The sequence below is a fragment of the Talpa europaea genome, assembly GCF_964194135.1.
Source record: "Talpa europaea genome assembly, chromosome: 6".
Taxonomy (NCBI): domain Eukaryota; kingdom Metazoa; phylum Chordata; class Mammalia; order Eulipotyphla; family Talpidae; genus Talpa; species Talpa europaea.
In genome coordinates, this window is record NC_140072.1 from 138,319,821 (window position 1) to 138,453,819 (window position 133,999).

Genomic DNA, 133,999 nt, shown 5'->3' on the forward strand with positions numbered 1-133,999 from the left:
TTCCTCAGTCTCTTCTGCAGCTTCTCCTCCTCCTGCTCAGCTCCACCCTCCCTTGGGTGGGGCAGGGAACCTCCCCCTTTCCTGGGGACCCCCCTGTTACACTAGGTCCCGGCCGGCCCCCGCGGGGGGTCGTTTCACCCATGGCGGCTGCTCAGGGTCTCACTCGCGGCCGCTGTCCACTTGGACTCTCGCCACCCAAGCTGAGGCTGCTGGTCTGGGGCCTGGCTGATCATCAGGCCACGAGCCGGCTCTCCCCGACCTGGACCCAGGCCACCGCAGCCGCGCTGCCGCGCCCTAGTGGACGCTGTGAGCCCCCACGACCACCGCCCGGGAGTCCCTGCTCCCAAGTCAGCCCGAGGAAACAGGTCAAAGAGCCCCGGGGGTGCTGGCCCGGTGCCCGGTGGTGAGGCCTCCCGGGCCCACAGAGGGCCGTCCCCGGCCCCAGGCTCCTGGGCCCCAGGCTCCACGGCGGTGGCGGGGGGGGGGGGGGGGGGGGGGGCAGGGCTTGGGTGGGACCCAGACCCAGGGCTCCTCCGGCCTCCTCCTCAGGGCTGACCAGAAGCCCTGGAACCTGCTAGGGGTGGAGCAGGGCCCAGGGGCAGCTGGGAGGCCGGCGCTGGCCACGCTCCTCACCACAGGCCTCAGGCGGGGAAGAGCAGGCCGGGCGAGGAGCGACACTCGCACCGTGAAGAAGGCACCGCCCCGGGCAGGCCCGCACCGCCCCTTGCAGGCCCGCACCCCCTCCCGTGACGTCACAGCGGGGAGGGGCGCCCCTCCCCCTCCCGGGCGGGCCGTGAGGTCACAGACCCAGGGTTCCGCGTCTCCCGGAGACCAGGGCCAGCGGAGGGGCTGCCACAGGAGAAGGTCCTCCTCGGCACTGGAGGGACATGGCGGCCGGGGCGGCGAGCCTGGTGGTCCTGCTGCTGTGCTGCTGGCGAGGCGCTGAGCTCCAGCCCATCAACATGACCTTCAGTATGGCCCGGGGGACCCCGCCCCCAGCCCTGGGCCCTGAGACCTGAGGGTCCGAGTCCCAGCCCCCGAGCCCCGAGTCCCTGAGACCTGAGGCCAAGACCTGAGCCCTGGAGACCCGGCCCCAAGACTGCCCAAGACCTGGCCAGAGACCCAGCGCTGGCATGCCCAGCCCCCCAGCCCCAGCCTGGGCCTGACCTAAGGCAGCAGCCCCCCCCCCAGCGGCCCCACCCTCCTCAGCCGCCACGCGTTCCTGGGGGAGGGAGTGACTTGAGAAGTTTTTCGATTTTCAAAATCCAGACCCCGAGAGAGTCGCCGCACTCTACAGTAGCCCTCTCCCCAGGCTCCCCAGGCTCCCCAGGCTCCCCAGGCTCCCCAGGCTCCCGAGGCAGGGACAGCAGAGCCCGGCAGGGCTCCACGGACACACATTTTGCCACCTCAATTTTCTACTCCGCACACCACACACGCACCCCCGGGAGGCGGGCGTCCAGGCGGCGGCCAAGGCGCTCACGACCGACCGCGACGTCAGGCAGCATCAGCGTGTCCCTGCACGCGCTGGCTGCACCGGCGCCTTTGTCAGGCGGGACCGGCGCAAAATGAAGAGTATTTTTAACAAAGTGCTGGCGCGACACAGCTGCACCCGCTCTTAATGGCCCATTAATGTCTCCTCAAGGAGAACTGTACTTTGTCTGCTCCGCTTACAAGGTCGCTTGCTGGAGGGACTGTCGTCCCGGCCTTTTTGCAAAGTCCCCGCTTTGTTAGGCCTCCGCCAGATGAGCCCATTGGTATGCAGATTGTCCGTCATTACAGGCCTTTGAAAATCAGCCTCCAGGCTTGGCGCCGGGCTTCAGTCTGCAGACGCCACTTGAATGCTCTGGCCCTGCCGGTCCTGGGACCTCAGTCTCCTCTCAGGTCGGAGACAGGACCTGGGACGGAGGAGGAGGCTGAGCTGGACCTTGAGGGAGGGCGGGGCCATCGAGGGAGGACGCAGTGCGGTTTCCCGCCCCCAACCTCACACGGCTCAGCCAGGCAGGGACCCTGCGGCTCCGCCTCTGACCTGTCCTGGCCCCCCCCAAAGCGAAGCAGAGGCTGATGGAAGCAGAGGGGGCAACCTCGCTCTGGCCTCCCGCACTGCTGGAGGAGGGAGAGGGCTCCCGACAAGGGACACACGCGTCCGCACAGGCTCCCTTGAGCCCTGAGGGTCACACACTGGGCGGCCCATATGGTCAGTGGACACTGCTGGGCTCTGAGGGTCTTTCTCTCCTCCAGGTTCAACTACTGACATGCGTCAACCCCCCCGCACGAAGGGCCCGGAGGACGTGCCTGGGGTGTTTGGTAAGAACCCCGGGGAGCCCCAACCCTGCTCGTGGTGGGGGGTCAGCCTGGGGCTCTCCCGCAGGACCAGCTCGGGGTCCGCCCCGAGGCCAGGCTCCCCATCCCAGCGCCTCGCCTTAGGCTTAGGCCCGAGTCAAACTTCCCGCCGTTAAGACGGAACTGGGGCGCCTCAGACCTCGAAGGGCTCGAGCCCCGCCTCGCCAGGCCAGTCCGCAGACCGGGGCGCCCGAGTGGCCTGGAGCGTGTGGGGAATGCCGTGTCCAGCCCGGGACGTCCCTTGGGCTGGAAGCGCCCCCCCCGCCCCCCGCAGAGGACAGCGAGGCCCAGAAAGTCGTTTCAAATGCCCTGTGGCCGCACTGAAGAGCGGGGGTGCCGGACCCCAGCAGCCTGCTCCCTGCCGGTGCCGCGTCACGTGTGCTGAGGCTCCTGATCAGTGGATCCTTTCAGGCTCCTCCTGGCTCAGGGGACAGCCCGAGGGGACCAGCCACGTTCGCGTGTCCCCAGGCCACGGTCCCGGCCCGCCCCCCTTTCACACCAGCAAGCTGAGGCCAGAGACGCCCTCGGAGCAGACGGCTGGGCCCGGCTGCCTGGGGCCCGACCCCTCGCCCACACGGGGCCACCTCGGCCGCTGGCCCGCCCGTGGGGTCAGGAGGGAGGCGGGCAGAGTGCCGGGCAGGGAAGGGCCTTCCGGCAGGTGCCCGGGGCCCGAGCCAGGCCCACACCTGCGGGCGAAACGGCCGTTCCCTGAGGGGTCGGCGGGAGCCCGTGCAGGCTGGGGGCAAACCGGCTGCGTGTGGCCAGACAGAGTGTTCAGGAAGGCGCAGCCAGCCCCTCCCCGGGCACTGCCCATGAAGACCGCGCCCCCCAGGGCGGGCAGCGGGGTGCCGGCTGCTGAAGACCCCGCCGGCCTGCCCAGCCCGCAGCCCGAGTTAGAATCCCAAACCGGCCGCCGCCTGGGGCAGCCTCGGTCCTTGGAAGAGCTCGGAGCCTCGGCCCTGGGCTTCCCGGGGCTACACCGAGCGGGCCTCCAGCGGAGGCCAGTCCTGCCCGGGCGCGGGCGGGTGCGGGAGCGGGCCCTCCCCGGGCGGGCTGGCCGCAGCGTGGGCTCGTGTCCCGGCTGCTCGGGGCCGCGGGGCGTGGCCTGAGGGCTCCGGCCGGCTCCGGCCTGGGCCTGTGGTCACGCTGGCGTCCACCGCTGCGGGCATCGCGGCCCTTCCAGGGCCGGGGCGGGGGCGGGGGGCAGCTCTTGTGTCAGGAGCAGAATCCCCCGCAGGCCCGGCAGGCCCCACTCACCCCTGCGAGCCCCAGAGCCACGCGGCCGAGGGTCCCAAGTGGCCCGGGGTGCGCGCCCCGCCCCCGGCCTGGACGTCTCCTCTGGGTGCCGGCCGAGTCCCGGCTTCCAGACACGGTCCAGCCCCCGCCCTCTCCGGAACTGGGCCGGCGGGAGCCGAGGGCGCCCGGGATGTGGGGCTTTGGGGCCAGGCGGGGAGCTCCTGGGAGCGGGCGGGGCGCCCAGCGGCTCGAGGCCCACGAAGGCAGGGGCCGGCCAGGCCAGCAAGAGGGGCTGACGAGACGCTCTCTGGCGCCTCCGTGGCCCCTGCGGGGGCTCCCCACGGCCATGGGTGGGGCCCAGTCCACGCCAGGGGTGACGGAAACGACGGGAGGGCCTCAGCCACCCCCGCGAGGGCAGGACGGCGCGTGGAGCCGGCGGGGGCCCCGGCCAGGACCCATGAGCTGGGCTCCCTGGGCCGGGCCAGGGCCACGCACGCCGCCTCGGGGTCTCGGAGCGGGGCAGACGCTGCCACGGGAAGGGCTGGTCTGCTCCCCGGCACCGAGGCGTTCACACCCGGGGCGTCTGCTGGCTCCGGTTCCGGACCCTGCGCAGGGGTCGCTGGTCTCCCCAGACCCGGCCTCTAGTCCCGGCTCCGCCCCTGCTCGCCCTGAGCCTCGGCTTCTAGCCCGGGGACCCCGGCGCCGCGGCCGAGGAGCAAGAGGGTGTGGGCCCCGTCACCGGCTGTAACGCGTGTTTGTGCTTCTCCCCAGATGAGATGCTGGTGCAAGAGATGCTGAACCCAAATAAATCCGTCATGGGCGAGGCCCAGAGGACGGCGGCGACCATGTCAACAAAGCCGCTCAAGGAACAAGGCAAGTCCACAGTCCGGGCCTGCTTGGCCGCGCCCAGAGGCCTCCGTGGGTGCGCGTCCTCCTGCTTTAGCGTCTTCCACGTCAGCAGCTTCGGGCCAAAGCCACGGGGGCGGGAAGCTGCGGGCGGCCCAGACCCTCTGCGGGGCCTTCCGGGGCCGACGAGCCGGCAGGACAGGCTCCCCTCTCCTCGCTCGGCCGGGCTCCGGTGCGCGCACGGGCGAAGTCTTGCCCTCGGGGTGCGCGCGGGGCACCGGAGGCGACGCCCTCTCCCGCCCGCGGATGCCCCCACGCCTCCTGGAGGACAGGGCGGTCCCCCGGGGCTGGAGCCGGCCGAGGGGCTCGCCGGGCCACACAGCTCGCAGTGGACGAAGCGGACCTGCAGGCCCCCGGGGGCGCGTCCGGTCGGCAGTGCTCGCAGAAGGGCGCGCGGGCCGGGCCGACCGGGCGAGGGGCGCTGGGGCGGGAGGCTCAGCGTGTCCGCGGTCGGCCTCCGTGAACCCCAGCCCCAGACGGCGGCCGGCGCCTCTGCAGGTCGGCCCCGGGCTCCGGCGGTCAGCGGGCGCCCCCGTCTGCCGACATCCCCGTTCCAGCGCCCGGCGGCAGAGCCGAGACCTCGCCAAGCCCCGGCCTCGGGTTTCAGTGCTTGGGGGGCGGCTCTCGCCGTGCGTGACCCAGGACGTCCTTCCCTTGCCCCATGCTCTCCACCGCAGGAGTCAGCCTGGAGGAGAACTACCAGATGGGCGGGAACGCCGACAGCATCCACGAGCTCCTGGATAACCCGCGGTTTTCCGTGGGCAGTGAGGACAAGATCCTCAACAACGGTAAGTGCGCCCGGTCGTCCCGGTGGGCCCAAGCCCGGGGAGGGCTGCGCGGCCAGCCCAGGTGGACGGCCAGGCCGGGACAGGCTCGCCGCGAGCGCTGGCCGGGGTCATCGACGGCGGCCACGAACACCCCCGTGTCCGCCCGCAGAGCCCAGCATGGAGGAGAGCTACGCCAGCCCCGACCGCTTCCGCGAGGTGCAGGCGGCCCCGGGCGCCGAGGACAGCGTCTCCAAGCACAGTGAGGGTGGGTGCGCCCCTGCCCGCCCCCGCCCGCCCCCGCCCGCCCCCGCCCAGGCCCCCGCCCAGGCCCCCGCCCGCCCCTGCCCGCGCCCGGCCTGAGCTGCCAGGGCGTGGGTCACCAGGCAGGCCGAGCCCGTCCTTGCCCCTCCGTCCCCTCCTCCCGGGTGTCGCTCGGCTGTCTCAGGGCCGCCCTTGCTCCAGCCTCCGGGTCCTCGTGTGTGAAGGAGACACGCTTGTCTGAGATGCGTGTCGCAAAACTTTCCCGAGTTTGTCTTTCACACGTTCATGGTTTTTCAGGCATAACTTTCTGAGCGTTTGTGCAGCCCCTGCTCCAGCTCCCCGCGGCGCCCCCAGACGAGGAACCCCCCCCCCCACTGCCTCCGAGCCCTTCCCGAGGCCGGGGGGCCTTTCTCCTGGAGCGGGAGGCTGGGCCTCGGGGCCGCGTCTGTCTCCCGACCTGCGTCCCGCCCGCTGGGCACCGGACTCCTGGTCCTCGGCTTGGCCAGCTCTGCCCTCCGTGCCCGGTGCCTCTCCCTCCGCTGGGCCAGCGGCGTGGGTGGCCTCGGTCCCTGCCCGAGCGGACGGTGCGCAGACTGACCGCGTGCTTGTCCCCTCACAGCAAAGAAAGACTCCAAAAATGATCAGTACAAGCAGTACAAGCTGTCCGTTCTGGACAAGATCCTTCAGAACATCGGGAAGTCTTCAGGTAAGCTGGAGCCGCAGACCCCTGCCTCCCCCGGGAGCTGGTCCCCGAGCGAGGGCGGCCCCTCGGGCAGGTGGCGCCCCGGGAGGCCGGCCGGGCGCCCCTCGCAGCGTCCTGGCGCTCGTCAGCTCAGGGACACCGAGTCCCGCGTCCAAGCTCAAGGCGCCATCGGCCTCGACCCGGGGCCCAAGTGGCCGCAGGCGACCTCGGGCAAGGGGCGGCGCCTCCTGACCTCGGCGTCTTTGTCCTCAAAGTGGGGTGCCCTGAGCGCCTCCCCTGGGCACGGGGCTGAGCGGGGTCTGCTGGGGGGCCGGAGCCCGCACCTGCACACACGCTGGGCCGGAGCCCGCTACGCCCAGGTGGCAACTTCTCTCGACCTGTGGGTTTAGCTTCGGGACCCAAGGATGACCAACTGGGTGACTCAGCGGTGGACTGACGCCCCCACAAGCCCTTCCCTACCCACACCTTCCCCTGATCCCACCCCAGGCCTCAAAAGGGCACCACAGAACCAGGACAGGGCCAGCGCCAGGGCATCAGGCCGTGGCCGCCCGAGAGAGGCCGTCCTCAGGCCCAGGCCTGGCAGGAGTGGGCAGAGGCTGCCTGCGGGGCCCCGGCGCTGTGGACAATGCCCAGAACACTGGCCAGTCCACAGGGGCCGCAGACCCGGACGCCCAGGCCGGCGGGCCCTGGGGCCTCAAAGGCAGGCCCCTGGAAGCGGGTGGACCTGCAATTTCTCAGGAAGCCGCCTCTGTCCAAACAGGAAACTCCTGGCAGTGAGCGGAGGGGGCGTCCCGGAAGAGGCGCAGAGAAGCAGCCCAGCCCGGGAGCCCAAAGGCAGGCGCTGCCTGCTTGAGCACCCCACCCACCCCACCCCCTACTTAGCAATAAAGAGTTTATATTCACGCACCCCCACACCTCTCCCTGGGGAGCCCTGCGCCCCGACCGCTGCCCCCCGCCGCTGTCCGTCAGCTCCGTGGGGGTCCCCCTGGGTGTCAGCCTTCCGAGTCTGAAATCACAGCGGCCAGGGATGGGGCCCGGGACACGGCCCCGCGGGACCCGACCAGCAGGCAGCGTGGGTCTCTGGTGAGGGCCCCGGGCCCCAAGTGGGCGTCAGCCCCGCATCGGGGTGAACAGCCCACCTCTGAGCAGCGCTCTGACCCAGCGGCGGCAGCCGGAGGCAGCGCGTGGGCGGGCGGCCACTTCTCTGGAAAGGCAGGTCTCGGCCAGGAATCGCGCCCACAGAAGCCAGCCTGGAGCCCCGGCTCTTCCAAACCCCCCTCAGCGCCGTTGCGGTGGAGTGAGCCAGCCCCCCTGAAGGCCTGTCCTCTCCCGACGTCGCCAAGCCGGTGATAAACGCAGGCTGGGGCTTCCACGCACACCCAAGGGCCCAGACGGGAAACTGAGGCAGAGCGGTCCCTGCGCGCCCCACCTGCTCCCCGCCCGCCGGCTGGGGCCCGGCTGCTTTCTGCTCTGGGCCGAGCTGTGGTTCGGAGCTGCCCTGGCGACGCGAGCTTAGAGCACTTCCTGCCTCGTGACGTGTTTCTACCCACGTCCCCCCGAACCCTCCTTGGTGCTGGGGTCTCCCACCTTCCACCCAGAGCCAGAAGGCGGCTCCCCACTGTCACGGTCACCGGCTCCGCAGTGGCCCTGGCGCTCCGTGCTGCCTCCCCGCCCCCGCCCAGCCCACGGGCGGTGCTTCCCAGCTGGGCTGTCCAGCAGTTGTCCCCGGGGCCCGTGACCGACCCAGCAGGACACCGTGACAGCTGCAGCTGCCGCCTCCACACCCCTGGGCCCGGGGTCCTGGGGACAGGGCCGGTACCCCCGTTTGGAGCCCGGGAGGAACGTGCGCTCTGTGCCTCTTTGGCGTCAAGATTCCGCCCACCGCTCGCGCTTGTGTGTCTGGCCCCGTGTCCCCCACGGGGCGCACTGAACCCCGCTGCGGCTGCTGGCGCATTCCCTCACGGCGGTGGGTTTTGCTTTGTGGATCTCAGAGCTCCGTGGCAGACGCACAAGGGGCACAAGGGGCGCGGCACAAGGGGCGCGGCACCAGCCCCCCCACCCCCCCCCCCCCCCCGGCCGCCGCGCTTTCCTGACCCTCCCTCGACTCTGCTTTGCCTGCTGTTCCCGCCGCACCTCCTTCTGGGAGACGCTGAGCGTGTGACTTCTCCAGCGCTAGGCCTTCCAACGTTTCCGTGGCAGGACAGCCACGGAATAATGCATGGATTTTAGGCAATATATAGAGTCACGCGTTCTCTCAGCCTCCTGTCCTTTGATTAGAATACTGAACCCGTCCCGTTTCACGTCGTGACCCCCGGAGCCGGGCTCAGCTCTTCCCTCGCCGTGTGCGGCTTCCCGCGGGCCTGCCTTTTCCCTTTATCACTTCGCTTGCATCAGTCAAGGGTCGTTTTACTCCGTTTCTCCCTCTCGCTCATCGCACGCTCTTCCAGCGTTTCTTGAATGGTGATGGCGCGGTCCGACAGCCACCTGCGCGGTGGGCGATGCTGGGCTTTTCTGCCCTCCCGCCATCAGCGGGTCCCGCGTCCCGAATGCGTGCCCGACGGCGGCCCCCTGGGGTGGGGGGTGGGCATGCGCAGGCCGGTTCGCCTGGGCCGAGACTGGGCTCTGAGGGCCGCGTCGGGGACGCCAGAGGAAGGGAAGCCCGGAAGGAGAGCCAGCGAGGGAACGAAAGGGAAGCAGAAGAGAGAGACGAGACCGTGAGACACGCGGAGAGCCCAGATGGAGTGAAGATTCGCCGGGAGCTGGGAGGCGGCCCCCCTCCCCCCACCCCCACCCCCACCCTGGTACCCGGTAAAATGGCGCTAACACGGACCCTCCTCTACCTGCCTGCCCGGTCTAGAGACCCTGCTGTGCCTCCCGCCACGACACCCTGGAGGTTTGTATAACAACACCCCGGTGCTTTTGTTGCCCCCGGGAAACGGCAAAGACGGGGGCACATTGAACCCCATTTCTAGTGCAGGGTGGGTGAGAGCGTCAGGCCCTCCTGCCCTCCCGCCTCGGGAGAGGACGGAACCCTGCGGTGGGTCGGAACGCACGCCCGATGCGGCGCCAGCAGCGGGGTGTGGGCCTGTGCGCCTGGGATTCAGCTGGGCTGAGACGGGCGTGTGGGGCGGCGCCACGGGGACGCAGCAGGAGCGGAGGCCGCCGGAGAAGGCCGCAGAGCCCAGGCAGAGGGAAGACTTGCTGGGGGCTGGGAGCCTGCCGGCCTCCGGCCTCCCCCGCCTGCCGCGTGCTGGGCCCCCCCAATAAAGCCGGCAAAGCTGCTGAGGGCTCCAGCCCCTCTACCCCGTGCGCCCGGGTCCTGGCAAACCTGCTCGCTGCCCTTCCCGCCCTTCCGACGAGCCATCTTCGTCATCGTGAATTTTAACGCCACATCTGTTTCAAATCCCGCAAAACACGATGGTTAGTTTGCTGCAGCTCCTTTGACTTCAGACTCACCCGCGCGTCCAGCCTCTCCTCTGCGCGTCGCTGTGGCAGGACGCCCTGGGGTGCCGTCCCTTGTTGCACGCCCGGAGTGTACCCTGGCGTCTGGCTTTCCCAAGTGTCCAAGCCAGTTCCTCACGGCCCTGCAGTTCCCGCCTCTCCCCCCCACGCTTCTCTGAAACTTTCGTTCTTTGTTCTCTGGCTTTAACCCGGGGATTTTCTACCCAAGTCCTCCCGGGACAGCTTGCTCCCCCGCTGTGGCGCGTCCTCTGTGTTTTTAAGGTTTACTGATGCACACAACAACCGGGGTGCAGGCCAGAGGTGGGGGTGAGAGGACGCCCCAGAGACAGAGTGGGGAGCAGGACAGGAGGAGCCACTGAAACCCACTGCTGAGGGGCGCAGCGGGAGACAGGAGGGGGCTGCTGTGCCCTGTGGGCAGCTCCTTCGCCTCCTCGTGACTAGCTTTGAGGACACAGTGCGTGCCCCCCAAGGGCTCCGTGGCTCCGCCCCGCCCTGCTGCGTGCATCTGGGCCCGCCTGGGCACTCCCTGGCTGGCAGGGCTAGAGCCCTCACCCGCCTGCTGCCCAGCCCTGCCGGCTCCAGGCACCACTGGGACGCCCACCTCAGGGGCCCTAGGAGGCCAGGTCTGCGAAGACACGTGCACCCTGAGGACAGGGTGCAGCTTTGTGGGGCCACCACCCAACCCCCAGCCCCTGCCCGCCACAGCGGGGACCTGGGGTGGTCAGAGGTGCAGCCAGATGAGGGGCTGCTTCCCGGGCCCTCGAAAACAGGGTGTGGGTGAGACCACCAGGGAGGCCGGAAGGCCGGGGAGGGGACAGTGGCCGGGAGGCATGCCCCTGGGTTGGATGCGGTGGGGGGAGGGCCCCTGCCCTGGGGGTCCCACACTTCAGCAGACAACAGGGTGGCTGCTCCCCTCCACAGCGCCCCGGTACCGGCAGGACATGGCTGGCACCCCAGGGCCGTCACAGGAAGCCGGCCAGGCCCCTGAAGGCACTCCCGGGCCATGTGGAGGGCAGAGCGGGTGGCGCGAAGGCCCCGGGGCTCCAAGGGCGCAGGCAGCGGCCAGGGGAGCCGCCGAGGGCCGCACAGCCGGCCAGGAAGCCGCCATCACCGGCGGGAGGAAGCCAGGGCCAGCTGCGAGGAGCACCTGGCACCCTGGGCCGCGTGGGGTGAGCCCACACCCGCACAGCCACGCCTGCCGCTCCGGGCCCTGGCGGGCGCTCACCTGGCCACGCCCGGCCTTCTAATTTCAGGGACTGAGCAACAAGGCGCACCTGGGAGGGCTGCGCAGTACGAGCGGCCGCCCCGCCGGGCTCAGCCCAGCCCTCGGCCCTGACTGGGGCGTCCACCCCGCTGCAGGCTGGGCTCCGGGCGGCTCCCACGCGTGGGGAGAGGCCGCCCCCGCCAGGAATCACCCAGGGCCCGGCCAAGGGGCCGCCTCTGGGAGGGGGTGCAGGCTCCTCCCCCGCGTCAGCAGCACCCGTGGGCTCCCCAGAAGCAGAGGCGGGGTGGGCACGTGCCCAGGACCAGGCCCGCCCAGGCCCGCCCAGATGCCCCGGAGACGCCCGAGCCGCGGCGCCTAGGGCTGCAGCCAGGGAGCGCGGACACACGCGGGACGGGACACCCCTTCCAGGCCACGCCGGCGACGCGTCCAGAGCAGGTCGGTCACCGCCGGGACTGGGGTGTCTGGGTGCTGCGCCGCAGCCGCGCGGGCCTGGGGGGGCGCGGGCCTGGGGTAGGGGGCGGATGTGGGTGTGGACGGGCCTGGGGGGGGCGCGGGCCTGGGGTAGGGGGCGGGTGTGGGTGCGGGCGGGCCTGGGGTAGGGGCGGGTGGGGGTGCGGACAGGCCTGGGGGGTGCGGGCCTGGGCCGGCGGGCGGGAGCGGACGGGCCGCGTTCTGGGTGTTGGCCGCGCCAGGCCTGTTTGCCTTTGCGGCCCGCGGCGTCGCATCACGTTGCGTGGTGAGCTGAGCTCTCAACACGAACTCATCTCCCGGCACTGGCGACGTGTGGGCTCCCGGCGGGCACGGTGCCGGTCGGTGCTGCACGTCGCCATGGGCTTTAGCCAATTTTTTTTTTTTTTTTTCAAAAAAGAAAAAAAGTGCCTCCTGGAGCCCTGAGGCTGCCGCCGGCAGGACCCCGCGGGCGTCTGTGCCAGGTGCGGCCCCTCCCGCTCCCAGGCAGAGGGGCTTCCTGCTCCCACCCCACCCCACCGCACCCCAGGGCGGGGTGCGGAGCGCCACCAGGGACAGCCGGCCGCGGCCAGGCAGGACGTCCTCGCGGGGCCACGGCCTGCCCCGTGGCCAGCTTTGTGGGCTTCTGCAGGAAACGCCCCGCGAGGCCCCGGCTTCCGTGCAGACTCACCTCTGCGGGCCGCCTGGCCCAAGGGTCGCAGGTGGACGGCAGGGCTGAGGGGGGCCGTCCCCCGGCGACGCGGGTCAGCAGACGCCCAGGGAGCAGCCGCACGTGGGAAAGATAATCGCTTTAATGTGTCCCTCGGGGCCAGGTCAGCGCGGCGCGCCGCTGGCACGCACAGCCCCTGCGCTCCGCCACGTGTACAAACATTTACAATGAAAAAATAGGCAAGGAAAAGGACATCTTCACCACCCAAGTCCGCTTCTTGGCGACGCCTGCTGGAACCTGAAGCACAGTGCTTGGCTGGCTGCGGCCGCCCGGGGCCAGCGGCGACGGGACTGGGGTCCGTGCAGCGGAGGGAGGATGGAGCGCCCGGGGCCGAGGCAGAGTTCTCAGAGCCCCCAGGGCAGGGTCCTAAGCCAGAGCCGGTAACAGCATCTAGACGCTCCCTCCCTCGCCAGAGCAAGGCGACCACCGCGCTGTCCAGGCCCTGACTTTCTCCGAAGGAAGCGGACTCTGGAGAGAGCCGAGTGTCCGCCGCACCGGGGGTCGGGGCCGAGTCCCGCGTCTTCGGAGGCGAGCCCGAGCCCAAGTGCGTCCGCGGCCCGGGCGCCCAGGCGGGCGGCCTCAGGGGCGGGAGCCGCGCCGGCCCCGGGCGCCCAGGGACACGCGCAGCCGCGGCTCGCGGGCCCGGTAGTGCTCGTTGAAGTCCAGCCGGAAGCTGAGGAAGCGCAGGCTCTCGTCGGGGCTGGTGGTGAGCAGCACCAGGAACTGCTGCACGATGCCCTGCGTGCGCGAGAGGACCAGGCTGGGCCGCGCCCTGGGGTACGTGCTGGCGGGGTGCCCCGGGTTCCCCCTGAAACCACCTGTCCGCGGACCCCTCCCCCACAGCGGGCGCGCGGCCCAGCTCCGGGGCCGGGGCGGGGGGGCCGGGGGCGGGCGGCACCTGGTAGAAGTGCGTCAGGATGCGCAGCTGCGAGCACATCTTTGGTATGGACTCCCGGAACTCGCGGACCCGGCCGTTCTCCTCCTCCTCTTCCGCGGCCGTCACTCCCCACTGGCCCTGGGGGCCAGAAGCAGCCATGAACGCAGGGTCTGTGGAAACGTGCCCTGGGGCCTGTTCTGGCGGCAGCGGCATCGCAGGCCGGCGGCAGGGGCGGGGCGCACGACCAAAGCGCCGAGGCCGATGAGGTGCGGCCACGCAGGGCCCTGCGCCGGCCAGAGGGCCCCTCCCAGGCTGCCCCCGCCCCGCGCCCCCCGGCCGGCAGAGCACCCCCTAGGCGCGCCCCTCCTGCTAGCCTTCCCCAGCCCACCCCGCGGCCACCCGCACGGAGCCGGCACAGGCCTGGAGCCCGCCGGGGCCGGTCCTGGCTTTGGCAAGCGCGACCTCTGGCCTTGCGAAGCGTCTCCTGTCTTCCCACATCCTCACCCAGCCCTGGCGCGACGGCCCCGTCACCAGCAGCGGCCACACTCCCTGTGACCCGAGGCCCTCCCAGAACTGCATGCTGGCGGGCGGGCGCCGCCACAACTGCTGTCCCTGTGGGTCAGCGCGGGGCCGCCTCCCCGTGGGCCGAGCAAGCTGTGGGAGCATCCCCCGCTGTGCCGCCTCCTGCCCTCCCCACAGGCGAACTGCAGCCACGGGGAACCCCACAACCTGCCCCTCGATGCTGCCCCCTCTGCACAAGCCACAGGCGGCAGGGGCGCGGTGGGCGGGCAGAGGCCTGAGGGTGACGCCCCACCACCCTACATGGGTCTCCCAGCTGTCCTGCCTGACAGGCCTCCCCAGGACCGACTCCAAGTTCTGTGCCCTCCCCTGCAGCAGGGGAGGGGCCCAGCCCACCTGCCCGACCTGGCCCTCGTAAGGACTGTTCTGGGTTCCCCCTCCACAGCCCTGGCCTTTGTGAGAGACACCCCTACCTAACAACACCCCTCTGCTGGGCCCGCAGCTCGGCTAGGATCGGGGCGGGGTGTGCAAAGCAGACCCCAGGGAGCTAACGGGCACCAAGCTAACCCCCAGCGGGCACCAAGGTCGCCATGTGACGTGTGACCAGGCCAAGAGAAAGCCCCTCGTCCCAGGCTCGACTTGAGAACCTCGTCACAAAGGGTCAGCTGGGGTGACCAGGCGGGGCGCCTGGAGCAGCTCCCCGGCCCCACAACGCACGGCCCCGCCGCTCAATGCCCCACCTCGGCCTCACGCTGCCTTTTCCTCTCCTCAAACTGGAGGCGCCTCTGCAGCTCCCCCAGCGCGGCCCTGTAGATGGCGTCCTGCGTGTTCTGCAGCTCGATGATCTGGTCAAACACGGCTCGGAGCTGGTTCAGGAGGGCCTGGGGGAAGACCACGTTCCGTCACCAGCGCCCAGGGGCGCTCTGTGCGCCCAACAGGGGCGTGCAGCCTGGGTGGGAGACACGGGCTCCTGAGCCGCGCGGCCAGCACGCCTGCGGCCCCAGCACTTCCCGCAGCGGCGCACAGGGCCCCCCGCCTTCCAACCCGCTGCGTCGTGAGGGAGCTGTCATCAGTGACCCCTGAGGACGCCACGGCGACTACTTTGGGGTGCCCACACACGACCCTGGGCCTGACGGCACAAGGTCCGTGGAAACCCCTGCCCCAGAAACAGCAGCCCCGAGCTGGGCCAGCGAGCGCTTCCCACGGCGGAGGAAAGAGCCGAAGCCAGGAGCGAGAGCGAGGAAGCCGGTGGGGGAGGCAGGCCGAGAGGGGCCCGTGTGCTGGGAGCTCACGGCCGAGAAACCGCCCGTGGGCCGGCAGGAAGACCAGCCGCCTCTCCCGCGAGGCCCAGCTCTCCGCTCTGAGGCCAGAGGGGAGATGCCGTGGGGGACAGCGGCCAAGGGCTCTGGGGTCAAGGGCAGGCCAGAGCATCCCACGCAGGGAGGTGCGGGGAGCAGTCGGCAAGTCGCCCAGAAGCGCGCGTTGGATGAAGGGGAGCTGCGGGGACAGCCGCCCGTCCTGCCGGCGGAGCACCCCCAGGCTGCCCAGGGGGTGCAAGCAGAGCCGCAAGTGGAGCCAGTGCCGTCAGCAGTCGGAGAGCCCGGGGCCCTTCACCACGGGGCCACCCCGGGCTCTGCCCACAGGGCCACCAGGGTGTGGAAGTGCCGCGGGCCTGAGTGAGCAGGTGGAGAAGCCGGCCCCGGGTCTGGAAGAAGCTCTGCTCTGGGCGAGACGCGACCCACGGCCCCGCTGCCAGAGGCGTCGCTCCTGAACGCAGAGGCCGCCGCTGCCCGGTGAGCTTAGGAAGCTGCGAGCACCGCCCGCTGCTGCCCGGTGAGCACCGTCCACGCAGGCGCCAGGCCCTGCAGCGCTGAGCCCGCGGCGGCACAGACGAGACCGCAGCTGAGCAATAAAGGCTCCTAACTGAGGCGTGTACCTGGCCCAGGAGCCCAGGCCCGTGCCGCCCGGAACGCAGGTGGGCAGGCGAGTCCACACGCCCTACCCAGGTGGACGCCCAAAGGGGCATGCAGAGGCGAGGAAGGACAGCCTTACAAGATGTCCCAGAACAAGGTCAGCGAGGTGTTTTCAAGGTGGGCGGCATGTTTCCTGGAAAAAGCTCTGCAAGGTCCAGAGGCCGCTCGCCCACACAGGCATGCACAGGGCGGTGCCCTCAGCTGCTTTTCAATCCATAAACAGTTTGAGCCGGGGGAAAAGGTAATTCCAATAGTGTGAGGAAAAATAAATTGCGTTGATATTTAGGGCCCACAGATTTGCGTGACGCGGGTGAACAAAGCAGGACGGGCCCCGCGCGGGGCGCCCAGGGGCAGCTGGCATCGGAGGTGAGCCACGTCCTACCCACCAGCCCCGCCCGCACCTGCAGGCAGCGACAGCAGCAGACACCCCCTGGGAGGAGAAACAAAACCCCCTTTCTAGAGAAGCAGCTGGGTCTACGAGGCCATCTGGACAATGCTGAAGGGAAAAGTGGATGAGATCGTCGACGTGCAGACAGCCGTGCGGAGCACACAGCGCCCCCAGGACAGGGACGCGGGCCTCGCCAAGAAGCTGCCATCAACAGCGGCCGTCCCAGCCAGGGCTGGCGCCCGGGTTAGGACAAGTGGACAGAGCTCGGCCCTGAAGCAGATCCCGCGGCAGCTAGGCCAGAGCTGCGACCTGGGCCCGCAAGAAGCCACGGCTGCAATGGAAGCACCCCGCAGACCGGCTGCCCGCACCCGGGAAACTGCAAACCCCAGCAGGCCTGCCACGCTGAGGGCCACGCGGGGCTGTCTGGGCAGCAGCCTCACAGGGTGGCAGCCAGCCCTCTCTACCTAGCCGGGCCGGCCAGCAGGGCCCCTGCCCACTCGCAAGGCCCTTTGTGGGCTCGCCCAGGGACAGGGCCCCTCCGTGAGCGGGACTGTGCTGGCCCCACACACCCCACCAGGCGCGCGGCCCTGCTCGCCCAGAGGGCCCGACTGCAGGACAGAGGCCACGCAGACCCCGCCGCAGCCTCCGGGCCTGTCTTACGCGAGAGTCGGCGTCCAGCAGGCAGCGGGAGATGATGGTGTCCAGGAACACCTCGTGCGCAGCGATGATGTGGTCCAGGTCCTGCGCCTGCTGCACCTTGTTCCAGAGCTCGTCCCAGGAGCACTCGAGCACCTGGGGACAGTGCAGGGATGTGGGTGAGCGCCGCGGCATGCACGCAGCCACGCACCCGGCCACGCGCCAGACTGACCTCGAAGGTGATGTAGTACTGCATCTGGTGGATGAAGTGGACCATCTCAGAGGCCAGGACGTGGCAATGGTGCAGCACCCCAGAGCACTCTGCAAGGGCCATGCTGTCTCAGCCACGGGGGACGTGCGGGGGTGCACCCGCCCGCCCACCTGCCCCGAGCCTGGAGATCCCAGGCTGCAACTCCCGACCCTCAGCCAGCAAGCGGCTCCCCAGTTCCCTCCCGGGCCCTCGGGCTAGCCGGAGACCTCAGGGGTGTCACTTCACACTCGGGAACCCACTGGCAGGCACAAAAGACATCACTGTCAGCTGACGGCACTGCCCGGCCATGCTCCGCCCCCGGCATAGGCCTCCTGACCAGCCCTGCTGTCCACTGGCCCTGCCGCTCGGTCCCAGGGCATGGACCCCTGGGCACAGCCGTGTCCCCCAGACAGTGGCCTTGACCCCAGCCCCTTGTCATCCGCCACCGAGTCGCAAGCCCAGGCAGCATGAACGCTGGCCGTGGGGGGCGGCTCTCCCTTGCACTGACCCGCGCGGGCCCCTGCCCGCCCCTTCAGCCTCACCGCGCAAGGAGCGCTCAGCGACAGCGCTAAGACACTTCTGTCGAGTATTCTTAGAGGGACAGCCCGGGGACACCTTCCTCCCGAGAGGTCCTCCTGCGGCCGCGGCGCCTGGCCAAGGGGCCGCACACAGCGCGGAGCGAGCCCCTCTGATGTCAGGCGGCGTCTCCTGCCCGCGTCAGGTGGGCTCCAGGTGCGCTGGGAGACGGGCACACCGAGGCTGGGCCTGAGCGTGCCAGGAGGCACCTAAGCACCCCTGAGCTCTTGGGCACCCCACTCAGGGCCCCAGCAAAGCCAACCTGCAGAGGCCACTGAGTCCGTGCCCCGACCCCGGCCAGAGCGAGCCGAGCCTGGGGTGGCAGGGCTGTGTCATCTGGGTAGCGGTCAGAGCACAGACCAGAGAACAGGCACACTGGCCAGGCCAGCAGGCCCATCTCCAAGTGTCACCCTGGACAGACACCCCCACGGCCCCGCGTGCCAGTCAAACCCAAGACGTGATCATGCTGTTGGGGACACGGGCAACACCGCCCGGCCAGGAGGGGCAAGGTGCGCACGCACAGCCTGTGTCACGACTTGGTGGCTCCATCTTGGGGATGACAGGACAGAGGGTCAGTGACCCGAGGGGAGCCACACTCCGCGGGAGAGGACCGGCCGCGGGAAGACCCCGGGGCCCACCTGGCATGCCCCTCAGCAGCTTGGCGTTGCACATGTGGCCCTTCCGGATGTCGGTCAGGATGTACTCCATGCGCTTGGCCCTCCAGAGGAAGTTGAAGACGCGCAGGTAGTGGCTCATGCACTCTCGCGTGAACACCTGCGGGCAGGGGGCCGGGCTGAGTGTGCGGGACCCAGACACCCCTCCCCCCACTGCCGTCTCTGCTCGACCAACGAGTCGAAGAGCGCGACAGCCCAGCAGCCGCCCAGCGTGGATGCCTGTGTCTGAGGACAGCGGCTCGTCCAGGGGCTGCTGGCTCTCTGCTGCCTCTGGGCGCCCTTGTCGGGGTCACAATGCAGATGACGGGTTGGGAGGGTGGGGAGGGACTCCCAGCCCACCAGGTGCTGGGGACCCTCTGCCCTGCTGCCCGCGCCACCACCACCGCCAGGCCAGCGGCGGAGCGGGCGCCATGGTGCACACACGGAAGGCCTCGCTCTGCAGACCGGCTCCCAGCGTCAGCCAGGCCCTCTGCCAGCGCCGGCTCACGTGAGGCTTCGGGGACGCTCACTGCCAGGCGCCGCCCCCGCAGGGCCCGAAATCCAGACGCCGCCCTGTGTCCTGAGCAGCCAGGGCGTCTGTGAACCCAGCCAAGGGGTCAGTCTACCCAGACATGACCCCTGCGGACCCTGCTTGGCACCACATGGGACCCGCAGGGAGGCGGGATGTCCGCGGGAGTCGCTCCCGGCGCTGACCCCCAGGAACTCTGAGGGGAAGCCTTGGTGGCAACCCCCACGCTTCTGAACAAAGTGTTTTCCTGAGTAACCAAGGAAACGCTGCCCTTCACCGGGACACGCAGGAAGGAGAGAAGCATGGCAGAGGGCATCTTGGCTGCGGGCTCGTGAGCCTGACGGACCAGCCAAGCCACGGCGGCCGTGGCTGTGACCCCAGGGCGCGCCCGGCAAGAGCTCGGGGCGCCAGGACCAGCGTGAAACTCGGCTTCCCCGAAACACGTTCTAGCTCTTCTCAGCCGTCCTCAAGCAACCGCCACAGCCTGCGGAGGGCGGCAGACGCACCTCCACTTGCTGCGTGCTGCCAGGGCTATGGGACAACAGGCGGGTTTTCCAGAACCCCGAGGGAGCGGACGAGTCACCCCATGTGGTGGGGCTCTGCCCCCGGCCACTCGGCAGCCACTGCCGGGCTCCAGGGGACGGCAGGAGGCGGTGTCCACGCTTACCGTGGCGATGGGCCCGTCCACATGGTAGTCCAGGCTGAAGACGTCCCACCCCGTGTCGCCCGGAGAGACCTGGAGCAGGGACAGCGCCGGGAACAAGCCTCGCGTGTGGCCCCGGCAGCCCGGCCCCCCTGCCTCCCGCGCCCAGACCGGCCGCACCTCCAGCAGCCGCACGTCCAGCCGGCGGAGGATCTCGGGGCTGTCAAACTGGGCGTTGGTGGCCCTGACGGCCGTCTCCAGGATCCCGGTCAGGTTGTGCTGGTACAGGGTCGTGGCCGGGCGCACGAGTTCTGGCCTTCACGGGGTGGTTAGAGAGAAAACGAAAAGTCACTTGATCTCCTCAAGAGCTTTCTAGGCGCTTCTTTTCAGGACTCTTTTCTAAAGAGCTGAGATCTCAAAAATTAAAGACGCAGGGAGCTGAGGCAGCAGCAGCCGGGCTTCACAGCGCCGCGTGAGCAGAAGCCGTTTCACCAGGCACCCAGGGAAGGAGCTACTTGGGGATCTCAAACTCATCCCATCCGGCGTACCCCGGGACGGGCCGGGAACGCCAGCTGTGCCCACGGCCGACCACGCCTCCGGCAGGAGTGGCCACTCGGCCGGCCTCAGCCCCCCAGCCGCCTCCCTGAGGGGCCCCCAGGCCTCTGTCCCTTCCAGCGAGGGCGCCCTGGGGGAGGGCCAGGCCAGGGCGGGCAGCTGCCTGCACCCCCAGGGCCCACGTGAGCCCGCCCAGGCACCCCCAGGCACAGCCTGGCTGGGGGCAGCTGCCGGGCTGGGGTGCCAACAGCGGCTGGCGGAGATGCTCACGGGCCACAAGCGCAGGCAGGGCCCCTGCGCCGGCCGCAGCGCTGGGTCACAGGGCGCGACAGGCCCTGGCACACGGTGCCCACGTCGCTGCGGGTGAGGGGGACACGCAGCTGGGCGGGGAGAGGCCGCCAGCAAGTCGGTGAACGCACCAGGGGCTCCGCTGGCCGGAGGGGCTCTCACGTGAACAATGCAAGAACCAAAGGAACAGACGCTTCCCTCCCCAGCCCCCGCCGCACTCAGGCTGGCCGCGACGGGAGCCCGGTGCTGGGACCCCAGGATCCGCCCAGGGCCGGCCTCAGGCAGAGCCGCCCCGGCCCCCGCCGCGCCTACTTGAGCAGGTCCATCAGGTGCCGGATGAAGTCTCCCTGGCCGAGCAGCAGGTAGCGCCGCATGGCCTGCATGTGGTCCAGCAGGCTGTACTTCCTGTTCAGGACGTCCAGCAGGCGCTTGCTCGTCTCGAAGTAGGCCGCGTCGATCTTCCCCTGGAAGGCGTTCTCCAGGTCCGAGACCAGGTCCGCGGCTGCGGAGGGACAGGCATGTCCGCCTTGGCGCCGGCTCCCGGCCGGAGGAGCGGCCCGCGCGGCCCCCCAGCGCCCACCCGGCGAGCTCGCCCACGCTGACGGCCGGTCGGGGCCTTCCAGCCTGCTCATGCCCGAACCTCCCTCCCCACATGGCAGTCCCTGGAGAGCGCCCGCTGCCCCAGCGTACCGCCAGCCCCCCAAGGCCGTGAGGGGCGCCCATGTCCACTCCCAGCACAGGGTTCCCGCCTCTGCGGCCCGGCCCGCCACCCGGCCCTGCAGCGCAGCGCTCAGAGTGTTCCGGAACTCTCCTCTAGCCAGTCCTCCGGGACAAGGAGCGGCTGGCCAGGGGCCCACAAGTACCCGAGACCACCAGGCTCAGCGCGGCGGTCACACGGGGACCAGGCAGCCCGGCCGGCAGCAGGCCCACGGGTGGAGGGGCAGCCCGGAGGGAAGACGGGCCGGGGGCTCAAGACAGCAGGGGAAGATCCGCCCGAGACCCAGTGACCCCACTTTTGGGTGTGAGGCCCAAGGACCTCAGCGAGCTTCCTGCCCCCGTGTGAGCAGAGGCCCCTGGTGGATGCAAGGTGCCGGGAAAAGCCAGATTGAAAAGAAGAATCCGCGATGCTTGTGGCCACATGAGGGCCTGGAGGTGGCGCTGAGACACGCCAGGAAGAGGCGGCCGCTGTGTGGGACGGTGGACATGGGGCTGCAGAGCTGAGGAGGCGGCCAGCAGGCCAGGGGTCCCGGGCCGGGGCCCAGCAGGGAGCCGCGGTGCCCGGACAGGCCGCCCTCAGAGCAGAGCCCGCACAGCCCAGGGCCAGGGATCTGGCCTCTTCACATGAGCCCGTGGGGACCATCACGGCAAAGCCACGTCAGCTCCCCTGTGGCTCCCACAGAGACATGAATGAACCCAGATGGCTGCAAACGAGCCAGCCCCAGCCCGGCGTGCATGGGAAGAGGCAGCGGGCAGCTAACAGGGCACACAGGCTCTCGGGCCCGAGCAACGCTGCCCACCGCCCCCCACCCAACTTCAGAGCGGCCTGGGCCTCCCTAAGTGCGTCTCCCGCTAGCAGCTTCTGCATCTTCTGGCCCTGGAGCATGGTCGCTTTGTCATTAAAAACCTAAGTCACCACAGAGGGTCAGACGGCCACGCAGACCCCAGCACCTGCTGCCGCTGCCTGTCAGGAGGGGTCCCGGCAGTGACATGTACACTCAGGCGCCGGCTGGTCCCGTCACACCGCTTGGAGCCGCGCACATGACACCCGCGCCTGCCCCGCCGCCCCCCACCACCGCCCTGTCCCACCGCCGCACCGTCCTGGGGCGACTCTGCAGGCTTCGTCACAGCGATGGTCCTGGTGGTGGGCGTCTGGTCGTGACAGACCTGATGCAAGAAATTTATCGACTTTCCTATCAAAAGGACCTGAAAGAGGAAAAGACCCTGGAGTTACTCAGGGACCCACGTCACGTCTCCTGAAGCGGCCGTGTGGAGAGTCCACCTCGAGAAATTTCTGCGGAGAGTCCCGTCGTAGTCACGACCCGTTAGTTACGGAACAAAAAGACCAAACGCTGAACTGCACCTATTCTCCAGCCACGAGCGGCGCCGACTGGGACCCAGAGGACGTCGGACGCGGCGAGTGAGCGAGGCACTGGAGGGGGCCAGGGCCGCGGGCGGATGGGGGCGGGGGGCGCACCTTCCGGGACTGCTCCGCGGTGATGAAGGAGGGCACCATGGACTTGCGCAGCGTGTACTTGTCGTGCCAGAGCCGGTCTGTCTTAACGGTCGGGTCAGATGCCACAAAAAACTGGAAGCAGAGAGCAGTGGAAGGTGGCAGAGGAGCCTGCGGCGCAACCCCAGGCAGCGGCAGCGGCGCATCACCCCAGACCCGCGAGCCCCCCCGCACGCTGTCAACGCCGTTTCAAAGCATCCCGGCCCGACCTTCTACACCGAACATCTATTTCTCGGAGCTCAAAGACCGAAGACCGACAAAAGCGCGTCTTTCCTGGAGATCTGAGTCTTCAAGAGCATCAGTCCAGCCCGCTGTGTCCCCAGGCCCTGGAGTGAGGGCGCCCCCCCCCAAACCAGGGAGCCGGGGGCTCTGAAGCGGCTGCCCCCTTCCCGCTACGTCCCTGCAGTGCTGGCCCGAGGCCGGGTCACAGGTGCTGGGGACGCTCCGTCCCTAAGGGAGAGACGCCATAGCCACCCGGCCCCGGAGGAGGCCTCCCGGAGAGGCCCCTGTGCTACGATGAGCGCGCCACTGTGAGGGAATTAAAAAGCACCCCAAAATCAGGGGCCTCCCCGGTTAGTCTAAGGCTGTCACTGCTGCGGCCTGAGTGCGATCTCCCGCCAGGGAGCTACCCACAGGGCGCAGCAGACTCTCCTGCCCCCCCGCGGCTCCCCTCAGCAGTGTGTCTCAGTGGATCCGCCCGTTCTGCTCCCCGCTCTGTCTCTGGGGAGTCCTCTCACCCCCTGTACCTCGGCCCACACCAGTTCTGCACACACAAAAAAACTTTAAAACAAATACATAAATAAAAAGCATCCTCAGTTACTCAAAGACCTAAGGGGAGCGTCTAAAGACTCGGGATCCGGCGGGAGGCGGCGGCGAGAGCAGCACTCGGGTGAGACAAAGGCCTCAGACGCCACGGGACAGGCAACCCAGGGGGCCTGGAAATTCAACCTCTGACCTACTGTTTCCGGAACCAGCCACACCGAGGGCCGCCGTGAGCCGGGGAGGCCGCCAGTCGGGTCCCCCACGAAAGAGCGACACACCAAGCGGTTACGAGGACGGGAGGAGAACGCGAGCTCGCACCCAAAATCCGCCCTCGCCCCAGCGGCAGAGCCGCCCGGAGGCCCGCAGGACAGAGGCCTGGACGTGGCCCGGTCTTGCCCCACAGAGATTCACTCCGTGGGGGGGCAGGCGGACGGGGGGGACCAGAGTGGGGAGGGCGGCCAGAGGTGCCCACGCCCCCAGGCCGCACCGGCTACCCCTTCCCCCACCACTCCCTCCGGGAGCCTCCCTGAGCGCAGGCGGCCCGAGGCCCCTCAGCACCGGAGCTCACTCAGGGCTCCACGGACACACCCGGCAGGAGCAGGCGCCACCTCCTGCGCACGGGATTGGGGGGCCGGGCTCCTCGCGGCAGGCGTGGGGTGTCGCCAGGAGGGCCTATGAAGCTCGGCGGCCACGAGGGCACCGGGGGCCACACTGGGAGACTGGAGGAAAACAGGAACCCACAGATGGGCCACCCCCAAGCCCCAGAACCTGCACTCTCACACGCCCCAGCTCAGAGAGCCCTCCAGCACCCCACAGGCAAGCCCCGGGCCGAAGGGTCCAGAGCAGCTGCCCCCTCCGGCCGCCTCACACTGGTTCCAGCCCCGGGTGGCACCGCTGCCTGCCGGGAGCCTGCCAGGAGGGGCTAAGCCCGCACTTCCCAGGGCCGGCAGGGGCGCCGCGGGGAGGGAGAGGGAGGGAGGCCCACTGCCGGGCCCACCTCGTGGTGCGTGTCCTCCAGCTCCCCGTCGTAGATCCAGCGGTACAGGAAGCTGAGCACGGGGTGCGACACCAGGCTGAGGATGTGCCGCACCAGCGCACGCGTGCAGGGGTCCCCCGTCTTCGTGTAGGCGTGCACCGCCGAGGCCAGCTCCCCGCCCTTCCTTCCTGGGGAGACACAACACGCGCCCGTGGCCTCGCGGCAGACCAGCTCGTGACCAGGGCAGGGCAAACTCGGGGACGGGCCCCGGAACAGGGACCCAGGGATGCCTCCCGTCGGGTCCTCTCTCCCCTCGCCTGGATGAGGAGCTGAGCCTCCAGGGGCCAGCACCGGGTGGGCGGGCAGCCGGCCGCTTCCCCGTGCACTCACACCCACCAGGCTGCCCCCGACCCACACGGATGGCCACCAGGGGCACCTCAGCAACGCTCCCTAGCCGCTCTGGAGCAGGCAGGCCCGGAGGCCCGCGTGGAGAGCCGCGCGACCTTGGCAGTGGTCCACGAGGGCCGCGAGGGTCTTCAGCCGGATCTTGGGGTCGTACGTCCAGACCAGCAGGCGCCGGAGCGTCAGGCTGCTCTCCAGCCCCAGGCTCACACCCTGGTCGTCCTCCAGCTGCAGCTGGGGGCCAGGAAGACGCCGGGTGTGAGCGCCGCTGGGGTGCGCGTCGGCCTCGTCTCAGCCCCGGCAGCGGGGACCCAGCGGACCACCGGTCACCCCCTGCCCGAAAGGGGACGTGCCCATCTGCTACACGGCAGCGGGTGACTCTGGGGCCTGGACACACCATCGCGCTCGTTCATATGGCACGTTTTTTGGATGAAAAGCGACCTGCCGCTAGGCCCCAGCTGAACGGGAACTGCCCGAGGCGCCCGCCGGCCAGACAGCGGGGGCTGCATTCTCGTGAGAAAGGGGAGGGCTGAGAATCGCCATCCCCACCTGCCACTGGGGTCTGTTTCACTGGAGACGGGACCCTGAAAGTGAGCCCTGAGCGGGTTTTAGGACACCCTGAAACTGCAGGTAACCAGACCTCACGAAGGGCGCTAGCGGTGATTTTCCTCTCAAACTAGCGAGCGGCGCTAAAGCCCGTCCGCCTGGACGCAGTGGGGGCGCAAGACGCCGCGGCACTGACCTGGGAGTGCAGGACGGACAGCAGCCGGTAGTACTCCCGCAGCTCCTGGTGCAGCGCCGCGCAGAAGCTCTGTGGGGGCAGGCGATGAGGGGCGGGGCACACGTGGTCTCCACGCCGCGCGCCGCACACATGTGGGGTCTCCACGCCGCACACACGCGCGCGCACGGCCCCAACAGCGACGGCAGTCCTGGGCGCTGTGGCATCTGGCCGGGCCTGCCGGGGCCCCCCTCTTTGGAGTGGACCTCCGCCGGCCGGCCAGCGCTTCCTCAGGCCTCCCCATCTGGAAAGGACCCCGCAGGCCCCCGGGCGGCACCCACCTGGCCCACAAGCCCAAAGGAGCGGTCGGGGCCCCGCTGGTCCGTATAGCGCCGGATCTTGTTGTGCAGCCAGCCCAGCTCGGACAGCCGCACGGCCGTGTCCCGCAGCGACTTGCTCAGGCTGGCCTGGGGGGAGAGGCCAGTGGAGCCGCAAGGCCAGCACGGAGCCACGCGCCACCGCCCCGGGCCTGGGCTCTGTGGCCATTGGCCGTCCAGACATGGACCTGAGGGCAGCCACGCGGCTCCACCACAGGGGAGGCGCCGGCAAGACCCGGGGCCACGTGGCAGGGGAGGGCGCCACTGGCCCAGGGGGATGCGTGTGCAGCAGGGACAGGACACGGGACCGGAGGGGATGCGAGCAGGCAGAGGTGCCGCGTGGGGGCCGAGCCAGCCACCCGCAGAGCTCCGACCCGGGCAGTCACGCGGGAGCTGCATCAGGGAGGCGGGCGGGAAGGTGCCAACACCACGGCCCAGGGGCCAGACCCGTGGAGGTGGCACGGGCGGGTCTGACCACGCGGACACCCTCACCAGAGAGCAGCCCCACCGCCGGCAGCGTGACGCAGGTGCAGGCCGTACCGTGCCCTCCACCCTGTAGCAGTCCTCGGTGCTGCTCATCCTGACGTGCTTGCCGTCTATGCCCTGGAAGACGTAGAGGATGTCCCTGACCAGGGCGGCCTCGGTGATCTCCGCAGCGCCTGCAAGGTGACCGTGAACAGTGACCACCACGCACCTCGCCCCCAGACGCAGCGCGGGGACTGTGGAGCTGGGCCCGGAGCAACTTCAAAACTGAAAAAACAAAACCCAGGACGGAGCAGGAGGGCGAGAGAACGTCTGCGCGCGCCCCCTCTAGAGACCGGCAGCGCGTTCTGGGGCAGGAGCAGCAGTCGCCTCACGTGCTCGGGAGAAGAGGCCCCGACAGCGACAGGAGACACCACACGGGGAGGCGCTCACGGGACAGAGACGCCCCATGACTTCCACGAGCCTCGTTAAAAAGCTAAGTCCAAGGTCCACGCGACCAGCACGGCGGGGTGCAGGAGGGCCCCGCGGAGGGAGGAGGGAGGTCTGTGCCCAGGCAGGGGGCGCCCTGAGGTTCTGTGCAGGCCCTGCCCACACAGGCGCAGGGAGGTGCGGGCGCTGTTGGGGCACTCACCCCCCGTGCCCCCCTCTCTCTGGGGCCTCGTCAGGCTGCGAGCCGCGGTGCTGGGGAGGCCTCTGGAGGCCGTGGTCTGCGCCGAGGGCTGTTGCGCCGTCAGGGTCCAGGCCAGACGCGGGCCCAGCTGCTGCCGGAGCCCTTCGCCCAGCCCCGGGGCGGGGTGAGTCTGTCTGAAGGAAGAAGGAAGCCCTTGAGGTGCAGTGAGCAGGCGCCCCCCGCCCCGGCCTGGCCAGCTGCCCCGGCACGCTCGGCCACCCGACTCCTTCAGCGGACAGCGCCGGTGCACCACCCACCCCGCGGAGGTCCCCACGCGAGCCGACACCCGCGGCCTCCTCCTGGGACGTGAGCCCCGACTTAGGCCCTGAAGCGAGGCAGCGACCCGGGGCTCAGCCCCACAGGCCGGCGCCGGCCCTCTGAGGCGTCCCGGGCAGCGCAGGCGACTGGTTGGCTGGGCTGGACACACCTGCCCTCTTTCTTCGGTCTCTCTCGCTCCAAGTGTTCACTGTTTTGTTTTAGTCACGAGCAAGGACTAAGCCAAAGCCCCCAGCCCTGCCGATAAAGGCAGGACCCCGGCCTGTGCTCGCTGCAGGTCTCACACACAGCCCCCTGACCTGCCGGGGCAGGCTCAGACTCCACGACAGGGTGGACAGCGGTTAACTTTAGGTAGGCTGGGCATATGGAGGATGCTGCAGGACACACCTGCTGTCCTTCTAGGACTTTCCGTACCATGGACACACCTTCTGTGCAGAACACGTTAAGCCACAAGGATTTATAACCACGGTGTGCTGCTGTGGGACGACCACCTGCTCATGAATCCTGGGCCGCTGTTCTAGAAAAATCCCCCTTTTACACTTGCCACAAGGCAATGTCCAGGCAAGAACTAGACACAGGCCTGGGCATCAGAGAAACAAATACCAACTCTCTGGCACTGCCTGACGGTGTGGCACCTGCCTTGGCCTCGAAGTGGCAGATGCCGCGCACTGAGCCCCAGACCAGGGAGCAGCGCCCCTCACCAGTGCCTGTCAGGGCCTGACCAGAGCCCTCAGGGCTGGGGCCCAGTGCCCCGAGTGGCTAAGGTGCATGCACAGACGGTGAACCACCTGGAGGTGAGCGCGGCCCTTGACGGCCCATGTGGACACCCTACCCGGGAGGCCCCCAAGGGAGTTTCCACCCACAGGTCGTGCTGGTGCGCACAGATGTGAGCTGGTCCATGGCAGGGCAGGGGCAGCACAGGGCGGGGCACAGGCGTACGTGCTGATGCTGCTGATGCCGCTGCTGCCCAGGCTGCCTGCGCTCTGTGCCGACTGTGTGCCGCGGTCCTGGTAGCTCAGCGGGAGTGTCTGCGGCCTGGCACAGAAGTAGGGCGTCGAGTGGGCATCTCGGGGTAGAGCTTGGGCGAAGAGGGCCGCATAGCTGGAGACCTGGCGGCGGGAGGCGATGCGTGAGGACCAGTGCCCAGAACACCAACATACGGGCTCTGCCTATGTTCGGAGCTGCCCCCGACAGCTCCTGCCCTGCCGCTGGCACAACCCTCGACTCAGAGTCCCTCCATGGAGCCGCGCAGGGCTGGGCCTTCTGGACGCCGGCGCTGCCCGGGCGGAGGGACGCACGCCCGCTCACCCCTGCTCTCCAGCCCCCTAAGCGCCGCTGGCCAACCCAGAACACGACGCAGCCCAGACCTGAGCCCGCAGCCCAGGCGGAGAGGAGGGCCAGCAGCGGCGGGCGCTCACCTTGTGCGGCTGCTTGCGGGGGTCCTCGCTGAGGCTGAGCAGCAGGTAGAGGATGGACCACTTGTTTTTCAAGACTCCCTGCTCAGAGAGAAGCGTTGGCTGGTTCTGCGCCGCTCTCAGGAAGCCCCCCGCCCTCTCCCCCGAACAACCCTGTCCCAATAGCGGTCAGTGTCCTCTGGTCCCCGAACGGCTGCTCTCAGCGTCCAGCACCACCAGAAACATGCGAAATTGAGTTTTTTATGACTCAGCACAAAGTGGGCAGGGCTGACCGGCGGGCGGGCCGAGCCACCAGCTGCCCCGGGGCGGACGGCGGCGCCAGAGCCCCAGCCCGTGCCCCACCTGCCCGCCTCGGCCTCACGCATCTCCGCGGCTCGCGCCAGGCCAGCCAGAGCCGGCCTAGCGGAAAATCTCCGAGAACACAGAGAGCGGCGCCGCCCCTCGGAGCCGCCCCACGGCGCAGCGACCCGCCCGCCGCCCGGGCCCACCTGCGAGTGCAGCTTCCTGTGGAGCTCCGAGAACAGAGCAGCATCCGTCTCCCGCCTCTGTCGGGTCACTGAAAGGAGCGAGAAGATGAGCGCGCCGGCCCCCCCGGACCTGACCACCCCCGCGCCGCCCTCTGAGGAGCGACGGCTCTGAAGGACGCCGCTGGAGCGGGAGAGTCTGCTCACGCGCTTACGCCCCGACGCCTGCGAGGCGGCCTGCGAGAGGCCAGGCCGGGGGCAGAGAGCGGCCGGCGCGCGCGCCGCGGGAGTGGGCAGGGCGGCTCTCCCGAGCAGTCACCAACAGCCGGAGCAAACGGCCACCACCTTGCAGCCGCCGGCGGCCCCTGCAGGAAAGGGCGGCGTCTGCGCAGCCCGCGCCCAGAGGACAGTCACAGACACGCAGACCCGTCGCCGTGGCTCGTGTGACGGAGCACCGCACCCCAGCCCCGTCTGCCGCGGGCAGAGCTTCCCCCGCTGGTGGAGACGGTCAATTACCGCCTCAGAATAAGACGCAAATAGCTCACGGCTCGCCTTCCTGCAGAAATTCACTTATTACTGAGTGTCTCCGGCAGCGTGGGCGAGGCTGGCCGGCGAGCCAAGCCACCCCCAGGAGACCACCGGGGCGGGCCTGGGGGACCCTGCGACCGTGGGGGAGGGCGCGCGTCCGCCGTGTTCCGATCCCACAGGCCCAGCCCACATAGCCCGGGTGTGACCCAGTGTGGTGAGCCCGGGGCTGGGCGGCCTCGGAGCTGACCCGCAGCAGGCACTCGCAGCAGGCCTCAGCGGCTCACGCACAGACAGGCAACACCGTGTTCAAAACGCAGCGCAACAAAGCACGCGCCACAGACCTAATGCAGTGACGTTCATCGTCACTTACCAGCTTTGAAAACTCACGAAAGCCAGGTCGGAAGGCCCCTTGGCCTGGGCTGGGGGCCGGGGGGGGGGGGAGTAGGGCGAGCAAGCACAGGAAGGGGAGCAGGAACTTCCACACACAAAGGCATCCCCGGTTACAATGTGTCCCACTCTTAGTGTAGAAAAAGTAAGAAACCAAAAGGTATTGAACGTTTTGCTACTTGTTTCACTGCAGGGAGTGCCAGGCCTCCCCCTGCAAAGCTCTCCCCTCTGCCCTGCTGGTGCGGAGGCGCCTCGGGGCACCCTCTCCCCTGCGCATCGGCAGAGAGCAGGCTCCTGGCCCCAGGTGCGGGCGCCGGCGCCCGTCCTCAGGACACAAGGGACCCCCTACCTGCCAAGCTCCCATCAGACAGCAGCGAGCCGCCCAGCTTGTTCCAGAACCTACAGCTCAGACATGCTTGGCAACGACACGCAGACACTGAACGTGCAGGAAAATACATACGTTCTTTCTTGATCTTCTCGGCCACTAAGAACTCATCTCTTTCAACAGTCGGGGCGAAGTTGCTGCCAATGACCCGCACGGCGTACTGGAACTGCTGGGCGACGTCGGCTGCAAGGACAGAAGGTGCAGGTCACGACTTGACCCGTCGTGGCGCTGCCTGCGCGGGAGGGGCACAGCCCGCCACCTGCCCCCAGGCTCAGCTGGGAGGGCAGAAAAGCTGCTAAGAACCGAAATGAACAATGAAGCAGCGTGTGGACTGCAGCCCCACAGGGTACACGGGGACACGGGCACAGAAAGCCGCGAGCCCCTGGGCGCCAGCGGACAGACCAGACAGTCACAGAACAAGGGGATGTGCCGCCCGGACGGCCACTTGCCCCCAAGACCTGCGACACGGGGCCAGCCAGCAACAGGCCGACCCAGAGGCTGCCCCGCGCGGCACCGCGGAGAGGAGCAGGATTGCTTTCCCAGACGGACCCTGCAGCGCAGAGGAGCGAGGCAGAAGTGCCCAGAGAGAAGCCATGTGTGTGAGACGATGCCGGGACACAGGGGGGTAGAAACTGAGTGGAGAACCTGAAACCCAGCACTGCTGGCAGCGGGTGCGGGGGCCTCCCTCCTCTGATGCCTCTGGAGGGTGGATCAGAAGGCCAGGCTGGCTGGAAGTCAGGAAGGGATTCCTGGGCTCTCGCCCCCACCCCACAAGCCTACCGCTGTGAGCCCACCCCAGGCAAATAAAGGGGTACTGGCAGACCTGACTTGGGTCAGCATCCCCTCACCAGGGTCTCTGCTGCCCCCTCTGCCAGGTAACCCCTGCGAGTGCAGCTCCCTCCTGCACCAGCAAAAGGCAGTGACAAAAACAAGCCCCTGCAGTGTGTGGGCCCTGGGCAATACAGCCCCTCAGGGCACAGCTCCAGGCCTGAACCCCAGACACCTTAGCTGAGACTGGAGAACAGCTCTTCAAGCACAGAAGATGCGGCCTCTGCAAGTGCTTACGGAACACCCATCAAGCCAGACTGTGCGGGGCCACAGAACAAACCTCGCAGGGTACAGCGTAAAATGCCAGGTATGCTCTCTAGCAAGGACAGGGCAGAGCCGGACTGCGATGTCGGGGAAACCCTCTGTGCCTCACAGTCAACAGTGCACGGGCCAGGGGAGCCTTTGAGACCTGCAAATGCCCCCAGCCGAAAGAAAACAAAGCCATGACACGTGAAGATGTGTGGGATTCTTAAGGCTCGCGGCCGCGGGAGCCTGCTGGGAGGCGGCGCAGACCCTTGTGTCCAGCTCCCTGGGGGAGTCCAGTCAGCGGGCTCTAAAATGCAGCCCAGCCACGGCCCTCCAACAAGAGTCCTGGCGAGGGGATGAGACTGCAGCTCTTCCATGAACTCACTTAATCCACGGCTACAATCAGAGTATTCCATTTCTGACCGACAGTATTGGGATCTGACCGGCAAGTGTGAGGGGCCTGCAGTGATCATGGGCCTGGAGGGGGCGCTCAGGACAAGAGCAAACAGATGATGCCCTAACTGTCCACTCACGCAAGGCCAGCCGCGGCCTCAGTACCGCCCTGTCATTTTGTTTAAAGTCTCTGCAAAGGCCGCACCATTTCTTTTCCACGCCTGCTGCTTAAGAAACATGTGACCCGGGCCGCCAATTTCCCGGGGTTGTCTCGCGGGCGCAGCCCCACGCGCCTCCCTCCCGCGAGGCAGACATCGGGAGATGACAAACGCGTCGTCCGTGACCGAGCACGGCTGGGCAGGACTGGGCTCTGGCGGCGGCGCCCGCTGCGCGGACTCTCCCCGCGCTGCTGCGGGCCGGGCGGACAGCGCGGGTCCCCGGCGCCCAGGCCTCTCGGGGCGGGGGCACGCGGGGGTCGCGCCCGGCCCCGACCCCCGCCCGGCCCCGCCGCCGGCCCGGGTCCCGCTACCTTCGCTCTTGCCCAGGATCCGGCAGCACAGGTTCTGCAGCAGAACGTTCGGCGACTTCTGATCCGGGGCTGCCATGCTCGCCGGAGTGCCCCGGGGCCCGCGGAGGGCCGCCCCGCGCCCGCCCCGCGCCCGCCCCGCGCCCGCCGGCGTCCCCGATCGCTAAGGCCCCGCGGGCGCCGCCGGCGACAAGGGCGCCATTTTAACGGAACCCGCCGAAACCGCGGCCCTTCCCACCATGCCCCGCTTCTTCCGGCGTGTGCGCCGCCCACGGCTTCCCCGCTCCGCGCGCTCCGCCCCGCCAGCCGCCGGCTGGGCTCAAAGGTTCCGGCCGCGGCGCCCGCTCGGCTCGCGGCGCTCGTGCTCCTGGTGCCCCGCCCCGAGCGGCCCCGAGCGGCCCCGAGCGGCCCCGAGCGGCCCCGAGCGGCCCCGAGCGGCCCCGAGCGAGGCCCAGCGATCCCGAGTGGCCGCGGGCGGCTCCGAACGCCCCCGAGCGGCGCCGAGCGCGCGGCCCTGGCACCTGCCCGCGGGCGCAAGCGCGGGGCCGGGGGCCGGCGGCGGGGGGCCGGCGGGGGGCCGGGGGGCCGGGGGGGGGCGGGGGGCGGGGGGCGGGGGCGGGGGGCGGGGGGGGCGGGGGGGGCGGGGGGCCGGCGGGGGGCGGGGGGCCGGGGGGCGGGGGGCGGGTGACCCGCGCCGCCCGCCCGGGCCCGGCCGCCCGCCCCGCGTTGCGGAGATAAGTCCGGGGAAAGGACAGAAACATGGGAAGCCGCGGGGGGCCGGGGGGGCGGGGGCCGGAGGGGGGGCCGGAGGGGGGGCCGCGGGCCGCGCCACACCCTGGTGCCCCCCACACCCCCAGCCCTGGGCGAGGCCACCCGGCGCCCGCCGCGGGTGCAGCAGCCCGGCCCGGCCCGGGGGTGCGTTGGGCCCAGAACCCGTCAGCGTCTCTCCCTCCGCGCGCGGACGCCAGGGGGCGCCGGGCACCAGGGGGCGCCGGGCACCAGGGGGAGGCCGGGCCCCAGGGGGAGGCCGGGCCCCAGGGGGAGGCCGGGCCCCAGGGGGAGGCCGGACCCCAGGGGGAGGCCAGACCCCAGGGGGAGGCCGGGCACCAGGGGGCGCCGGGCCCCAGGGGGAGGCCGGACCCCAGGGGGAGGCCAGACCCCAGGGGGAGGCCGGGCACCAGGGGGCGCCGGGCACCAGGGGGAGGCCGGGCCCCAGGGGGAGGCCGGGCCCCAGGGGGAGGCCGGGCACCAGGGGGAGGCCGGGCCCCAGGGGGAGGCCAGACCCCAGGGGGAGGCCGGGCCCCAGGGGGAGGCCGGACCCCAGGGGGAGGCCAGACCCCAGGGGGAGGCCGGGCACCAGGGGGCGCCGGGCACCAGGGGGAGGCCGGACCCCAGGGGGAGGCCGGGCCCCAGGGGGAGGCCGGGCCCCAGGGGGAGGCCGGGCCCCAGGGGGAGGCCGGGCCCCAGGGGGAGGCCGGGCCCCAGGGGGAGGCCGGGCACCAGGGGGAGGCCGGGCACCAGGGGGAGGCCGGGCCCCAGGGGGCGCCGGGCACCAGGTGGAGGCCGGGCCCCAGGGGGAGGCCGGGCCCCAGGGGGAGGCCGGGCCCCAGGGGGAGGCCGGGCCCCAGGGGGCGCCGGGCCCCAGGGGGAGGCCGGGCCCCAGGGGGAGGCCGGGCCCCAGGGGGAGGCCGGGCACCAGGGGGCGCCGGGCACCAGGGGGAGGCCGGGCACCAGGGGGAGGCCGGGCCCCAGGGGGCGCCGGGCACCAGGGGGAGGCCGGATCCCAGGTGGAGGCCGGGCCCCAGGGGGAGGCCGGACCCCAGGGGGAGGCCGGGCCCCAGGGGGAGGCCGGGCCCCAGGGGGAGGCCGGACCCCAGGGGGAGGCCGGGCCCCAGGGGGAGGCCGGACCCCAGGTGGAGGCCGGACCCCAGGGGGCGCCGGACCCCAGGTGGAGGCCGGACCCCAGGTGGAGGCCGGGCACCAGGGGGCGCCAGGCACCAGGTGGAGGCCGGGCACCAGGGGGAGGCCGGGCCCCAGGGGGAGGCTGGGCCCCAGGGGGAGGCCGGGCACCAGGGGGCGCCGGGCACCAGGTGGAGGCCGGACCCCAGGGGGAGGCCGGGCCCCAGGTGGAGGCCGGACCCCAGGTGGAGACCGGGCACCAGGGGGCGCCGGGCACCAGGTGGAGGCCGGGCACCAGGGGGAGGCCGGGCCCCAGGTGGAGGCCGGACCCCAGGTGGAGGCCGGACCCCAGGTGGAGGCCGGGCACCAGGGGGCGCCGGACCCCAGGTGGAGGCCGGACCCCAGGTGGAGGCTGGGCACCAGGGGGGCCGGGCACCAGGTGGAGGCCGGGCACCAGGGGGAGGCCGGGCCCCAGGTGGAGGCCGGACCCCAGGGGGCGCCGGACCCCAGGTGGAGGCCGGACCCCAGGTGGAGGCTGGACCCCAGGGGGCGCCGGACCCCAGGGGGAGGCCGGGCCCAGGGGGCGCCGGGCACCAGGTGGAGGCCGGACCCCAGGGGGAGGCCGGGCCCCAGGGGGAGGCCGGGCCCCAGAGGGAGGCCGGACCCCAGGTAGGGGCCGGACACCAGGCCGCGGGCGGGAGGCTAGGCAGAGGCCAGAGACCAGGTAGAGTGCAGGAGCGGCGCGGAGGCCCCCGGGGTCCCCTCGGGAGGGCTCGCCCCGGGGCTCCCCGAGGTGGGCAGGCGCCCGGGGAAGGCCGCAGGGCCGCGCGCCGGTGCTGCCCTCTGCCGGCCGCGCGGCGGCACTGCACCTGCGCAGGGCGCTTCCCGGCCACCCGAGCAGCGTCCAGGGCCGTCCAGCGTCGGGGCGCTCGCCCTCCCCCCAGCCTCTTCCCGAGGACGCCGCGGCCCAGCGGGGTGGACGAGGCCCCGCGTGCGTTGGCCGGCGGGCACCGACGGACGCCGCCTGCTGGCCCTGAGCCTGCACTCAGGTGACGGCCGCAGCTTGGGCACCACAGACACCCCTGGCTCTGGACCGGCACCTTTACAGCAGTGCCCAGCACCTCCACAGTGGGCAGTGCGGAGGCAGCCCCGGCTGAGGGCAGAGGGAGGGGTCGATGGGCGACCCCCGGGCCGCCGGCGGTGCAGGATAGGAGGCGGGGGACATGCCGGCGCTGCCCACACGTGCACACAGGCACAACACAAAGGCTCGGGGAAGGCGCCAGAACCTGGCTCCAGAGCCGGGGTGACCGGGGGGGAGGCGGTCTTCTGTGCAAAAGCCTGACCAGCCCCGGGGCAGCACCAGCTCGTGCCCAAGAGCATCTCAGAAACTCTCCAAGGCACGACAGACAGCAAGCGCTCCCCGTGGACGGCCAGCTCAGCCAGCGCCCTGGGGCCAGGAGCTCGCAGCCACAGCGCAGTGTCGGGCAGCGGTGTGACCCTCTCCGCACACACAGGGCAGCAGGCAGGCGTGTCCAGGAGAAGGGCTGCGGGGAGGGCCTCAGGTGCCGCCCTGGGAGCCCTGGTCTACCCGGGGAGAACGCCCAGGGGCTCATCTGCACGCACCCCTTCCCCCACTGTCCTGGGGGGGCAGCCACGCGTGCACAGGGACATGGAGTGGCCCTGCCCCGCCCGTGCCAAGGCCCCACGTGCAGCGCGCCTGTGGGGCCGCCCCTTGCTGAGCCAGCGTCCAGCAAGAGGACACGGGGGCAGAGACGCCGGTTGGGGTAGGCTGGACCCCTCAGCCCTGCACCCACGCGTGCCCTGGCCCCCGGGGCCGTCCCTGGTCCTGGGGTGCTTGATTAACCCCCTTTGGAAGTTGTTGCCCCTTCTCCAGAGCTCCTTATCCTCTCGGCCTGTCTCAGGCACCTCTTCAGCCCGCGAAGTCCTGGTCTACCCGGTCGCCATGCCCGCCGCACGTACCCGCACCTGCCCTGGGACTCAGCTGGGGGCGCCCTGCCCGGTGCCCTCCAGGCCGCCCCAGTCTGGGCCTGGCTGTGAAATCGATGTGGGGCCGGGCTCTGCGGGGCTTGCAGATGCGGCTCCTCCTGCCAGCAAGAGGCTCGAAAGTGCCATTTTGGCAAAATAAATAAAATGATGGTTAAAAAAAGCCGTTTTCTCCTGCAGTGACCTCCCCGCAAAGCTGCGGCCGGCGCCGGCTCCTGGCCAGGCTGGGCATGGGGAGGAGGGTGCGGAGGTCAGCAGGGCCACTGCGCCTCAGGCACCGCCCGCCGCCTGCCCGCTCCCCCCATGTTCAGAGGAAGGGTCTGGGGCCCAGGGTCCCGGGAGCGTGCGCCAGACGCAGGAGGCAGGGCCTCCCCGACAGCCCGGTGCCCTGCGGGCTGGCTCCTGCCATGCCCTGGCCCCCGCTCTGGCCCGGGTTGCTGCGGTGCCTCCCACTCGTGTCACGTCCCGCGGCCATGCTGCGTCCTGCGTGCCCACCCCAGGCCGTCCCAGCCCGTCCCACCTGAGCCCACTGCCCCCCACTGCCGAGAAGCCAGTCTCGGGCTCGGCCCTCACCTCTCCCCACCCATGAGGCGGCCCCGACCTCGGACCAGAAGGCAGAAGCAGTCGGGAGACAGCCAGCCTCTGGCCTGGTGGCCGTCCTCTGGGCTGGGCCGGCTCGGGAGACCGCAGAACCGGCCCCCGCCGCCCCCAGGCTGTGGCGAGTGTGGCCGCCCGGCGCCGAGTGGACGGGCGGAGCCGCGGGGCCGGTGCCGCCACCTCGTCCTGCTCGCCCTCGGACCGCCACTCCGTGCCCTGCCCTGGCCCGGCCTCTTAGAAAACGCGCCCTCCCTCGCGCGCGCCCCCCCCTTTCCGGGGAGCCGCGGGCCTGCCCCTGCCCCCCCTCCATCCGCCCCAGCGGGGCGTGTGTCCACCCTCCCTGCGCCCCCTGGCACTCCCGGGCCCCAGCAGAGCTGGGATGCAGAGAGGCCCCGCGAGGCAGGCGGCACCGGGCTGTACCCCGCTGCAGGGTCTGGCGCCCGCCCGCAGGCTGCTCTGCTGAGGCTGACTGAGCGGGGTCGGAAGGCGCGCGGGGGACGCCGGGGGCTCGTGAATCCCGAGAGAAGGGCCCAACAGGACGGGGGCGTGTCCGGGCGCAGAGAAGAGCGTTCACCCCGAGTGTGGCCTCGGGGACCACCGAAGCGTGTGGCGGTCGCCTGTTTGGCACAAAACCAGTAACTTGAAACGGGCTGTGTCTCCAGAGGGACGAGGACCAGCCGAGGACGCGGCCGCTGCTCCCGCGGGGAGGGGGGAGCCGCGCCTTGGGGTCTCGGGCCCCTGCCCCTTGGCCCCGGCCCCTGCCCGGAGTGGACAGCAGGACCACAGCCGCTGCCGGCCCCGCGGCGCTCGGAGCCCTCCCTAGGGGTCCTCTCGGAGTCCCCTAGTTCCCTGGACTGCCTCTGGGCGCCGCGGCACCTGCTCCTGCTGCTCACCTGCCGCGGGGGGCACGGCCTGAGCACCCCGGCCCGGCAGGTGCCCGAGTGTGGGCGGCCGATGCTGAGCGTCCTGCTCGGCCGGCATCTCGTCGCCTGCAGCTCTGCCTCCCCCCACGGGCCAGAACCGCCCGGTCACTCGGGCAGAGCCCGGCCTCCCAGGTGCCTCTCGGATCCACCCCGAGCTCACAGCTGGAGGGCCGGGGAGGGCGGGCGCCTCGAGGAGGGACCGGGAACGCCCGGGGCCGAGGACGGGGTGTGACAGGGACCCCAGAGCCGCTCAGTGGACGCCTTGTTGCCGAGACTGAAGCCGCGGCCCGGCCCGGGGCCTGGTCTCCGTCTCACACTGAGTCATGGAGCAGCCGAGACGCGCTGGGGACGCTCAGGACCCCGACGCTGCAGGCGACAGAGCCCGTTCTCTCGTCTCCCCCCCTTTCCTCGCTGCCCCCTCCCCATGCCGCGTGACTGCTCTCGGACTAAAAACGCCGGGCCCGCTCCTCGGCGGCGTCCCCCTTGTGCAGCCTGCTCCGGACGCCCCTCTGTCCATGTGGGGTTGCCCCCGAGGCCTGGCCTGCAGGCGGCACATCCCACCATCCCCAGACGCACCCCGTGGGACCTGCCATCCCTCAGGGCCTGGGCAGGACCTCGGTGCTCAGGACCTCGGCAGCACCTGTGCAGCCCGCCCGGGGTCAGGGCCGGGGTCACCCTGACAGTCCCTCCCTCGGGGGTCCCGGGCCGCCCGACACCCCTCCTGAGCCTCCTGCGGCCCGGACGCCCCAGGCCCAGAAGCAATCTCCGCGGCAGCCGCCGGATGCCCACGCCCTGCCCGTCGGGTGTGAGTGGACCCGGCCAGGTCAGTCTGTGCAGCCAGGCGCCCTCTGGCTGCGGGCAGGGCTGGCCACACTCCTGCCGTCCACCTGCTCCCCCAGCCTGGCACGGGCCTCGGGGCCCCCCCGGGACAAGACACCAGGTGGCGGGCCTAACGCCCTTCTCCTCGTGACCAGTCAGGGCGAAGTCTGCTGCCAGAAGACAACTTCCTGGGGGGGGGAGCACCGGGCGGGCCCCGGGGAGGACCGAGTGGAGGACCGAGTGGGGGGCGCTGGGGCGGGGACGCCGGGCTCTGCGTGGAGAAACACTGTTGGGCTCGTGCTGGGGCGACTCGGCAGCTCCAACTCGCCCTCGCGAGGGGCCGAGGGGTGGCCGCTGGGGTCACTGCGGGGAGAAGTCCACGCGCATCCTACGCTTGAGAAAATGCCGGCAAGGCGCTCCCACTGCCACCGCGCAGACGGACGTGCCCGCTGGCGGCGAGGGCAGCTCCTCCCTCGGGCACCAAACTTCACTTCTCTGTTGCTGAAGGCTTAGGCAAGACCAGCCATGTTGCACAAGTCCTGCCGCCGCTAGTTGGGCAACTAACCGGCCCCCTTGGCCGGCGGCTCGTCCGCGAGGCTGTGCTGAGAAGCCGCGGGGTGCGGCAGAGAGACCCGGCACGTGCCAGGAGCTGCAGTGTGGGGCGTCCCCGCAGGGCCTGGGGCGCACGAGCGACTTCTGCCCCTGGCCCGAGTGTGCGCGCACGCATGTGTGTGAATGGGCGTGTGTGCACGGGTGTGGGCCTGTTGCGCGTGTGCATGGGGGTGTGTGCACGTGTGTGCGGTGGACGTGTGCAGGGCTGGGCTCTGATTGCGCGCCCCTTGAACTGACCTCTGTGCAGCCTGGCCGGCTCTCCCCGGGGGGCGCGAGTTTGCTCCTCTACTGACCACTGGCCACTCTGCGGTTTCTCTTCCCTTCTGCGTATTTCCTGACTGAAAGGTGAGGCCTCCGCCCCAGGCACAGCGTCCCCTCTGCCCAGCCGTCTGCTGCCCACGGGCCGGGGCGTCCCTCTCTCCCGGAAGGCGTGACCGCCGCACCCCGCCCAGGGGCCAGGTTCGCAGCGGGCTCCTCCTGGCCCTGTGGGCCTGTCCCAGCCGAGTCTGCCCTCCCCCCAGCTCCTTCCAAACCCACCCACTCCTCGCCGCCTCTGCTGCGGGCCCAGCCTCACCCTTCGCCCCCAAGGGTATCTGCAGCAGCGTCGGGGATCCCAGCGCCAGGCCAGGCCGTGACCAGCCACTGGTGCCCACGGAGCCAGTGCCCTTGTGCTGAGAGTGCCCCCTGGCCCGCCCTTCAGAGTCCCCTCCCCGGAAAGGCTGCATCTGCGGCTGGGACTGGGACCTTCGACCGGGAGAGGGAGGGGCCGCCCCTCACGCAAGCCGTCTGTTGGGCTGCTGGGCAGCCGCATGTGGGCACCCACGGGGCCGTGTCTCGGGGCCCAGAGGCGCCAGGCCCGCCCCAGGGCTGCACGGGGCATGTGCTCACTGGGAAAACAGGGCGTGGGGCCGTGAGTGCTGACACCACAAAGTGGCGGCGCCCCGCACGGGCGCCAGGTGCCGTCGGCACGCTTCCTCTGCCGCACCCCGAGCGGCTCCGGCCCGCAGCTCCCGGCCCAGGCTGGCTGGACGGCACGCAGGGCGGGGGGGGGGGGGTCCATGCTTCCGGGTGTGAAGACGGTCGGGCTGCGAGGGCAGAGGGCCTGGCCCAGGGTGGTGCTGAGAGGCCTGGAACTCGCTGGTCACACCTCGTCACCATCCTCCACGACACCCATGTAGCTGTCCCCACGGGCCGCATCAGGCCTGACTGTCCGGGGAGCCCCGGGAGAGCCCTGGGGGTGCCCCGGGGATGACAGGACCAGGGCTCTGTCACAGTGGGTTGTCTGGGGCAGCCTGGAAACATCAGCGCCTCCAAAGGGGCCGAGTCTGGGCAGAAGGACGGGGCGTGGGGGCCAGACGCTGGGAGGAGAGACGCGGGCCCGGCACCCTGCCCTCGCCCCGCATGGCCCAGCGGGGGCTGCTCTGCGCGCCGACGCGCTCTGGGGGGCCCTGCTCAGGTCCCGTCCAGGCGGCTGTGGGAAAGGCTGGCCTGGCGGGGCGGCCCGAGAGGACAGGAGCCGCCGCTGCCCGAGGCCAGCTCTGCCCAGCGGCCCGAGGGAGGAGCAGGGCTCCTGGGGGCCCCAAGGAGGAGGGCCAGGCTGGGCCGGGAAGGAGGGCCCCCCTCGGTGTGTCCTCTGCCCCTGAGGCCCGGAGGCGTGGACAGCCCCCACCCTTGCCCGGCTGGGGGTCCCGACCCACGGGAGGCCCGTCGTCTGTCCGGGTCCCGCTCTCGCTGTGCTCCAGCTCCAGGCCGGTGGCTCTGCGCTGCCCCGGGGACAACCTCTCCAGCCTGACCAGAGGGTGAGGCTGCAGTCCCGAGGCCCCTGCTTGCCCAGGGCCGGGAGGCTGTCCTGCCTCCTCGTGGGCCGTCCCCCGTGGCTTCGTGGGAGGCCCCCGGGTCACGGGCGCGGCACGTGGTCGACTCCACTGTGTCTCACTCCCGGTCCTCGGGTTCGCTCCGCAAATAAACTCCGGCCATGAAGATCCCAAGGCCTCAGGCGGGGGTCAGACGGGGCGCGGGTGGTTCTCCCGGCTGGGGTGCCCTGGCCTGGGCGTCCCCAGGGCTGCGTGGGCCCAGGCACAAAGCCCCCCTCCCCTCGCAGCTTGAGGAGACGCATATCTGGTTAGCTGCCCTGGCTGGGCCTGTCAGGGAAGGTCAAGCCTCTGTAAAGTGCTCCCTGGCCCCAGGGCCTGGCGGGGGCCCTCGCCCAGCCCCTCCGACACCCCAGGGACAGGTGGCCGTGAGGGGGTTCTCAGGGAAGGGGGTCTTGAAAGAGCATCTCCCCAGCGTGGGCAGGAATCCTGCTCCCGGCCAGCACCCCAGCTGCCTTCCGGCCCCCAGGCCGCTGAATCAGCACAGCAGGAGAAAGCAGCGGATCAATTAATTGCTCCTCGAGGCAGCCTCGGGCAGCGTCTACCCATCAGCTGCCTGCTCGGCCGCCTCAGGCACAACCGCAGGCGGCAAAATGCCTCCCACACCCAGGCCCGCCCAGCCAGCCCATCTGCCCCCAGGTGGTCAGGCCCGTCCTGTCCCTTTAGGAAAGGAAGGCATGCCCGAGGCCCCACTGCTGAGCCAGTGCTTCCCCCTCCCGGAGCACCCCGCCGTCCCCCAGGGCCAGCGGCCTCCCCCCACTGTCTTTTTCAGAACGTCTGCGGGCGCCAGGCTGAGCGCTGGGCAGGTGTGCGGGCAGGTGCGGGCAGGTGCGTGGGCGGGGAGCCGCCCTCCAGGCAGAGCGTCCTGTTCTGTGTAAGATGGGGGCTGGTTAGCCACCCCCACAGCACCTGCTTGCACCCCAGGAAAGGGACGCACCTGCGCACACCCCAGGAAGGGGCAGTGAGCTGCCACGCAGAACCTCCCCTGTGCTCCGCTGTCTCCCTGGGCCTGCCTTTGCTCCCAAGTCTTTCGTGGCCACAGTCAAGGACCAGGAGCCCCACACTCCAGAGACGGGGCGGGAGCCCCTGGAGGGCGGCTGCCTTGGAAATCACCTCCCTCCTTGCCCCTCAAGACCGCTGCCCGCCCTGGCGCAGCCCCCGCAGTGCCCGCTGCCCTCTGGCTGGGATGCTCCCCACGGGCCAGCGGGTCCTCATGAACCAGGACGTGCCAGCAGGCAGGCGCAGGGCATGGAGAACAAGGCGGCAAAGGAAGTGGCAGAGCAGTAGGGTCGACTGGGGTGTCTGTGGGCAGGAGGAAGCGGAGCAGACCCTGGGGCGGGGCAGGGGTGCCAGCCCCGCCCTTCCAGCGCGGAGCGGGTGTCTCCCGCCAGCACCTCCCGGGAGCTCAGTGTAAGAGGCCTTGGAGGGGAGTGTTTCAGGGGCACCTGCCTTACAGGGAGCCTCTGCTTCTCCATCAGTAAGTTAACTCCCAGGCCCACTCCCTGCGGTCCGCGTCCTCAGTCTCCGCAACACGGGCAAGAACTCGCTCCGCGTGAGCGACCCTGAGGCAGGTCCACCCTGGGCCCTGTGGGTGCCTCTGCCCCAACAGCCAGGCGCCCAGCGACCTGGAGCAGCACAGCCTCCCCTCCGTGGCCCCCGAAGCCCCACAGGAGTCGAGAGAGCTGAGCTCCTGCCTCCAAGGGTGGGAGCCGCCTGCTCACTCGGGGTGGAGACCAAGCCGAGGCCCCGCCGGCCTCAGGTCTGTCCAGCGGGCGTGCCTGCCGTGGTGGGGGCGGTGGACCCCCTGCGAGGCCTGCCCAGCCACGGCGTGTGCCAGTGGCGCTCAGAGGCCGGGGATCCGCTTGGACTTGGCCAGCTGTCCAGGCTGTGGAAAGCGTCCAAACTAATTTCCCTGAAAGGCACAGTCGCCCGGGCTGAGAAGGGCTGTAGAGCCCGGCCAGGGGCTCCGCGAGGGCTGACCCCACTTGAGGGAGTTCAGACACAGCCCAGGGAGGTGGCTGGGACCAGGAGGCCGGCCTTGCTGTGGGGGCCGCAGGGCTGGCTCTGCCCTGGAGAGGCGCAGCCACAGGTCGGCGGGACGAAGCCACACAGCCAGTGTCCACGGCCCTCCCCCGGGGGCCACCGTCCCAGCCCCACCTGAGGCTCGCCTGCTGAGCGGGTGCGTGACGCGTCCCAGGCCAGCGGCACGTCCACCAGCCCCCACTGGGTCAGTACCCCTTCTAGGAGGTCACCCCGCCAGCCTCGGGCCTGATGGGGTCTGCGGAGCCCAGCCTTAGGCATCTAGGAGGGCATGGCCCCGCCAGGGAACTGCTGCCCCAGCCACATGTTAAGACTGGATGCGGCCACGCAGGAGGGCGTTGGGCTGCTGACCAGAGCCAGCCCTGGGACAGAGGGCACCAAGGCGGGGTGGCCAGCGGCGCCTACAGCGAAGAGGGGCCGCAGGCCGCTGCACACCTGAGCCACCACCCTCCGGGCCCCTCTGGTGCTGACAGTGGCCTCTGCCCCCCACGGCCCTGCTGCTTAGTGAAGAGCGTGGTGCAGCACCGGGCCCGGCAGACCCCAGCCCCACCCAAGGGCAGGCCCCGCCCCTCCACGCACAGGTCCCCCATCCTGCCTTTCGCCCCAGGTGGGCACAGAGTCCCTGGCCCCGGAGCCCTCTCCACACCTCAGGGCCTGCACGTGGCCGCAGCGGGAACCATGCGGGGGTGCTCTGTGCTGGCCACTCGGTCCTCCAGTTCTCCCCAGCCTTCCCGTGGACAAGTGGTTGGTTTAGGGTGAATTCGCCCCGGGTGCCCCACCGAGCTGGCACACGCAGCAGGCGAGCAGGAGCGGTGTCCTCAGGGCCAGGCCCGGTGCGGCCTCCCCACCGACTGTCCAGCGCCCCCCAAGCGGCCACTCTCACCCAGCCGGGGACACAGGCCCTCTCGACCTGCTGTGGGGTGAATTAAATATTGACGCAAGCTCCAGAAATATCTACAAGGAAACTCAGCGGCCACATTGTATCGATTGCGCTGGACTGTTTAATAATTAACCAGTCCGGTGAGCGGCCCTTGCGGCTCCAGCAGCTGAGGGCGCTGCTCCGCTCCCCAGCCCGCTCGCCGCTGAGAGGAGGGGCAGCCCCCGGGGCCCTGCCTGACCGCTGCCCGGCCACTACTGCTGGGCCCTGGGGGCGAGGCCTCGTCCAGAGGTGACCCTCCAGGAAGCTTCTAGAGTCTGGGATGCCGGCAGTTCCCTGGCTGAGCCGAGGCTGGAGGTCAGGCAGCGGGAGCGGGCCTGGGGTCACTCCTAGCCTGGCCCCTGCTCCAAGCTGGTCAGCACAGCCCCCAAGGACTATAAACCAGAGACCCCACGTGCTGCCAATGCGCTCTGTGCCCAGGCAGCCGCCCCCACATCCCCTTGGCGCCCAACCCCCTGCTGATTCCCCGGGGGCGGTTCTGGGGGCTGTGGCTCCGAGGTCTTGCCCTACTTCCTCCAGGCCGGCTGGCTCCTGTGCCAACCAGCCCAGCCAGTGAAGCTCCTGTGGGGGATTAGCTGAGGCAGAGCCTCCCAGCTTTGTGTTGCTTTGTTTGGGCCTCATTCCATCCCCGGGCGCGGACCCAGGCCCCTGGGGGCTCCTTCCCTCCCCCGAGACACAGCCCCGAGCGCCCTGTGCAGGCGCCAAGCACGGCTCAGTCTCAGGACAGCTCAGCGGGCCCAGCGGCCTCGAGCCCATTCTCGCATGACCTGCCTCCACGGCGGGGGACAGGGGTGTGACCGTCCCCCACGGCAGGCACAGGGGCGCGGCACCGTCCACCCTCTGGCTGTGAGCCGTGGAGGTGGCCTCCGGGCCCGACCGCCCTCCCCAGCGGGGCTCTGGATGGAAGTGGCTGCACGCCCCGTGCGGCCCCACTGCCTGAACCCCCGGGTCTGTGCCGCGGAGCGTCGACTCGAGGCACTGGGCAGGAGACCAGGGGCCCTCACTCCTTCGTCCTTTCCCCACATTCCAGCACCCGGGGCGGGGGGGGCTGGGAGCCCCGGAGAGACCTGGGGAGCCAGGGCAGGACACTAGGAGAAGCCACATCGTGCAGGCTCGGGGGCCCGTACTGCCTGACCCCAAACCAGAGACGCCGCATCAGCCGCCGGCCCCAGGCCCAGAGGCTCTCAGCGACACCCACAACGCTCCAGAGGGGGGCTGGAGGGGGTGGAGGGTGGGCTCCGCCCCTGGGCCCCGCCTGGGGGCTCCCATTCTTGTCCTGCACCTCTTAGCTCTGCTGCTCCCCACCACCGCCCTCTGCCCGCCACCCACCTGGGCCCTGGGCCCCAGCGCACCGCCCGCGCGACCCCACAGACCGGGAGAGGCGCCCCCAGGGCGGTCAGCTCCACAGCCTCAGGCCAGCTGCGGACCTGGGACATACCCGCACCCCGCCAGGCTCTGCTCCCCCCATCCCCCCGCCGGCCTCGGTTTCCCTCCTGAAGGCACCTTCAGACAAAAGGTTGTGAGCCAAGGGTCAGCCCGGAGACTCTGCAGGAGAACCGGAGTCTGTCCCTGGGAGACTTGGGACGCTGGCGCAGCTGTGTGGAGGCGCACCCCACTTCCAGAGCCCTTCACCTGCTTACCAGAGGGCCCCTTCAGCTTTGTTTATTCCCAAGGCCTCTGTCTTGGCCTCGGTCCAGGCCCAGAGGCTCCAGGCTAAGGAGCCAAGGATGGCCCCACTGCGGACCCGGCAGGGCTGTGACCGCTGCTATCACAGGAGGGGGTGGGGCCCTCTCTGGACCCCTTGTCTGCACCCCTTGACTGCTGGGCCCCGTGTAAGAGGCTGCCCTCGGGCTGGAAGGTCCAGAGCCCGGGGTGGCCAGGTCGCCTGCGGCCACGCCCCACACCCGGCCTGGTGGGGGCGCCCCCCCTTGCCTGCCGCATGGAAGTAGCAGCGAGCGTCTTGGGGTCACCTCCCCTTTGATCTGGCAGGACGAGTTGCTTTTGTTGCTTCCTGTCTTCTCGGTCTGTAACGATTTCCGCATCTCAGGGAAAGGTGCGCTATTTTTACTAGAGGAAGGAGAAGAGGAGCCACGAGGCCTAAAATAACCGCTTCTCCGGAGGCGGGCGACCGCGCGCCCTCGGGGGACGCACCTGGCGGCCGCCTGCCTCGAGGTCTGGACTGGCAGCGGCTGGCGCTGCGGGCACTGAGGCCTCGCCCCCAGCTCGGGCGCGCGACGTGAGGCCTGGGCGCCCGCACTTTCCCATCTTGAATTTCCGTGAATTTCTGTCTTGAATTTAAAAAGTCAGACAGCTCTGCGGACAGGGGGCCGTGGGGGGTGGGGAGGCACCCCGACTCCACCTGCTGCAGTGGGAACCCCGCTAGCAGCGGCCGCAGGGTCGCTGGCCGGGACGGCCCTGGCCTTTGCCCGGGAGCAGGCTTCCCTCCCAGACCCCAGCCGGGCCCTGCCTGCTGCGAGGGGGGCCCAGGCTGTGCCTGGGGGTGGGGTGGGGCCCCGAGGGCCCTGGGTCAGCGGCAGTGGGCAGCTATTCTCAAGAGGCACTGACCGAGCAGCAGCCAAGCCGGCCTTCGTGACAGGCCCGGCTGCTTGGTCAGGCCTGGCAGGAGCTCTGGGCTGCGGGCTGCGGGTCTCGGCGGCATCCACCTGGCGTCAGCCCGGCTGCAGGCTCAGGCTCACTGCGGCCTCAGGCGAGCCCCGCCCTCTGCCTGCACCTGCTCACCGCCCCCACCCGTGGGCTGAGCCCCAGGCCTGCTGCACCCGGCCCCCCCACAGGGAGGCCAGTGGCGGACACGGTGCTGTTGGGGACACTCAGCGGGAGGGGGTTTCTGGGGACCCGCCCAGAGTGACTCAGAGTGACGGGGCGACCAGTGCCCCGTTTTCCCCAAATTGACGGCTTCCCTGGGTGCATGGACTTTGGCGCTAACCCAGGGCAATGAGCGTGTCACCCGAAGATCAGGGCTCCATCGGGGCCCCGCTCCCTCCTCCACACCCCGGGCCAGCTCCCACGGGTCCCCTAACTCTCCCGCCCAGCCTCGGCGGCGGCCCACCAGCCTGTGGGCTCCAGCCGCCCCGTGGGGCAGAGGGAGGGCGGCCCGACACCCCTGCCGGGCCAGGCCCCCAGCCGTGGGGCGACAGACCCCCGGGCAGCCCGGGGAGCCGTCCTCGACTTTGATTTGAGAGAATAAGTCAGAAGGGATAAGCTTTCAGGCTTCCTTCTCCCCACAATTAATGTTTTTTCTTCAGCAGGTTGAAGTAATTACTTGGAACTGGTTGCAGGAAATAAAGTGGAAATTTGATGCCCGCAGCCTGGCTGGAAAGAAAGGGGGGAGGGAGACAGGTAGCCTGATATCGCGTGTCCGGCTGCGGCGGCGGGGGCGGCGGGCTGGGACGGGCGTGCAGACGGCTCCCCCGGCCCTCGGCCGGGAAATGATTAAACTGACACGAGAGGGATGGGAGAGGAGGCCCTGCCCCCGCCTCCACCCCCCACCCCCCACCCCCCTCGCCCGGCACGCGGGCTGTCGCGTGAGGGCAGGTCTGCACAGAGGCCTCCGCCCAGGTGAGGCCTCGGGCCCAGGGCTCAGATCTGCACACCGAGCTCACGGCAAGCTCGGGGGAGAGCCCGCCCGGAGCCCACCTGCGCCCCCGCCCAGAGCCCCCCAGGGGCCAGGCGTCTCGAGGGCTCAGGAGACCCACGGCCGCCCCACCGGCAGCTCCAGTTCATGAGGGGCACCCTGTGGGTGTGCGAGCCGGCAGCAGGGGCAGCCCAGGCGCACGTCTGCAGCATCTGTCCAGGAGGCCTCCCTGCCCCGACTCTGGCTGCCCTTGCACTCCCGCACCCACACCCCGGCCGGGGCCCGCACGCCTCACCGGGGTGGGATGTGGGGGCCCTGAGCCCTGGAGATGCAGACCACGTGGGTGAGGGCCCCGCTGCCGGCCTGCTTGCTTCTCGGGGCCAGGCCACACTGGGGTGCACGGCCCCCCCACACGGCTCAGGGCGGCTGGTGACCTGGGCACATCACCCTTCTTCGTCTCGCTCCCTGCTGTACGATGGGCCCGGGGCCAACGGGCGCCGGAGAGAGGCCGGCAGGCGGAGGCGCCGCGGGCCACGAGAGTCTCCCCTCAAGGGCAGGGGCTGCAGCCCCAGGGTCAATCAGCAGTCGGGGGTCTGAGTGAGGGAGAAGAGGAAGAGGCACAAGTTCTCTTCAGAATTTAAAAGCAGCAATGAAGCCAGGCCAGACCACAGAGCCGCCCAGCGATGCTCATGCCACCCCCGGCCCATCCCGGTCACCTTCTGTGACACGCCTGCCCCCCCTCCCCCGGCCACACGCAAGCTTGTGCTCCGCCACAGGGCCTGGCAGCCCCCATGGGCCCCAAGGCGGCCCCTGCAGGTGCCTCTGCCCCAGCAGCGCTGGGCATCCTCCAGGCCCAGGCCTGGCCGCCCCACCTGGCCTGGCCCTCAGCCCAAGGCTCCGCAGGAGAGGTGTGCCCTGGGCCTCGGAGCGCCCGGCCAGCGCTCTGCCCTGTCCTGGGAGGTCCTGTAGGTGATCCTGGGACAGACTGTGCTGAGGGGCTGTGCGGAGGGGCGTGTGCAGGCCGCAGTCACCTGAGGGTCCCCCGGCTGCTCGCCCACTGTCCTGCCCCTTATTGCCCCCATGGCCCCCAGCCCATGGCAGGGCTGGGAGGCCTGCCCAGCCCCCGTGGTCCAGACACCTGGCACGCAATGGCGGCAGCTACCCGGCCATGGAGGCCAAGAGCCGCCCGGCCTGTTCTATGCCCTGTCACTGGCTGTGATGCCATCAGGGAACATGTTTGCTCTTGAGTCAAAGGAGCCCGACACTTAACCCAATTTGTGGCCACTAACTGACTCGGAGTGTGGACAAGACCGGAATTTTACCTCTGCCAGCTCGCACCCCCGCTGGCACCCCTGCAGCCACCAGCCAGCCTCTGCTTTCCTGGGGCTCCGGGCAGCCCTGCAGCCAGGGGCTTCCTGTGGGACCTGCGCTGAGAGCCTCAAAGTCCACCACCTTGGCGCTGGGGCCAGGCCGGAGAGGGCAGAGCTCGGCTTGCTGACAAGCCAGGAGGGAGCACCCCACTCTGTGGGGAGGCCCCCCTCAGGGACCGCAGCCTGAGGCAGCAAGAGGCAGGGACCAGCCCCACGGCAGAGAGCTCGTGGCGCAGGGGCTGGCGGCAGCATGGCCCTAGCACACCCACCGAGCCTGCACTTGGTGCGTGACCAAGCCCCATCTGGACCCTCTGCTCACCACCCGCAGGCTCCTGTCCCTGGAGGCCGCGCGTATGGCTGTGGTGCTGAGGGCGGGGCAGCCAAGGGGCAGGAGCCAGGGCAGGTGGGCACTGCCCTTGGTGGCCTCTCCAGGGGCACTGCCCATGGCGGCCCTGGGTCTGGCTTGGCCTGCAGACTCAGCGGTGGGCATCTTTGCGTGGGCAGTGGGCGCAGGAGGATGCTGACTCGGAGACTGCTGCGTCCCCATGGCCAGGCCTCCTCCCCAGGCCCTAGCCTCGTCTCCTCGGGGGCGCCCATCCCCTAGGTGGACCTGGCAGAGAGTGTGACCATGTCCAGAAGTGACCTGGACCTCCAGTCAGCAGTCAGGAAAGCACAGTGCCCACAGGCCCATCCTGCCCGCAAGAGCCCACACACAGGCCACTCTGGGGAGCTCGCAGGCACCCCGGGCTTCCCCCACTGTGTCCTCAGGCTGGTATACTCCTGCTGCCCATCGCTGAGGCAGAGCCCAATTAATCAGGCCCGGTGCCTCCCCCTCCTCCTCTGGCGGGGGCAGAGCGCTGGCCGGGTGCTCCAAGGCCCAGGGCACACCCCTCCTGCAGAGCCCCGGGCTGAGGGCCGGGCCAGGTGGGGCGGCCCGGCCTGGGCCTGGAGGCTGCCTGTCCAGTGCTGCTGGGGCGGAGGCACCTGCCGAGGCCACCTCAGGGCTGCGGAGTGAGGAAACCTCCCGCCAGCAGGACTCACGGGCTGGGACTTGCTTGAAACCAGGGGTCAGGGAGGTGGACCTTCCCGAAAAGGTCAGCTAGACTTTTCTCGACAGGCCCAGAGCCCGCCAGTCCCTTAAGTGTCACCTGGGTCAAGAAGGCCCTGGGGCCGTGAGGGTTATGGGTCACTTTGGGCGGGGACAGGGCTGCCCAGAGGGCCCCAGCTGTGTCTGAGTCATTTTCCCGCCCGGAGGCCCTCAGGCCTCTCAACACTCACACTCAACACGCCCTCGACTGCAGCGTGGGTGGATGTCTAGGGCCGATTTTTCAGGGCCCTGACACGTCCCCTCTGCTGAGCGTGTCATCATCACTCCTGGGGCGGAGATGGGCCCTGTCCTCTCGCCGGCCGGCTCCATCATCCTGGGCATGGGGCGCCGTGCGGGGCAGAGGCCTCCTCGAGGGGGCCGGGGTGTGAAGCAGGGGCCACGGCCACCATGCGGCCCACCAAAGGCGGGCACCGCTGGCCTCAGGGGCCCTGTGGAGCCCGGCCTGAGTCACGTGTTAGGGGAAGTCCTGCAGCAGGCTCCAGTCTGCAGCTGAGGTCCACTGAGGAGACCACGGCCTGCCGGGCCCCAGCCCTCAGCAAGCGGCCGGTGCGGATGTGAGGGGAGGTGGAGGGCTGCGAGCCGGCCAGGGCTGACCGAGGGGGTTGGTTTCTGTCGCTCAGAACGCAGGTGTCCGGGCCCCGCCCGCCAGAGGCGGCTGTCCAGCCCATCGGCCGTCCAGCCCATGGGCCAGGGTCTCTCCAGAGCAGGCAGAAGTTAGTCCAGGGCGCCGGGCGGTCAACAGTGCCCGCTGGGCTCCGCGAGGGGTGGGCCTGACCCCCGTGCCCCTCGGGCGGCGCAGCGGAGGCTGTTGTTTCCTTGGGAGCACGGAGCACCTCCTGGGATCCACCAGCGGGTCTGTGGCCTCCAGGAGGGCCTGAGGGCCTCTGGGGGGCGGGTGGGGGGGTGGCGCCCCATGGGGCCAGACAGAGAGGGCCTCTTGTTGCGCCCCGGGGGCCGCAGGAGAGGCCGCTCCGAGCCCCTGCCTCGCGGGGCGCGGGGAGGCCGGCCAAGGGGCCGGGGCGGGCGGGCGCCCGCGCTCTCTCTGCCCAGGGCTGGGAGCCGAGCCTGACCCCCGCGGCCACCGAGGCCGCTTGCGCCCCTCTCGCCGCCTGGGCCAGGCCGCCCGCAGGAGACGCCCCCCGCGCCGGGCACCCGCCCTGGCCGGGTCTGCGCCAGCCTCTGGCGCTGTCGGCGGAGACGGCCGTCCCGGGCAGGCGTCCGGAGGGGCCCCCGCGCCCGTCCCGACCCCGCGCCCCGCAGGGCACCGCCCGCCCGCCCGAGGCGGGAGCAACAGGGCGTCGGCGCTCCGGGCCCTGCCCGCGGGGCCTCGCCTCCCAGCTGGGCTTGGCGGGGCGCGGGGCGCGGGGCGCGGGGCGCGGGGCGCGGGGCGCGGGGCGCGGGGCGCGGGGCGCGGGGCGCGGGGCGCATGCTCACTCCGCTCGTGACGCGCGGGCGGCGGCCGGGCCGGGCCGGGCCGGGCCGGGCGGGGCGGGGCGGGGCGGGGCGGGGCGGCGGGCGGGGCGAGGGCGAGGGCGGGAGCGCCGCGCGCGGGCAGAGCAGAGCCGAGCGGAGCCGGCGCCGAGCAGGCCGCGCTCCCCGCCCGCCGCCCCGCGCGGACTCCGGCGCCAGCGCCCGCGGCCAGCGCCCGCCCGCCGCCCACCCACCCCGGCCGCCGGCCGGGCATGAGCGCCGAGGGGCCGCGGCCGCCCCCCGCACCGCCCCGCGCGCCCGGGCCGTGACCGGGGCGGGGCGCGCGGCCGCAGCGGGCCGGGCCCATGGGCGCGCCGAGCCGGGCGCGGGGGCGCTGAGCGGCGGGCGCGGCCGGCGGAGCCATGGACTGCGGCCTCGCGCGGACGCTGCTGCACAGATGCGTGAGTGCCCCGCGGGCGGCGGGAGGGCGGGGGGGCGCGGGCGCCGGGGCCGCTGCGCGGAGCCGAGGACCGTCCCCCGGGGCCGGGCGCGCTGGGCGCCGGGGCCGCCTGCGGGGCGAGCCCCACCCCGGCTGCCGAGGGGCCCCGGGCTCGCCGGGGACCCGCCGGAGAGCAGCGAGGGCCGGCGCGCGCTCCTGGAGGGGCTGCGGGCCGCTCTCCCGCCCGTCGGGGCCGCTCGTGCCGGGAAGGCGGGGTCGCCGGGGTCCCAGCACCGCGGAGCCCGAGTGAAGTTCCGAGTCTCCCCCACGCAGCCCGCGAGCGATCAGCGGAGGCCGGGGCGCGCGCGAGTCGCCGGCCCGCGGGGGCCCCTGGCCCCGAGCGCGCGGGCTGGGCTGGGGCGCACAGGTGTGCGGGCGCACAGGTGTGCGGGGCAGGCAGCGCGGGGCAGGCTCCCGGCGGCTCCCCGCGGCCCGGGCAGGAGGCTCTTGGCAGGGGCGGCCCGGCGGGCAGAAGTGGCTCTTCCCGCCCAGGAGGCCCCCACGGGTTCCTCCCCGACACTGACCTGTGCCCCGTCGTGGCCCAGGAGGTCAGTTTGTCACCTGCACCTGAGAATTCTGGCGGGAGTGGGGGAGCGAGGCGGCGGGTCCTGGCCCTGGTCCAGTTGTGCCCCCAGCGGAGCACACACAGGTGCCACCTTTGTCCTCTGTAATAAAAGACCTGGCTGGAGCCGGAGAGCGGCTTCCTGGAAGGGCAGGGCGGGCCTCCCCCAGGGCCAGGGCCGGGCCTGTGTCTGCCGCCTTCCCGCCATGGGGGCAGGGGCGCAGGTCACTGGCCTTAGAGCTCAGTTCCCCTTGGGAGGAGAGCGGGCGCTGCCTGGGCTGACCCGACACCCCGGCTGCCCCCGCCTGCCCGCCCGCACGGCTTCCCCAGGCGCGCGCCGCTGGGGACCAGTCACCCCGTCCTCACGTTCTCCCCGGCTGTGGTCCTGGACCCTAGAATCCAGCTTTTCCTCCAGCCGGGTCCCCAGTGTTCACCACCAGCTTCCCCGGCCCGCGTGCGGCCCCCAGGCGTCATGTCTCCCCGTCGCGCCCCAGCCCCGCGTCTGCCGACCTCAGCACGTCTGCCCTCAACCTGCTCGTTCGTCTGCGGTTAAATTAACCTGACTTTCTCCAGGCGCAGCCCTGCTCTGCGCTGGCGACTTGGCCATCCTCTGACGGGGAGGCGGCCGTGGCGCCGCAGGGGAGGACGGGCCGCCCGGGCTGGGTCTTCCCGCTTCTTCCCAGCGGCCTCCAGAGGCGCGTTTCACACCCGACAGTTGATGTGCCCGGAGCGCTCCTGCCCGCGGGGCCAGGGCTGCCAGGTCTTCTCAGCCCCTGCCGAGGCTGCGGGCGGGGGGTGGCTCTGGGCAACCCCGGGAGGCAGGAGGGCCGAGGTCCACAGGGCCACCCCCTCCCCGAGTGCTGCGGGGCGCAGAGCCCTTTTCCTACGTGACACGGGGTGTATGGCCACAGAGTGCTGGAGGGGGCTTGGCACACTTTTAAAAATATTTCCAAGGAATGGATGGAGCGCTCGCATCGCCTCCCGTCCAGAGACGGGAGGGGAGCACATGCCAGTTCATTTGCCAAGAGAGCAAGTAGGGGGGACTCCCCGCAGGTTCCTGGGCTCTGTCCGGTGGGCCTGTCTGCCCATCCGCTGCATCGGGGCGGCACCGCCACCCCTGGCTGCGCCCACCTGGGGCACAGGTGCCCACTTGGGAGTGTCGCTTGCCGGGGTGCAGTCTCTGCGTCAGCAGAACTGGGGCCTGGCGAGGAAGTTTGCCCCGGCGGTGGTCCCGAGAGCGCGGGGCCCTGTGAGGCCATGCAGGCTGTGGCGGGCACCACGTGGCGGGATGGGCTGGGTGTCTGCGGCCGTAAGCCCAGCACTGGGCCCAGAGGGGACCAGGGAGGAGACGCGCAAAACAGCAAAGCAGGAGGCCCTGGGGCAGGCGCCCCCTCCAGGCCGGGGCAAGCTCTCGGGGAGCGCGTAGGCCTGGACAACCTCTGATTGGCCCTGTCTCCCCGTTTCCATTTGGAACATTGCACTTGCCTTCACGCAGCGCAGGTGCAGAGCTCGCTCCAGCCGTGCCCCCCATGTTCATGACGCCCCGAAGTGGGGCGAGCCGTGCCCCCACCCCTCTGCTCATGGCCCCGGGCGGGGGACAGCTGTGCCCTTTCCAGAGTCCTGCCCACGTCCATTGCACGGCGCCTGCTTTCTAGGACACGTCTTGAGACGTAAACTTCTTTCCTTTCTGAAGGTAGATGTTTGCTTTGAAACAAGCCGTTACGCTCGGATTTCCGTTGGAAATGGAGGCCTTCAGAGGCCGGGCTCAGTGTGCAAGGCCCCTCGGACTCTGTTCTCAGTGCCAAGTGTCCGGCCACGGAGGTCAGTGTCCAGCGTGAGGTTACCTGTCTGCTGAAAGACATCAAGCGCTGTGTTATTTTGGATTCTTTCCTGGCCGCCCTGTGATGGGCCTTCTGGAGCCGCTGCTGGGCCAGCGCTGAGCCGCTCCAGCTGCCGCCGGTCAGAGGCTGAGACGGAGGAGCGTGTGGGGTGCAGCCTGTGGGCCCTGGGGCTCCTCTGGTGGACTCTCTGCTGCCGCTGGGCGCCCCCGCTGCTCCTGGACCCTGGCGCTGACCGGAGCAGGCGGTCTCCTGCGAGGAGAACCGGTAATTCCACTGGGCGACGGGCCTGCCCTCGGGCAGCCGAGGGGACGAGGACAAGATGGCCGGGCCCAAGCCCAGACTCACGCTGCTCTCGACCAAGATGGCGCAGTTTCCTTGCGGTTGCAGTTGGTGGGGAGTGGCTTTGACTGGAATGTGGGTGACCTTGAGCCGGGGCCCCTGACCTTCGCTTGGGGGCTGGTGTCCGAGACCTCGTGCGGTGGCCAGGCCGGTGGGGGTGACTCTCCTTGCCCGAGGCGCCTGCTTTGCTCGAAGGCGAGGGCCAGGACCCTGCAGGGCGGAGCTGCGTGTGCTGGTGGCCAGAGGCCTTGGGCCGCGACCCACCATGCCTGGGCTGTGGGTGCCCAGGGCTGCAGTTCCTGGGGCGCCCCAGTCTTTGGGCCGGGCCCACCCGCTGCACCCGCATCTGGGCTGCTGGCGACTTCTCGCCAGGCCGTGCTCTGGGCCCCTGTTGTCCAGAGCAGTGTCCTCCACGGGGGTCAGTCTCTCCCTGGCCCTGCGAGGGCCAGCTCAGCCCCCACCATCCTGGCACATCCTGGCTCACCTGGAGTGAGCCCCGTGGGTGCCCATGAGCTGGTGGAGGGCCCGCCAGGCTGGCTCAACCCGCAGTACTGATGCCGGGACACTGCCTGGGGCAGCTCCGACAGCCCCCAGTGGGGAGGGACGTCCCACAGCCAGTGCCTGGACATCCAGGCAGCGCCCTCCACCTCCCTCCTGGCTGCTGCCGCCAGCTGGGGGCCCTGCTAGGTGTCCGCCAGGCCTCCAGGCCAGGCCTCTGTCCCCCAAGCCTCCCCCCGCAGCCTGCGAGCAGCTCCTGGCACGGGTGGCCCCGCGCATCCACCCTGAATGGGCCTCTTCTCTGGGCGAGGTCACTGCAAGCCGCCGCGGGGGCCCCGAGGGACACGCCGAGGTCTCCAGGGGCCTTTGAGCCAGACACATGTCACGTGATGCCTGGCTCTTGGACCCGTCCTCGGTGGGGGGGGGGGGAAGCCCCCCAGGGCGCCCGTGCTGACCGCCTGCCCCTGCCCTCTCGGTCCCTGGCTTCTCGTTTTCCCAGGGCTGGACCCGCTGTCTGCAAGGCCACTTCCTGTCGCGTCCCTGGGGACGCCTGTCCCGGCAGTGCTGGGCCGTGGCCTGCGTCAGGCCAGGAGCAGCCCCGCCACGGGCATCCAGGGAGGCCCAAGGCCCAGCTCCCCCTCCCCTGGCAGAGGCCAGTCCTTGACCCTCCTCATGGCAGGCCTTGAAGTCTTTCCCGCGGCTTGAGTGGAGTGGGAAGAGGTCAGTCCCTGTACGAGGGCAGCGCCCACCTGCTTGCCTTTGCTCTGGTCCCCCCCGCGGGGGCCCCTCCCTGCGCCCCCTCCTGCCCATGCCCTGCCCCTGTGCTGTCATCCTGGACGGGCCTCGTCTCAGGAGGTCAGGGGTCTCGCGTGGACGTGGGAGCAGGCCCTCCCTTGGGCGCCGCCGGGCTCCATGGCGTCCAGGTTCCCACTGCAGGGCCGGGCTGGGGGCGACGGCGCGGGCTCTGGCGTCCTCCAGCCGCTCCTGTCTGGTGAGGGCCCTGGCCTGCAGGCCGGGGGAGCCTGACGCGGTCAGCCCTTGGCGGGCCGGTGGGGAGGGCCGGCCGCTGGGGCTGGTGTGCACGGGGGTGTAGCTGCAGACACGTGCCTGCGCCCCGCCCCGGAGACAGGAAGAGAATTTCGAGAGGTTTGTTATTTGTGAAAAGTGTTTGCTCAAAGCCCAGTGACTGCCGGCAGCGCCGGGAGGCGGGTCCCTGGTCCCCCGGCCCGCACGAGTGGAGACCGGCGCTGGGCAGAGGCCCTCGTTGCGGCTGCCCAGGGCCCTCCGGAGGCCGTCTGGCGGGCCTGCAGCGGTGCCCTCCGCCCTCTCTCTGGCCTGCCCGCGGCGGGTGTGCCACCCCTTTGAGGAGCCTTTCCCGGGAGCCGCGGCTTCCACTCTCAGGGTGGGCGCCGTGGCTGCGCGCTGACCGCGGGGCTCAGTGGCCCCTGGGGCTTCCAGCCCCGTCACCGGCCACCGGTCGAGCGTCACACCTCACCTGGGAGCCGCCCGGCGCCCTGCCCGGCAGGCAATCCTTGGAGGTGATAGAAAAATTCACAACAGAGGGTGGCCCCGGCGTTTCTGGGGCACACGCACCCCGGGCCTCCCTGCCTCGCAGGAGCCGCCTGCTCCAGGGCCTCGCAAGGGCCAGGCAGGGGCTGGAGGCGCAGACCCCCCAGGGCTGGGCAGCCCGATCCTCGTGCTCAGCGTGGAGGGAGGGACAGGGCCTGGCTGGCCGGGGCCGGGGGAATCATTTAGGAGCCGAGCCTGCGCCCCGCACCTGCCTGGGACCCGGGCGGCCCGGGAGGGCCTGGACTCACTTCCTTGCCCCCCGGCGCTGGCGGGTCTGCGGGCATGGCTGGGGGCAGGGCAGGCTGTGCTGAAGTGCGGGTCAGGGGTCACTGGTGGCTGGGGTGGGAAGGGACAGGTGGCCCTGGCTCAGCATGGAAGACCCAGGCCCTGAGGCCGCCGGGGCCCAGCGCAAGTCCCAGGAAGGGGGGGGCTGGGTGCTGTGTGACCCCAGCTCTTTTCTGAGCCCAAGACCCCAACAGAGCGGCAGGCCCCACCCCCGCCCCCTCCCAGCCAGACCCGCTTTTCCACTTCTGCGAGCTTGGGAGCTTGTAAGAGCCTCTGGTTTAGACTGGAGACTTAAGGAGAGGCCTCCCTGGGGGCGCAGGGGTCAAGCTGTCCCCAGCACTGCGGCCTGAGTCCATCCTGGCCAGGGAGCTACCCCCAGGGCGCGGCAGCCCTCCCGCCTCCCGCTGCGCCTCTCAGCAGTGTGTGTTAGGTCCGTCTGCCTGTTCTGTTCCCCACTCTGTTTCTGGGGAGTCCTCTCACCCCCCACCTCTGGCCTGCACCCCAGATCTTGGATGCATAAATAAATATTTCTTTTAAAAAAAAAGGCCTGAAGTGGGGGCCAGGGAACCCCACCTGGAGTTGCTGGTGGTTAAAAGTCAAAACAAAGGGGAGAAGGAGCCGCTGCTTGAGGTGGGGTTTCACGTCTTCCCAGTGAGGAGGGGGACCGGGAGGGAAGAGGGGAGCAGGAGGGGATTTAGGGGCCTGCCCCCCACCCCTATGTCTGGGGTTTTGCTTTCACTCTGGAGGTGGCAGAAAGTGGGGGTCTTCAGAACCCCCCTGGGTCGTGGAGCCTGGTGGAGAGTGTGGGTGCAGGGGTGCTGGCTCTGGGGTGGAGGAGAGGGCCTCCCCAGGACTCGTTCCCAGCAGACAGGAAAGGGGATCCTGTCCCAGCCCCCCTGGGGGACCAGCCTGGCCAGGTGGGGTGCCCCCGCCCCCCAGTGTCCAGCTTCCTGCTGCAGTGCTTCCCACACCCCAAAACCTGCCCCTGTGGCTGGCGGCCCTCTGGGGTTCCTTGAGGGCGGTTCCCACGGCCTTTTGCCCAGCTGGGTCGCCCACTTTCCCAGGGAAGGGTGCAGCCCTGTCCCCACTGCGGAGGGGGGTCCCCTCTGGGCTCTTCTGGGACAGTTGTGTGGAGAGCACCGGCGCTGACCGGGATCTTGCGCCCCAACTTCTGAAGATAAGGGGCGGAACCTCCTGTGGGGGGCCTGGCTGGGGGGGGGCGGGGCCTCTGCTCCTCGCAGGCGTGAGCTGGTCAGGGGGAGGCCTGTCCACCACCGTGCCCTGGAGGGCCGAGGCCACGGGCTTCCAGGGCACAGCAGGGGCAGCGACTGCTGCTCCCATCAGGAAAAGGCCACAGGCCACCCTGTCCTCCGCCTCCAGGGCTGCCCCCCACGGCCTCTATCTCCGCTCCAGCCCTGGGGCGTTGAGAAGAGCCTTTCAGGCTGGGGCGCCCGGCACACCAGGGGGAGGGGGGTGCCACCGTCTGTCTCTAGATGCGCCCTCTTCCCGGAGCCCCCACCCCAGCCCAGCCTCTGGCTGTCCTCCTGTCCCCCAGGGAGACTCAGCGCCGGGGTCTGCCAGCCTGGCCCGTGGGCAGCTGCCCTGGCCTGCAGGCCTGGAGCGTGGCCCACCCGTCCCCACGGGAGGCGGGTGCCACCTTTCAGACCTGCGCCTTCACACTCTGCTGCCACCATTGGGGGCATGGGGGCGCTTCTAGGGAGCCACTGAGACCCCCCATAGAGAACCGCACTGTGCAGATCCCCCAGTGTGCGACCAGGCCTTGGGCAGGGGCCTGGGCCGGAGCCGCTGCAGCTGCTGTGGACAGGGCGACGTGAGGCCAGAGCAGGGACTCTGCCCCCACAGAGCCCTGTGGGCCGTACTGCCTCCTCTCAACCGGGACGGGGGCCTGCAGGATGCACCGGGCCCCCCACGCGACGCCCCTGTGTCTGGGCTAGTGCAGCGCGAGGCCCTCAGGGCCGGCCTGTCTAGGGGCAGCTGGGCCACACTTGTCCCCTTCATGGCCAGGGCCCGGGGGCCCACACCTGCCTCCCGCTGCTTGTCTGCTGATGCTGCTTCCTGCGATGCCCGTTGACCCCGCCCCTGAAGGCCAGGTGCCCGTCGCTGGCCCCTCAGGAGGTAGGCACCTGGCACTGGACCTGCCGGGCAGCCGCTCCCACCCTGCCTGCTCTTCCAGCCCCTGAGCCAGGCCCCCCCTCAACCGCCCCCTGCCAATTCAGGCCACAGCTGACTCCCAGCACCCGCTGCCTGCAGGCATCGCCCCCCCCAGCCCAGCTGGAGGCGCGGCTGTCCCGGGGGCAGGAGGGGCAGGGCGTGGGGAAGGCCCTGGGCTGTTGCCTGGGATGGATCATGGGGGCCGGCGGCGATCCCAGGCAGAATTCCCGGCAGCTTCTGGGTTCAGACCTGGGCTCCCGCCCCTCCAGGCCCTGGGCCTGCCTGCTTTCGCCAACCACAGTAATCGGCGGCCGCTCCTGCGGCCCCGGGACAGTTTAGGGAGCCGAGTCTGCTGTCCGGGGGCGGCGGCCTCCCGACTCAGCGGGCGAGTGGGCCAGTGCCCCCGGCCAGGTTCCGCCGCCCCTGCCCCCCAGACACCCTCTGTGTGGAGATGCCGGGATCGGGGGGTGTGTGTGCCCTGGGCTGCACCCCACTGCCCTGTGGGGGCTGGGGCACGGGACCCCAGATGTACACGTGCCCTGCCCAGTCTTGGCTGGTGAGTCCCGGGCATCTGGGGTCTCAGCACGAAGCGGAAGCCGCGGAGGTGGGTGCTTCTTCCCTTGCCCCGGCCCCGCCCCCTGCCTCTGAGAGCCACGAGAGGATGGTGAGGGGGGGATGGGGCCTCCCACTCCCTCTGGCCTGGGGGGGCCAGAGCCCAGTGCTGGGGGCCGGGAGGTGGGGGCCCTGCGAGAGGCGGGCAGGGGGCGGGCGGGCCCTTGGCAGAGAACGGTGTGCTCCGCTCTCCTCTGACCTGCTCCGCGGTGTTATCTCAAAACCAGCTCTGGCCACTCCTGCCCCTGGGCTGGGGGCTCTTTAAAAGCCGCGCTTGGAGAAAGAACATTTTGAGGCGCAGACGTAGGTGGGGAGCAGAGCCCCGGCTCTCAGCCGCCCCCAGTCTGAGCCGTCCTGTGGGGCATCTGGCGCCTCAGAGCGGGTGTCACGCGGGCGGAGACGCCCCCTCCCCACGCCCGGACGCAGAGGCAGAGGCGCGTGTCCCTTCCCTTCCTCGGAGCTGCCCCGAGCCTGGCCCGCCCTGCAGCCGCGGGTTCTCTGGGCTCCTCTGCGCTTGCTGCTCAGGGGTGAGAAGGGGCCTGCGGCCTTGTGGACACGGGCCGCGTGTGTGCTCGGAGACAAAATACAAAATGAGAAATAAAATCAGCTTTTTTACCAAATCAGAAGGAAACGTGTGTGAGCAGGAATGGAGGCTGAGCCTTGGTGCTTGGGCACGACGACGGTGCAGCTGCCAGCCTGCCTGCAGGGAGCCCTGCTGTCCCAGCCTCCTGGCCCCGCCACCTCCCAGGCTCGCCGCCTCCCAGCCTCCCCACCTCCCTGCCTCCCGGCCTCCCCACTTCCCCACCTCCCCGTCTTCCTGCCTCCCGCCTCCCGGCCTCCCCTCCCGGCCTCCCAGGCTTCCGGCCTCATAGCTTGGCTGCCAGGGTGGGGGTGGAGGCGCCTGGGGCACTTGGTCAGGTGCTCTGAGCTACCCAGAGGGTGCGTCAATCTGCGTCAATCTGCGAGAGGGTGCGTCAATCTGCGGCTCCTCCTCGTTGACGCCTGGCCTGGAGTGCGTCCTGAGGAAGTGTGGGGCCCCCGGGGTGGGTGCCCTGGCGGTGGGGGGGCCGCATGCCGCCCCGGAGGGCACCCTCAGCCCGGGCACACCTGACCTGTCGCCAGCCTGGCCACTGCGCTCTGGAAGGGGCCTGAAGACCCCGGGGGCGCCTGCCGGGGCATCCTTATACTCAGGCAGCAGTTCAGGGCAGGGCATCCTATGTGAAAACGGAGCCTGGCCTTTGGCAGGCAGCTCTGTGTGGAACAGCCCGGCCTCTGGGTGGCAGAAGCCCACGAGGGCCAGGTGCCGGCCACCGGGCTCCGATAAAGGGGTGCTCGGCGGGCCCCAAGCCTGCAGCCAGTCAGCCACGTGGACAGAGTCTGGGCACATGGGCCTACTCGCGGGACGGGGAGCCCCAGCCTTCCCGGGCCCCAGGCTGCGTCCTGGAGCTGGCCCCCGGGGGAGGGGCCGGGAGAGGAGGCGACCCCATGTTATAGGACAGGGAGAGGGGCAGCCCAAACCCCGCAAACCTGCCTGTTCTACATGGGTTCTGCCATCCGCCGCATCAACACAAAACATGAGACTTTAATGGGAAGGAACTTTAATAAAACTAGGAAACAATACAGGAAAGGCAAAGAGTCTAGTTTCTAAGTGAAGCACCCAAAGTGACCCGTCCCCTCGTGGGTAAAAGTCCATCCATATGGGATTGGCCCAGAGCAAGGCCCCAAAGCCTGCCCCAAGTCTAGGGCATCTTCCAGTGGGACCCACAGAAAAGGGTCAGAAACAACCGGACAAGCCCGGAAGGAAAAGGGCAAAATCAACATCAAGATAAAAGCTGCCATGGTCACCTCCCCACGGGTCTCCCCCACATCTGTGTCACCCCGTCCACGACCAAAAGACAAGCGCAGTTTCTTCACGTGTCTCTAGGCTCCACGTGCCTCCTCCAGGTCTCCTGGCTCCATCCTGCTCCTTCCTCAGTCTCTTCTGCAGCTTCTCCTCTTCCTGCTCAGCTCCACCCTCCCTTGGGTGGGGCAGGGAACCTGGAACCTCCCCCTTTCCTGGGGACCACCCTGTTGCACCCAGGGCACCTGTCCCCAGGCGCGGCCACCCCTGGACACCCATCAGATGTCCTTGCTGGACAGGTGCCATCTGGTGTCCAGGCTGCTCTGGGTGCAGAGGCCCAGGCTCGGCCTGTGGATGAGCACGGGGTTGGGGGACGGGGTCACTGTGGAGGGCCTGTAGCAGCCCCGCCCGCCCAGCACCTGCCTCCCCTGGGCTCGGCCCCACCCTGCGGCCGGGCTGGGGCTTTGGTGTGGGTCCCCAGAGTGGGTGTCCTGCTGCTGCCCGTCTTGGCCTGTTGGTGGCCTCCGCATCTATCCACATGCTTTGCTTGTTTCCAGTCAGGCTTGTGTTTGGCTGTTCGTGTTTTTATTTTTATTTTTTTTTAAGATTTATTTATTTACACACGCACTGGGTACAGTCAGAAGCGCGGGAGGGTGAGAGAATCCACCAGAGCCAGAGCGGGGAGCAGAGCAGGCAGAAGGACCGAAGGACACTGCTGAGGGGAGCAGCGGGCGGCAGGAGGGGTCTGCGCACCATGCGGGACCCTCCTCCGGTGGCCGGGGAGCAGCTGGGAATCGAACCGGCGCTGTAGAGGCCGCGGGCAGCTTCGCAACCCAGCGCTCAACCGCTGCGCCACCGGGGAGGCCCTGTTCATGTTTTTAAAGCTTCCTAAGTGGCGCTGACCGGCCCAATGAAAGCTGTTGGAGGGCGGAGCGGCGCGGCAGGAAGCGGGGAGGGGGCGGTGGGGCTGGGGGTGCAGGCCAGCGGCACCTGCTCCGGAGATCGAGGGTGTCTGGGTGCACGGGGCCACCCGCTCGCCATGGCCTTTTGCCCGGAGAATCGCGGGTCCTGCAGGGAGAGGCCCAGGGCAGGCAGGCGGGGACTGGCAGGCGGGGCAGACGCTGAGTGGCCTCGGGCTGCGCCCGCTCTGCCCAGCGGTCGTGCCAAGACCTGCAGGCGGAGGAGCCGGGCAGTGCTGCCAAGACACGCTTTTCTTAGAGAGTGTGTCCCCCGCGCCGCTGTCGCTACAACTTTTTGCAAATGGACAGAAGCCACCAGGCCCAGCGCAGGAGGGGCGCAGCCTGTGACACTTGTGGGCAGAGCCAAGGGCCCCCCGCGCCCCCTGACCGCTGGGTCTTGGTCACCTTTAAACTTTGTGACCACGCGGCAGCTGCCTGTTCCGAGAAGCGACCTCGGACATGTGGGCGACTCCTAGTCGGGGCCAGGCTGCCTCTCGCGGCCTCCCAGCCAGCCCTGGGCGCCCAGCGTGGAAACAGCGCAGAAAGGGGCTTAAAACCCTCTTGTCAGCAGGGCCTCCCCGGTGGCGCAGCGGTAGAGCGCTGGGTTGCGAAGCTGCCCCCGGCCTCTGCGGCGCCGGTTCGATCCCCGGCTGCTCCCCGGCCACCGGAGGAGGGTCCCGCATGGCGCGCAGACCTCTCCTGCCGCCCGCTGCTCCCCTCAGCAGTGTCCTTCGGTCCTTCTGCCTGCTCTGCTCCCCGCTCTGGCTCTGGTGAATTCTCTCACCCTCCCGCGCTTCTGACTGTACCCAGTGCTTGTATAAACAAAAAACAAAAACAAACAAACAAACAAATAAAAAACATGCCTCTATTAAAAAAAAAAAAACAAAAAAAAACCCTCTTGTCAGCAGAGGCCGCAGCCCCGGGTACTCAGCGTGTGGTCAGCGCCCGCGGTTGGGGGAGCGGAGGCCCCTCTCTGCATCTCCCTGCACGCGGGATGTGGACGCCGCCCGCCACCCCTGCCCACTCTCCAGCCCTGACCGCGGGGGACACCGGCCAGCTTCTGCTCTGGCACTTTTCGTGTGGCCGCCCTGGCCAGCCCGCTGGTGCCCACCCCCCGTGTGAGGGATGTTCTCTGGCCCCCAAGTCCCCTCTGGTGCCCCCCCACCCCCTGTGAGGGACGTTCTCTGGCCCTCATGGCCGGGAGGTCATCCCTCACCCCGTGGGCCTCAGCCATTGCCTGTCCCCGGCTCTGCCGGCAGGGGCGGCCCTGGGGGCTGTGCCCGGCGCCCCAAGCACCGAGACCCGACCGACACCCTGAACGGGGCCTGCTCAGGACTCGGTTTCTCCTGGTTTACTCAAGGCCTCCCCAGGGCTCTGACCCCCACTGGCCTGCTCTGTGGAGGCCTCTGGCTTTGCGTTGTCACTGACCTGCATGACGCACCGGCCTCTCCCTGACCCTGCTCAGAGCCGGGGCCCGGGGGCAGGGTCTCGGCACCCGGCGGGCTTGAGGCCGTGGCCCACTGGCACGGGGGGGGGGGGCCCTTCCTGCCCCCGGGTGCGGCCCTCATGCCCGCGTGTCTTGCAGTGCACGGGTGAGGAGAACTGGGTGGACAGCCGGACAGTCTACGTTGGACACAAGGAGCCCCCTCCCGGCACCGAGGCCTACATCCCTCAGCGGTTCCCCGACAACAGGATCGTGTCCTCCAAGGTAGGCCCCGCTGGCCGGCCGGAGCCTGGACTATGGGCTGCACCTGCCCCGCCCCAGATCCAGGCCTCCTGCCTGGGCCTCGGCCGCTGACCCCCAGGGGCCCTCTCCTGGAGTGGCTGAGAGGGACACACCAGACACGGGGTGTCAGGGGTGGGGCGGGGGGCGGGGCTGTCGTCTGGGGGAGCCCAAGGCGCACATGGGGAAGGACTGTGGGCCCCGGCGACGGGGCAGCGCCTGGCTGACTGGAACAGAGGGGACGCGCTGCTGTCCAGGTGTGTCCAGGTGTGAGCCCGGGCGTGAGGGTGGGTGCCGCGCTCCGGCCTCTGTGTGCCGCGGCCGCCGGGCTGAGGGGCGCTCGGCAAGGACACTGGACAGAGGAAAGCGCAGCCCTCCGCCCCGGGACCTTTAGCTGAGGCATCTCTCCGCGGAGCTGAAGGTGACGCAGAAGAACAGTCGCTTCCACCCAGAGCCTCCCGGAGGCAACGTTACCCCAGGCCAACCCGCCGGACGGGCGTCGTGGCTGCCGGGGCTCGCGGCAGTGGCTGGGCGCCCGCCCCGGACACGGGTCCTCGCAGGCCTTCGTGGCGGCCGCGCCGCCGGCCTGGAGCCGCCCGGGGGAGGAGCCCCGCTGCCTTCTCTCTCGGGGAATGAAACGAGCTACTTGTTGGTACCGTTTGACTTACGCGCATCCGCTTCTCGCAACAGTGTACATGTTTGCAGAATGTGTGATTCCTGCCCTCCGTAAAATGCCCGACCCCTGAGCTCCCGGCGCTGCTCTTCCCGCCCCGTGCCCCCCCCGCGGCCCCCCCCAATGTCTCGGTTTCTAGTTTGCCTGTGAGTTTTGTCTTTTCCCCGACCCCTTGTTCAGCTTCCCTGCGCTCCTCCCGCCGGCGAGGCCGTCCGCGCTTCTCTCTCTGGCTCGTTCCCCGGAGCGTCCTCGCGCCGGCTCGTCCCTGCTGCTGCGGGCGGCGCGTCTCTGTGGAGGGCCGAGGAGGGCTCCGGGGGCGCGCGGGCTTCCTCCCCAACGAGCGTTGTGTGTCTTGGGGAGACTCCGGGAGTGGAGCCGCGGGGTCGGGGTAGCTCCATTTCCAGTGGCCCGAGGGGCGTCCCCGCGGCCCTCCGAGGAGGCCGGGCCGGTCTGCGCCCCCGGCGGCGTCGGGCTCCCTCCTCCACGGCCTCGCCGAGTCGCCCTGGTGTTTCCGGGCCGCGCCGTTCTCCCGGCCGTGGGGGTGGGGTGGGGTGGGGTCTCGCGTGGTTTTGATTTGCACGTCCCTGGTTATCCGCGACGAGCGTGTTTCGTACACCCGTGGGCCGTTTGCGTTTCCTCTTTGCACGAGCGTCTCTGCGGCTCTCCCGCCCGTGTCTTGACTGGGTCGTTTGCTTTGTTTTTGTTGCGTCGGGTGAGATCCTCGCGGATGCCTGATCGCGCCCTTCTCGGTTATAAGGAGAGCAGATGTCCTCTCCCCGTCAGCAGGCCGGCTCTGCGCCTTGGTTGTCGTCTCTCTTGCTGGAAGGAAGCTGTTCATCTTCTTCTTCATTTTCTTTGCCCCTGGAGCTGAGTCCTCAAAGGCGTCTCTGCAGCGTGTGTCCTGGGTGTTGTGTCTGTTCTCTGCTCTGTGCATCGTGGCTCCAGGTCTCGCAGTCAAGTCTTTTATCCATTTTGAGTTGATCAATCACCTTTGCAACGTCCCCCTGCACAGCCTGGACCCTAGAAGGCCCGGCCCCCTGCCAACCCCGGCCACATTGTGCCGCAGCTGCACTTGTCCTGACACCCACAGCACGAGGGGGCAGCGTGGGCTGCTCTCCCGACCCCTGAGTCAGCTGCTGGACACCTCAGAGCCAGCCACTGGTTCGCGCTCTCCACTTCCAATACCCCGCGGCCCGTGGCTGGTGTTGAGGTGGCCCCGTGGAGCTCCACCAGCACCCGCCATTCTCCTGTTTGCCGGGCCTCCTTGCTGCCTGGACACGGCCCCTCACGCCCCCCACATTCACCCCGGAGCTGGCTGTGTGCCTGCATCTCTGACTGAGAGGCCGTGCTGGGGCCGGAATCCGGGACGCAGCTCCCGCGGCCTTTCCCGGGCTGTCGGGTAGAACCAGCAGGAGGGAGTCCCCCTGCTCCGAGGCACCTGCCGGCTGGCCTGGAGGAGACAGCCTCCTGCCGGGGCCCCTCCGAGGACCCGTCTTCCAGTCCAGCCATCACTGGGTTTTGACTTGGATGAATCGATGTGGAATCTAGAACTTTCCACAGTCATTGCACAAACAGCTCCAGATGTATGAGAAACACAGGTCGACTTCTAAAGCCTGTATTTGCAAACAGGTCTGGAGAACATGCCTATGAGCAAACCTGTTTTCTTGGGAAGGAAACTTTTATTTCTACCCTGGAAGCTCTTGAGCTGCCTCGCGCTCAGCACCTCTGCTCCAAAACAGAGGACTGGCTGCGTCTCGATGGGCAGGGCCAGCACTATCTGCACCGGCATCCCCGGGGACCGACTCTTATCTCTTGGGGACACACTGGCAGGGGATGTTTGAACAGGAAGCCAGAAATGCCTCCCAGCAGTGTCGTCTCCTGTCCCCCCACAACAGACCTGGTCCGGGGGTCGAGCCTCGAGCCCACGACTGCCCCTGAGGCACCCAGCCTCCATGAGGACAGGGGTGGCCGGCGCTGGCCTTGCTGCATCCCTCACAAAGCTGGTTGACCTGTACCCTCCTGGGTGGGGCAGCTGCCCCTCTGTCAGCAGCAGGCACTGTCTAAACCTTGCCATGTCAGCCCTCACCACCCTGTGGGGCCACTGCCAGCTTGTTCTTGAAGGAACTAAGGCCCAGAATGAAGCAGATGAGACCACTCTGAACCTCGTGCCTGACCCTGGCCCTGTACCCTGTGGGGTGCCAAAACAGCCTCTCCACAGTACCAGCACGGCCTCCACAGTGCCAGCACAACCTCTATACAGTGCCAGCACGGCCTTCACAGTGCCAGCACAACCTCTATACCATGCCAGCACGGCCTCCACAGCGCCAGCACAACCTCTATACAGTGCCAGCATGGCTTCTGCATGGTTCCAGCTCAGCCTCTCCACGGTGCCAGCGTAGCCTCCCCACAGTGCCAGCACAACCTCTGTATGGTTCCAGCACAGCCTCCTCATGGTGCCAGCATGGCCTCTCCACAGTGCCAGCACAGCCTCTCCGAAGCCTGCCATGGTGTTCCCTGGGTCTGTAGCATCAGTGCTTGGCGGACACTGGCTGGGGGCCATGGGGGGGGGCACTGGGTCCAGCGCAGGAGCATCGTGGTAGACGTCCCGGCCGCTGCCTGTTGACAGCATGAGGAGCAGGATGCCAGAGTGCCTCTGAGTGCCCGTCAGCACGTCCCTGGCAGTGGGCTCAGCTGCCGGCACACGCCACATGGCCAGCAGTCATGGAAGCCGAGACAAGACCAGAGCAGACAGGGCAGGGCGGACACTGGGCCCTGTGGTGAGGACCAGGGCCCGGAGTGAGGTTAATGGATCCTTTTCACAAGGGTTGCTGATTTCACGTGAGTTGGTTATCAAGAAATAACGACCTGCTGGTGATGCAGACAAGCAGAGGCTGGTTGGCCCGAGCGGGACTGGAGCTCTGTGCCGCCCTGGGGCTCGGCTGCGGCTCTGGGACGTGAGGCCCCATGTGCACCAGGGACACGCCAGTGCGGAGACACAGGGACACGGGCAGGGACGCAGCGGTGGCCATGGTGGGCCTGCAGTGGACGGGGCGTTCCCGGGACCGTTCCTTGGCAGCATGACCGGGTGCCCTCTGCCCGGGGCCTCGCTGTTCTTGCCATATGCCCGAAAACTGGTGGGCGCGTGGTCAGCAGCTGGGGCTTCATCCGCCTGGGATCCCACCCTTCGCCCGTGTGGACAGGCCCTGAGGCCATCTGCGTGACTCGAGAGCCTGAAACCGTGTGGGTTTGGCTGCAACACCCAAGGCATTGGCCGCGGCGGCGAGGTCGACCTGGCGAGCGTCCCTGGAACACGAGTGCAAGGTCGTCGCTGAGGCTCCTGTTCGTGGCCGCGGGCCAGCGGGGGCCGCGGGCCGGCGGGCTCAGCTCGGCAGGAGCCAAGCCAAGGAGGAGTCGAGACACGCCCGTGACCGCGGACTGGAGGCCCCTGCGGGCCCGCGTGGTGGCCGGCGTGGGCTCCGGCACATCCTCAGGAACGCCCGCCGGGCAGCGTGGCCTGCGCACCCTCTTTCCATGGCGAGGCCTGGCAGCTCCGCTCCCGCGTCCGTGAACGGCTCAAGCAGGCCACGTGGACCTGAGGCGTCTCCAGGCCGTGTTTGCTGCCCCGTCTCCTGGACGCTGTTGCCTGCATGGGCGCTAGGGAGGCTCCTCCTTCGGGCACACTGAAAAGTCGAGCCAGAGGGGGGCTCGGAACCAGTGACGTGCCCACCCCTTCGGACACGGGGGAAGGCTTGTGTGCGTGTGCATGTGCGTGCACATCTGAGTGTGACTACACACGCGGGCCTGTGTGCGTGTGCGGGCCCGCGTGTGCTGGCAGCCCGTCCCTGGCGTCAAAGCCGCTCCCATTGCATGGTCCAAGTCGTGACGCTGTCCTAGCCCCGGGACCCGTCACCAGGACGAGCCCGAGCGGGAATCCGTCCGGTGGAGCCGGGAGGGACCCCAGGCGGGCGCAGGTTGCCGGGAGGGACCCCGCCTGCACAGCGGAAGCAGAGGCACCAGCTCGGGGCCACGATCCACGCGAGCGTCCTGCGGGCCGCGGGCGGGGCGGGCAGCGCCGTGGCCGGGCACGTGACGCGGGCCTTCGTTCCTCCTTTGTCCAGTACACGTTTTGGAACTTCATACCCAAGAACCTGTTCGAGCAGTTCCGGAGAATAGCCAACTTCTACTTCCTCATCATATTCCTGGTCCAGGTGCGGCGCCTCCCTCCCCCGGTCAGTGTGCGCTCGAGGCCCCTTGCGGCGCTGGCCAGAGCGGCGGAACTCGCCCTGCCATTTCCCTTCCCCGAGGGTGAACGTTTCTGGTGCCAGAATGGGGCTGACCACCCGCCCTGCCCACCCTCGGCCCCCGCCCTGCCCCTGCCCTCCCCCCCGCCCCGGGGGGACACCACGGCAAGGATGGAGAGAGTGGAACAAAGGGGCCGGAGGGCAGTGGGGGCAGTGGAGGGCCATCGCGCGTCCGCGTCAGATTGTCCGAATGAAGTGACTCAGGAGGCAGCAGGGCAGGAGTCCTGGGCCCGGCGCGGCCAGGCTGCCCTCGGGTGGGCGGCCTCCGGACACGCGCTCTGATTACAGCTGATCATCGACACGCCCACCAGCCCGGTGACCAGCGGCCTCCCCCTGTTCTTCGTCATCACCGTCACCGCCATCAAGCAGGTAGGGCTGGGGGCGGAGCTGGGGGCTCCAGCGGCCGCCTTCTGCTGTTCCGCGCGGGAGCTCTGGCCCCTTCTGGGCGGTGCCGCCGCGAGCCTGGAGCAGGCGCCCGGAGCTGGAGGGGCGGGCGGGGGTGAGCTAAACGCTCTGGCCCCACCGTCCCCTGCACGCGTGCTGGCGGGCGAGGTCCTCTGGGAGCGTGGGCACCCGCCACGGGACCTGGCTCGGTCCTGGTGAGAGAGGCCAGTGACCAGCAGCACCGAGAAGGCTGCCCCATCCACTCCCGGTTAATCTAGTCCTGGAAATCCCTGTCACCTCGCCCCATTGCCCCTGCCCCAGGCAGCTCCCCGGAAGCACCAGGCCGGTTCCCGGTGTCCAGGTCTTCTCCTCCTGTGGCCGCAGCCTGCCTTGCTGTCCTCCTGACGGCCAGTTGCACTCCCTGGTGCACTACCCATGACTTCTTGCCAGCCACCCGCTCTGGGGACCCCCCCCGGGAACTGCCAGCCTGTCCCTGGCGGACCCCAGGGTGTGTGGGGTCCCGGTCACCCACATCCTTGCTGGCCCTCCGGGCTTGGCCCCATTTCCCTGGCCTGAGGACGCTGAGGCCTTTGCAGCGGCCGTCGGCCTCTTGGCACGACCTTCCAGAGAGCAGCCTTCATGTCCTTGGACTCCGCATCTCCCAGGACGAGCTGTCAGAGACGGCCCGTTTCTGCTTTTGACGTGAACCATTTGCGTGACCGTGTCTGTGGTCAGCGCGTCCTGCGCCAGGACGCTGGGGCCAGTCTCCCCTGGCGTCCTCTCCAGACGGGACGTGAGCGCTCAGGCCCGCGTCTTCCGCCTCGTGGCTGAGCTGGCCCGGGTGCCGGGGAGCCGGGGAGACTGGGGCGGCCGTGAGCGCTGATGCACGTGGAGCTGCTCAGGTTCGCTCGCTCGGCTCCTGGGGGCACAGAGCTCGGCTCTCGCTAAGACGCTGGAGCAAGCAGGCGAGGCTGGGCTCCGCGGGAGGCAGCCCCGGGGCCTGGAGGGCGTGGCCGCCAGCCCTGCCTGGGAATCCTCTGTGGTCTGAGCACAGGGGCACCTGAGGGCCCCCCCCCCCCCCCCGCCCGTCCCCCTGGGGGACTCACCTGGGGCCTTCCAGGCGGCAGTGGGCGTGGCCGGGAGCAGCGTGGCCACCAGGGCAGGCTGGGGGAGGTCCACACCGGCTCCCTGGGCCCCGGAGGCCATGGGAGTCAAGTGTGTGGGACGCAGGAACGCGGCTGGGAAGGGCGGGGCTGTGGGCGGGCAGGGCGTGGGCGGTGCAGGGCCAGAAGCTCCCTCACTGAGGCCGCCCTCTGCCCCCAGGGCTACGAGGACTGGCTGCGCCACAAGGCGGATGATGCCATGAACCAGTGCCCAGCGCACTGCGTCCAGCATGGCAAGCTAGTGCGCAAGCACAGCCGCAAGCTGCGGGTGAGTCCGGCGGGGGTGGGGGGCTGTGGGTCCCCTGGCTGTCCCTCCTGACACTCCCACCCACGCGGCCCGCCCCAGGCTCCCGAGCCCGGCCTTGTCTGGCTGTGCTGGACACGTCCCTCTAGTGTCCACCCCTGTGATTTTGTCAGTCAGGAGAGTCCTGTGTGGACGCAGCCTGCAGCCCCTGCGTCTGTCCTGCCCGGTGGGGGGTGCTGGCCACCCACCCTTCCCATGCCCTGGATGCTTTCCCAGATTCCTGCTCTTAGGGGTGGTGCCTCTGGCCTGAACACCCAGAACCCACCTGCTGGCCACATGGTGACCCCCGAGGGCCCATCTACAGCGGCGGCCCCAGGGTCACAGGCCCCAGCATGAGCCTCGGAACAAGCTGGTCCTGCCTGTGAGCTCCCTACTGGGACTTCATGAGCCCCACAGGCCTCTTTGGAGACAGGGTCGCCTGTGTTGAGGCGCTCGAGCTGGGGCAGGCCCTTCTCCCCACCGGGGGCCGGCCAGCTGGCTAGGGCACCCCGCAGAGCAGAGCAGCCCTTCTGGTCAGGCTGCTTCCTATGCGTGCCAGCCGGGCGCGGGCAGGGGCTCCTGGATGAAAGACTGCCGGGTGCTGTGGGGTGCTATGGGGCGCTGTGGGGCGCAGCCCAGCAGCCTTCGCACCCTGTAGCGGCAGGAAGGCACAGAGCTGGTTCTGTGATCCTGCGGACGGGTGGAGCAGAGTCCCGGAGCCCTCGATGGCTTTCTCGGGCTTTTATTGAGCTTGTACATGTAGAGCAGCAACCAGGCGCACGGCAGGCGGGGGTGCCGGGGGCAGGAGGCTGGCAGGCCCCCAAGCCCCCGGCAGGTCTTCACTCTGGGCTTCCCTGGCCTTTCTCCCCTTCTCTCTCTCTCTCTCTCTCCTGCCTCTTCTCCTGCCTCTGCTTCTCTTGGGGGATATCTCCATACTGAGCCATGGCCGGCAGAAGTAAACAGCGCAACTTAGCGTAACGGCGGCAGGTGCCCCATGAGGCAGGGCCATCCTAATGTCGGGAGGGCAGGAAAACCTGAAAACCGTGTCCCTCCATGCCCCCTCCCGCTCTGACCGTGCCTGTCGGCACCTCCTCTCTGACTCCGTCCTGAGGCCTCGCCCGTGTCCCCAGGCAGGACACGGGGCCTGCCCAGAGCGGACAGCCCCTGGCCTGCGGCAGTGGGCCATGCAGCAGGCCCGGCCCAGGACGCCCTCAGAGATACCACCGCCCGCCTGCAGGTCGGGGACATCGTCATGGTCAAGGAGGACGAGACCTTCCCCTGTGACCTCATCTTCCTGTCCAGCAACCGCGGGGACGGCACCTGCCACGTGACCACCGCCAGCCTGGACGGAGAGTCCAGCCACAAGGTCAGCACCGCCCCGGTGGGTGGGTGGGACTGGCACGGCCACCTCCAGCCATGTGCTGTGGGGGGCGCCCGAGCACCGGGGTGGAGGGGGGCCTCGCAAGGGCTCCTGGCGTGCTTGTAACTTCCCACGCCCTGTGCCGCCGGCTGAGGCCACGAAGCTGTGGGCATCGTCGGGAAAGCGCTGTCACTCTGAAGCCGACTCCACGTGTGGGGGCCGGGGCGGGGGCGGGGCTGGCAGGGTGGGGCGGGGCTCCTGTGGGCCACTGGGCGCCCGGTCCCACTCACGCTCTCCCCCAGACCCACTACGCGGTGCAGGACACCAAGGCCTTCCACACCGAGGAGGACATGGACGGGCTGCACGCCACCATCGAGTGTGAGCAGCCGCAGCCCGACCTGTACAAGTGCGTGCTGCGGGGGTTGGGGGGACTGTCATGGGAGCGCAGGGGCCGGGGGCGCCTGCAGGGAGCTCGGCCCCCCTCCCACGGGTGCAGGCAAGGCCCTGCACTGGCCCCCTGAGGTCGCGGCCCCCCAGGGCGAGTGGAGAGAGCCCCACGTGCCCGGCGCAGACAATCCGGCCGCCATGACGCCTCTTCCATGCAGGTTTGTGGGCCGCATCAACATCTACAGCTCGCAGAGTGACCCCGTGGTGAGGTGAGGACCGGGAGGGCACCCCGATGACCCGTGGCCCGAGGGGCTGGAGCTGCCTGCAGGATGCCGCCGTGCCCGGGCTCCCCCCGGGGGCCTGCCCGCCCTGCCCCCATGGGAAGGCCCTGGGCAGGGTCCGTCTGCGCCCTCCCTGGCGCTCCAGCCCCTCCTGCCCTCCCCAGGCCGCTGGGGTCCGAGAACTTGCTTCTCCGGGGAGCCACGCTGAAGAACACCGAGAAGATCTTTGGTGAGTGGGGCTGTGATGGCGCCTCCCGGGGCTGTGGGCGCTGCCCGCCGCTGGCGTCGCACCTTCCTGCCGGTCAGGATGTGGGGGCTGGCGCAGGGGCGGGTCCCGGGGATGCTAGGGGGCGGCATGCAGTGGCCTGGGGGAGCAGGTGTGTCGGGGAACCCACGAGGCTCTGCAGGAGGCCTGGACTTGCTGCCTCCTGCTGTTCGCGTCTCTGGTCTGTTATTTTTCACGTTTCGAGGAGACGCCGGTGTGTCCTGTTGCTGCAAACCCCACGTAGTAAAACTCACACTGGAAACAGACAGTGCAGGCTGGTCCCACGCAGGAGAAGGGTCCGTGTGCTGTCCACAGCACCAGCTGTGCGACCCCCGGAAACAGGCCCTGTGGGCCCCCGCGGTCCGGCCAGCTGCCCCAACGCCCCTCTGCCCCCAGGCGTGGCCATCTACACGGGCATGGAGACCAAGATGGCGCTCAACTACCAGTCCAAGTCCCAGAAGCGCTCGGCCGTGGAGAAGTAAGCTCCCTGGCGCCGTCCTGCACTTCCCTGCGGGCTGGGCGCTGCTGGTGGGCCAGCGCGGACCATGGGCATGTGGCCACACAGGCCACTGCCCAGCCCCGTGCCGGGTCAGGACCTTCCCTATGGGGTGGTCGAAACCATGGCTTTCCTGGGACGTCTACTGAGGAGGCTGTGCCAGGCGGGGAAGCGCCCTCTGGGGCGTCGGGCTGGGTGTGGGAGCCGCGGACGGAGCGGCCACCTATGCCGCCGCGGATGTGTGCTGGACCCCATGGGGCCGTGCCACCCAGGCGGCTCTCAGGGTGCGGGCCTCCTCAGCGCGTCCTCATGGAGGTGACCCAGTCTCTGTCCATCTCTGTGGCGTCCGATTTGCTGGTGGAAATTGTTGAGGGGACAAGCTTTGTCCCCAGGTGTGCCCTGACCAGTGGCTCCAGAAACAGACCTGGAGACGGCGGTGGCCGATGCTGGGGGCCGCGAGGCCGCGCCGCCCCACGCATCTGCAGGCAGCCTGCGAGCCCTCCCGCCCGCAGGTCCATGAACGCGTTCCTGGTGGTCTACCTGTGCATCCTCGTCAGCAAGGCGCTCATCAACACCGCGCTCAAGTACGCGTGGCAGAGCGAGCCGGCCCGCGGCGAGCCCTGGTACAACGAGAGGACCCCGGCGGAGCAGCAGCGGAACCAGGTGCGGGGCAGGGGCGTGGGGGGGCCGGAGCCAGGGGCGGGGGAGGGGCGGGGGGCTGGCCGACCCGGGTGGGCGCCCGCACGCTGCAGGCGGGGACAGGGTCTCTGGGGTCTTTCCGCCTCGGGGCTCAGCCAGTGTTCACCCCAAGCCACCTCTGCTGGAGCGTCTGGGCCGGGGCAGAGCAAATGCAGAGGCGTCCTGGCCAGCCCGTGGCCACACTGACCCGTGGTGGGCAGGCCCGCAGCCCCATCTTGGGTGGGGGTCGGGACGCGAGTGCGTGAACAGCCCGCGTGGGCGTCTGTGCGGCCCAGTTCCTCCAGGCGTTCACCGACTTCCTGGCCTTCATGGTTCTCTTCAACTACATCATCCCCGTGTCCATGTACGTGACCGTGGAGATGCAGAAGTTCCTGGGCTCCTACTTCATCGCCTGGGACGAGGACATGTTTGACGAGGACATGGGGGAGGGGCCTCTGGTGAACACCTCGGACCTGAACGAGGAGCTGGGCCAGGTCAGTGCCCCCGGCCTCCCGGCGCCCACGAAGCAGGACGGGGTGTCGGTCAGCGCGGACACCGGGCTGTCTAGGAAATACGAGGCCCTGTGAGGAGTGTTTGCGCAGCGTTTAGACCGGTGCCAGCCCGCGGCGCCCCAAGCAGCGGTGGCCCCCGCTCCCTGTGCGTGTGACCTCAGGTGCCCGGTGCGGGCACCCCAGCCAGCAGCTGCTGCAGGCTGGGTCACCTCTGCGCCCGTGGCCACCATGGCCACCGGCTGTCCGCACAGCCTGGGCACTTCCGGAGGAAGGTTTCGGTCCCAGGAAGACTGGCCGTGCCCTGGGGTCCTGCGCTGCCTGGAGGCTGACCCTCCCGCCGTGGCCGCCTCGACTCAGAGAACGCCCGGCGTCGTCACTCCTGAGAGTGCCGGGTCCGCCCGGGCAAGCTCGAGCTGGGGCCTCCTCGAGCTCCTCTCCTTGGGCTGGGGGGGACCTGCCGCGGCGTCTGGGCCGCCGGGCGTCTCAGGACAAGCGGAAGCTCCCCCGGGCCCAGGAGCGCGGGAGGGTCCTGACGACGCTCGGTAGAACCCGGCGCAGCGGCTGAGGAAAAACTCGCGTCGAGGACTGTGGGTGCTGCTGGCGCCATCGGGCGTGGGCTGCGGCAGGCAGAGGCCCCCAGCTTCCCCCGTTTCACCCGCGGTCGCGGTGCTGCCCGCACCGGCACCTCCCGGCGGTCCCGTGGCTGCGGGGCTCATGGTTCACCCGGGGCTGGGCAGAGCGGGCGCGGGGGCTTCCTCGGGCGCCGCCCACACGCAGCCCCTCCCCAGGTGGAGTACGTGTTCACGGACAAGACGGGCACGCTCACCGAGAACAACATGGAGTTCAAGGAGTGCTGCATCGAGGGCCAGGTGTACGTGCCGCACGTCATCTGCAACGGCCAGGTGCTGCCCGACTCCTCGGGCATTGACATGATCGACTCCTCTCCCGGCGCCAGCGCAAAGGTGGGCCCCGCGGTCCCCCCGCCCCGTCCCTGCATGCAGCTGCACCATGTTCCCAGGAGGATGAGGGTCCTTGGCGGGGTCCAGGGAGGCCACGTGTCCCCCAGGGAGTGACTGGAGACCCCGTGTGCCACCAGGGACTCCCTGTCAATGTGTGCCCCTCACAGCCGGCGCCGGTGGTCGCGCCAGGCAGGCAGCGGGCTGAGAGCACGGGGGCCCTGCACACCAGGTGCTTGACGCCAGACCTGGCTGCGCACCCCTGGGCTTGGCTCAGAGATGGGTCCTTGGCCCTGACTGCAGCCTCTGGGGCCCGTCTGTCCCCACAGGAGCGGGAGGAGCTATTCTTCCGGGCCCTGTGCCTGTGCCACACCGTCCAGGTGAAGGAGGACGATGACGTGGACGGGCCCCGGAAGTCGCCCGACTCGGCCAAGTCCTGCCCCTACATCTCGTCCTCGCCCGATGAGGTGGCGCTGGTCGAGGGCGTCCAGAGGTGTGTCTCCCTGGCTGGGCCCCCTCGCCGGCTCGTGTGGGGCCAGCGGCCATGTTCGGCTAGCACAGCGGCCACCACGCCAGGACGGGGGTCCTGCCTGCCCCGGGCTGCCCGCCCAGAGGTGCTGCGGCTTGGAGGGCAGTGGGCGCTGGGCCCTGGGCCCAATCCTCATGCCCGTCGTGCCGTCGACCCCGTGGGGTCCTTGTCTTGGAAGCTCACTTGACTCCTGCTTCAGGCAACGCTTGGGAACGTGCTTGTGCCAGAGGCGCCCCCCGCGGGGAAGTCCCTCCGGCTTTCCCTGCGGCCCTGCCCCGCCCATGGCTGCGGTGCCCGGCACCGCTGTCTCCGGGACAAGCCCTGCACCTCCAGACTGCCCTCCAGTCAGGGCAGCCCTGCGTTCGGTGGGCAGTGCACGCATGCACAGAGGTGGGCAGGCTGGCCTCTCTGCTTGGAAAGCAGGATCTCAGCAGGCAGGCCCTACCGGGATGGGGTCTGGGAGCAGGTGGCTGACTCACTGCGGCTCCGGGGCCAGCTCAGCCTCCTGGCCCCTATGGGCCCTGGCCATGGGCGTGTCCAGCAGTCGGGCTCCAGGGGCTCCGTCTGCCGCTGCCGGCTCCCGGCGTGGGGAGCTGCACCCTCGTCCTGGTGCTGCCAGGACGCCCCTGGCCCTGCACCCCACGCACACTTGGCACCATGTCCAGCCCCGGCTGTGCCACGGGGAGTCCCATAGCGGGACCACAGGCCTGGCCTTAGCACCTCATGGCTGTGCAGACGGCAGCCCTGACGCCCTCACACTGCTGACGATAGCGAAACCCACAGGAGTCACGACAGCGGCTCGTGGGGCTGGTGTAGGCCACCCTGTCTTTGTGGAGTCATTTGCCCTCACCAGATGTGGGCAGCAGGCAGGCGACAGGCAGGGCCGCAAGCGAGCCCAATGTCGAGACCCCTGCTGGCCACCCTGCGTGTGGAGGGCAGCTCGGCCCAGCTCGGCCTGTCCCTGAGGGAGGCGCCAGCCCTGGCCTGCCTTCTCGCCCGCAGGCTGGGCTTTACGTACCTGCGGCTGAAGGACAACTACATGGAGATCCTCAACAGGGACAATGATGTCGAGAGGTGAGCGCGAAGCTGGAGACCCACCGGGGCAGGCCGCAGCCGCCGCCTCCCGCACCTGGGTTTGGCGAGCTGGATATCGAGACAGGCCTTGGGGTGACTGCCGGGCGCTCCTCAGCGGCTCTCCCTGGCTTCCTGCAGCCCAGGCCCAGAAGAAATAAGAGTCACCTAGAGAAAGCCACTTGCTGCTGGGCTTCAGGGTCACCTGGGAAGGCAGACTTGGCCCTGCTGCGCAGGTGGCGCATCTGCAGAGCACCCAGGCACCCCGGGGACCCACAAGGAACTCCCAGAGAACCTAGAGGGGAACCCGTAGGGCCCCCCGCTGGTGAGCCGGGCAGGAATGTCAGAACGTGCAGTGCTGGCCAGCAGTCTTGAGGCCCGTGGGGCCCCAGAGGTGTCGGGGAGCTGGACGGCGGTCAAGGCTGCAGGTGCCCCGCAGATGTCGGGGGTGCCTGGACATGATGCCAGCTGCTGAGACGTCAGACTGCTTGAAACTGTCGGGGTCGGAACACAGACCAGCGCGAGCTGCCCACAGAACACAGATGCCGCCTGGCTGCGCCTAGCCCGGCTGGGGGACAGGGGCGTGGGCTCTGTGGGTGGCAGGACCCGGGGCTGGGGGGCGCCCTGGCCTGGGAGGCTCGGTGGGGATTGGGTGCCCGGCAGGGACACCCCGACATACTGCAGAGAGGGGCGCCCGCTCTGGCTGGGCGCTGACCTCGGCCTCCTCTCCAGGTTCGAGCTGCTGGAGGTGCTGAGCTTCGACTCGGTGAGGCGGCGGATGAGCGTGGTGGTCAGGTCGGCGGCAGGTGGGTCCCCCCGCCCCAGCCCGTCACCTGCTGGGGTTCTGGCGCAGCTTTGAGATGTGGCGACTTAATCTCTCGTTCTCTTTTAACGATACCGTGTGTCCTGCTTTTAAAAAGTGAAGCTTTCAGCTGCGCTGAGCACCCCTGGCCCCGTGCGCCCGGGGCTGCTGGGGGCCGGCGCCCCTGGCATCCACGTGTGGCCCCTGGAGACGGGCCCACTCGGCTGCGCGTCGAGTGAGACGCTCGCTCTGTTTGAGACGGGCGTGTGGGGAGGGCGCGGCTGCGGTGACCCTCTGTGCGCACGGCCCCAGGGGGTGCGGTGGGCGTCCCGGACCCCCAGTGACAGGGCGGCAGGTCTGCGCTCGGCCGGGGTCGAGCCCGCGCCGCCCCCTCCCCCCCACGAGGAGCCCTGTTACCCGGAAGGCAGGTCCTCTGCTCCCGAGGGCCGGCCAGGCCTGCCGGGTCCAAAGGACAGCACAGAGGGGGACGGACGTGTGTCCTCCGCCAGCCGCGCCCGCGTGACTGCCGCAGGGGCCACCTGCCCGCCCTCCCGCTCGTCGGCCTCGCCTGCCCTGCATGTCGAGGACGAGCGCCGCACGCGTCTCCGTCCCTGTCTTGTTCTCGGTGACACCTAAGGGCGTTTGCACCTCACGTCAGGTGACTAAGAAACCATCCTTCTCCCGCCACAGGGGAAATCTACCTCTTCTGCAAAGGAGCAGACTCCTCCATCTTCCCCCGAGTGACAGAAGGCAAAGTGGATCAGATCCGGGCCCGGGTGGAGCGCAACGCCGTGGTGAGCTGGCGCCGGCGGCGTCCTGGGCGGGGCTTGGCCGTGCTGGCCCGGGGCCTGCGGCCGCCGAGCCCCAGGAACCCTGCAGGGGCGGGCTCTGTCCGAGACGCCCGGGTCCTGCCATCTGGAGGTGCCGGGGCGCTTCGGGACTCCCGGGGCCCCTCCCCAGCGCCCTGGCACAGGTCTGCTCAGACTTCAGCTCCCTGACCCGTGGGCCCCCACCGTAACAGACTGGCTTCTCAGTCCTCTCTCTCGGTCGTCAGTGTCAAGAGGCCGCCTCCCCGTGCTGACCATGTGCCCCTTGGCCAGCTCTGTCTAGTCATCCCCACGGTGTTCTGTGGGGCCTGTAGGGGCCCCACGTCCTCTCAGGGAGGTGACTGGGCTCCTTGTGTGTTGGAGCCCTCTGTGCTGACCTCAGGGTCACCATGGGCACCATGTCTGGCCACGCTGGGGGGCATCTCCAGCCCGAAGGCTCTGCCTCACAACCCTGCTGGCAGGCAGCAGCCAGCTCCTGCTCGCTCCCCTCTAGGCCAAGACTGTGTCCGGAGGACGGGCAGAAGTGTTCCAGAATGTCCCAGGGTGTGGGCCTGAGCCACGATGCTCTCTGGTCCCACCCGCCAGCTCCGCTCTCCTCCCGAGGGCTCGAGGGACAGTGGCCGCTGGGCACCCTGCGGGTCTTGTCCTGCAGATGGGTCTGAGGTCGCCTAAGGGATGCCAGGGAGCTTGGGGAGGCAGAGCTCAGATACTGCAGTTTTCAGACTCGCTCGTGAGCCGCTGTCTCTGGACGTGGCTGCTGGCGCCAGGCAAGGCTCATCCCGTCCAGGGCGCTGCCAGGCTGGCCGTCCAGAGGTGGGGTGGCTGGACCTGACCGTGCTGTCCCCGGCCGTCGGCGCATGTGCCATGGTGGGGGCGAGGGTGCTGAGGAAGGGCTCTCGTGTCTGCCCCTGCGGGCCCAGCGGGTCTGCTGCGTGACCTGCTGTTGCCCTGTGAGAAACAGGCCCAGCCCGCACTCCCACCCAAAGCGCCTGCTCGGGCAGCTCCTTGATGCCCACTGCGACTGCCGTTGTCCTCAGCGGAGTCCTTGGTTTAACGCTTTATTTCTCGGAATGAAAGCAGATCTCTCGCTCCCGTTGGCGCCGCCCTGCGGGCTTCCATGTGAGCCCCTCGTGGCTCCTAACGCCATCGGGGCCTGGCGCGTCCGCGGCTCACGCGCTGGTTTTGGTCCCCTGCTCTGCGCGGGCGGGTGCGCTCACGGCCTCGCTGTCCCCCAGGAGGGGCTGCGCACGCTGTGTGTGGCCTACAAGCGGCTGGCCCCGGAGGAGTACGATGGCGTGTGCCGGCTGCTGCAAGCCGCCAAGGTGGCGCTTCAGGACCGCGAGAAGAAACTGGCTGATGCGTACGAGCAGATCGAGAAGGACCTCACCCTGCTGGGCGCCACGGCTGTGGAGGACCGGTGAGTGGCACCCGCTTTCTGGACACGGCGGCCGGGGACGCCTGGCCTTCATCCTCCACACGGCCGCGCAGCATGGGCTTCAGGCATGACACATGGCCAGTCGCCCCTGGGGGCGGGGGGAGGCCCCGCAGCCCCAAAAGACCGCAGTCGGGTTGGGTGCTACTCAGAGACTCCGGGTCCAGCCTGCTGGGCGGTAGGTGCAGGCAGCCCACAGAACCTCAGGGTGTCCCGGCCCTGCCCCGACCACCTGCCGGCTGCACCCCGCCCGTCTCCGCCGCAGTCACTGCTCTGTGACAGGGATGGCGGGAACGGCCTGCGGCTCTGTGGGCCCCGGGGCCGGCAGACGGCCTGGCGCTCGGTGTTGACGGCACGTCGCCGGTCCGTGTGGCTCCCAGGTTGCAGGACAAGGCGGCCGACACCATCGAGGCCCTACAGAAGGCCGGGATCAAGGTGTGGGTGCTCACCGGGGACAAGATGGAGACCGCGGCGGCCACCTGCTACGCCTGCAGGCTGTTCCGCAGCAGCACCCAGCTGCTCGAGCTCACCACCAAGAGGATAGAGGAGCAGAGTCTGCACGACGTGCTGCTGGAGCTGAGGAAGACCGTGCTGCGCGGTAGCGGGACCCTGGCCAGGGACGGCCTCTCGGGGTAGGGGCAGGACTGGCGCCCTGGTGCGTGTGTGGTGTGTGCAGTGCACGTGCGTGGTATGTGCATACGTGTGTTCACTTGCAAAGTGCTGGGGAGGGGATGGAAAGAAACCTGAGCAGGGGACCTGAGCCGTGAACCTGACTGTCCCAGGCGCGCCGAGACGCCCGGGCAGCACCACGGCCCGAGGAGGGAGGGGCCGCCAGGGCATGGCTGTTATGGCAAAGCAAAATCTCACCCTTCCCGTGAAGGCCCCCCTCCCCTTCCCTGACACATCTCCGCAGCGCTGCACCATCTAAGGTTAGAATCAAGCTTCAGCAGGTCTATCAGGTCAGTTTCCAGTTACTCTCAAGTAACTAGAGACATTTTCTCACCTGACCTGCAGAATCCCCATGCAAATTAGAGGTGTTTCTGGTATTTGTAAAACCCAGCGAGGATGCTGTGGGCTGACCCTCCCGGCAAGGCTCTGCGGGCACAGCAGCTGCAGCCGGGAGCTCAGAGGGTCCTTGCAGAGTTTATAACGCAGGTTCGCCGCAGCAGGTATTGCTTTAAAGATGACGCCAGCCAGCAGAGAAGCACAGGGAAGGGAGAGACCACGTTGTCTGCGGCTGGATGGGCCCCTTCTTTAGTCCTTCCTGGGGGAGGGGGGTGTCATAGGGGTGAGGGTCCCGATGTTGCTGGCTGGTGGGCCACTCCGAGGATGTGACGCAGGGCTGGTGCCGGGTTTGTCCCTCTGCCTGCGGCCTAAGCTGGAGCAGAAGTCCCTTCTCTAGTCGTGTCCACTTCAGGATCTGGTGGCCATCCCATCCCAGGCCAGCTGCTGCTCAGATCTGGTTTCACAGCTTAAGGGTCTGCTGGCCGCCGTCACCCATCCTGCTGTGGTCCAGAGCTGGACCAGAAGGTCCTAGCCCTCAACTGGACAGCGACGTCATCAGAGCCAATTCAGATTGCAAACTCGTCCGCACACATGGGTGGGCCGTGATGGGAAGCTAGTGCCCGTGTGGCCTCTGCACACGCCGGCATCCCCCGTGGTCTGTCCCATGTTCACTGAGCCGCCCTCTCCCCGCCCCCAGGCTCTCGGCAGACGGGCAGGACTACGGGCTCATCATCGACGGGGCAGCGCTGTCGCTCATCATGAGGCCCTGCGAGGACAGGAGCTCCAGCGGGAGCTATCGCGAGCTGTTCCTGGAGATCTGCCGGAACTGCAGTGCTGTGCTGTGCTGCCGCATGGCGCCCCTGCAGAAGGCCCAGGTGGGCGGGCGGGGCGGTCACCGGCTCTCAGTATCTGGCGGGGGACTGGCCACTCATTCTCAGCCGGCGGGGGAAGTAGCAGCCACTCGCTCATTGTTGCAGCCCCTGTCTCGAGAGCCCCAAGCCACTGCTTTTTAAAATTGAAGTTGAAACAGCAGGGAGGCCCGATGGGCAGAGTGCTCGCCCAAGACCAGACGGCCGCTAAAGGCCAACAGGCCCAAAGCCGAGCGCTGCGGCGAGACGACACCCCCAGGGCGGCCCCAGAGGACAGGGTCTGCGGGGCCCCGCGCACCTGCACGAGGCCTCGGGCGGGAGCAGCCCCTGCGGGTTTGCCTCCCGCGCGCAGACGAGCTCACCGCGGCCCACGCGCCGGCCCCCAGCGTGCCCACCGGAGCAGGGGCAGAGTGCTGGCCGCCCGGCAGCGCGCCGGGCAGCACCGGCCAGCGTGACGGTCACCGCTGGCCCCAGAGGCCGGTCAGGGACCCCCAGGGTCACAGCTCCGGGGAGCTCTGGGGCCGCCAGCAACAACAGCTCTTCGGGGCGCCGGGCCGGGCTCTGGGCTCCCTCCTGGGCTGGAGGCAGGACGAGGCCCTGCCCTGACCCCCCTCCCCTCCCCGGGGGCGCGGCCGCCGGTGCTTCCTCAGAGTCAGGACCTGTCTGCTCTGCCGGCGCCGGCCCTGCCTTATAGCCTCTCGGGGCCCCGCCCACAGGTCTGATTGGACCATTTTTCAATCCTGTGGCTGATTGGGCCATGTGGCCTCTAGCTCACACCTGATTGGTCTGCGCCGTGATCCAGGACGTACATAGGCGAGGGCGGTTACGGGCTGCGAAGCCACAGCTGGCCGGGCGGCCGGGCCGGGGCGGCCCCGGCGCAGGCCAGACCCCGGGGTCTCCGGCGGCAGCAGCTCTCGGGGCGCCTCTCCGGGCAGAGGCCTGACGAGCCGGCCCCGGCCTCCATGCCCGCGGGGCCGCCCTCCGCGGGCCGCTCCCTGCCGCCCGCGCGACCGGCTTATATCCCCTCGGGGAGCCCCGCCCACAGGCCTGATTGGCCGCTCTCGATCCTGGGGCTGATTGGACCATTTACCCATCAGCCCATCGCACCTGATTGGGCCACGCCAGAGTCCCGGAAGTGCGCTTCACATGAAAGGGCTCTGAGGCGCGCCCGCCACTACTGACTTGTGGCGAGAGGCTGGGTCCTGGTAACAGGACTCTGATTGGATCATTTCGCACCAATCAGCTCATAGCTTGCACCTGATAGGCCCACTCCACGATCCAGGAAGTACACTTACTTGAAAGGGTGCTGAGGCGCAGCTGCCGCCGCGGCCTGAGGTGGCGCCGGCTGGGCCGCGCCCGGGGCCCCTTCGCCGCCGGTTGCGGCTGTTTTCGGACGAGTGGTTTTTTTACCTTCACATCGTCGTTCGCTGCGGTTTGTCCTCGCGGCGTCCACGCTCTCCTCAGGGGCGGCCCCGCGGCGTTTCCGCCCCGACGGGCCGTCCGCCGCGCGTGGCTCCCGGGCCCTTGCTCGGCCCGCGCTGTCCTCCCGCCGCGAGGCCGCCCGCGCTTCTCCCCTCAGGCCGCGCGGCTCGTCCGCGCTGCTGCGGGCGCCGCCGGGGGGGCCGGGGGGCCAGGGCCGCGGGGCGCGCCTCTCCACGGGGCCGGCCTCCGGCCCGGGCACCCGGCCGTGCCCAGGGCCGTGAGTCGCGGCAGCGCGCGGTACCCGCAGCCGAGGCGTCTGTCCCGGGCGGCTCCACGCCCGAGGCTGAGGACCCCGCGCCGCTCCCCGGGGCTGGGCCGGTCGCCCGGACACGAAAATCCACAGATTGCCCCTGTGGCCGGCTCCGGCCCCGCTCGGGCCCCGCTGCCCCCCTCAGGCCCTTCTCAGGGCCCCGCCCAGGCCCTGCTGCCCCTCTCAGGCCCCCGCTCGGGCCCCGCTCAGACTCCCGCTCGGGCCCGCTCAGGCCCCGCTCAGGCCCCGCTCAGGCCCCGCTCGGGCCCCGCTCGGGCCCCGCTCGGGCCCCGCTCGGGCCCGCTCAGGCCCCGCTCAGGCCCCCGCTCGAGGCCCCGCTCAGGCCCCGCTCAGGCCCCCGCTCAGGCCCCCGCTCAGGCCCCCACTCAGGCCCCGCTCAGGCCCCCGCTCAGGCCCCGCTCAGGCCCCCGCTCAGGCCCCGCTCGGGCCCCGCTCGGGCCCGCTCAGGCCCCGCTCAGGCCCCCGCTCGAGGCCCCGCTCAGGCCCCGCTCAGGCCCCCGCTCAGGCCCCCGCTCAGGCCCCCACTCAGGCCCCGCTCAGGCCCCCGCTCAGGCCCCGCTCAGGCCCCGCTCAGGCCCCCGCTCAGGCCCCCACTCAGGCCCCGCTCAGGCCCCCGCTCAGGCCCCCGCTCAGGCCCCGCTCAGGCCCCCGCTCAGGCCCCCGCTCGAGGCCCCGCTCAGGCCCCCGCTCAGGCCCCCGCTCGAGGCCCCGCTCAGGCCCCCCTCAGGCCCCCGCGCAGGCCCTGCTCGAGGCCCCCACTCAGGCCCCGCTCAGGCCCCGCTCAGGCCCCGCTCGAGGCCCCGCTCAGGCCCCCGCTCAGGCCCCGCTCAGGCCCCCGCTCAGGCCCCGCTCAGGCCCCGCTCAGGCCCCGCTCGAGGCCCCCCTCAGGCCCCGCTCAGGCCCCCGCTCAGGCCCCGCTCAGGCCCCGCTCAGGCCCCCACTCAGGCCCCCCTCAGGCCCCCGCGCAGGCCCTGCTCGAGGCCCCCACTCAGGCCCCGCTCAGGCCCCGCTCAGGCCCCCGCTCAGGCCCCGCTCGAGGCCCCCGCTCAGGCCCCCGCTCAGGCCCCCCTCAGGCCCCGCTCAGGCCCCGCTCAGGCCCCCACTCAGGCCCCCCTCAGGCCCCCGCGCAGGCCCTGCTCGAGGCCCCCACTCAGGCCCCGCTCAGGCCCCGCTCAGGCCCCCGCTCAGGCCCCGCTCGAGGCCCCCACTCAGGCCCCGCTCAGGCCCCCCTCAGGCCCCGCTCAGGCCCCGCTCGAGGCCCCCACTCAGGCCCCGCTCAGGCCCCCGCTCAGGCCCCCGCTCAGGCCCCGCTCAGGCCCCCGCTCAGGCCCCGCTCAGGCCCCCGCTCAGGCCCCCGCTCAGGCCCCGCTCAGGCCCCCGCTCAGGCCCCGCTCAGGCCCCCGCTCAGGCCCCGCTCCAGGCCCCCACTCAGGCCCCCACTCAGGCCCCGCTCAGGCCCCGCTCGAGGCCCCCCTCAGGCCCGGCTCGAGGCCGGTGACCTCCGCGGGCGGGCACGGCCCTGTCGACGCGGCCTCGGGATGCGGAACCCGGCACCCGCGACCGCGCAGCAGGGAAGGGGAGAAGCAGAACCTCCCGAACTAACGCTGGACCCGCCGCTTATTCGCGCCACTTCCCGGGTCTGGCAGCAGGTCCCGGGCCGCGCGCCGCCGCCGCTCGCCCCTGAGGCCGCCAATCCTGGTGGTAAAGTCGCGGGAACGCCCCGGGCGGTCTCCTGAGTCAGGCTGGACTGGACTGGACCCGGCCAGCGCTCTCCTGTGCAGAGCCGAGCTGACCTCAGCCATTCACGGAGCCGGCCTGACAGAGGGGCCCGTGGTGCGCCTGCCCTGGGACCCTCAGCCCCTGGCCTGCGACGTGTCTGGGCCGGCGGGAGAGGGTCCTACCCCTGGTCTCCAGCACCTCTCCCGCCTGGCCCGGCCGGTGGAGCCCTGAGGGAGAACAGGCCCTGCAGCGTCAGGGCGCCCGAGGAGGGGCCTGGGCAACACCCTGGGGGAGTGCAGCTTCGCCAGCCGTCCCCTGTGCACCCCACCCCTGCTCTGGGCCTGCTGGTGTGGGAACCCCCATGTGGGGCCATCCCCACGCAGCCCCTGGGCTGGATCCCATTTTGCTTGGCTGTCAGTAGAAGAATCTTGTCTGTGGGGATAAAATAGGCTGAGCCCAGGAAGACACTCCACGTTCCTGACCTAACAGGCTTCTTGGCCGGCCTGGCCCACAGATGGCTGAGCGGGAGCAGAGGGAGACGTGCCCGCTTTCTCTTTCAGATCGTTAAGCTAATCAAGCTCTCCAAGGAGCACCCCATCACCTTGGCCATCGGGGACGGGGCCAACGATGTGAGCATGATCCTGGAGGCCCACGTGGGCATCGGTGAGCTGCAGCGGTGGCTGCCCCGGAGGGGCGGGGCAGGGGCGAGGGTCAGCCAGCCCGCTGGTGACAGCGACGTGCCCTTGCAGGTGTCATTGGGAAGGAGGGCCGCCAGGCTGCCAGGAACAGCGACTATGCCATCCCCAAGTTCAAGCACCTGAAGAAGATGCTGCTGGTGCACGGACACCTGTACTACGTGCGCATCTCCGAGCTCGTGCAGTACTTCTTCTACAAGGTGGGCTGCGGGGAGGGGCCGCCCACAAGGGCGGGGTGGGCAAGGGGCTCTCCCTGGAGAGTTCTTACCCGCGGGCAGTTTGACCCTGCGTCTGTGCTCCTGCCCGGGCACCTCCCCCTCACACCTGCTCCTCCCGTCCCCCCAACTGTTGCCTTTACCAGCTGACCCCAGTGACTCGGGGTGCCCCTGAGATAGGACGGTCCAAGCCCATGGGTGCTGCTCTTTGGGGTCGTTCTGTCCCAGGGTCCGGCTGGGCAGCATCGGGAGCAGCAGGTGCCCTCAGCCGGTACCTGCGCTGACCTGACCAGCGTGTGGCTTCTTTTCCAGAACGTTTGCTTCATCTTCCCGCAGTTTCTGTACCAGTTCTTCTGTGGCTTTTCACAGCAGGTGAGTCGTGTCCTCAGTCACAGCGGCCCTTTCTCGCGTGGGGGGGGTCAGAGAGCCAGGCAGAGCAAGCGCCCCTGACCCGCCTGGCCACAGGCCTTGGTGCTGCCCACTGAGTCTGCCTGAATGCATCCCAGGCCCAGGGGTCCCGCGGGATCTCACCAAGACCACCTCCTGACTGAGGGTGTTTGGTGAGCCCTACTGCACCCCCAGGGGTCAGGGCAGAGGGAGGAGCTTGGTGACAAGGGGCAGAGAGGTCAGCTTTTGCTGGCCACTGGGTCCAGGGGCTCTGGAGGCAGCCAAGTGCTCGGGGGCAGGGTCCCCCAGACCAGCCTGGGAGCTGGCGAGGACCTGGCCTCCGTCCTGGGTTTGCAGACGCTGTACGACGCGGCCTACCTGACCCTCTACAACATCAGCTTCACGTCCCTCCCCATCCTGCTGTACAGCCTCATGGAGCAGCACGTGGGCGTTGAGACGCTCCGCAGGGACCCCGCCCTGTACAGGTGTGCCCGCGGCGGGGACGCGACGGGGTCGGGTGGGACAGCGGCGGTGGGGGCGAGCGGGGAAGGTTCTGCCACCTGTGACCCGAGGGCCGTGGCTGGAACTGGCCCGGGGATGCTGCGTGCATCCTCGTGAGGCCAGGACCACGCCCGCCCTGCGAAGTAATCAGGAGATGCTTCTTCTGCCCTCGGGGTCCCTCACGGCTTTCTCAGTTACGTGTCGTCAAAAAGACACCGGCCCTTCCGCCTGCGCTTTTGAAAAATGATGACGCTCCACGTGCCGATGTCCGGCTGGTGACCCCGGCAGACACCGCTCAGCCGCACAGCGGCTCTGGGCACCACGGCCTGCACCGGCCCCTCATCCCCGCTCCGGCGGGCGCATGTCCCTTGCCTCCCGGCTCCAGGCCTCTTCTCACCTCCATGGTTCCTGTGGCCACAGTACAAACCCCCCTGGTGGCCTCGGCCGCACGGGACATACGCGTGACTGGGGTTTGGAGTATGAGGGCACCAGGGACGGTGATGGGGCCCCCGTCAGAGTCTGCCATGCGCCGTGAGTGCCGGGGTGGTGCGCACCCCAGGGCCTGTGACTGCTGTGCTGGCTGGCAGCGAGGAAGTCCAGGGTCCAGGGCAGTGGCCTAAGGGTGTCTGTCCCCCGTCCTGGCCTGTCCGTTCTGAAGCAGAGGTGTGACGTGGCATCACTGCCAGCAGTGACAGCACAGCCCGCCCTGCGAGGTAAACACCAGATGCCACAGTCACTCAGGGATGTCACGGATGGTGAAATGCTGAGACTGGAGAGCTTTTTGCTTTTGCTGCCAGGGAGCTCAGGCTTGGTGTTCGCTGCCATACGTGGTGCATCCATGGGTCGTGTACCCGTCAGGCCTGGTCTCCAAACATCCCGAGGCCTTTTTGGACCCAGAGGTGGTTTTGGACAAGCCACAGAGCCGGAGGGTCTGGGCGCGTCCTCTTGACACACCTCTGGTGTGACCAGGGAAACCCAGGGGCCCTTGGTCTGGCCCCTGCCGACTCTGGGATCGGCCCAAACGACAGGGATGTGGGCGGGGGGACTCCCGCCGCGAGCCCCCAGGCCTCCTGCACACAGGTGTGGTCAGTGAGGGGCCACCAGGATGGGCCTCCCGCACTCCCCTCCATGCCACGTGCTGCCCGGGGCCTCTCCAGGACGAGGTGGGCGCCCTGTGATGGCCTCGCCCTCCCGCAGGGATGTCGCCAAGAACGCCCTGCTGCGCTGGCCAGTGTTCATCTACTGGACCTTGCTGGGTGTGTTCGACGCGCTGGTCTTCTTCTTCGGTGCTTACTTCATCTTTGAGAACACGGCGGTGGCCAGCAACGGGCAGGTGGGTCCGGGTGGGCAGGTGGGCCCAGGGGCGCCAGGGTAGACACCCGAGCTCGGTGCCGCGGCCTGTGGGCCAGCCTTGGGCACGCTGCGGGTGACCTCAAGGGCCAGGGACGTCCTTCCTGGGCAGTGGACGGGAGATTCGGGGCACGTGTCTCCCCCTCGCCACACCCAGTGCCCGGCCCCCTCCCGCAGCCGGGGCTCACTCAGTGAGGGCGCGAACGTGGCATCTCACGCGTTAGCCTGTCTCACCTGTGTTCATGTGCTGCTCCTGCCACGAGTGTGCCGGCGGCTCCCTGCAGCCCCGCTCCCCCGTGGTCTGCCCCGGCTCCCTGCAGGCCCTGCTCCCCGCTCCCCACTGGCCACAGCTCCCCAGTGGTCCAGTTTCCCAGCTCCCCGCAGCCCCTGCTCCCCACTGACCCGCTCCCTGGTCGTCTGGTTTCTGGCTCCCCTTAGCCCTGGCTCCCAGCTCGCCGGCGCCCGCCTCGGGTGGTCTGACTGTCTCTCGCTTTTCTCTCCTTGCTGCTTGCGCCCCCACGCAGGTAGTGGCGAGCAGCGCGCAGACGGTAAGCCCCGTGGGTTGTTCTGTGTCTCGAGTGCTGTCGCCATGAAATATTTCTCGGAAATATTCTGCAGCGTGCCTTCTCCCGTGTGCCGCCGCCCGGGGGCCCTCGGGCTCGCCTCGCGGGTTTGCCGAGCCGTCAGAGCCGGCCGGCGTGTGTGTGTGTGTGTGTGTGTGTGTGTGTGTGTGTGTGTGTGTGTGGCCCCGGCCCGCGCCCGAGCTGCGGCGTGTCCCGGGCAGCGGCCGGAGGGCAGGCGCTCGTGAGCACGCCGCCGTGACGGCCCGCTGCGTGTTGTCGCCGTCCTCGTGGGAGCGACGCCCGCCGCGGCGTGTGCATCCGCTGTCTGTTCCCCCGCGTGCTGCAGTCGCTCCGCGGCCTGCGAGAACGTTCTGCGGCCCCACTCCCGGGAGGCCGCTCTCGGCCCCTGACCCCGCGGGCCTGCTCCCCATCGGGCGGGGGCGGCGCTGGACATCGGGGTCATGACCCTTCTCCGGCCGGCCCGGACGTGCTCACAGGCCGCAGGCGCCCCCGGGCTCCCGCACTCAGGTGGGGCCCGGGAACGACTGATGTCGCGTCCCCCATTCTAGGGGACGATTCGCCGCCAGCTGGAGGTGTCTCCAGAGCGTCTTGTCCCTCCGCCACCTCGTCCGGGTCGCGCGCCCTGGGGTGGGCTCGCTGGGCTCCTGAGAGCCAGGCTGCGGGTGTGGCAGGGCCAGCGCCCCTCGGCCACGCTGACCCGGCCACTCCCCGCCTTCTGAGTCGCCCTCCTCGCTGTCACGCAGTGAAGGGGCGGCCGTCCCTGGACGCCCGCCAGAGGCCTGTGTGAGCGGGGAGGAGCAGGTCCTGCCGCCCTGGCTGCCCGTGCCCCAGGGCCGTCAGCCCCGGGACATGAGCTCTGCCCCAGGTGCCACCTCCCCAGGACTCTGCCGGGCCTCCCGCCTGCCGGCCGTTACGGACAAACACGCCGGTCAGGACTAAACACGGCGGCAGAGAGGCCAAGGCCGGAAGGTATCTGTGGGACCTGGCGCCCTGGCCTGTCCCCGAAGGCCCCGCCCTCGAGCCTCACCCGTGAGGAAGCCTGGAGACAGCGCGGCCGCTGGCCCCGCGTGGCGACTGTGCCCCTGGGCAGACCTGGGTGGGGCTGGCCGTGCTCCCCAGCGCTCCCCATACGGGTGAGCCTGCAGTGGGCCAGGAGCGAGGGTGCGGGGTCACACCCGGTGGGCAGCCGGTGGAGTGGAATGGCCGGTGGGGCGGGCAGCGAGCACAGGTAGGGCTGTCCCGCTCTGGCTGTCGCTCCGAGTGTGCTTGGGTTAGGGTGTCGGGTCTCCACAGGTCTCCACAGCTGTGCGGCATCGACGCCCCATGGTCACGGGCTCCTGCCGGGCTCAGCCCGGGCATCTCGGCAGAGCAGGAGGGCGTGGGGTTGGTGGCAGAGCCCTATCTGTCCTCTCCCCTGCGGGCGAGGCTCCTGGGGGTCAGCTCCGGTGTCGGGCCAGCAGGGCGTGGGGAGGCGCCATCCCCAGAGATGCCTGTCTGGCAGGCGGCTGGCATCTGGGCGGCCACGCCAGCCCATGGCCACGACTCAGAGCAGTGGCCCTTGTGTGGAGGCCTGGGCTGCAGGTGAAGTGAGTGAGGGGACGCGGCCTTGGGGAGTCTGGGCCTGGCTCTCAGGGCTGCGGCTGAGGCCTCGCTGCCAGGGCCCCACCGCTCCCAAGGGGATGGGACTCCGCCCGGCGGGGTGCTCCTGGGTGCACTGTCTGTGGAGGCCGCTCCTGCACACTGGGGCTTCTCCCCTCCCTTGGGTGAAGGCCCCACGTCCACTCGGCCCCAGGACCGTGGCTGAGGCTCCGCAGGTCCTGTCTGGGGAGCCCTGGGCAGACCCGCCGCGCTGGAGCCCCCGCCCAAGCCCAGACCATTGGCTTCCCTCCAGGCAGGGCAGGCCAGGGCAGGGCCTGCCCATGGGGACGGGCCCCGGGGCCGGCACGGAGGCCAGCCAGAATGAAGAGGACAAGGGGCTTGGGGTTCAGAGCCGTACATGCTGGGAGGCCTGAGGCCCGGCCCCTCCCGACTCAGAGGCCATGACGCCCGCCCTGCGTGTTCCTCCGGTCACAGACGCCCCGGGAGTCAGGGCCTCCCTCGGTCCAGCTGGGTGCTCCTGGGGACATGTGGCCACGCTGCGGCACACCTAGCCACCCGCTCGGCTCTACAAGATGCGGGGCGGCCTGGGGGCCGGCTCTGCTGCAGCTGCCGCTCTGGGAGCGCCTGCGCCGTGTCCCGCCAGGCGGGGTGGCCCCGGCTGCGTGGTGTCCTCCCCGCACGCTGGCTTGGAGGGCCGGGCTGACGGGCCTCTTGGGTTTCCTCCCACAGGTGTTTGGGAACTGGACCTTCGGGACGCTGGTGTTCACTGTGATGGTGTTCACGGTCACGCTGAAGGTGAGGGCGCCCGCCTGGCGGCTGTGGGCAGGCCCCCCTGGCAGGGTGTGGCCGGGCCCTCGGGGCGGCAGCATTCCAGCGCCCCCACCGAACGGGCAAGCTCGTGGCACCCTCCCCAAGGAGGCCAGTGCCCGCGTGCTTGCTGACCCTATGCCCGGCCAGTGGCAGCTGCTGTCAGGGCGAGGCCTGGCCTGCACGAGCGGAGAAGCGAGGAGAGGCCCAGACGTGCTCACTCTCAGGGCAGCCGGCGCCTGGCCGGGCTCAGCAGACCCCCCAGGCATGTGGACGCGTTCCCAAGGCTGGCCAGTCCACAGGGCCTGTCCAGCTCCCTCACAGAGGTGGCGCCTAGTGGCGCGGTGTGTCCCAGCCCTGTCCCTGCCCGTCCTCCGCCTGGGAGCGTGGCCACCGTGGCGCCCAGGAAGGGGGTGTGTAGCTGGCGTGGAGGCCGTGTGTGGTTTTTGTTCAGCGGGCTTTTGTCCAGCCAGCGTGCCTATGAACCCTGTCCCCTCAGCTGGCCCTGGACACACACTACTGGACCTGGATCAACCACCTGGTCATCTGGGGCTCGCTGCTTTTCTACGTGGTCTTCTCGCTCCTCTGGGGCGGCATCATCTGGTAAGAGCCTGCCCCCTGCCACTGGGCGTGGCCCCTCGCTGTCCTGCAGCCTGGCATCTGCGTCCGTGTGGGCGTGGGTGTGCAGGCGAGGCGTAGGTGTGGCTGACGGGGGCGTGTGGGGTGCAGGTGGGGGCGTACAGGCTGTGTTTGGAGGTGCAGGATGCCAGGCCCAGAGCTGTCGGGTGTGGACGAGCAGTCAGTGGTGTGGACCGAGCGGTCAGTCTGGAGAGGGCAGATGGCCACCTTGGCACGGCCTTGGTGAGCGTGCCCTTGCCGGACTGCTCTGCCTGGACATCCGTTCCCACGAGCCGCCTGCTGAGCTCTGTTCACTGGTGCTTGCCTCAGCTGCCTCGGGCCGGCTCCGCTCCCCGGCGTGGGTCTGTGCCCCGAGCAGGAATTCTCCAGAGTTCTCATGTCCACTCGCTGTTGGGGCATTTCCCCAGGGCGGCAGGGGGCCCAGCCTGGAGGGGTCCCTGCTCGTGGCGTGCTGGCCCAGGCTCCCAGGATGCAGGGCAAGGGGAAGGGGCCAGGAGGGCTCCAGGCCAGGCCCCCACACTGACCCCCACTGGCCCAGCACTGCGCTAGGTGTGGGCTGAGACCTGGAAATGGTGCTCATGTGGGAGGAGCCAGGGGAGGAGCTGCGGCTGCGTCTTCGGAGCCGCCCCCGGGCCTGATCCCAGGACCACCCGCCTTCCTTTGGCTGTCCTGAGCCTGGTGGGGGTGTCCCTGCCCCTTGGGCCGCGCTGGGACCCTCCCCACCCCTGACCAGGTGGGCTGCGGCCCTGACGCGGTGGCCTCCCCGCAGGCCGTTCCTCAGCTACCAGAGGATGTACTACGTGTTCATCCAGATGCTGTCCAGCGGGCCCGCCTGGCTGGCCATCGTGCTGCTCATCACCGTCAGCCTCATGCCCGACGTCCTCAAGAAAGTGCTGTGCCGCCAGCTGTGGCCCAGCGCCACGGAGCGGGTGCAGGTGGGCGGGGCGCGGGGAGCACAGGGGCCCACGGGTGTCCCGCCTCCCGGGTTTGGAGGTTTGCTTGGTCAGGCCGGGGCCCGTGTTGCGCCCCACGGTCAGCGCGGAGGGAGGCTAAGGGGCAGCTCAGGCCCAGTGGCGGGAGCCGGGCTGTGGGAACCTCGGGCCGGCCTGCTCTCAGAGGCGACGCCGCGTGTTTGAGGCGCTTCGGCGGTCATAGCTGGAGAAGCTGGTTGGTAGGGGCCGCCTGCTCACCATTCCCTCCAATTAGGGTTCAGGAAAGAGAACAGGTGGGGTGACCGTCCAGCCCGGCGTGACCCCCACAGCGACCTCAGGGAGAGCACGACCCTCCCCTCACCCAGCGGAGGCAGCTGGGAGTAGCGGAGGGGGTCGGAGACGGTCTTGCCGCCTCCTGCAGCCGGCGAGGTTGAGCGGTGGACGCGCAGGCACCAGGGCCAGGAGTAGGGCGCGGTCAGGGCGGCGTGTGGGAAGCTGGAGCGGCCGTGTCCCTGCGCTGGGGCGGGCGCCAGGGCCGGCAGGTGGGGCCCGAGCCTCGCACCAGAGCCACCCCCGCCCCAGGGCCTCGGCTGGGTCCGCGCGGCAGTGCGGCGCCACGTGGAGAGGCCCGCGGCCGCCAGGTGCACCGGCCGGGCGGGGCCGCACAGGCCGTCCAGGGCCACGCGGGGAGGCCGGGACTCACTGCTCTGTTTCTCTCCTCTCGCCTCCTCGCCTGCTCTCTCCCTGCTGCGGGGCCTCGGCGCTGCAGACCCGGAGCCGCTGTCTTTCTGTCGAGCAGTCCACCATCTTTATGCTCTCTCAGACCTCCGGCAGTCTGACTTTCTAGCCGACAGGTGACCTCTCTCTCTCTCTGCATGCTGGGGCCGGAGCCGCTGTCGCCCGGAGACCTGGTGCTGACTGCGGCCCAGCCGGTGGCGAGGCGACCTCGGCCGCCTGCCGCCGCCAGCGGGGCCGGCGCGTCCCCGGGGCCCGTGGGGTGTCGGACACCCCGTCGGGGGAGGGGCGCGGCCGCCGATCCGCCCCGCAGGTCAGCCCCCTGCTGCCCAGGCCGCTGAAGGCAGAAGCCGGGCCCTGCCCAGTTCACAGCTGGGGAGAGGATCTTTGTCAACCGTTGAACCAATTCCTTTTAAGCTTTCGAGAAAACCCCATGATTTTTGAAAAGCCCCGGCTTTGCTGGAAAGGCCGCTTCTCCGCAAGACGTGCCATGTGCGCCGGCTGGGCCCTGTGGCCGCGGGGCCGGGCCTCCCCCAGGCCGGGGTTCGTCCGCACGCCCCCCCGGCCCGAGTCTGCGCTCCGCAGCGCGTGTCTGTGCTGTTTTTCCAGCCCGCTTCCGGGGGGAGGAGGCCCTTTGGGTGACAGCTCGCCCCGCAGGCAGTGACGCTGCTCTGAGCCGCGGACGCGTGTTCTCGTCCACCCCAGAGGGGCGGCGGGCGACGCTTTCCTCATAGATGCCGTCGTAATCCGCTGGAATAAATTCCACAGCCCGTCTCAGTTTACACCCGTGAGCCCTCCGGGCTGAGAGTGTCGGGGCCCGTCCTGGGTGGGGCGGCCGTGGCGCCGTCCCCTGAGGGCCGTGACCCCGCGGCCTGGGCGCCTGTGTTGCCCCCGCGCGCACAGAGCCGGCCGCTCACCGTGCAACCCGCTGTCAGGCCCCAGGCGCAGCAAAACTTTGGAGGCAAACAGCGTGACTCGTCCTGTGTGGGGCTCGCTGCCTGCACCTGGGGGGCTCTTGACTGTTGAGAGGAGACTGAGCCGGGGGCCGACGCCCCCCTGACTCCCTGCTCGCGTGTCGGCGGAGGAGCACCCTGGTTAGGCCCCTCCCCCGGGGCCTTCCTGCAGCCCTGCTCGAGGCTCCTTAACCTCAGGCTCCTTCCTCCTTGGTGAGACGCTGACGCCGTGGCCCGCACGCCTGCGGTCTAGACCTGAGCCATCAGCCTGCACATCCGGGCCCTCAGGCGCCGCCTCAGGCCGGGCTCTGCCGTGGGACTAGAGACAGGGCGAGAGGGCAACCGAGGAGGAGGCAGGCTGGCACAGACAGGGATGGAGCGGGCACGGAGGGGCGGGAACAGGATGTGGTGGGCAGAGGACGGGGACAGAGACAGAGGAAGGCACGGCAGGGACAGGGGTGGACAGACACATGGCCCTGGGGTACCTGGTGCTGCTGGGCAGGACACCAGGAGCTAGGGCGTGGCAGGGCTTCAGAGAGGCTTCCAGAAGCCCTTGCTGGGCTTGGACAGCTGCCTGGGTGTTTTGGGGGCAGTGGCCCTTCCTGCTGGGGTTCCTGGGTGACCTGCTGGGTTGGTGAGGGGCAGTGAGGACAGGCCAGGAGCACTGCCTAGGAACCCTGGGCACACATGGGAGGAGGAGGGAGACAGGAGGGGAGGGGGAGACCCAAGAGAGGAGGAGGGAGACAGGAGGGGAGGAGGGAGACAGGAGGGGAGGAGGGAGACCCAGGAGGGGAGGAGGGAGATGCAGGAGGGGAGGAGGGAGACCCAGGAGGGGAGGAGGGAGACAGGAGGGGAGGAGGGAGACCCAGGAGGGGAAGAGGGAGACCCAGGAGGGGAGGAGGGAGACAGGAGGGGAGGAAGGAGACCCAGGAGGGGAGGAGGGAGACAGGAGGGGAGGAGGGAGACAGGAGGGGAGGAGGGAGACCCAGGAGGGGAGGAGGGAGACGCAGGAGGGGAGGAGGGAGACAGGAGGGGAGGAAGGAGACCCAGGAGGGGAGGAGGGAGACAGGAGGGGAGGAGGGAGACCCAGGAGGGGAGGAAGGAGACGCAGGAGGGGAGGAGGGAGACCCAGGAGGGGAGGAGGGAGACAGGAGGGGAGGAGGTAGACCCAGGAGGGGAGGAGGGAGACAGGAGGGAGGAGGGAGACCCAGGTGGGGAGGAGGGAGACCCAGGAGGGGAGGAGGGAGACAGGAGGGGAGGAGGGAGACAGGAGGGAGGAGGGAGACGCAGGAGGAGGGGCAGGGAGACGCGGGAGGAGGCACCGGCCGGAGGTGTGGCGGCCTCAGCAGGTGGGCAGCACCCAGCCCTGGCCTCGGCCGCGGCTCAGTGTTCCCCCTCGCCTTGCAGAGGAGCGAGGGACGCCGCGCGCCGGCTGACGCTGACGGGGCGCCCAGCAGCGACCGGCCACTCCTGAAGGACCTCTTGCCGCGGCCGAGGCGAGAGTAGCTGAGGCTAGGTAACGGCCGCGGTGGGCAGAGCGGGCGTCTGTCCTCCAAAGTTTTGCTGTGCTGTGTGTTTGCAGTGGCCTGTGTTCATGGTGAGCAGGGGTGTGTGCTGCCCAGGTAAGTGGCCGCCAGCCTGGCTGGACGCCTTGGTGCCTGTCACACTGCGTGGACACGAGTCCCACTTGCCAGAACACAGCTCAGCCTCGGAGGTGGCCACGGGGTCACCCGCAAGGGCTGGGAAGGCCTGTTTTGAAAGTGCGGCAGCCGGTTCTCGCGCCAGGCCTGGCCGGCTGGGCAGGCGTGCCCAGGGCTGCTGTGGGGATGTGGGGCCTGGTCAGGCGGCCGGGCTGGTCGGGCACACGAGCCAGCGCGGCCGGTCACACAGCGTCCAGCTGGAGGTCCAGCGGGCCGGGTGCCAGCCCCAGCAGCCCCTGGGCACAGCTCTGCGTCCACTACCTCTACCCGACTGCCTGACCAGTGCTGGCCTCCCACACGGGCAGCCCGGGTCTGGGGGACAAGGACCCCAGGCTTGAGGGGCCAGGCCTCGGGGCGGGAGTCCGTCCATGGACAGGCCCCTCAGCCCGACACAGCGCCCTCTGGTCCCCAGGGCCGTCCCTGCCGAGTGCTGCCCAGTCCAGGCAGGACCCAGCAGTGTGGCCGCTGCGGGCCGTGTGAGGACGCGCCTGCCAGAGCTGACGCTGTCTTCCCTGTCCCCACAGAGCGCATGGGGCCCGGACTGCCTCTCAGAGCCCGTCCCTCTCGCATCTCTGCAGAGCCCCAGCTGCCCGCACCCTGGCCCCCCACACCCTCAGCCCTCTGGCCAGGCCCCCACTCTGAGCAGGAGATGCTGACCCGATGAGAGCCACCCCGGCCCCCGCCCGAGCCCCACCCCGGGGGCCACGACAGACACATCACCAGGTCAAGCCTTTGAGGCCCGCGCTGAGCTGAGCGTCCTGGGGCCGGCGCTGCTGCCCGCTGCCTCCCGCCGCCCTGTCCGGCGGCTGTGGGGGGCCGCTGCCTGGGGCACACGTCTCTGCAGCAAGGGGGACCCGCTTGGAGCCAAGCATCGGGGAGACGCCGGCCTCGCGCCTCGCGCCGGCGCGGAGCACACCCTCCCGGGACGCGCCTCCGGGGGCTCTGGCCACACTGGACGTTGCAGGAGCTTGTCGGGCCCTCCGCATGGGCTGGCCACCGCAGGACGGCGTCCGGAGCGTGCGGGCGGGGCTTGCGGGACAGTCGTGTGTGACGGGAGACGCTCCGCGCCCTCGGGGGCGGCCGGTCTTCAGGGCCCTGGGCGCCGGGCCGGGCAGCCGCGGACACGCTGGGCCCCGCAGGGGCCGGGAAAGCTGCTGCGACGGGCCCGCCCTGCCCCGCGCCCCGGGAATGACCTGTTCTCGGAGGCGGCCTGACCCGGCCCTGAGGAAGACGCTGCCGCTGGAGGCTCGGGCTTCAGGCGGCCCCGCGGCGCCTTGGCGGACGGCAGCGCCCACCGCGGGAGCCCCCGCCCGCCTGCCCGCCCGCCGCAGGGCCGCGCCGGGGCCTCCGGGAGCCGCGTGGGGGCGGCGGGCCTGGGGGGGGGGCGGGGGGGCGGGGCGGCCGCTCCCCCCCCCCCCCCCGCGCGCCCAGCCCGCGCCCCACGGCGGGCGCCCGTCGTCCCCGCGTTCCCGGGCCTGGTCTCAGGGCGCGCGCAGCTGTTTCTGTGCTTGGCTCGTCCGGGCCGCGCAGCCCGTCCCGTCTCCGGGGCCTGTTTCTCCAGGTCCGGCTTTTCAAGTCAGCGAGGCTCGGGCGGCCGTCTGCGCGGCCTCGCCCCTGGCTGGGCTCCCGCCGCCGCGTGTTCTGCTCCGTTCCGCCCTTCGCCTTAAGCCGCAGCTGGGCGGCCGGGGCGCTCAGGGCCCGCGCCGGGTGCCTTGCCCGGGCGCGCGACTCGCCCACCGTGCCCGCCTCGGGAGTGGGCAGAGGCCGCTGGCCGGCGACGGCCCCTCGCGGTCCAGGCCCGCGGCGTTACTTGCCTTAAACTCGCCTCCGCGCCGGGCGGGTGTGGGCGGCCTCCTGGACCCGGCGCTGCCCGCGCTGCCCGGCCCGCCCGTCCTCCGGCTCCCGGTCCACGTCCACGCAGAGCCGCGGGCGCCCCAGGCCCCTGCCAGCCCCGCCCCCGAGGCTTCGCGCCCGGGCCCGGCCCCCTGGTGCCCCCGGGCACGCGTCGCCCGCAGACTGGCCCTGGGCGGCGGCCCCCGTGACACCCCGCTGGGCAGCGCCCGGGCAGCGGGTTTGTCCCTCGCCGCCCGGCCTGTGGGCCTCTTGCAGCCTCAACCCCAGGAGCGGCTGGTCCGCCGCGGCGCGCGGCTGCAGGGGCTGCGTCCTGGCTTCCAGCCGCGCCCCGCCTGGGCGTCCGCGCTTGCGGGGCTGCTCGGCCCCAGAGCGGGAGAAGCGGACGCGGCGGCAGCGGGCGGGGCGCCCGAGCGGGACCTACCTTCGCGGGGAGAGAAAACCTGAAGAGCAGTTTCCAGGCTTTATTTTCTACCGTGTCAAAATGAGCGGAGCTTTAACGGGCTTTGTCCGGTGAAAGCCGCGCGCGGGGGCGGGGGGGGGGGGTCCGGGCGGTGCCTGCGGCCGCCCTGGGCCCCGGGCCGGGTGTGAAGCGCCGGACTTGGGGTGAGCGAGCCCCGGGCTCGGCTCCAGACGCGCCCGCGCCACAGCGACCCCGGCCCGCTTTGAAATTAAACCGTGAATTAAACCAAATCTCAAGTTTCCGTTCATTTCGTGCGCGAGCGCCCACCCCGCCCACGCCGGCCACGCTGCCCACGCCGGCCACGCTGCCCACACCCGCCCATGCCGGCCACGCTGCCCACGCCGGCCACGCTGCCCACACCCGCCCATGCCGGCCACGCTGCCCACGCCGGCCACGCTGCCCACACCCGCCCACGCCGGCCACGCTGCCCACACCCGCCCACGCCGGCCACGCTGCCCACGCCGGCCACGCTGCCCACACCCGCCCATGCCGGCCACGCTGCCCACGCCCGCTCACACCCGGCCACGCTGCCCACACCCGCCCACGCCGGCCACGCTGCCCACGCCCGCTCACACCCGGCCACGCTGCCCACACCCGCCCACGCCGGCCACGCTGCCCACACCCGCCCATGCCGGCCACGCTGCCCACGCCGGCCACGCTGCCCACGCCCGCTCACACCCGGCCACGCCCGCCCACGCTGCCCACAACCGCCCACGCCGGCCACGCCCGCTCACACCCGCCCACGCCGGCCACGCCCGCTCACACCCGCCCACGCCGGCCACCCCTCCCAAGCCCGCCCAGCGCGGGGCCTCGGGCCTGGCCTGGGGGCGGGGGGGCCCTGAGAAGGCCCGTCCTGCGGTTTCTTCACAAATTAACCGAGTCCCGGACCGGCCGGGGCTCCTGTCCGCGGAGGGGCGGAGGTCGGCGGGGGGCGCCCCGCGGCGGGCTGGGGTGCCCAGGGAGACGGGCCCCACCCGACGTCCCGGGCCCGGAACGCCCCCAGGGGCTCCGCCCTGAGGCCGGCGCGGCGCCCCCCGCTGACCGCTCGGCGGGCACCTCCTGGGGGACCCCTGGTTCCCGCGGCCCCGGGCCACGTGGGGCGCCCGCCACGCCCGCCGAGGGAGCCCCCCGGCCGCCCGCCGCTCTCCCGGCAGCCCGGGGCCCCGCGCCCCCGACGCCGTGGCGGGCGCACGCGTGTCCTGGGGACGCCTCTGGGCACGCGTCGCAGGGGTCCCGGGCGCTCGGGCACCGAAGCGGGGCGCTGCTCCCCACCCTGCTCACACGCCGGGGGGCGCGCCCCGCTCCGCCCGACCCCGCAGCGCCCCGCAGCCCGGGCCTGGCAGGCGGCCCCCTCGGCTACGCGGCCCCCTCGGCGCCCCCCCCCCCGCGCCCCCCCAGCCCGGCCCCCCCACGCCCCGGGAGCGCCCGCGCGACTGAGCAGCGTCGTGGGAATTTCAAAAAGACCCAGAAAGAGCGAAAGATGACTGACCGGCAAAATAAAGACGCTCCACGGTAGGGCGCGCTGACCGGAGCGCACCCCCCGCCGGGCCAAGCTGGGCAGGGGCTCGCGCCCCCCACGGCCTCCGCTGTCACCCCCCCACGCCCCCCCCAAAAGGGCCGCGAGGCGGGGCAGGGGGTGGCTTGGAAGGGAGGGTCGGGGAGAGCTGGGGGGGAAGGGAGGGGAGGGGAGCAGGGGAGGGGTGGGGAGCAGGGGAGGAGAGGGGAGGGGTGGGGAGCAGGGGAGGGGAGTAAGGGAGGGGAGCAGGGGAGGGGAGCAGGGGAGGGGAGGGGAGGGGAGCAGGGGAGGGGAGGGGAGCAGGGGAGGAGAGGGGAGCAGGGGAGGAGAGGGGAGGGGAGGGGAGGGGAGCAGGGGAGGGGAGGGGAGCAGGGGAGGGGAGGGGAGGGGAGGGGAGTAGGGGAGGGGAGCAGGGGAGGGGAGGGGAGGGGTGAGAGCAGGGGAGGGGAGCAGGGGAGGGGAGGGGAGCAGGGGAGGAGAGGGGAGGGGTGGGGAGCAGGGGAGGGGAGGGGAGTAGGGGAGGGGAGCAGGGGAGGGGAGGGGAGGGGTGAGAGCAGGGGAGGGGAGCAGGGGAGGGGAGGGGAGGGGTGAGAGCAGGGGAGGGGAGCAGGGGAGGGGAGGGGAGGGGTGAGAGCAGGGGAGGGGAGCAGGGGAGGGGAGGGGAGGGGTGAGAGCAGGGGAGGGGAGCAGGGGAGGGGAGGGGAGTAGGGGAGGGGAGCAGGGGAAGGGAGCAGGGGAGGGGAGGGGAGGGGTGAGAGCAGGGGAGGGGAGCAGGGGAGGGGAGGGGAGCAGGGGAGGGGAGGGGAGCAGGGGAGGGGAGGGGAGCAGGGGAGGGGAGGCTGGGGACGCGCACGTGGGCGGAGCTCTGGGCAGAGGCCCTTGGCTTCCTGGCCAGGCCGCCGAGCCCTTGTCGGTCAGCTGGGGTGTCCCGGGCCTGGGACAGGCAGCTGGGCGCCCCGCGTGGGTATCCCAGAGCCTCCCACGGGGGAGGGCCACACGCAGGGCGCCCCCATCCCCCACCCCGGTCGTGACCTCTCACCCCGCGGGCACCACTGCCAGGCCCAAGCCCCACCGCCCGGCAGGCAAGTGGCTCAGGTGCTGGGACAGGTGGGGGTGCTGAGCGCAGCCCCCCCCCCCCCCCCCCCCCCCGTCTTTGCTGCTCTGGTCGGCCTGGTGCGTTTCCCAGGGCGGTGTCCACGGGCCTCCCCCGCAGCCCAGCAGGCGAGCCAGGCCAGAGCAGCCATGCCCAGGGGCTGCTACTGGTGGCCCCCAGCCATGTGGCTGGTGGCTGTAGGGTGCAGGCCTGGGGGCCCCCCACTGGGGGCCGCGCTTGCTGCCCGGGGATGGGACCTGCCTTTGCAGTGGCTCTCCCCTGAGCTCCCCGGAGGCCCTGCCCCTCCCGCCCCTCCCGCCAGTGCGGGTGGAGGCCAGGACCTCCCCAGAGCCCACCCGGGACGGGTAAGGACACAGGGGTGCACCGCGAGCCGGGGCCCGCAGGAGACCACCTCAGCCCCTCCCCTGGGCCCATGCCCGCGCGGACCGGGCCAGCAGGCAGCTCCGGGTGAGACGGGTCCTCCCTCCCCGGCCAGCGCGTGAGATGACCTCCCACCGCGAAGCGGGGTGGCGCCCGGCGGCCGCCTGTGACCCAGTGTGGCTGACCCGCATTTGCACAGGAGGGGGAGCGGCGGGCGGGGCGGCCTCTCCTCCCTGCAGGTGTCTCACAGGTCAGGCCGGCGGGGGGGGGGACACGGGGCCCACCGCGGGCACTGAGTAATTGGTGGGCGCCTGCCCGGGAGGCCCCCCTTCCCTCCCACGGGCCCTGGGGTACAGACGCAGGTTTCCAAGCTGCCCCACCTGAGTCAGAACCTACTGGGCGGTGGTTGGCGGGAGCCCCCGGGGGTGAGCCGCGGTGCCCGGCCTGCCCTGGCGCCCAGCCCCAGGCCCCTGCCCCCGGAGGGCGGCGCAGGAGGGCACAGGCCGCGGGGCGGGAGCAGACTGGAAGGTGGCCGCGGGAGCAGACTGGAAGGTGGCCGCGCACCTGGCGCCCTGACTCCCCTGCGGGTCGGAAAACCTCATGGGAGTTTTCTTGGCTGAATTTTCACAGGGGGGAGGGGACCAGGGCTGATACGTCAGCGTTTGTTCCGGGACAGGGAGGACGTTTTTAGAGGATTTAGAAGGCTTAGGTAACCCGAGGACGCGCCGCCCCGGCCAGACCCGTTCCTGGGGGCCCAGGGCCGCCTCGCGCCCAGCGCAGCGGTGAGGCCGTCTGCCACGCGCGCCTCTGCCCACGGCGTGTGGCGGGAGGGCTGCTTGTCCGGCTGAGCGGTAGAAATTCCTCGGGAAGACTTTGGGGTGAACAAACCCCCTTCCGCTCGGAGCAGACGCCGCTGGCGCTGGGTCTCGGCGTCTGGACGGTGCTCCGAGCGCTCAGGGCGGCCTGGTCTCCCACCCCACGCCGCGGCCCATGTGCGACTGCTGGCCGCTGTGCAGGGACAGCGGGGGCAGCGACTGTCCTCCCCCGCGGCCGCCCGATGAGGCCCGGAGGGAGGACGGCGGCCCTCAGGTCCAGGTGTCTGATGTCGTCGCGCTTGTTCAGGACCAGCTGGCCGAGGGGGCCGCAGGTAGGAGCCGCCGCGCCCTGCCCTGCCCGGGCTGCCGGGGTGGGGGTGCGGGCCCTGCTGTCTGGCCCTTCAGGGGTGGGCGTGTTTCGGGTCTGGGAGACAGGGGAGCCCAGGGCCCGGCCTGAGGGGGAGCAGCCACCTGCGCCCAGGTGAGCCGGCCCCTGCTCCTGCCGACTGCCGAAAGGAGAGCCGTGAGCTGGAAATGGCCCCCTGGGCTTTGTGTGCGCTCGGCTCGGGGCGCGGCCCTGCTTGCCTGCAGGACACAGAGCCCTTCTGTGCAGGCGTCTGCTGTCCTGGTCGCCCCGGCCCCATGCTCTCCGGGCGCGCAGGCCCCCACCAGAGGGAGCCGAGTATCCGGCACCGAGCACCGGCCTGGCCTGGCGTGTCCACCTGGGAGGGACAGGACCCGGGCAGCTTCCAAAGCCAAGCGGGGCCCCCCTGCCTGGAGCTCTCCGCCCGGCCAGGGCTGCCTGGCCACTCTGGCGGGCTCGGTCCAGCTGCCACCCTGCATTCCTGGGTCGGCCGGGCGCTGCACCTCCGGTGGCGGGCCAGGCAGTGGACACAGCCTCCGTGTCTCCGTGAGGTGCGGTGTCCCGCCCTCCCTCAGACGTGCCCGCGGCGCCCCTGGCAGGACCCCTGGCTGGGCAGGTCTGTGAGCAGCAGCTTGTCCCCCCCCTGCGCCCACACCCCAGGCGCTGGGCCACCTGCTGGGCGCTGCCCCGGCACCCACCTGAGCCGGAGGGCCCGAGCCGCAGCGCCCGGGAGGGGCCGGCCGTCCGCAGAGCCCGGGACTGGTGTGAGGCCCGGGGGGTCTGGCCAGGCAGGCTCCGCGCGCTCGGGCCCGGCGCGCTCCTGCTTTGGTAAAAGGGAGACATTTGGGATTTGCTGGTAACGGGCGGGCGCTCCTGGGCCCTCCTGGGCGCTCCTGGGCTCGGCGGGTGGGGACGGCCGGATGCCCGTGGGCGCCCCACGCGCTGCTCCACCGCCCCGAGCCAGACGGCGGCGCTGCTGAGGGCGGCCGGGCCCCCTCCGGGCCGGCAGCGCGCCCTGGACGCGCCCCTGACGTGGCCAGCAGGAGACAGGGCTGGGGGCGGCCTCAGGCTCTCTCCGTGGCGTTGCGCCTCCTGGGGGGCGGGGGCGGGGGCGCGTGCCGCTGGTGGGCTGCGCAAGTGAGCGCAGAGAGGTCGAGGTCGCAGGGGTGAGTGGGGTGCGGGGCGCTGGGAGCGAGCCAGAGGCCGGGCGCGGCCTTCCGGGCTGCGGCTGCGGGGCTGTGCCGGGTGGCCGCGCACCCCCAGCCTCCCGGGCCGGCCCCGCGACCTGCGCGGCCAGTTTGCACCTGGAAGGCAAAGTGCATTTGGGGAGGAGCCTGCAGGCTGGGGCGCCCACCCGCCCCGGAGCTGGGCTGCGGGCCCTGACCCCCAGGAGAGGAGGCCGCACACGGGGGCCGCCCCGGGCCCTCGGCAGCCGCTGCCGGCTCGGGACAGGGCTCGGGGCCGGCCGCCCGCCCTGCAGGTGCCCCGGGTGCCCGGGCGCTGCCGGCTGAGGCCAGGGCGGCTCTGCCAGGGGCTCCCACCGCGGCGCGGGGTCACCTCGCCTGCCCCCCGTGAGGCGCGTGGCCCGTCTTGCCTCCCGGACCCTGCGGCGGACGAGGCTTCAGGCCCAGGCGGCGGGTGGGCGGCAGCAGCGCCCCTTCTCCAGGGCCGTGGCCCGCGTGTGCGCTGACGACTCGCGTTACGGAGCCGTGTCTGCGCCTCGGAAGAGGGGGCAGAAAGCCTGGCTCCCCGGCCCGGCTCCCACGGGGTCCCCACCCCGAGCCACCCCGCGTGCCCCGGCTGCCCTCCAGCCAGGCCCCCGCGCCCAGCTCGGGCTTGCAGGAGGCCCCCGAGCGCGTGGGTGGCCCTCGGGTGCCGGTGACCGCGGCCCCCCCCCCCAAGCGCCGGTGTCTGGCCAGGAGGGCCGGCAGGGACGGGCCGCGCTTGCTCGCCCCGGGCTGTGAGTGGCCTCGAGGCCTTGCCGGCCTTTCCTTTGAAACACCTAAGCCTCCGTGGAAAGCCGGGGAGACCCTCCACGGACGCCCCCACGCTGCCCTCCCACCCAGAAGCGCAGACGCCGTCACCCACGGACAGCGGCTGCCGCCGCGGCCTGAAGCAGACAACCCGGCCCGGGCCCGTGGGCGGCTGCAGCCAGGGCGGGCCAGGCCCGGTGCCCGCGGCGGAGGCCGGTCAAGCACCCTGCCAGCCCGGCCAGGCGGAAACGGGCGCCGCCCCCCACGAGGGCACGTGGAGGCCCCTGAGCTGGGCCGCGCCCTCCGCCTGCGGGGAGCCAGCGCACACAGGCCAGCGGGCCTCGGCGCCGCACCGCGGGGCGCGCACTGGGAAGCCGAGGCCTGGCCCGGCGAGAAAAGGCGGACGCAGGGTCCAGAGGCGGAGGGAGGACGCGGCCGCCACGTGTGGGTCCGGCCGGCCAGTGCGCCCGGCTGCGAGCGGGCGAAGCCGCCACCTGGAGACACCGGCGGCACCAAGGACTCCCTGCCGGCCCTGGCCAGGGCCCGGAAGGGCAGAGCGTGCTGGACAACACCTGCCCGTTCCGGCCGAGGAGCGGGGCCAGGACTGCCCGCTCTGGAGACTGCCCGCCCCCACGCTGACCTGCAGGGCCTGGCTCCCCCCCCCCCCGCCCTGGGGGCGCAGTCACGGAGACGCGCCCCCACCATGGTGATGGTGGGGACACCGGGGAGCAAAACAAGGCCCCACCTCCAGCCAGGGCCGGGACCTCCAGCCAGGGAGGAAGCAGCGTCCTGGAGGCGCCAGGCGTGTCCACAAAGGGGACATGGGGAGGAGACTGCGCCAGCACCCCAAACCCCTGCTCTGCCGAGCGCCCTGCAGAGGGGCGGGCGGGCGAGGGCGCCCACAGCCGCAGCCCCAGGCCTGGCCGCCCCTGCCCAGCGGCGCGGACTCGGGGCCGTGCCGGTCACCTCTGGGCGGCCGCGTCCTCTGCATCCTCTGCCCGCGGCTCTGGCCCAGGCCGGGGGCGCCGAGCCCCGCGAGGAATGGAACCGACTGGGCCAGCTTGGCCCACACCCACACGCCGGTCCCGAGCCGGGTCGCCCCCACTCCCCCGCGCGGCCCCTCGGGGTGCTTCTCCTCGAGAGGCGCCTGTCCAGTCGCCTGAGGCGGGGAGCCGGCCCGGGGCAGCCGCGGCCTCCAGAGCTGCTGCGGGCGGGACCCCACTCTCCCGCGGTGGGGCGGCTGCGGCCCCCTCGGCGCCGCTCCTCCGGGTGTCTTCTCGCAGGCAGGGCGAGCACCCCAGCCTCGGCCGTGGGCGCCCTGGGCGGTGACTCGGCACAGGCTGCTGGCGGCCGGGGCGGACCCCGAGGCGAGCGCAGGCCCTGGGGGGGCAGGGCATCCCACCGCGTCCAGCGCCCTGGCGTGGGGGGGCCGGCGGGAACCGCGGCAGGGGTACCCGTGCCCCTCGGGGTGGGGTGCTGCCCTCTGTCCCCCACGTCACCCCGGGGCCCGTGGGGGAGGTGTTTGTGGGCCTGGGCTGGGGGTTCCGGTGCCCGGGCGCAGTGGGGCGCAGGGGAGCGCCCGCATGGCTGCACCTGCTTCCCCGCACACAGCAGGTCGCTGGCCAGGCCCGCTCCGTTCCTGCCGCTCAGCCCCGCTCTCTTCTGTGGGGCCGGGCAGGGCGGGTCTCCTGGCGCCTCCCGTCCCACATGGAGCCCCTCGGGGAGCCCCTCGGCCCCTGTCCTCCCTGCAAGGGGCGCCCCCGGGTGAGCCAGAGGCCCGCAGAGCCGGCGCGCCAGGCACGTGACATGCGGCCCAGCTGAAGGCTCAGATCGGCCGGGCCGGGCCCTGCGTGGGTGGGTGGGCGCCCCGGGGCCCCTGCGTGGGTGGGTGCCCCCCAGGCCCCGCGTGGGAGGGTGAGTGCCCCCCCGAGGCCCCTGTGTGGGTGGGTGCCCCCCTGCCCCTGCATGGGTGGGTAGGTGCCCCCTGAGGCCCCGCATGGGTGGGTAGGTGCCCCCCCGGGGCCCCGAGGCCCCGTGTGGGTGGGTGCCTGGGGCTGCGCCCTTACCCGGCTCCCCGCAGCACCCGAGAGGCGGCTGCGTCTGGAAGCCCCCGCTGGGAGGGCGTGGGCTCCCCGGCCAAGGCGTGGGTGGACCCCTGGGTGCCCCTGGGACCGGCGGCCCCCCGTGCCTGGACACGGGCCCTGGGGCAGGCGGGGTGTGGAGTGCGGCCGGGCACAGGGCCGGGCGCCAAGAGCCCCGTGTGGCTGCGGCTCCTCTGAGCCGGCATCACCCTGTGTAGGGAGTCCTGGCCGGCTGCGTGGACCGGGCAGGCTGGGGGGGGGCAATGGGGCCTGTGGGCGGGGCACCCCGAGAGGATGTCAGCCAGGGTCGCGCTGGGGGGAGACAGGACCTGTCTGCGCCAGAGGGGCCCCGACCCCCGGGGCCTGACCCCTGGGCTGACCCCCTGGCCGCGCCCGCGGTTCCCGCCGCGCGGGAGTGCGGGGCTCCGGGTGCGCCCAGGGCCCGGCCCTGCCCCCGCACGGGGGCTGACCGCGGGGTGCGAGCCCTGCCGGCCCGCAAAGCCCCCTGTTTGCGGGGCCGGGGCCTGGCCAGCCCCAGGGGAGCTGCGGGGAGCTGCGGGGAGCCGGGCGGCGGGCAGTCCCCCCCTGTCCACTCTCCTCAGCGCCTCCCTCCGCACCCCCGCCCCGTCCCTCTCCGCGAGGCCCCGGGAGGGGCGGGTGTCCAGGTGTCGGTTCCCTCCCTCCGGCTCCGCGGGGTGCCCCCCAGGGGTGGGGCCGGGCCGTGCGCACCGCCAGGGCTTTGCGGACACGGCAGGGAGACGAGGGCGCTTCCCTGGAGCAGGCCCCGCGGCCGTGCCCGCCGTGCGCCCTGGGCGAGCCGCTGCCCCCCCCCCCCCCCCCGTGTGTCCGGCGGGCACGGGCCTGCCCTGGGCCCGCAGCAGGCGCAGCCGGGTTTGTTCCCGCGGAAGCGGCCGCGGCCTGGAGCGCCGCCCCCCCCCCCCCCGCGCCGGCGGGGACCCCGGGGACCCCGCGCTCAGAGGGTGGGGCCCAGCCCCGCGCAGCCCCGCGCAGCCCCGCAGCCGCGCAGCCCCGCGCAGCCCCGCAGCCCCGCAGCGTCCCTCCACGCGCGCGTCGCCCGGCCCGGGCGCGCTGCGGGCGCCGGCTGTGTCCAGCCTCACCGGAGCCCGCGCGCCTGGAAGCCGCCCCGCGGCTGGTCTCCTCCCGGCCCTCGGGGCGCCCCTCCTGGCGTGCGGCCGCGGGGGAGCCCGGGCCGGGGGCGGTCGGGCCGGGGCGCGCGGGCCTCTCCCCGCCGCAGGTGCCGCCCGGCCGCGCGCCCAGGACGGCGAGGCCGGAGCCCCCTGCGCGCCGCCGCCCCCTGCGCGCCGCGTCCTCGGGCTGCGAGCCCCGGTGCGCAGCGCGGACCCGCCTCCCGCGGACGCGGCCGGGCGGATGCGGCGGCGCGGGGAGGGCGCGCCCGGCTGCTGCGGCCTCTGCACCTGCCCCGCGGCGGCCGCAGGTAACCGGGGCGCTCGGGAGCGCTGCGCGGGGCCGCCCGCAGGGCTGGGGCGCCGCCGCCGGCCCCTCCGCTCCGGGGAGCGCTGCGCGGGCCGCGGGGAGCTTGGGGGGGGCGCCCCGGGGCCCGCGTGCCTGTGGGCGCGGGGGGCGCGCGCGCTGGGGGCCGCGGGGGGCGCGCCCAGGTGCCAGGTGCCCGCCCGCCGCTTCCGCTTCCGCCGCGCAGCCCCCGCCCCCCGCGCCCCTCGCCGGCGCGCGACCAATCCGGGGCGCCCCTCGCCGCCGCGCCCCCCCGCGCCGCGCCCGCGCCCCCAGCGCCTTCCCCGGCGGAGCGGCCGGCGGCGGGATGCGGGGCCGGCGCGGGCGCGAGGACATGGCCCTGGCGGACCTGGCGCGGCGGCTCGCCGCGGTCTCCGGGCGCGCTGGTAGGCGGCGCCCCCCGGGCCCCGCGCAGTCGCCGCCGAGCCGGGCTCCGCGACAGCAGCTCGCGCCCGCGGTGCCGGGGTGGGGGGCGGCGGGGGGCCGAGGGGCCGGGGTGGGGGGCGGCGGGGGCCGGGGGGCCGGGGTGGGGGGCGGCGGGGGCCGGGGGGCCGGGGTGGGGGGCGGCGGGGGCCGGGGGCCGGGGTGGGGGCGGCGGGGGCCCGGGGGCGGGGTGGGGGGCGGCGGGCGCGGGCGGCGGGGCGCGGGCGCCCGAGGACAATGTGGCGGGGCTCGGGGCCGGGGGGCCGGGGCGGCGGGCCCCAGGGGAGGTCGGGGTCCCGGGGCTCGCCCCGCCCGCCCGGCCCCGCGGCGGGTGTCGGGGCAGGCGCGGGGCCGGCGCGCGCCCCTCCCCGCTCGCCCGCGGCCGCGCCCGGAGATGCCGCGACTCGCTGCCCGCGGCTCGGCCGCGCGCCCCGGGAGGGCGTCCCCGGGAGCCGCGCCCGGCTCTGCGTGGGGCGGGGCGCGTGCGGGGCGCGTGCGGGGCTCGGGGACCCTCCGCGCGGGCGGGGCGATGTCACCCCGGCCGAGCGGCGGCGCCCCCCGCCCCGCCCCGCGCCCCCCCCCCCCCCCCCCCGCGCCCCGCAGCGCCGGCTCCTCCCCGCGGCCCATCGCCGGTCCCTGCCGCGCCGGCCCGCCCCGGCGCGGGGGGGGGGGGGGTCCCCGCAGGGAGGGGCGCGGGCCGGGAAGGCCCCTCGGCCGCAGCCCGGGGCGGCCCGCAGGCTGGTTCGGGGCTCGCGCGGGGCCGTGGCGGCCGCGGGGAGCGGGGAGCGGGGCGCGGGGCGGGACGAGGCCTGGGCCGCGCCCTCTGAGAGCCTCGAGGTCACCGCGGAGGCCCCTGTGCGCGCGGGCGGCCGCCGCCTCGGACGCTGCCGTGGAGGGCCGTGGAGGGCCGTGGAGGGCCGTGGAGGGCGCGGGCGTGTGGCCGCGGCCTGGCCCTGACCTGCTCCCCAGCGCCCGGCGGTGCCTCTGCGGGCCGCGGCCGCCCCTCCCGGCGCTTCCTCCCCGGCGGGCCTCGCTGCGGGGCCGGGGACAGCCCGAGCGGGCCGGGGATCTTCCTTCTTTCCCTTGCCTGGGGGCCACGCGCCCCCGACGCCCCCGGGGCTGAGGCGGGACCCGGTGCTGTCCTGACCCCGCAGCGGGTCCGGCCCCCCGGCCTGGGCCGCGGCTGCCTCGGGGAGGCCCTGGAGGTCAGGGCGGGCGAGCTTTTCTCCATTTCCCCCCCCCAGTCGCCTGTGCCGGGAAACCCCCGCGAATGTCAGCAGTTTTGCCTTCTCGGCACCTCCCCCTCGCGCGGGTCCGGGCACCACAGCGGTTCCGATGACGGGGTTCCCCCCTCGCGGGCCGGTGTCCCCAGAACAGCGGCGTCCTGCGGGAGGGCGGCCGCCTCTCACCTCCAGGCCCGGAGCTGCCGCGTGGGGGCCGAGGCGGCCTTCCCGGCCGGTCCCGCGCCTCCTGGTCCTGTGTGTCCGCGGCCGGCCGGGTCCCCCGACGGTGGTGCTTAAGCTCCGGGCGCCGCGGGTCCGATCTCTGTGGCTCTGTTGACCTTCCCTTGCTGCCCGGCGCTCCGTGTGCGCTTGGGAAGAACGAGGCGGCGCGTCCCGGTCCCGCGGCCTTTCCGCGCTCGCCGCTGTGGCGTGGCCGCTGCTTTGCAGCCCACACCCGCTCAGCCCGGGTCGCCCGCCCGGCCAACGTCGCGCCCCTCACGCCGTGAGGGTCGTGCCCGCTCTCGCCGCGTCTGTTGGCGCGGTCGCGTTTGTGTCGCCGCTGCTCCTGGGGTGTCACGCTGCGTGCGGACACTGAAGCCCCTGTGCGTCCGTCCGGGGCGAGCCCCACTCCTGCTCTGTGCACCCCGAGACCGGCCCCAGCGCCGCCTCCACGCTCACCAGCCACCGGGGCGCGGGGTGACTGTCTTCTCTTTTGCGTCTTTACCTGCTCCGGGCACATGGGTGGGACGAGCTGAAGCGTGTCAGGGGGCACCCCGCGTGCAGTTCTGAAACGGATGTGCGGGGTGGGCATGCTTGCTGTAAACTCTGAGAAGCCTGACTCTGAAGCCGCCTGGCCCGGCGTTGTTTGGGGGAAGGTTGGTTTTTTTTTTAAACATTTATTTATTTATGCACACATTTATTTATCTATTTATTTATTTATGGGGTACAGGCCAGAGGTGCAGGGGTGAGAGGACTCACCAGAGCCAGGGCGGGGAGCAGAACAGGCAGACGGACTGAAACACGCTGCTGAGGGAGCCGGGGGGAGGCAGGAGAGGGCTGCCGCGCCCTGTCACGGCTCCCTGGCAGGCCTGGGGATCGAGCTTGTGCTGCAGGGGCTGCGGATCGCTTCCCGGGGCTGTGCTCCACCCCTTGCCCCACCAGGGAGGCCTCGTTTTGCCGTTTCCGTGTCTGTGCCGTGGCCGCTGTGCTCCATGCGTCTGTTCTCTTGGGCGGGTCTTAAGAGACTACGTTGATCTAGAAGTTTGTCTCCAGGTTTGTTTAAATGGGCTTTTCGCGGCCACCTCGGTTTCTGCGCCGTCTGCGGTCGCTTCCCTCGTCCACGTGCGGTTCCGTTGTTCGCTGCTCTGGATGTGTCCGTCTGGCGGGAGGTTTACTGAGTTTGTTTGTCTTCCCAAAGGACCAGCTCTTGGTCTCGCTGATTTTCTGCACAGCCACTTGTGTGTCTGCTTCCTTTCTATCGGGTTCTTACTTTCCCTGTTTCCTTCTTCGACTAGCCTGGGGTCTTTGTCCCTCTTTCCCAGCTTGCCCGAAGTGCAGCAGTCGCTTGTTTATTCGCATTCTCCTGCCGGGAGGCCGGTGGTGGTTGTCTTCCCTCTCCAGCCTCTCCCGCCGCGCCCTTAGCCTCTGGTAGGTCGCAGCACCACTCGCGTTTGTCTCAACGTGCGTCTGGACATCGGCTTGAATTTCCTCTTTCGCCAGCAGCTGCTCAGCACAGCGCTGTCCAGTCGCCACGTGTCCCCGGGTCGGCCGGGTGTCCCCCGACGGCGGCGGCGGTTAACCTCCGGGCGCCGCGGCCAGAGAGAGCGCTCGGAGCGATTTCGATCTTTTTGTGGTTTTGTTCACCTTCCCTTGCTGCCCACGCGCGGCTTCTTCTTGCAAACGCTCCGTGTGCGCTTGGGAGGGACGCGCAGGCGGTGGCTCTGGGACGGGATATTCCGGCGGTGGCTGTTCGCCCTGTCTGGTCTAGCTCCTCATTTGAGGCTGTTGCTTCCTTCGCCGTCCTTTGTGCTGTTGCTCTGTCCACTATTGCAAGTGACGTCTGAAAATCCTGGGTGTCCTTGCGTTGTCCTCAGCGTCTCCCTGCGAGTCTGGCCTCGCCTGTCTGCCTCGGCCGCCGTCGCTCGGCACGTGTCGCTTGTAAGGGCCACGTCTTGTTGCGGCCTCGGCCCCCAGCGTGACGCAGCGGCCCTGCCGTCACCGCTGGCTTTATTTGAAAATGTGTCTTACCAGACGTCCGCGTTGCTGTTACTGTTTTTCTGGGTTGTTGTTTGCAAGACTGTCTTCTCGCCTCTCGCCGGGATCCTGTGTCGCCCTTGCGAGCAGACGGGTTTTTGCAGACGGCAGGACGGTGTCGTGGGGAAGCCCCCGCAGCTGCTCTGTGCGGTTGGCTCGGGGGTCAGGCGGCTCACGCTCGGGTGGTGATGGAGACGTAACTGTGCATCGCTGTTTTGTTAACTTTCTGCTTCTCAGGGTCTTTCTAGATTTTTGGAGGTCTCCTTTTACGTTTTGTTTAGGCTCCATTTCCCCGTCTGGCGTGTGGCTTCCACTGACCGTGTTTGCCGTGCGTGACGGTCTACGTGGGGGGCGGGGGCTGCTGTCGGGGCGGCCTGGCCTCCAGCTCGCTCTGATGGGCCCGGCATCACGCCCGCCCCTCCGCGTTAAACGGCTGGGGTGTCCGTCGCTGCCACCGTTTCCTACTTGTGAAGGAAACCGTTCAGGGTCTGGCGGGAGCAGGGTTAGACCCGCGGAGGTTTCCCGTGACCCCTTGGAGCTTCCTTCATCCGCCGCGCCGTGCTGACAAATTCTTTCAGTTTTGCCTTTCGGTTCCAGAGCCCCTCCCTCCTCGCCCCCCTTGAATGCTGAGCTCGCAGCCCAGGGGACCCTGGGGTACAACTGTCTCCCCGCACGGACTTTGAGTGTGGGCAGCCGCCGCTCTGCTGGCGGTGTTTCTGCTGAGAAGCCCGACGCCCGGCCGGCCGGCGCCCTGTCTTCTGTCCGTGGCGCGGCCCCCCGTGGCCGGCTCCCAGCGCCCGCCTTCTCGTGTCTGGGCAGGTCTGCGGGTGTCGGCTCACCCGCATGCTTTGGGGCCCCTTGGACGGCCACATCTGGCTTGTTCCCAGGCTGAGGTGGTTTTCAGCCGTTCCTTCTCTTCCAGGCCTCCCCATGGGGCCCCTGTCGTACTGGGGCCCGAAGGGCTACCCCGAGGAGTCTTACACTATTTTTGCTTTTTATTTATTTATTTTTTAAGATTATTTACTTTTATACAAGATCCGGGGTGCGGGCCAGAGGTGCGGGGGTGCGAGGACTCACCAGAGACAGAGTGGGGAGCAGAACAGGCAGGCTGACGAAATCCATGCTGAGGGGAGCAGCGGGGAGACCGGAGCGGCCTGCTGCGCCATGTGGGGCCCTCGCCGGCCGGCCGGATCAAACCAGCGGAGGCTGCGGGCAGCTTCACAGTGCGGGGCTCAACCGCCTGCGCCACCGGGGAGGCCCTACTTTCGCTTTTTCGATTCCTGTCCTCTGTGGCGCTCTGTCTGCAGGCGTCCGGCTGCTGAGCTCCTTCTCCCGGCGCTGTGGGGCGTGGCTGCTGGCGAGGCCTGTGCGGCCCTTAACTCGGCTGTTCGCCACTAACTGTTCCTTGTAGACGCGGCCGCCTCTGCCTTCTGCCTTTACCTCGTGGCTGTTTTGTGTCCTCGGGGTGTTTCCCTTCGCTCCCCAGCTCTGGGGCCCCCGCAGGTGTGCTTGGGCTCTGCTGGACCGAGGCTCTTTGGGGGTGCTCCGGCACTTGTGACGTGTCCCCCCATCCCCTCGTGGCTACTTTCCGGGGCTGTGATCAATGAGAGGCTCAGGTGCTACCGCCCCTGCTGAAGCCGTCAGAGACTGGGCACTGGCACGGGGCCATGGCAGAAAGAGACGGGCAGAAGGGTGCCAGCGGGTCTGCGCGTGAGTGTGAGGGGCTCAGGCCTCCTGCCATGAGCTGGAGATCCACAGTGACGCCCTCCTAGGCCTGCTCCCCAGCCTAGTGTCTTGTGCGGTCTCGTGCCCCCTTCCTCGCTAAGCTGTTTTCAAGCACTGGGTGCGACGCTGGCACAGGTGGTGGCTCCGGGGACACAGGCTGGGGCTGTCCTCGTTTCTTTTCCAGCACAGACCCTCCTCCTGCACCCAGAGCCTCTGCACCCAGGGCCTCTGCACCCAGGGCCTCCGCACCCGTCCTTGACGCTGAGCGCGGGCTCACCCACAGGGACGGGTCAGCGAGAACCAGGGCTCATTGGCCAGTGGAAAATCCCACGGTGCGTTCCAGAGGTTTGCTCCCCCAAGTACATCCAAGAGAGGAAAGGCAGGTGTGGGTCGGGCCCCCATATCAGAACTGGGCTCTGGAGCCCTGGGTCTGTGGCGCCAGCGGCCTGGCCCTGCTGGGGTCCTGCCAGGCTCTGGCCAGTTCTCAGGGCGCTCTGCGTCATTTGGGGGGGAGGGGCAGAGCCGGGCTGGGCCCCGGAGCGGTGGCCTCATGGACACGGAGCAGCCTCTGCCCCGCTGAACCGGGCTGACCCGGAGGCTCGGGCCGGAGCGGCGCCTGGCAGCCAGGCAGACGCACAGCTGTTTCCTCCTGATGGGGGTTGCCCCCGGCCCTGCCCGCCCAGCGTGGGCCCTGGGCCGCGCGTGCTGCGGGTCTCGGTCGCGCCCGGGACTGCTGGCGGCGCCCAGGTGGAGGCGGCCAGCGGGTGCCCAGCGCGGGCGGGCAGGGCAGGAAGCAGGGGGGCCCCCACAGGCCAGCGGGGGTCCTGGCCCAGGCGACGCCCCCGCTTCCTCCCGAGCTGGACGGCGCGGAACTCCCCCGCCTGCAGCCGCTCCGCCCTTCCTCCGCCTCGGGGTTGTTTGAACTCGAGACTTCCTGAGCACGGAGGTGTCTCTGGCCTGGCCCTGAGCTGCGGCAGCGCAGACCCTCGCCGGGAAGGAAACACCCGGGCCTTGAAAATAGGCCGTGGCCGCGCCTGGCCCGGGCTCCGGGGCGGCGCCCTCTCGGCTGGCCGCGCGGGTGTGAGGCCGGAGCCGAGCGGGCGCCCTGGGGCTGGGGCCACCTCGGCCTCCCCGACTGGCCGTGTCCAGCTCCGGGGGCAGCTCCGTGCTCCCACCCCAGCTGTGGGCGCCCCCGGCCTGTCTGGCCCGCGCACTGCCCCTCGCTCGCGTCCCCGCAGCCCGGACCATCCCCGTGGCCTGGACCCCGACCCTGCCGAGCGCGATGGCTGAGATGGCTACGGCGCGGGCCCCCCAGCGCTGGCTCTGGCTGCTGCCCAGGAGGCGCCGCGGGGCCGGGAGGCGCCCCCCGAGGGCTGAGGCAGGTGAGGCGGGCCGGGTGGGGGCTGCCGGTGTCCGCCCAGCGGCCCAGGGGTGGAGCCCGGGGCTGCTTTGCCTGCTTCGGGGAACCTGGGCCGGAGGCTCGGCCGGGGCTGGGCGAGGGCCCGGAGGGGCGGCCCGGCCTCTGGTTGGAGGCCCTGGCCGTGCCCACGGTCAGCTCGGAGGAGCATCCCGGCCTCGTCCTCCGCCCCGCCCGCCCCCCTGCCAGGCCTGTGTGCCCGGCGCCTGCCCAGGGGCCGTCCTTGCCGTGGGCGGCGTTTGGGCATTTGCTTGGCCAGACGCGCGATCTTGAGTCTTGCAGGCTTCGAGCCAGGTTGTTTTTTCAAAGATTTATTTTATTTATTTATGCATCCAAGAGCTGGGGTGCAGTCCAGAGGACTCCCCAGAGTCAGAGTGGGGAGCAGAACAGGCGGATCCACTGAAATCCCCCCCACTGGGGGGAGCAGCGGGGAGACAGGCGGGGTCTGCTGTGCCATGGGGGTAGCTCCCTGGCTGGGTATGGACTCAGGCCGCAGTGGCTGGGACAGCTTCACTGTGAGACTCACCCCTGCGCCACCAGGGAGGCCCTCAAGTCAGGCTTTACAGCTGATTTCCACTCCGAGAGGGTGGTCTGGGGAGAGGAGCTTGCCGCTGCCCGCGCTCCTCTCCCAGAGCGGCTCCCGCTACGCTGGCTCCAGCTGCCCGATGTCTGCAGCGAGTGTGGCGCTGGGAGAGCAGGCCAGAGCCAGGCCCTCGTCCCTGCGGACCGGGGCCACAGCCCCGCTGTCTGGGGAGGCTGAGCGCCCAGGGCCCCATCTGGAAGGGCTGCGAGGCACTGGCAGCCCCCACCCCTGTGCCATCAAGAGGCGGCCCGTGCCTGCCACACCGCGGGTGTGGGGACACAGTGGCCGTGTCTCCCTCGGGGCCACAGGCGGGCGCTGTGGCTCCCAAGTGGGAGGGACGGCCGTGTCTGTCCTGCACAGAAGCAGCCGTCAGAGCAGCCCGGCCGACGGCAGGCGCAAGCTGCTACCTGCTCTCTTGAGGGAGGTTCTGGGTTTCAAGCAGGAAAGTGGCTGCACGTTGAATTCAGATTTTTTCTGGAAGCAGCTTGCAGGTCGGCTGGACAATTTGAAGCAAAACCAGACGTCACTAGAAGGAGCAGATAAATACATTTGAGGCACATTCACTGTAAATCAGCACAAAATCTCCTTTGAGCTTCCTGGTAGCAAATGCAAAAAGGGAAAGTATTTGGACAGAGCGTCATGTCTGCCCGGTTCCTCCTCCCCACCCAGGCCGTCTCCCTTGGCAGTTGTACCCTGCAGTCACCCAGGCCCAGAGTCTGCCACGTGACCCCTGGGGGGCATCTGTGCCCTGGCCCAGAGCCGGAGGGAGAGGCCCTGGGCACGAGCACTTGGGAGGAGACAGCACCGGCGCCCGTCGGGCCCTGCCCAGGCCTTTCTGGTGCAGGGTCACATCCGGGAGCTGCAGGGTCTGGGACCGGCGAGAGCGGGGCGTGGGGACCGGGGGGAACGGTGGGCCAGCGCTTTTCTGCCGTGCGTTTGTTGAGTGGGCAGCACGGGCCCTGGCAGGCTCCCTGTGGGGCTTGAGTCAGCTTGTGGGAAGCAAGCTTTGAGGGCTGAAGGAATCTGCTGTTGTCCAGGAGGCAGTTTGGTGGGCGTCACTGCTTCTGCTTCCCACCCCCCAGGCCCCGTCACCCCAGGCCAGGGAAGGGGCCGCCTTGCTGGGGCCCCAGAGCTGGGGTCTCTGAGGGGTTCCTTCACCCGGCCCCACCCTCAGAGCCCCACGGGTCCAAGCAGCTTGGACTGGTCGGGGGGTGAGCTGGCCCAGCAGATGGGGTGCCAATGCTACTGCCGCCTTGAACTCTGAGCACAGCGTGGGGGCCTATCCAGACCCCGTGGCGGGGCACGGGCTGGCATGGCCGTGACGTAGGTACTGCGGGGGGGGGGGGCCTGGGCTCTGGGAGCCCCCAGGGGCACCTTAACGTGGATGAAGAGCGCGAGGGGCCTCCTGCCCTGTCCCCGACTCCCAGACGTGCCTCCACCTGCTGTTTCCGGCGTCTCACCTGCCCGGAGCCCAGCTGGGGAAGGGGCGTGCAGGCCGGGTGCACTCGGGGCTCATGGCCCCCCCGTGAGCGGGCCCCGTGGCTTTGGGCCTCTGTCGTGGGGCGGGGGTCCTGGTGCTGTGGCAGGCTGCCCCCCAGGCCGCCCCCCGCCCCGCCCCGGCCAACAGCTGGCGGCCGACTGTGTACACAGCGGGCGGAGCGGCGCCGCTGGATGCCTCATCCTGGTCTCTGGGAGGCGAAGCCGAGGCGCTGGCCCTCGCGCGGAAGGAGGGGGCAAAGTCCGTGCGGGAGGGAACGGGCCATGCGGCCTCAGGGTGGCCGGGGCCGGGCGGCAGCCATGGGGGACGGCCGCGCGGCCCGCATCTCCGTGGCGGAGATGAAGCGCTACTTCCTCTACTCGGAGTGGTGCTCCTGGCTGCTCTCTGCCGCCGAGGGTGAGTCGGCGCAGCCCCGGGAGGGCGGCCCCTGGGCTGGCCCGGGTGGCGGGCGGGGCGGGCTTCCCGGAGCAGCAGCCCTGGCCGCGGTGCCGGGTCACCTGCAGGCTCCCGCCTGGTGCCTCCCTCACCCCGGAGCCGGCCGGGGCTCTCCTGGCCTGGGGCAGGCTGAGCCCCCGTGGAGAGGCTGAGGGCCTCGCAGCCTGGCCGGGCGCCGGCCGTCTCCCCAGTGGCGACCGGAGCGGTCGGCGGGTGTGGGGACGCAGGGAAGAGTGTGCCGGGCAGGGCCTGGGCCGAGCGGGGTGGAGGAGGGGAGGTGGCGGGGGCGGAGGACGGTCCCGCAGCCCCGGGCGGAACGGTCAGGGAAGTGGCGGCCTGGCCTCAGGCGCCCGCCCGGCGTCTGTCTGTCCGTCTGGCCCTCTGTCCCTCGGCTGCACACCTTCTCTCGGGCAGGAAGCACTGACCCACAGCTGCCGGGACAGCCCTCGCCCTATGGTGCTGACCACTTGGGTCAGCTGCGTGCCATGGCGGCGGGGCATGGGGTGGGTGGGCCAGGAGGCCCCCGCACCTCTTCGGATGGTGGGTCAGAGGAGGAGCCGCCGTCCGCGGCCGGTGCTGTGCTGTTGGTGGCACATGAGCTGGAGTTTGGGGGCCACCGCCCTGGGCCTGGAACATCGGTGGGCAGCACGAGGTGCCCGGGGCAAGAGCTGCGGGAGTGGCCGGCCCCCAGCAGGAGGCCCCATCCCGCTGTGTACAAGTGGCCACGGCTGGGCCTCCTAGGGCGCCCCTCGGCTGCTGTGGGGGAAATCTCGGGGTGACGGGAGGTGCGGGGTGAGAGGAGCCGCCGGAAACAGTGGAGGGCAGAAAGGCCCCAGCTGCAGGGCGCTGTCTGGCCCCAGGCGGGTCGAGGCTGTTTTATACTGTTTTGGGGGCTTTTTAACTTGGGGTGCCATTTGCACCAGGTACCTGCTGGGAGGTCTGGTCTGGAACTGGCCCCTCAGTATGTCCTGGCCCCACTTCTGCGTCCCAGGCTGGGCCAGCTTTTCCGGCCAGGGCAGACGGATCCCCGCCATCCCAGCAGCCCCCTCCAGCACCCACCTACTGCCCCACCCTGCCCGCTGGGCACCCTGAGGCTGTTCACAGTCAGGTGCGTCCGCCATGGCCCCGGGCTGGGGGCTGTACCCCACAGCCGGCTCTGGGCTGCAGCCTGAGAGAGGCCTGGGGCCTCACTGCCCGAGCCCCATGCAAGTGTGTGGGGAGACGGAGTTCACGCCTGCAGCTGGGCCCAGGAGGCAGGCACACCCACCCCGGGCAGGTGGGGCATTGGCCCCCTGTTCCCCCACAGGTGTGGGGCCAGCCTGGGGGCTCCAAGTGCTCCCACAGCCAGAGGCGCCCGGCGGCCAGCTCGCAGGGTGGCGTGCCTGTGGTCACTGGGCTGTGGGTCCCTGCCCTGGCTCCCGCCCTCCGCGGGCCTCGAGCAGCGCCCTAGGAGCTTGTTAGCGCCTCAGCACAGCCCCAGGTCTAAGGCTGCCTTAACAAGCTCCCCCGGGTCCCCCGCCAGCTCAGAACCCCCATCGCATGCTGTGCGGGCCCTGCAGCCCGCCGGGCACTGGCAGCTGGCACAGAGGAGCCCCTAGCCTGCTGGCCGGCAGATGGACGGGGCCACGGCCACGGGAATTGCCACGCAGCTGCCGTGTCTGGTTGTGGGTCCGGGGGCTGCCTGGGGCGGGCAGGACCCGGTGCTCAGGTGCAGGGAGGGGCCCAGGCGGAGCCAGGGACCTGTGGGCGTGTGCACGAGGAGGCTGGGCTGCCACCGGGCTGAGGCGGGCGCCGGGGCCCAGGGAGGAGTGGGCAGGGCCCTCCGAGGTCCACGTGAAGATGCTGCAGCTCGCCATGCACCCCACCACGCTCCCCCCACTCGGTCCAGCCTCTTCCTGATGCGCTCGCGGCCACAGGGCCGCACGGGGCTGGGGCTCCCCTGAACACCCATGGGCTTCCTGCCGGGCATGAGGCCTAGATGAGGGCCGGGCGGGCGCTGGGCGTGGTGGTGCCCGTGGAGCCTGCGGAGGTCCTCCAGGTGGGGCCGCCAACCTGTGGTCCCGGCCCCGGCCAAAGGCCCTGATCCCTGCAGGCTCTTTGTTCTGGCTGAGGCTGGCAGCGGCGCGGTGGGGGGTGGGCAGGCAGTGGGAGGACGGCCTGACCGACTGCAGCCGGCGCTGCCCACACCCAGGAAGGGCTCATGCGGCAGGAGGCATGGTGCGGCCGCTGTGCAGGTGGGCGCCCCTCTGGGGGCTTCCTGCCGCGCCTTGGTCACCAGGTGTGTGTCCAGGTGCGACCCAGGGCAGGTCCTGGACAGGCCGTCCGCCCCAGGCTTGGTGGGGGCAACTTCCGGTGTGGAGGGTCCGGTTCTGAAGCCTTTGTCCAGATGGTGGGGGCCGTTGCCAAGGCCCACGGAGGCTGTGTCCAGTGAGCACCTTGTCAGCGGCGCGAAACCCGAGCTGTTCAGTGGCAACACCTGGACACTCCCCAGAGTGGGGAGCCCCAGGGTGGGTGACACCCCCAGAGTTGGGGAGCCCCAGGGCCAGGTGCAGCATGATCCCGGGGCTCTGTAAGTGTGGGCGGTGCTGGTGCAGGGATGGGGTTGGCTCGGCATGAGGCTCAGATCTCAGACGAACCTGGCCCCGAGGAGCCAGTCCCCGGGGAGGCTGCTGGGACACAGAGGCGTCAGCGCCCGCCCCGTGAGGCCGCCTGCCCCGCCCACTCCGAGGCCTGGCCCCATTGCGGTCTCCTCTAGGCCTTGTGTTGCGCGGGGGCTCTCCCTGTCCCGGGGCCTGTGGCTGCGTCTCTCTTCTCTGCTCAAGCTGGGGCAGGAGCCGGCGGGAGCGCCGGGGGCCACGCCAGAACCCGGCACATGGGCCTCCCGGGCCAGAGTCTCCTCACACCCCTCCCCCACCCTCCCTCCTCCGCCCTCCCTCCATCTCTGTCCCCTCATGCGCCGCTCGCAGAAACGCCCCTCTCGGACCTTCCACCCCGCCGCTCCTTTCCGTCTGCGACAACACGTCCCGGGCCAGCCGCTTGCTCCGGCCCCCTGGGACCCCGGCTGGAACGCCAGTGGGCAGGATGGGCCCCCCAGGGTCTTGTCCTGCTCCTGGCTGCTGCCCCCAGGCAGGCCCAGATCCAGTGCCCACAGCTGCACCCCCTCGCCGCATGCCCCGCGCCCCGCTCAGGGGAGCCGCTGCGCTTGGTGTCAGCCAGGCCCTGCAGCCCAGACGTGACCTGCCCCGCATGTATTTGGGGCGCAGACCCCCGCCTGCATGTCTAGGGATGTGGCAGGCCCCTCCCGGCAGGCATTCCCCCGGCAGTGGGGGGCGGCGGGGCAGACGCCGGACGCCCCGGACATGGTGGGGCCTCAGGGGGTGTCCTGCAGGGCTGTGTGCGGCGCCGGCCCCCCCGGCCGTGTCCAGCTCCCAGCACCCGCAGGACCCTCGCCCTCCCCTGCAGCCTCCTGTCGTGGGTCCCTGTTGCGGCCGCTGCGCTTGGAAGCCCCCTCTGCACAGGGACGGGCTCACGCTGTGCTGTGCTGCCCGGTGACCCGTCTGCTCTCCTGCAGATGAGATCATGCACCAGGACGTGACCCCGCTGTGCGCGGCCGACATCCAGGACCAGCTGAAGAAGCGCTTCGCCTACCTGTCAGGTGAGCCGGGGCCGCGGCCGGCAGGGAGGGGGCGCCCAGGCTGGCCTGGCCTTCCTGGTCTCTGTGGCCAAGGCCGTCCGCCCTCGTGTGGGGGCCTGGAGCAGCCATGGACGCGGCCTGCCTTGGGCTCAGTCAGGGACCAAGGCCGTGGCTTGCTCATGCTGGAGGCCAGTCGGGGCCTGGCTAGCTCGGCCCCAGCACTCAAGGCTTCAGGCTCCCGGGGTCTAGCTGTTCCTCCCGCGGCACATCAAGGGGAGGCCTGGGCAGGCTCGTCCTGCAGCATCCAGGCTTCTGCGCCTGTCCTCTGGAGGAGGCCTGGACAGCAGCCCCCGGTGGCCATGCCTCCCCAGGTCCAGGCCTGGCCGGCCGCCTGGGCACCCGGCTGTGGCCAGCGCTGGCGCGTCTGGCATCGCCCTGCAGTGCTGTCGGGTAACTGACTCTTCCCAGGAGTCCCACCCTCAGGCTGGCGCGCAGGGTCAGCTGAGGCCGCCCACTTTGCCCGTGAGGCCTTCACTCCAGCGGAGGGGACTGGCCTGTGCCTGGGGAGCCGCCGACATGCATGGGGGCCGGGCCGCAAGGGTGAGAGCTCCAGGCGGCCAGCACTGAGGCCCATCCTGGCAGGCTCCCAGTCCAGCCTTGCGCAGCAGCCCTCTAGGCCCCCCACAGCCTCGCCCACCCTGGCTCGCTGCTCTGCGGGGTGAGGAGCCCCACACTGCAGCGCCTCATTCCCTGTCCCGTCCCACCATGTGGGGCTCCAGGCAGCCAGGCTGCCATGGCCACTTCCCAGGGACCCTGCCCTGTGGTGGGACCGTCTGAGGACTGGGTGGAAGGGCCCACGGGTGCCCGGACACACAGCTGTGTCCTAGCTGCCCGCATGCAGCCCCACAAGCCGCTTTGCTTGTTCACCGTCCTCGGGACTCAGGAGGCCTGGGGAGTTGGCTCCTGCCCTGGGGCTGGCTGTCGGGCGGCACCCCCTCAGGCTAGCTGGATTGGCAGGGGCATCCATCCCCCTCCGAATCTCAGGCCCCCGCGAGGGGCTAGTCCCCGTTCCTAGCGGCCGTGGTGGCCACAGGGCCGCTGCAGCCTGTGATGGCCAGTGTCCAGGAGACCGCTTCTGGCTCCGGGGGTCCCCTGTGGCTCCAGCGCAGCCCGGGGTCTGGCGGCGTCACTCCTGCTGCAGCTCAGGGGTCAGCACAGGCGTCCAGGAGGACTCGGGCCAGGCAGGGAGGGGCAGGCTCCGGGTTGGAGAGGCACACTGCCAGCCGCTGACCCTGCCAGCCCGGGCGCTGCCTCCATTCCTGGTGCCGCTTCTGCAGGTTGTCTGGGGTCAGCCAGCATTGGGGCGGCGCCGCTGCTGCCTGCCTGCTGCCGGGTCTTGGCTGGTCCTCCCTGCAAGGGCCCCTCTGCCACCCGTCCCCTCCCCTCCCGCCGTGGGACTGGGGCTCGCCCTGGGCAGCTGGTCCATAAAGCAGGTGCCTGCTCAGGCCCCCGACGTGGCCTCAGGCTGCAGGGAAACGCAGAGCGGCCTGGAAGGCGCGCAGGCCCGTGGCTGCCCACCCCGGAGAGGCAGCTGAGGTGACTGCGCTCTGCCCAGACGCCCCGCACCCGTGCGCCTCTCCTCGGACTCAGGCCAGGGACTCCCTTGCAGGGAGGACTCGGCCTGTCTGGAGCCTCTCGCGCCCCGCTGGGGCGGGCCTGGGCTGGGTGGGGGCGGGGCTAGTTGGGCAGGGGCGGAGCTGCTGGGGGGCTGGCGACTGGGCTGGGGCTGGGTGGGGGTGAGGCTAGCTGGGCAGGGCAGGGTGGGGGCAGGCGGCGCCCTGGCAGGGCCGGGTGGGCCGCCCCTCAGGCCCTGAGACCTCGCTCTCCGCAGGCGGGCGCGGGCAGGACGGCAGCCCGGTCATCACCTTCCCCGACTACCCCGCCTTCAGCGAGGTCGCCGACAAGGAGTTCCAGAACGTGCTGACCTACCTGACCAGCATCCCCAGGTACGCGCTGCCGCGGCCCTGCGGGGGCCTCAATGACCCCGGCCGCTGGGGCGGACGGCAGGGCTCAGGCTGTGCCCCTGGGGCTGCCCGCCGGGGACACCGCCTGGTGACCAACGCCACCACCCTGCAGCCGCCTTGGCGCGGGTGGTTGGGACGTCGGGGTGTGCAGTTGGGACACGAGGGGAGGAGAGACTGGCCGAGACGGGGGAGCTCACCTGGCAGGGGGGGTGGGGATGCCGAGCACTGGGCGGTCCTCACAGGACACAGCTGCTTGGGCTGAGGCCCTCTCTGTCCACCCGCAGAGGACAGGGCCTCCAGCAGCTTGAGCTCCCAGACCCCCTGGGGCTGGGGCCTTGGACTCATGGCCAGCACTGAGTCACCAGCCCTGGCTTTTCCTGAGAAGCTGTCTTGCCGCCCGGGCCTTAATTGGCTGTGGGGACCCGCTGGCCTTGCGTGCCCCGGAGGACAATCCCAGCCGGCAGGGCCATCACGGAGGGCACCTCTGCACCCACCAGCTGCCAGGCAGATGCACGGCTCCTGCCCTTGGACCACATGCACCCCACAAGTGGGCATACACCGTGGAGCACAGCACTGGGGAAGCCTGTGGGTACCACAGAGGCACATGCAGTTCCCAGGGGCTCCCCCAGTGTGCCCCTTCCCTGAGGTGCCCCCGCAGTGCCCCTCCCCGTGTCCTTTCCTTATGGTTTTTTTTATAAGATTTAATTTTTTTTTTAATTAATTAATTTATTTATACAAGCACTGGGCACAGTCAGAAGCGCGGGAGGGTGAGAGAATTCACCAGAGCCAGAGCGGGGAGCAGAGCAGGCAGAAGGACCGAAGGACACTGCTGAGGGGAGCAGCGGGCGGCAGGAGAGGTCTGCGCGCCATGTGGGACCCTCCTCCGGTGGCCGGGGAGCAGCCGGGGATCCAACCGGCGCCGCAGAGGCCGCGGGCAGCTTCGCAACCCAGCGCTCAACCGCGGCGCCACTGGGGAGGCCTTAAGATTTACTTTTATTTACGCATATAAGAGCTGGGGTGCAGGCCAGAGGTGGGGGGATGAGAGGACTCCCCACAGACAGCAGGGAGCAGACCAGGCGGATCTACTGAGATCCGCTGCTGAGGGGAGCAGCGGGGAGACAGGAGAGTCTGCTGCGCCCTGTGGGGAGCTCCCTGGCCGGGGATCGAACTCGTGCTGCAGAGGCTGCGGGCAGCTTCATGGTGCTGAGATTTAACCCCCGCGCCGCCAGGGAGGCCCGCATCCTTGCTAATGACTGCAAGTGTTTCCTTTTACTTACAAGGTGAGCAGGACTCAGGGGCTGCAGAATGGGGGCTGCTGTGCAGGGGTCTGCTGCACCACATCACCCCCAAAGCCAGTCGAACCCCCCATTACTGCTAGTGTCGGTCTCACTTCCCCACATACCTGAGGGTCCCAGGTTACATGGGGGCTTCCTGGAGCACCCCGGGGGGGCGTTCCTGGACAGCCTTTGTACCCTGACGGCCACTTCCCAGCCCCGTGTGTAGGGGAGGTGAGAGCTGAGACGGCAGCGTCCGGTCAGCCCACATCCTTCCCACCCGGAAGCACGTCCCGCCAGCCTCGCCGCTGCCCAGCACACCCTGCGCCCCGCCCTCCCGCCGGCCACCCACCCTGCGGCTCTGGCTTCGTCACGGCCGCCTGTCCCTGCTCTGAGACAGGGTGGGGAGGGCGGTGGCCGCGGGGCTCTAGAGAAGAGCCGCCAACAGGCCCAAAACCAAGCGCTGCGGCGAGACCACAGGGCGACCCCCGGGCGGCCCCAGAGGACAGGGTCTGCGGGGCCCCGCGCACCTGCACGAGGCCTCGGGCGGGAGCAGCCCCTGCGGGTTTGCCTCCCGCGCGCAGACGAGCTCACCGCGGCCCACGCGCCGGCCCCCAGCGTGCCCACCGGAGCAGGGGCAGAGTGCTGGCCGCCCGGCAGCACCGGCCAGCGTGACGGTCACCGCTGGCCCCAGAGGCCGGTCAGGGACCCCCAGGGTCACAGCTCCGGGGAGCTCTGGGGCCGCCAGCAACAACAGCTCTTCGGGGCGCCGGGCCGGGCTCTGGGCTCCCTCCTGGGCTGGAGGCAGGACGAGGCCCTGCCCTGCAGAGGGCTTCGGCTCCTCCCCTCCCCGAGGTCGGCAGCTGGACGCTGCTTTTCTTCTTTCCAGGTCAGCTGGTTCTTCTTTCCCCTGAGGCCTCAGCCTCACCCCCCCACCCCCACCCAGCTCATCTCCTCTTTCAGGCCCCCCCTACAAGTCTGATTGGACCATTGCGCACCAATCAGCTCACAGCTTGCACCTGACCGGTCCACTCTGAGACCCCAGCGCCACGCATGAAAGGGAGGCTCCGAGGCACCGCAGCCAGAGCTGGCCTGTGGTGGGGCAGGTGTGAGGCCGTTGTCGCCACTGAGGCAGCTTGGTTCCGAGTCAGTAGGCGCCTGTCGCTGCTCTGTGATGCGTGGGGTGTGGCCAGGGAGTGAGCCCCACGGCGAGTCGGGCCTAAGATGCAGCTGGTGGTGCTGGGACTGGGCTGGGAGCGTCTGTAGACTGTTCTGCAGCTGTGCTGCCAGGGAGCTTGCTCCCACTGTGGCAGGGTCACCGGGTGCAGGCAGCAGGGCTGGGCGTCCAGGCCCGGGTCTGGCTGGAGAGGCAGCCGGTGGGTGAATCGCAGACGGTGCCCGGAGCGGCCTCCTCTGTGATCACAGGGCCACACGAGAGCTGTCGCCCCACACGGTGGCAGCGGCAGTATTGCCCCAGGGTCCTGGCCCGTGTGCCCTCTCTCCTACCAGTGGGGTCATGGGCAGGAGCAGGCCCGACCTCCAGGCCCCGCCCATGCCCGTGCTGGGGTGTGGGGGTGGTGGCGGTGGCAGTGGCCCCCTGCGGCGAGTGGATGCTGGGCTGTGGGTGTGGGCGTGTGGCCCCGAGGCTGCTGGGCTAGCTCCCTGGGGTGGGGGGCAGCAAGTGGCCACAGCTGCTCCCTCCGCTGTGCCTGCTGAGTTGTTCCCAAGGGGCCATAGGCGAGGCTATGGGCCCTGTCTGCATGCGGGGCTGGCCCCCAGCACCTCCTGAGCGCCAGGAGAGGTGCAGGGCGCTGGCCTGGGCAAGAGGGCTGTGGACCCCGCAGCTGCCTCCCCGGGCTCCCACACGGGCACTGAGGGGTAGAACGAGGGGGGCTGTGCGGTCTTAGGGGGGCTGCGTCCCAGCCAGCCAGGGGGCCTCCCCGCAGCAGCAGGCGGGCGGCCGCGCCCTGTGAGTCATCGCCTCCTGTGTGCGCCACCTGTCCCCGCGGTGTTGACATTTCAGATGCTGGGGACGGCTCTGCTTGGGGTTTTCCCCTCCACGCCCTCTCGGCCCAGGGGCTCCCTGCTGTCCAGGGCGTTAAGGACCCGGTGCCCAGGGGAGCAGGGCTCCAAGCTCTCGGGGGGGAGTTGCCCTGGTGCCCACGTTTGCCAGGTCCACAGGGAATGTTCTGGGTTCACTCAAGTGAGGGTCCCATCTGGGTGGCAGAGCTGGGGGCCGAGCGAAGATCCTGCCTCCCGGGCACACAGCAGGCTGGATACCTGTCCACCCCAGCGCTGTCCACCCCAGCGGCCCAGGAGGCTGGGCTCAGGCTGCCGCTCTGGCAGACAAGGGAGTGGGGTGATCTGTGGCTGAGTCACCTCTGTGGGGCGTCTCCGGACACCCGGAGGTGCCGCTGTGCCCCTGGGGCCCTCGCCCCTTGGCACCCACCCCGGCGGAGCTTCTTCGGAAGCCCCGTGGACTGCGGGGGTCTTGGCCCCGCCGGGCCACCAGGCCTGGCTGCTGAGGCCTGGCAGCGGGCGAGGTGAGGCTCCAGCCTCCGCCCAGCTCAGAAAGCCAAGCTCCCCCCAGCCCTGCTCTTGCCGGCGGCTCTGGGAGACGAGGGGAGTGCGGGGCCCTCCTGGGGCCGGGCCCTGCACCGCGAGTGGACTCAGGGCACCCGCGGCCACTCCTGGCCTGACCGTCAGCAGGCGGCCCGTGGCCAGCTCCGAGCCGGGGGCGGGTGTCCTTCACGCCAGCCCCCCGGCCGGCTCCGCCCCGCGTGCGGGACGCTCTGTCTTCCCAGCCTGGCCTCCTGCCAGCCCACGCTGCCTGCTGACGTTGCTCCAGCACCCACCCGCTCTCCTGCACCGGGCTCAGGGCTGCGGTGGCGCGGCCGGTGTAGGGGGGCAGGGACACCCCCTCCACCAGCAGCCCCGGCGTGGCTGCACCGCCGACACCACCGCCTCCTCCCGTCACACAGGAGGCGGCCGCAGCTCCGCTCCCCACAGAGGCTGGCACCTGCGGGCATCCTGGGGGCGTCCCCCTGCCTCTGTGCCTGGCCCTCCTGACTGTGCCAGCCCTGGACGCCAGGAAGGATGGGCTCTGTCCGGATACGGGGACCGGCAGGCACGGGTGCCAGGCAGGCTGTGAGCGGCACGGGCGACGTCTGTCCGTCTGCAGGGGCGCGGGGCAGGAGGAGGTTGCGGGGCGCAGACCGGCCACCGCTGGCGCCAAGTAGGGGCCCCTGCGGCCTCGGCGCCCGCCCACCCCACGCGCCCAACGCGCCGCCTCGCTCTGCTCAGCCTGCAGGACGCCGGTGTCGGATTCATCCTGGTCATAGACCGGAGGCAGGACAGATGGACCTCGGTGAAGGCGTCCATCCTGCGGATCGCGGTGAGTGCCCTGGCGGGGCGGCGTGTGTCCTCGGGCCTGCGCTGAGCAGGGCCCGGCGTGCTGTGTGGTCGGCGCCCGCGGAGCGGCTGGAGGGCGGCTGCGCGTGGGGCGTTAACTCTTTCGTCTCCTGTGTCATTTGAAACCACGTCACCAGCCAGGCTGGCCCGTTCCTTCTGGCATCGCTGGCTGAGGGCTCGGGCCTGTGTCCGCCTCAGACGGGATCCTGGAGGCTGCAGTATCAGGGGTGTTCGGGCTGGAAGTCTGGGGGTGGGGGCGGCTGCCCCCCCAGGCAGGGCCGCGCCCCGTGGTTTCTGGCTACATCCCTGGCTCCCAGCAGAACCCGTGGCCCAGGACTGCTGTCAGGCCGCCCCCGTGCAGGGTCAGCCAGTCTGTGGGTGGTCCAGCTGCAGCGACCACTTTGGGGGGACGGAGAGGCTGCATGATGCCCCACGTGCTGCCCTCCAAGCGGCCTTGGCCTTCTCATGGCCAGTCTGCACAGGGCGGCTCGGAGGACCTCACCGGCCACCTCCCCACCTCTTAAAGCCAGGCCCTCGTCCTGGGCCTGGCCGGAGCCCCCTGCAGCCCCCAGAAGGCCAGGAATAGGAGATGGGGGCTCCCCAATCCAGGATGGACTTGTAAGAAATGCAGAAGTTATTTGTAAAAGCTGCAGTGACCCTGAGATCTGACCACACGCAGAACTGCCACGGGTGGTCCCGGGCTGGCCAGGGTGGGGGGCTGTGAAGGGACTTGGCTCTCCTGCAAAGCCGTCTTGTGAAATCGGAACTGGACAGCACCTTGGCACCACAGGCCCACGCAGGCTTTCCACGGCCATGAGGCTTGGAGCTCAGCACCCCCCCGAACACCCCCGAGTGTTTCCACCATGGGCGCCTGGTGGCATCTGCGCCCGGAGTTCCCTCCTCGGCCCGCGTGCCTAGTGCTGGAGCTGCACAGCCGCCTGGAGGGTTGCGGGCGTCAGTCCTCCCAGGAATGTGGGTGGGGTCCAGGTGCAGGTGCACGGTCAGCCTATGTGTGCCCCACGGGGCGGCTCCCCAGGGCTCAGCGGGGCTGGCTGCCCAGGAAGGCCAGAAGGATCCCCTCTCAGCTCTGGGCTGGGAGGGTGCGCGTGGGCCTGGGCAGGGCCAGAGCTGATACATGGGCTTCAGGATGCAGGCGGCGTCCCTGCCTTTCCCTGGGGTGGCGGGGACCTTGGGACAGTGACCACCTGGTGTCCACAGGGGCCGGGACTGCAAGGGTCGGAAGGTGAGGATGCGCTGGTGCCCCCACAAGTGGCCTGGAGCTCCTCCCTGGCACCCAGAGGCGTCTCTGTGGGGCTTGGCGCGGGGCGCTACTGGGAGCCGGGCTATTCTTAGCGCCATGCGGGCTGTCTCGTGCGCCGGCTGCCTGGATTTGGGGTGTTCCTGTTTTCTTTTTTGGATGCTGCAGCTCGGCTTGGATAGAAAGACCAGGCTCTGGAGGCGCCAACGCCCAGTTCCTAAATTAGCCTCACAGCTGCATCGAGCCAGCCCTGGCGGGGACAGGCGCGGGCCAGCGCCCCCCGGCCTGGCCCCAAGAGCGCAGAGGGGACGGGTCCACGCCGGGAGCGCCGTCCGTGGGCGTGGTCAGTGCAGGTGGCGAGGGCGGCCAGCCGGGCTCCTGGGCACCCTCCTCTGGGTCCCACCTGCCGTGCGCGCGCATGTGTGGGTGCGTGAGTGTGTCTGCGTGCTCGCATGTGAGTGGGTATGTGTGGGCACGCGTGAGTGGGTGTAGGTGTGTGCGTGTGTGAGTGGGTGTGTTCGTGCTGGCACTTGGGCTTCAGCTGTGGCGTGTGCCTGTGTCTGGCTGCGCCTGGGCTGCGCAGGGAACAGCCGTGCGGGTCACTCTGGGCCTGCAGGGGCAGGGCAGGGGTCTGGCCTGCGGAGCTGGTGCTGCCTCTGCAGGTCTGTCTGCAGAAAAGTCATGAAACGCAGGACCCCAGGGGTCCAGGATTCTCAGTCACCCGGGAAAGATGCCCTCCGTGGCAAAGCAGCCTGCTTCAGCACCTGAGGCCCCGCTGTGCACCTGTCGCTGGAGGGCGGGCATGTGGCACTGCAGATGGAGGAGCAGGGCGCTCTGCGGAGGGCTTCCTGGCAGAGGCGGCAGCATTGGGAAGGGAGGAGTTGTCCTGGGGGTGGGCGTACCCCAGAGGTGGAGGCAGGGCGGAGCACCGGCGACCACGGGGGGGGGGGGGGGTGTCCAGTGGACGCTCACCGCGGGGAGTGGGCGGTGCGCTCAAGACAGAGACTCGCGCCCAGCAGGGGCTCGCTCATGGTGAGGGCGCCCGAGGAAGCCGCAGGGGAAGCTCCTGATCGCCTGCCTTCCTGCCCACGGGGCGCCCGCCCCACCCACCCGGCTGCCCACACCCTCCATGTGGCCGAGAGTCCCGGCAGGAAGGGTGAGGTGTGGGCTGCAGCCTTGCCGGGGCTGGGTTTCGAGGCTGCCTGCCCGCGCTCTTCCTGCGCCGGAGCCTTTAGCTAGCTCGTCCCTGAGGACGCCTCCAGGCGTCGAGACCTACATGCCCAGAGCCCATCCTCAGCCTCCACAGACCTGCCCTGGACAGGGCGGGGAGGGGGGCACGCCGGGGGGTTCCAGGCAGGGGAGCCAGGCCGGGGATGGGGGCAGCCCAGGGAGCAGCCAGGCTGGGGGGTCCAGGCTGGGGGTGGTCCAGGCAGGGGGGTCAGGCCAGCAGGGGCGGGGGGAGCCAGGGTTGAGGTGGGGGAGGGGCCTCCCAGCGTGCGGCCTCTTGGTGCGGACCTGGGCCTCTCCCCTGCTGACCAACACGTGCCACGTACGCTGGTGCGGGCCGGGTCACCACCAGACAGATGCCCCTGGCCAGGCGGCTGCTGCCCCGCATGTGAATTAAACACCATGTCGTGCTGGCGTGTCAAGGTGGCTTTGGGCAGAGCGCAGGGCGGGTCCCGGACGTGGGGCCGAGGCAGCCCATGTCCAGCGCAGGACCCCAGAGTCCAGGCCCGTGGATGCTGTGGGCCTGCCAGTCTCCCCACCAGGACCAGCGGCACCAGAGCGGCCGTCTTACCCCCCCCCGCGCCGCCCCGCCGCCTGGGTCTGCTGTTCGAGTTTTTCCTCCAGGATTTTCCCGGCTTTTAACACACATGGTTGACTACCCACCCCGAGATCGAACTCACGGCGTTTACATTGAAATCGCGTTTGTTTATCGTGAAAACCTGTCATCGGAGGCAGGGCCGGCGGCCGCCACTGTCCCCGCAGCGCAAGTGGGCGGCTGGCCGGGAGGAGGGGCTGGCCGGGGCGCGTGCTGCCCCTTTGCCGGCCGCCCAGAGCTGCCGCAGCGGGGCCATCGCGGAGACAGCTGAGCATGGGCCAGCTGCCCCACGGGGGGGCATCCCCTGGGGCGGTCCTGCCAAGCCTGGCCTGGCCGGGTCTGGGGACATGAGGGCTGGCATCCAGCCGGCACCAGGCACCTGAAGGCTGCGCACCTCCGTGTCCACGGTGACCGGGCCCCGGGGTCAGCAGCAGACACGCCCTCAGGGCCTGGAGGCGGCGGGCGCCCCAGGCTGGGCGCTGTGTCCCCCTATAGGTCCTGCGGCGTCCCCATGTGTTTTCTCCACACCAGGTGACTGTGGGCCACCTGGTGACCCCTCCTGTCTCCCACGAGGTGACCGCGGAGGCCCTGGGCTCGGGGTACCACTGGGGAGGAGCCGAGCCTGCCCTGCAGTGCCCACTGACCCCCAGGGCCCGCACCCCGGCCGTCCTGGTGCGCAGACAGCAGCTGGGCACAGGCTGCCCGGATCCCCAGACCCGCCCCCTCCCCGCAGGCCTCTTTCCCGGCGAACCTGCAGCTGGTGCTCGTCCTGCGGCCCACGGGCTTCCTCCAGAGGACGCTCTCGGAGCTCGCCTTCAAGCTCAACAGAGATGACTTCAGGATGAAGGTGCCGGTGAGTGTGCCCCGCGGAGGCCGCAGCCTGCACCCGCCAGGAGGGGCTTCCTTCCTATGGCAGGCCCAGCACGGTCCTCGGCCCCCACACTGAGCAAGCGCAGCCGCTGTGCCCCCAGCCACAGAGCGCCAGAGCTTCCTCAGGGCCAGGCTGAAGGACAGGAGGCCGCCTCCGAGTGGACTGGTTGGGCTGCCAGCTGGGCAGCAGTGGGCGTGTGCCCAGGCGTGGCAGGAGGGCCTCGCCCGCAGCTCCTGACGCAGCCCTGTCCCATAAGCACCGCTGAGTAGCCCCTCGGGCCTGCCCCACCTTCCCCAGGGAGCTCGGTGGCTGCTGGCGGCACTGGAGCCCAGCAGTGACCTCTCTGCTCAAAGAGGCTGGGCGGGTTGGGCCAGGCCCAGCCAGAGGCCCTGGAATCCTGTCTGGAGGGGGGGCCCCGCATCCTGAGTGTGCAGGTCTCAGCTGCCCGCCCAGCCAGGGCCCCGGGAGGACACCACTGGCCTCCAGGTCCCAGGGCCTGGGCAACTGGGGCCCACAGCCCCGGGCATCCGAGAAGCTCGTTTCCAAGTGTCCGTTTCCCGAGGCAGCGGGGATAGCCCGCAGAGCGGCCCGGCTGGGCTGGAAACGGCCACCGTGTGAGGGCTGGGCCCCCAGGCCCGCGAGGCTTCCTTGTGTCCAGCCTCTCCTGGTGTTGGCAGAGGTCACGGCCACCAAAGTCTGGGTTGGTGGCCGCGGAAGCCACACTCACCAGCTGTCCCAGGGCCTGGCCCCGTGGAGATGGTGAACAGAGTGGCTGCAGAAGGGCGGGAGCCACAGACACACAAGCCAGCCCGTGTGGTCACTCACCTGGCCCCGCCTCACAGGCCACAAGGGCCATCTGCCCGCAGGACACGGCCTGTTCGCCCCCGCTGTGGGGCCAGTCCCGGGAGGCGGACGGCGAGTGGGGTGCGGCAGCCGCAGAGGGCCTGCTCAGGGCTGTCCTTGCGGCGCAGGTCATCATGCTGAGCTCAGTGGCGGAGCTGCACGGCTACATCGACAAGGCCCAGCTGACCGAGGACCTGGGCGGCACCCTGGACTACTGCCACTCCCGCTGGCTGTGCCACCGCACGGTGGGTCCCACCGCCCCGGCCGCCTGCTGCAGGGGCTGCTGCTGCGTCCACGTGGGCTGCTCCTGCCCAAGCTTGAGG

General features: G+C 70.6%; 3 protein-coding genes across 4 annotated transcripts in view; 2 read left to right on the top strand and 1 right to left on the bottom strand.

The window, feature by feature from the left end:
* Positions 1–12,656: 12,656 nt before the first annotated feature.
* On the bottom strand, positions 12,657–32,109 carry TUBGCP3 (tubulin gamma complex component 3; the record flags this gene model as incomplete). Its single annotated transcript, XM_084234920.1, has 22 exons — positions 12,657–12,815; positions 12,976–13,092; positions 14,214–14,354; positions 16,495–16,626; positions 16,703–16,791; positions 17,935–18,070; positions 19,146–19,214; positions 19,302–19,437; positions 20,277–20,466; positions 21,779–21,887; positions 22,159–22,269; positions 23,954–24,120; positions 24,436–24,568; positions 25,077–25,145; positions 25,394–25,519; positions 25,970–26,088; positions 26,544–26,716; positions 27,798–27,967; positions 28,277–28,354; positions 28,762–28,829; positions 30,113–30,220; positions 32,034–32,109. The coding sequence occupies 22 exons, from the start codon at positions 32,107–32,109 to the stop codon at positions 12,657–12,659; spliced, it is 2,676 nt and encodes an 891-aa protein (XP_084091046.1).
* Positions 32,110–51,634: 19,525 nt separating this feature from the next.
* Positions 51,635–97,081, top strand: ATP11A (ATPase phospholipid transporting 11A; the record flags this gene model as incomplete). Of its 2 annotated transcripts, none has more annotated exons than XM_084235503.1 (29): positions 51,635–51,673; positions 63,974–64,096; positions 68,903–68,992; positions 69,374–69,454; positions 70,793–70,900; positions 72,153–72,281; positions 72,578–72,681; positions 72,881–72,931; positions 73,108–73,172; positions 73,605–73,686; positions 74,217–74,367; positions 74,679–74,876; positions 75,683–75,856; positions 76,180–76,343; positions 77,382–77,453; positions 78,183–78,256; positions 78,943–79,046; positions 80,315–80,496; positions 80,892–81,143; positions 82,214–82,391; positions 86,418–86,520; positions 86,607–86,752; positions 87,080–87,139; positions 87,512–87,639; positions 88,853–88,988; positions 91,918–91,983; positions 92,495–92,598; positions 93,404–93,569; positions 96,662–97,081. In XM_084235503.1, 29 exons carry the CDS (start codon positions 51,635–51,637, stop codon positions 96,758–96,760), a joined length of 3,429 nt encoding a protein of 1,142 aa, XP_084091629.1. The 2 variants fall into 2 exon arrangements, with proteins under 2 accessions (XP_084091629.1, XP_084091630.1); XM_084235504.1 differs by lacking the exon at positions 96,662–97,081 and adding an exon at positions 94,336–94,413.
* A 25,029-nt stretch (positions 97,082–122,110) lies between these two features.
* Positions 122,111–133,999, top strand: part of MCF2L (MCF.2 cell line derived transforming sequence like) — a gene marked incomplete at its 3' end in the record, with an annotated part of 26,700 nt that continues 14,811 nt past the window's right edge. The window contains exons 1-5 of the mRNA XM_084234921.1: positions 122,111–122,194; positions 124,065–124,179; positions 128,775–128,865; positions 132,696–132,815; positions 133,805–133,921. Coding sequence (XP_084091047.1) covers positions 122,119–122,194; positions 124,065–124,179; positions 128,775–128,865; positions 132,696–132,815; positions 133,805–133,921 — 519 coding nt within the window. The 5' untranslated portion in view covers positions 122,111–122,118. The remainder of the gene's footprint in view (positions 122,195–124,064; positions 124,180–128,774; positions 128,866–132,695; positions 132,816–133,804; positions 133,922–133,999) is intronic.